This window comes from Muscardinus avellanarius (genome assembly GCF_963383645.1).
Source record: "Muscardinus avellanarius genome assembly, chromosome: 7".
Taxonomy (NCBI): Eukaryota; Metazoa; Chordata; class Mammalia; order Rodentia; family Gliridae; genus Muscardinus; species Muscardinus avellanarius.
In genome coordinates this window covers 112,119,403-112,261,553 of record NC_137793.1, presented here as the reverse complement: position 1 = coordinate 112,261,553, position 142,151 = coordinate 112,119,403, and the positions used below count along the sequence as shown (strand labels likewise).

The 142,151-nt window shown below is 46.4% G+C and overlaps 7 protein-coding genes and 1 long non-coding RNA gene across 9 annotated transcripts in view; 4 read left to right on the top strand and 4 right to left on the bottom strand.

The window, feature by feature from the left end:
* Positions 1–7,793, top strand: part of TEX50 (testis expressed 50) — a gene marked incomplete at both ends in the record, with an annotated part of 9,523 nt that extends 1,730 nt beyond the window's left edge. Inside the window, one exon of the mRNA XM_080699342.1 lies at positions 7,644–7,793. Coding sequence (XP_080555468.1) covers positions 7,644–7,793 — 150 coding nt within the window. The remainder of the gene's footprint in view (positions 1–7,643) is intronic.
* The window catches only part of ANKRD45 (ankyrin repeat domain 45), a gene marked incomplete at both ends in the record, with an annotated part of 21,480 nt that extends 7,566 nt beyond the window's left edge, over positions 1–13,914 (bottom strand). The window contains 2 exons of the mRNA XM_080699544.1: positions 9,433–9,600; positions 13,551–13,914. Coding sequence (XP_080555670.1) covers positions 9,433–9,600; positions 13,551–13,914 — 532 coding nt within the window. The remainder of the gene's footprint in view (positions 1–9,432; positions 9,601–13,550) is intronic.
* A 14,841-nt stretch (positions 13,915–28,755) lies between these two features.
* Positions 28,756–56,103, top strand: KLHL20 (kelch like family member 20; the record flags this gene model as incomplete). Its single annotated transcript, XM_080699398.1, has 11 exons — positions 28,756–28,814; positions 33,861–34,434; positions 36,667–36,825; positions 37,860–37,954; positions 41,233–41,348; positions 43,908–44,091; positions 47,513–47,656; positions 49,158–49,291; positions 50,243–50,451; positions 53,101–53,207; positions 56,019–56,103. The coding sequence occupies exons 1-11, from the start codon at positions 28,792–28,794 to the stop codon at positions 56,101–56,103; spliced, it is 1,830 nt and encodes a 609-aa protein (XP_080555524.1). The 5' UTR covers positions 28,756–28,791.
* A 7,071-nt stretch (positions 56,104–63,174) lies between these two features.
* On the bottom strand, positions 63,175–69,167 carry CENPL (centromere protein L; the record flags this gene model as incomplete). The annotated part of the gene is made up of 4 exons (XM_080698530.1): positions 63,175–63,246; positions 65,980–66,522; positions 67,122–67,373; positions 68,982–69,167. The coding sequence occupies 4 exons, from the start codon at positions 69,165–69,167 to the stop codon at positions 63,175–63,177; spliced, it is 1,053 nt and encodes a 350-aa protein (XP_080554656.1).
* Positions 69,168–71,428: 2,261 nt separating this feature from the next.
* DARS2 (aspartyl-tRNA synthetase 2, mitochondrial) lies at positions 71,429–93,127 on the top strand (the record flags this gene model as incomplete). The annotated part of the gene is made up of 17 exons (XM_080698778.1): positions 71,429–71,555; positions 72,389–72,488; positions 74,554–74,620; positions 75,725–75,826; positions 76,211–76,306; positions 77,435–77,558; positions 79,514–79,560; positions 80,949–81,055; positions 81,905–81,974; positions 83,732–83,911; positions 84,175–84,282; positions 84,973–85,035; positions 88,611–88,763; positions 89,720–89,938; positions 90,073–90,180; positions 92,169–92,244; positions 92,913–93,127. 17 exons carry the CDS (start codon positions 71,429–71,431, stop codon positions 93,125–93,127), a joined length of 1,962 nt encoding a protein of 653 aa, XP_080554904.1.
* Positions 93,128–95,982: 2,855 nt separating this feature from the next.
* On the bottom strand, positions 95,983–97,939 carry LOC308265720. The gene is made up of 7 exons (XR_013961692.1): positions 97,903–97,939; positions 97,596–97,625; positions 97,245–97,281; positions 96,970–97,013; positions 96,763–96,786; positions 96,523–96,576; positions 95,983–96,032 (listed from the first exon to the last, which is right to left on the bottom strand). It is a non-coding gene; the product is annotated as an uncharacterized lncRNA (long non-coding RNA).
* A 1,583-nt stretch (positions 97,940–99,522) lies between these two features.
* On the top strand, positions 99,523–109,233 carry ZBTB37 (zinc finger and BTB domain containing 37; the record flags this gene model as incomplete). Its single annotated transcript, XM_080699429.1, has 4 exons — positions 99,523–99,641; positions 101,307–102,263; positions 103,792–103,891; positions 108,745–109,233. The coding sequence occupies exons 2-4, from the start codon at positions 101,341–101,343 to the stop codon at positions 109,231–109,233; spliced, it is 1,512 nt and encodes a 503-aa protein (XP_080555555.1). The 5' UTR covers positions 99,523–99,641; positions 101,307–101,340.
* Positions 109,234–125,766: 16,533 nt separating this feature from the next.
* On the bottom strand, positions 125,767–133,920 carry SERPINC1 (serpin family C member 1; the record flags this gene model as incomplete). 2 transcript variants are annotated; one of them, XM_080699092.1, is made up of 6 exons in its annotated part: positions 125,767–125,943; positions 127,236–127,300; positions 128,689–129,079; positions 130,482–130,616; positions 131,264–131,479; positions 133,621–133,920. In XM_080699092.1, the coding sequence occupies 6 exons, from the start codon at positions 133,873–133,875 to the stop codon at positions 125,767–125,769; spliced, it is 1,239 nt and encodes a 412-aa protein (XP_080555218.1). The 2 variants fall into 2 exon arrangements, with proteins under 2 accessions (XP_080555218.1, XP_080555217.1); XM_080699091.1 differs by having other exon boundaries at positions 130,482–130,619; positions 133,621–133,668.
* Positions 133,921–142,151: the final 8,231 nt, after the last annotated feature.

Genomic DNA, 142,151 nt, shown 5'->3' with positions numbered 1-142,151 from the left:
TATTTTATTTGGAAACAGGGCCTCACTAAGTTGCTGAGAGCCTCACTAAGTAGCTGAGGCTGGCTTTGAACCTGCGCTATCCTCCTGTCTCAGCCTCCCAAGTGCAGGGATTACAAGCGTGCGCCACCACGCCCGGCTGCAGTGTTTTTAACATGAATGGGTGTTAGGTTTTGTAAAATGCTTTTTCAGCCTCTATTGAGATAATTACATGATTTTTGTCCTTAGTTCTATTTATGTGACACGTATTGATTTGCGTATGTTGAACCAGCCTTGCATCCCTGGAATGAAATCAATCAACTTGATTTTTTGTGATGTGTCTTTGAATGCATATCATTAGTGTTTTGTTTAGAATTTTTGCATCTCTTTTCTTCAAATATATTGGTCTGTAATTTTCTTTTCTTGAGAGATTGTTATTTGGTTTTAGTATTAAGGTAACACTGGCCTCAGAAGGAGTTTAGAAGGATTCTTTCTTTTTTGATTTCATGGAATAACTTGTGAAGTACTGGATTTTGTTCTTCTGTAAAAGTTTTGTAGAATTCGGCTGGGAATCCATCTGAACCTGGGATGTTCTTTGATGAAAGGCTTTGTATTGCTCTTTCATCTCTCTGCTTGCTATTGGTCAGTTTAGATTTTCTATATCCTCTTGGTTCATTTTAGGTCAGCTGTATGTGTCAATAAATATGCCAATTTCTTCTATGTTTTCCAGTTTATTAAAGTATACATTTTTTAAATAGTTTCTGATCATCCTCTGGATTTCCCCACTTTCTGTGGTGATATCTCCTTATTCATTTCTTATTTTAATAATTTGGGTTGATTCTCTCTTTCGGTTAGGTTGGCTAACCCTATTATCAAGGGTGTTAATCTTTTGAAAGAACCAGATTTTTTTATTGTTCTTTTGTATTGTTTTTATTTGTGTTGTTGTTTTTTTTTATTTTATTGATTTCTGCTCGGATTTTTTTTTTTTTTCCAGTCTGGGGATGGAACCCAGGGGCATTCGACCTCCGAGCTACACCCCTGCCCTATTTTTTATTCTTTATTTTGAAACCGGGTCTCTCTGAATTGCAGAGGGCCTCACTAAGCAGCTGAGGCTGTCCGCAAACCATAATCCTCTGGTCTCAGCCTCCTGAATGCTGGGATTACAAGCGTGCGCCACCACGCCCGGCTTTCTGCTCTGATTTTAATTAGCTCCTACTTTCTACTGGCTTTGGGATTTGTCTGTTCCTTTTTTCTGAGGTCCTTGAAGTATGTCATTAGGCTGTTTATTTCATGACTTTTGGTTTTTTTATGCGGGCACTCAGTGCTATAAATTTTCCTCTTAAAATGTCCTCAAAGCTGCTTATAATCCCAGTACTTGGAAGGCTGAGACAGGAGGATCACAGATTTTTGGCCAGCCTTGACTACTTGATGAGGCTCTCAGAAATTTAGTGAGACCCTGTTTCAAAATAAAGAATAAAAAATTTGGCTGGAAGCCAGGTGTGGTGGCACATGCTTATAATCCCAATACTTGGGAGGCTGAGACAGGAGGATCACAGGTTCACAGCCAGTCTCAGCTACTTTGAGAGGCCCTCTGCAATGTAGTGAGACCCTGTTTCAAAATATAAAATGGGACTGGAGGTGTAGCTCAGAGGTAGAATGCCCTTGGGTTCAATTCCCAGTACTGCACATAATAAAAATAAATAATAATAATTTAAATAATAATAATAATAAGGCTGGAGGTGTAGCTTGGAGGTACAATGCCCCTGGTTCCATCCCCAGTTCTGAAAAAAAAATTCTTTCAAAGTGTTCTATAGATTTTGATATTTTGTGTCTCTACTTTGGTTTAATTCTAAGAATTTATTTCTCCCCTTATTTTTCTTTGATCATTCAAAAGTATATCATTCAATCTCTATATATTTATGTAATTTCTTTATTTCTCTTGTTCTTTCTGTTGTTGATTTCTACTTTCATTTCATTTTGATCTGAAAGGATGCAAGAAATTAAATTACATTTTTTTAATTTGCTGGTACTTGCTCTGTGGCCCAGTATATAGGCTATTTTGGAGCAGGTTCTATGAGCAGCTGAGAAGGATGTGTATTCACTGTTGTTGGTTGGAATGTTTGTATATATCTATTAGGTCCATTTGGTTTATAGTTCTTTGGGTCTGAAGAGTCTTTACTTACCTTTTGCCTGAAAGATCAATCTAGTAGAATGAGCCATGTGTTGAATTCTCCCAATGTTATTGTATTTGTGTCTATTTGAGACCTAATTTCCTGCGAATTTGTTTTATAAAAGTGGGTGCATCAATATTTGGGGCATAAATGTTTACTATCATTATATATTCTTGTTGGATTGTTTCATTTATTAGTAATATGTGACCGGCTCTGTCTCTTCTGATGCGTTTTAGCTTGAAGTCTGCTTGGTTGAATATAAGCATTGCTATCCCTGCTTGTTTTCAGTTTCCATTGTAAGGTATGTCTTTTTCCATCCTTTCATCTTTAGCCTATAGATATCTTTGCCTGTAAGGTGAGTTTCTTGCAAGAGTTGGATTATATTCTTTAATCCCCATTACAAGTCTATGCCTTTTAATTGGGGAGTTTAGACCTTTGACATTCAGTAGTATTATTATAGAGAGATGATTTTTGTCTTGTCATTTTGAGTTATATTTTCTGTTTGATACAGTGTTCTTTCTCTTTTGCTTAGTTGCCCATCTGGTGGAATTGCATCTTCTTTGGTTCTGGTATTTTTTTTTCTTTGTGTTTTATTTCTGTAACTATTTCTCTAGTGCAGGCTTAGTAATCCTGAATTACTTTAGTTTCTGCTTTTCTTTGAAGGTTTATGTTTCTTCATCGATTTTTAATTATACGTTTGTTGGATATAGCAGTCTTGATTGGAAGGTTTTTTTTTTCAGGGTTTCAAGTATATCACACTAGTACCTCATGAACTTTATGACTTGGGTTAAGAAGTCTGAAGTGATTCTTAGTGTTTTACCCCAAATGTCATCCATTCTTTGGTTCTCAATGCATTTAAGATTCTCTCCTTGGCCTCTATGTTAGTCATTTTAATTATTATGTGGCATTTTTTTGTGTGTGGTACTGGAGGTGGAACCCAGAGGCTTTCTACCTCTGGCCTACACCCCTAGCTCTATTTTATAATTTATTTGGAAACAGGGTCTCACTAAGTTGCTGAGAACCTCACTAAGTAGCTGAGGCTGGCTTCAAATGTGTGTGATCCTCCTGTTTCAGCCTGCCAAGTGCTGGAATTACAAGCATGTGCCACCACGCCTGGCTGATGTGGTGTTCTTTGATCTTGTCTTGTTGGTGTTCTGAATGTCTCCTTATGTAGATGTCCAATTTTTTTCTATATTTGAGAAATTCTCTGATGAGATTCCTAATGGCTATTATCCATAAATTAGGTTGTTTCATATTATCCCATATTTCTTGGATATTGTGGATGTGTTGATGTATGGTCTTCTGTGTGGTCAGTTTTGAAGAAGCTATCTTCCAAGAATGAGATGCTATTTTCCATGTGGTACAGCCTGCCAGAGGTGGTTTCTATTAGTCTTTATTTATTGTCTTCTTCATTTCATTCAAAGCCTCTTTTTGGTTCTTACTTAAGGCCTCAATTTATTTATTCATAAGTTCTTTCATTTCCTGTACACTTTCTCTGACTTCATTTCTGAAGTCTTTGATCATATTAATCACATTAAAATAAAAATTCTGAATTCTCCTTCTGGCAGTTTCTGCAGCTCAGTATTGGTGATTTCCCTTGTTCCTGAGTTGTGGGAGTTTGTTTCCTCATTAGTCTTCATTCTCACAATTTCAGAATTCTCGGGTTTGCATTTGTATTGTCTTAGCATCTTCTTATTCTGTGTGTGAGATTCCTATGTCTATTTGTTGTCCTTTTATAATAAGGCCTATGCTTGGGATATATATTTGCCTCAACATATGTCTTATATAATCAGACTTTTGAGTTTGTACCCCAGAACCTTTTTTAAAAGGTATATTTTTTAGTCTGTCCATGCAGGCAAACATAGGTCTCTGATTGGCTGCAAGCCACTTTGCTCTTTAGGCCCAAACTCAGCAGAGACAGAGATTATGGCGCTGATATTCCATAGCCTGCAACCTGCTGGTTGGGATTTAATGCCCTATAGACAGTATCACTTCTCTGCTTGTTGCAAACCTGTGCACAGCACTGTCCTCTGGCCTCTATAGCCACTGTGCATAACTCTGTAGGGCCAAGATTACTATGTTCCAAGCTTGTGGCCAGGCTGCCTGAGCGTTGATGTCCCAGGGACACCACCACTGATCTGCTGGTTGTGATCATGTGGAGCACTGTCAATAACTGGCATACATGGTTTTTCCAGGCACAAACTCTGCCTGCGGATCAAGTGTTGAGTTCCCAGCCTGTAATTGCAATCACATGAACCCCTGCAGGCTTCTGGCCTTCCTGATTCCAGGGTCCAACTTCTGGCGGTGAGAGATTGTACTGTTCTGAGCCTGGAGCTTAGGTAGCTCCGTTTTTTAGCCTCAGGGACACTACTGCTCTGGGCAGCTGAAATCACATAAGATCTTGTTGGCTTCTGGCCTTGATGCTTGTGGCACCCAAACACTGCAGGCATGAGTTTATAGTTTTTTTGAGTCTATAATACAACTGACTGTTACTTCATCCCACACAGACCACTTCTGGCAGTCCTGTGGTGATTGCTGGAAACTCTGCAAGGGCACAGTGAACTGCCAACCCTATGTCTCTCCCACTTGAGTGTTCCTAGGGACTATGTTAATTCACATTTCTGTCATGTCCAACTGTATCCCCCACCCTACCTCTACAGGAAGGTGATTTGTATGATTTGTGGGTGTGTAAGTTGCCACGTGGTTTGGCTGGTTGGTCTTGAGATTCACAGTACTCTTGACAAGGTGGGGTATAGCCACTGGAGTCCCTCCAGGAGAGTTCTGTCATTTCTTGGTTCAAGTTCAGCTGAAGCCACAGGAATTTGCTGGAAGATTTGGCCAGGCGATCTGAGAGGTACAATCCTGAGGTATTTGAAAGTGGAGAGAAGAATGTCATTGCTTTGGAGGTGGTTCTCTACAATCACTGGCTCAAAGAGATCCTCTTGCTTCTTTGCTGGAGTTGGTCTCTAAGAGTCCGGCAGCTGCCAGCCTCGCAGAGGCTCACCAAGATGGTGCCTGCCTCTACTCTCCACTCAAGGAGATGCATGGAGCGCTTTTCATTCTCTGCTCTCTGTGCTACATCCAGTTCCATCACATTTCAACTCTCTTCCTTCTGTTGAGTTCTGACTGCTTTTCTTCTCTTGATGAGAAGTCTTCCTGCTGGATGACTTCCAAGTCTCAGAACAACAGAAATGCACTGTCTTCCTCTATTCCACCATCTTTAATTTCCTAACATCAAAACCAGTGTCTTGAAGAATAGCTGTTCCTATTTGCATCCCTCCACTATCCCCACTCATCACCAGTATCTAGAAGAATATCTTGCACTAGGGAGTCAGCAAATGTGTATTGAATTAGAAGGCCCTTAAAACATACAGTACAATCCTTATATTTCAAGTAACAAAACACACCAAAAAAGTATTGAGCAACAATATGTATAATGTATGGAAAATGAAGTCTGTCTGTATTTCTAGGTAAGTCATTTGTTCTCTCTCAGCTGCCTCATAAAACAAGAGGTCTGTTAGATAATTTCTGGATTCATCTAAGAAAGCTAAGTAAAAAGCTGACATGTCCTTTTTTTTATTTTATTTTATTTTATTTTGTACTGGGAATTGAACCAGGGAGGAAGGTTTCTAACTCTGAGCTACACCTCCAGTTTTTTTTTTTATTTGAAATAGGGTCTCGTGTTGGGCGTGGTGATGGATACTTGTAATGCCAGTACTTGGGAGCAATTTAGTATGACTGTCAGCCATACTAAACACCTTGCTTCCAAATAATAAAATAAATAGAGCTAAGGATATATCTTAGAGGTAAAATTCCCCTAAGTTCAATCCTTCTTACAAAAAAGAAAGGAAGGAAGGAAGGAAGGAAGGAAGGACTGACTCACTAAGTTGCTGAGGGCCTCATTAATTTGCTGAGCCTGGCTTCAAACCTGAGATCTTCCTAAGTATTGGGATTACAAGCATGTGCCACCATACCTGACTGGCATGCACTTTTTATTTATTTATTTATTTATTTTGTGGTACTGGGGATAGAACCCAGGGGCCTTTCTACCTCCAGGATATACTCCCAGACCTATTTTTTATACTTTATTTGGAACCAGGGTCTCACTAAGTTGCTGAGAGCCTCACTAAGTTGCTGAGAGCCTCACTAAGTAGCTGAGGCTGCCTTCGAACCTGTGTGATCCTCCTGTCTTGGCCTCCCAAGTGCTGGGATTACAAGCGTGCCCACCACGCCCGGCTGGCGTGCACTTTTTAAATGGACTGCACACTGGTTTCTAATGTTAGGATAACTTTCTGGGAAATAGAGCTCTTAAACTAATTTTCTATTTTGCCAATAGATGGCACAATAGTTTAAGACAATCTTAAAAAGCCATTAGCTAAATCCCTTTCCGCAGCCCCCCAAAAACTTTCCCTGACCTTCAGAATAATTTGGATATTTATAAATGTCTTATTTATAAATATTTTAATGACTCTGAGTTTATGGTATTGTACACTGAGCTTGTTGAGTAAATCCAAATATTCAAATGTTCAATATTCAAATTCAATATTTGAGTACTTACTCCCAGTAGAGCGCCCTAAAAATTAGAAAGCACTGATTAAATGTTTGCTGATGGTGAAAATGATCACTCTAATTTGATATAGCATGTAAGTAAATGAGTATTTCTTCTGCACATATACCTTTTCTCTATGGTAAGCTTTCTTTTATATAAATAATTGTGTGGATTTGAATACAGTGTAAGTTTATACATTCAGAAAACAAATTTAGCTGGGTGTGGTAGTGCACACTTGTAATTCCAGTACTTGGGAGGCTGAGACAGGAGGATTGCTCAGGTTCGAAGCCAGCCTCCGCTACTTAGTGAGGCTCCCAGCAACTTAGTGAGACCCTGTTTCCAAATAAAATATAAAATAGGTCTGGTAGTGTAGCTCAGGATCAAAAAGCCCCTGGGTTCCACCTCCAGTACCACATAAAAAAAAAAAAAAAGAAAGAAAACAAATTTAATTTGCTGGGCATAGTGACATATGCCTATCATCCCAGTACTGGGGAGGCTGAGACAGGTCGACTGCAGGGTTCAAAGCCAACATGTAGTAACTTTTTTCCTTTGGTACTGGAGATTGAACCTAGAGGTATTCTCCCTCTGAGCTACACCCCAGCCTTAATTTCAATTTCAAAATTAATTTATTTGTTTAGAAACAGGGTTTTGCTAAATTGCTGAAGTTGTCCTTGAACCTGAAATCCTCCTGCCTCAGTCTCCCAAGTTCTGGAATTACAGGCAGGCACCACCACACCCCCTCAGCATGTGGTAACTTAGCAAGACTCTGTTTCAATTTTTTAAAAAGAGATGGAGGTATATCTCAGTGGTAGAATGCCCTTGGGTTCAATTCCTTATACAGGGAAGGGTGGTAGGAGGAAAGGAGAAAAGGAGGGAAGAAAAGAAAATGAAAATAAATTTAATTTTAACTAAGATACAATCTATATCATTTGTTTTTTCTCTTGCAGCTGGAAAAACAAGCCTCCTTAGATAAATTTGGTAATGAGCTGGAAAGTTCATCCATCTATGACATTGACCAAATACTCTGCAAGCTGCTGGCTACGACATCGATGATGACCAAGTACCTGAAGCAGGTGTCCCACCACTCCTCCCTATGAAAGTTTTATGCATGGAAAATTAAAGAGGAAGGCGAGTGGAGGAGGAGGAGGAACCAGAGGATACTAAGCATAAATATGCAAATGTAGCTCAGTCAAATAGGGGAATTACAAGAGAAATCTATTGAGAGGACTTATCTAAAGATAAAAAAAAAAAATGTTCTTTGGGAGCCTTCGTAATGTTTCTAGCCAAAATTTTTTCTGAAAATTCCCCAAGTCTAAATTTCCATTCAACTTTTAAAAAATCTATATTTAACTAAAATGGTTCCCAGGACAAAATGAAAACGCTCTGGCCTGGCAGTAAGGGTATCGTCAAGTGTTGGCCCCATGGCAGGCACTGTGCTCAGTGCCTGACATCTCCTAATTTTCATAACAATCCTCTTGAGAAAGACATTATTATTGCTCCCCTTCTTCAGAAAAGGAAACAGGGGTACAGAGAATGTACTTTGTTGGAGGGCATAAAGGTTTCAAGTGAAGGCGTCAGTCTTGAAGCCCAAGCAGGAGGCCATGTACGAGACCCTCACATTATTCCACCTGTACTCCAGCCGACCTGTGGAGGCTGACTTACTGTTCCATCTCGCCCTCTCCCCCAGCAGGCCACTTTCATCCCGGCTCTGACACTTTGCTCATGACCCTTCCCTTCCTGGGTGTATTCGAGTCCTAACCATTTAAGTCCCAGCTCAACCCTAACATGCTGACTTCACACCTGGACCACCCCTGACAGGCCAACTGTTACCCTTAATTATAGCCTTTCTGAAATTATTATATAACAGCAGAAATTATCATCCCCTCCTAACATATCCAGAGGTAGGAACAAAAAACGGTCTCTACAGCAACACTGACATCTTGCGTAATGGGCGTTTGATAATGCTTGCTAAAAATATGAATGACAGATAACCATGCAAAGGGAATGCTATTTCCATTTGCTTCTAAGTACTACTTCTTTTAACTGATGTTTGCACACATACTAGGTGACACAGGTACGCCTTTCAGAATTCTCTCTAGATTATATTCTATAGGCCTCTGGACTCATGTAAACAAGATATTAGCAAAGCTCAAGGCAGCACATAGTTTTTTTTAACTTTGTTTTAAATTACAGTATTATAGAAAAGTACAAAAATTTTAAGTGTATATAGCTCAGCAAATTTTCATGAATGAACGTGCCCATGTAACCTTCAACCAAATTAAGAAAAAAATTACATTCCAGAAGTCCTCCCATGTCATAAGGATAATTACTATTCTGATTACTAACACCATAGATCTACTTAAATATTTTTAAACTGTTATTACACTTTTTCTACCCGGAGAATAATGCTTTGCTGAAATGTGCTACTTTAAAAATATTTAAGGAATTATCTACTTTGCTTTGGTCTCTCAAAAAAAGAGCCTTGAAAACTTATATCATATAGTCCTATAGAAAATTATTGGTTAAATTGTTAAATCAACCAGCTCTAAATATATACAGTTCCTATTAAGTACAATGTTTTAGACCAATAGCAAAATTGAGGGGGCAGCAGATTTTGTGTATTATTGGCGATAGTTACTGTGGCTGTATCTGCGAATGAAACATCCACATGGAGGGTGACAACATTAATGGTCTTTCCATCACATCGGCTTCTTGACGCCACGCGAGCTTCCTCACCTGCCCATTCCAGAAACTCCACACACTCAGCCTGGGAATACCGAGCAGCAACGTCTCGAGCCTTTTCTCCCCGAAAATTCAAAGCTTCTATGTCCACATCCAGTTCCACCAGCGCTTTCAAAGTCTCCAGACGCCCCCAGGCTGCAGCACAGTGCAGGAGTGTGTACCCTAAAGTACAATGAAGAGGGTCAGTCCCCAGCTGGGATGGCTTGACACGCTTTCTCAATCTTATGATCCTATGAAAGCCAGGGCATTCAGTAGAAACCTTACCTGGAATTTTGATTTTTGATCTTTTCCCAAGCTAGCAATATGTAGTCCAGTCCTCTCGCGGGTGATGGTGAGCACCGCCCCAATCAGCCACGCAGATGCGCGGACACACGGGGCACTCCCCAGTGTGTGTGTGCGGTGCTGCTGTGAGTAGGTCGGCTACAGGAAGTGCATTTCCACGTAACAGTATTTATGATAGGTCTGTCGTGACTGCCTCGTAAGTCAAGGCACGTCTGTATGCTTCTAAGCTATGTTTCGCAGTGGAAGACCATAACCACGAGTATCAAAAAATTACTAGGAGCCAGGTGCTGAGTGCTTTACGTAAACTCACTTAATTTAATAAACACTCCGTGGTCTCTGAATTATTATCATCTCCATCTTACAGAGAAAGAAACTGAAGTCCAGAGAAGCTAAGAAACTTGCCAAAGGAGCACAGCGGATAAATGACGGGCACAAGATCTCCCTGCAGGCTCTCTAAAGCTCCAGCTCAGCCTCGTCTCAGGAAGGTCACTGCTTCCCTGGCAGGCATCGACCCTGGAACAACTGGGCCTATAGCTCTGAGGATTTCTCGTCCAACTCTAATTACCCGAGCCTGTTGTTAACACAGTCTTACAAATCACTACAACCATGTATGGTTTGCTTTGGAAATAAATCATTTGAATTAAAGCTGAGATTATAACCTACCAAATTATGCCGGGCGTGGTGGCGCACGCTTATAATCCCGAGCTTGGGAGGCAGAGACAGGAGGATCACGCAGGTTCCAAGCCAGCCGTGCGCGCTGGCTTAGGAGACCCTGTTTCCAAATAAAAATGTAAAAGTAGGTCTGAGAGTGTAGCCCGGAGGTAGAAGGGCTTCCAGGAACCCCAGTACCACCAAAAAAATAAATAAATAAATAAGTTTAAAAAAAACTACCAAATTAGGCAGGAATTTCTTAGACTCACTGGGGTGATCACCACCAAGGTGTAATTGTAAAGGCGAAGCATAGGGCTGTGTCTTTAAATTTGTTCACACTTGCTGGGTGTGGTGGTGATGAGGCATCCAGGAGGCGGAGACCAGAGGATGGCAGTTCGCAGACAGCCTCAGCTACTTAGCGAGGTCCTTTGCAACTCAGTGAGACTCTGTTTCAAAAATATAAAGACTAGCCGGGCGTGGTGGCGCACGCTTGTAATCCCCGCGCTTGGGAGGCGGAGACAGGAGGATCGCGCAGGTTCGAAGCCAGCTGCGCGCGCTGGCTTAGGAGACCCTGTTTCCAAAAATGAAAAAAAATGTAAAAATAGGTCTGGGAGTGTAGCCCGGAGGTAGAAGGGCTTCCAGGAACCCCAGTACCACCAAAAATAAAAAATAAAATAAAATATATATATAAAGACTAAAAAATAGGACCGGGGGTGTAGCTCAAAGGTAGAATACCCCTGGGTTCCATTCCCAGTACCGCAAAAATAAATAAATAAATAAATAAATAAATAAATAAATAAATAAATTTCACACTGATTTTTTAAGCTTTAATCAAAGATCATCATCTTAAATTGGGCTTATTTGATATTTTAATCTAGAGATATTATATCAATATTTTTTCTAATGTTATAACCATCACTTCCTTCATGGGATAAACCCAACTAGACCAATAAATTGTGTGTGTGTGTGTGTGTGTGTGTGTGTGTGTGTGTCTGTGTGCATGCGTGTGTAGTCCTTTATTTTCAATGTGATTGTTTTACTCTACCAATTCTTTTCTTCTAATTCCTTTGATTTTTCTAACTTCTTGAGTTATATGTTTTGATTACTTATTTTAAATGTTTCTTATATTCTAATATATGCATTAAACTGAATTTTAACACATAGTGATCCTATCACTACTTAAACATTTCTTAATTTCCATTATGCCTTCTGTGACCAACATGACTTAGAGTGGTTTTGTTTCCAATATTATAGAAGATTTTCAGTTATCCTTTTGTTACTTTTTTTTTGGGCAGGGGGCTGCTGGGGTTCCTGGAAGCCCTCCTTCCTCCGGGCTACACTCCCAGACCTATTTTATATTTTTGAAACAGGGTCTCTTACGCCAGCACGGCTGGCTTCGAACCTGCGCGATCCTCCTGTCTCCGCCTCCCAAGCACGGGGATTACAAGCGTGCGCCACCACGCCCGGCTCTATTTTATATTTTTTATTTGGAAACAGGGTCTCTTAAGCCAGCAAGGCTGGCTTTGAACCTGCTAGATCCTCCTGTCTCCGCCTCCCAAGGGCGGGGATTACAAGCCTATGCCACCGCGCCCGGCTCTTTTGTTACTATTTTTAAGTTTATTTTATTTGTGGTCAGAGACCAACGACTATATGCTACAGATTATTTGATATTAGTTGAGACACTCCTGATAGGTCAACATATGATCCTTTTTGGGGGGAGGGGTGGTACTGGGGATGGAACCCAGGGGCCTTCTACCTCTGGGCTACACTCCCAGGCCTATTTTATATTTTATTTGGAAACAGGGTCTTGCTAAATTACTGAGAGCCTCACTAAGTAGCTGAGGCTGCTTTGAACCTGCGCAATCCTCCTGTCTCAGCCTCCCAAGCACGGGAATTACAAGCGTGCGCCACCACACCCGGCTATGATCCATTCTTTAATGTTCCATGTGAAGCCAGGCATGATGGTGCATGCTTGTAATATCAGTACTTGGGAGGCTGAGATGGGAGGATCACAGGATCCAGGACAGCCTCAGCAAGTAGTGAGACTCTCGGCAACCTAGTGAGACCCTGTTTCAAATAAAAAATAAAATAGGCTTGGGGGTGTAGCTCGGAGGTCAAATGCCTCTGGGCTTAATTCACAATAGCACACACACACATTTTTAAAAAGTTCTGTGTGAGAGTGAAGAGGGTGTATATTCCTTATTTGCTGGAGATGATTGACTTTATTTTCTACCATGACCCTGTAGTATATTTGCTTAAAAAAATCATTTAATTAAAAGAGCTAATTAGATAATGACTGCTAAAAACAAATACATTTTCAAAGGAAAGTGATAATAGCAATATTATTGAGCATTTACTATGCACCAACTTACTAGGTGTAAAGCACTGTCTTGTTTTGTTTTGTTTTGTTTTGTTTTGTTTTTGCGGTACTAGGGATTGAACTCAGGGGCATTCTATCTCCAATCTACACTCCCAGCCCCATTTTTTGTTAATTATTTTATTTGAAACACGGTTGTCCGTGAACTGTGATCCTCCTGTCTCAGCTTCCCAACTACTGGATTACAAGTGTGCACCATCACACCCAGTTGTTAGTGAGACTTTGTTTCCAAATAAAAAGTAAAATAGTATTGGATTGTAGCTAAGAGGTTAAATGCCCTTGGCTTCAATTCCCAGAAAGACACACACACACACACACACACACACACACACACACACACAGACTAGGTAACAACTTGTCAAGTCACAGATAATAAATAGTAAAGTCCATGTTCTTAAATATTATGATAAGCTGGGTGTGATGGTGCATGCCTGTAATTTCAGTACTTGGGAGGCTGAGACAGGAGGATCAGAGGTTCAAAGCCAGCCTCAGCAACTTAGTGAGGTACTCTGCAACTTAGTGAGATCCTGTTTCAAAATAAAAATAAAATAGGGCTGGGAGTATAGCTGAGAGGTAGAATGCTCCTGGGTTCCATCCCTAGTGCCACACACACACACACACACTATGGTTAACAACATCAGCATTGATATATCTACAGGCATACACCAGGCAGACGCTCATACCCATGCCTGAAGATATCTGTCAGGTATGAAGTCACACCAAATCTATCCAGCCTGAGAGATTGCCCTAGCATCTGCAGATAGTCGTAAGTAACACTGAAAGACAAATTACATCACGGTACCTCTGGTGGTTTTCTCGTTCAGATTCACACCGTACTTCGCCAGTGCCCTGATCACGTCACTCTGCCCCGCCATGCAGGCTGCGTACAACAGATTTCTCCCGACAACATCTTCCTCCAGGAGCAGCTCCATGGCCTGCTCGTGATGGGGGTTCTCAGGGTCCTCAAAGATCTGCTGCAAACCTTCTACATCCCCCGTGACCGCAGAGGGCAAGAGCGGGTTGTCGATGCCTGTCGCCTCTAGTTCTTGGAATTCTTCCTCCTCTTCCTCCTCCTCCTCCTCTTCCTCTTCTTCTTCTCCTTCCAGCTGTGAGAAGGCTTCTGATTTTTCCGAACTCTCTGACTCTACGTGACCTTCTGGCTCCATTAGTTCAAAAAATACCTAAGATCAAAAGACTAAGTTATAGAAATCTGTTCCAAGCATTATCCCTATTTATTTAATCATCCAACTGACAATAGAGATGGAATTAAAAGACTGAAATTAACTACTTTTAAATGATTACAAAACAAAATATTTCAGCCAGTCAGTCAACAAAGTTTACTAGACATGTATGATTGCCTAAGTATATCCAAAAATCCTAAGCAGGATGTGGTGCCATATGCCTCTAACTCAGTACTTGGGAGGCCGAGACAGGAGGATTGCAGGTTCGAAAACAGCCTCAGCAAGGAGTGAGACTTTCATCAACTTAGCAAGACCCTGTTTCCAAATAAGAAATAAAATCAGGCTGGGGGTATAGCTTGAAAGTAGACTGCCTCTGGGTTCAATCTCCAGTACCACAAAAAAAGAAAGAAAATGTTTTATGTGTGATATAAACAGTAAAATTAATAAGAACAGGAAATCAAAGTGAGCTAAGTTCACTGGGAAAGGATCCAAAGCAAATGTTAAGGGGTCTACCTACTTAAACAGGGGTCATTCTTGAGGAGAAGGGAGAAATATCGTTAAGACTTTAAAAATGGGCACAGAGCTAGGTGTGGCGGCACACACCTGTAATCCTAGCACTTGAGAGACTGAGACAAGAGAATCGCACGTTTGAGGTCAGCCTCAGCAACTTAGGGAGACTCAGCAACTATGTGAAGTCCTGTTTCAGCCAAAAGCATAAAATAGGGCTGGGGTGTAGCTCAGGGGTGGAATGCCCCTGAGTAGAGAAGGAAGGGGAGGGGGAGGAGGAGGGAGAGGAGGGGGAGGAGGGGGAGGGGGAGGGGGAGGAGGAGGAGGAGAAAAGAGCAAGCGAACACAAGACTTGCGATAATGCTTACCAGGATTGGGAGGTAGAAGGAAAGCTGCAAGAAGTGGGGTGATTGGCATGGTATATTCATAAAGAACATGGCATTTAGACTGGGCCATGAAGAATGCGCAAGCCTTTGTCATTAAGAGTTCAGTAGGAAAGGAATACTAGTTTTTTTTTTTTAAACCTAAATAAAAGCACAAAAGGGAAAACTCATAAGGCAGTTTGACCAGTTTGGTGAAGTGTATAAGTCACTCAAAAAACAATGTTAGCCAGGCGTGGTGGTGCACGCCTGTAATCCCAGTACTTGGGAGGTGGAGGCAGGAGGATTGCAGGAGGTTCCAGACCAGGCTCAGAAACAGGGGAGTCTCTCTCTCTCTCCTCCCTTCTTCTTCTTCTTCTTCTTCTTCTTCTTCTTCTTCTTCTTCTTCTTCTTCTTCCTCCTCCTCCTCCTCCTCCTCCTCCTCCTCCTCCTCCTCCCTCCCTCCCTCCCTCCCCCCTTCTCTCTCTCTCTCTCTCTCTGACCAGGAATGGAACCCAGGAGCATTGTACCTCAAAGTTACATCCCCAGCCCTATTTTTTAGTCTTTTTATTTATTTTTATTTTATTTTTTGCTGGTCTGGGGATGGAACCCAAGGACATTCGACCTCCGAGCTACACCCCCTGCCCTATTTTTTATTATTTTGAAACAGGGTCTCACTAAGTTGCAGCGGGCCTAAATAAGTAGCTGAAGCTGTTTGCGAACCGCGATCCTCCGTTCTTCGTCTCCCCAATGCTGGGATTGCAAGCGTGAGCAACCACGCCCGGCTTCAATTTCTTAAAAAAAATATGACTGGGGGCGTAGCTCAGAGGTAGAATAACCCTGGGTTCAATTCCCCAGCGAAGGAAGGAAGGACTTGTAAAGAGCCTGAGTGCATCCTTAGGTCTGAATTTGATTGTGAAGGCTTCCGGCAGGGGGCTGTCAAAGGTTTTGGTGCCGAGAAAAAGGATGTTTCCAAACGATTGATTTGACAAGCCTGGGTGCACAAATAAGACACTGGGGGTAAAGGGGGGTGGGGGTGGGGGAGGCTAGTTACCTCCAAAGTCTGAATTCGTGAGAACAAGGCCTCTAGCAGGAGCACATCCTGACGAGCCTTTTAAGCCGATTGAATTCTTTAAAAAGAGAGAGAGAGAGAGAGAGAGAGAGAGAGAGAGAGAGAGAGAGAGAGAGAGAGAGAGAGAGAGAGAGAGAGAGAGAGAAAAGTGCCCCCTAAAGGATGCGGCTGGGGGAAGGCCGGCTAGGCCGCCCTGCGCCGGGGGTCCCGCGCCCTGGGAACCGCAGCTGCCCGGGCGTGGACCCCGCACCTCGGGGCCCACGCGGTGCGCCAGGCCCCCCCGGGCCGGCCCTGCCCCAGCCCGGGCCGAGCGGCCGGCCGAGGGTGCTCGTCCTCCCGGTCCTCCCGCCCGCCCCGCCTGGACGCCGCCACTCACCGCTCGCCGCCGCGCTCCGCGGTTGCCATGACGACGGCGCCCGCGCAGCTGCGGTCCAGGGAGCCGGGTCGAGGATGCGCGGGTCGCGGCGGGCGAGGGCGGGGAGAGCCGGGACCCGCCCCACTGGCCCGTCCCGAGACATCCTGCAATATGGCTTAATTTTTTTATTTTTATATTTTATTTTTTGGTACTGGTGATTTAACCCAGGGGGATTGTACCTCTGAACCAGACCCCCAGCTATTTTTATTTATCTTGTCCGTTTAGTGTGTGTGTGTGTGTGTGTGTGTGTGTGTGTGTGTGTGTGTGTGTTTCGCTGGGGATTGAACCCAGGAGCATTCTACCTCTTGAGCTAGCTACTCTCAGCCAATCCTAATGTATATTTTATTTGGAAATAGGAACTCTCTCAATTGCCGAGACTGGCCCCGAACCTGCGATCTTCCTGTCTCAGCCTCCCAGCTACTGGGATTACAGGCATGAGCCACCACACCAGGCTTTTAATTTTATTTTGAAACAGGGGCTTGCTAAATTGCTGAGACTGGCCTCCAACCTTCCATCCTCCTGTCTCAGCTTCTCAACTACTAGGATTACAGGCATGTGCCACCACCACACCTGGCTCTGTTTACAATGTAAAAAAAATAAAATAAAATTAGTGTTGGGGGGGTACTGGAGATGGAACCCGCAGGCATTATACTGCTGACCTACACCTTAGGCTTAATTTGGTTTTTTTAGGGGGGCATCCTACCTCTCAGCTACACCCCCAGCCCTATTTAAACAAAGGTGCTGCCCGTCCTTTGGTCGCCCACCTTGGTCTTCCTTTTAGCCTTTAAATGGAAGGATTTTCTGGAAATCCCAAGGACGCATTCTAAAAGCTTCCAGAGATTGTAATTATAACAGCTTTCTTAATTTTTATTAGGGATTGTTCTCCCAATTGTCATTTAAAGGGGGTGTTTTCTGATACACCAAAAGTACCGATTAGGAAAAGGAACTTGGAAACTGAATGCCTTTTTTTTGGGGGGGGGTACTGGGGACTGGACTCGGGCATTCTACCTGTGAGGTACCTGTGAGGTGCACCCCCGGCCCTTCTTTTATTTTGAAGCAAGGTCTCACTATGTTGTTGAGAGTCTCACTAAATTATATAGACTAGCCTCAAACCTTGATTCTTGTCTCAGCCTCTCAAGTACTGCACCACCCCACTCACCACCCCACTCACCACCCCACTCACCACCCCACTCAGCTTGATGCCTCTTGATTTAGGAATTTAAGACCCAAAACACGCCTTTAGTGGGAAGGGGAGAGGTTGAGGAGGAGAGCAGGGGCACTGGAAGAACCAGCAGGGGCTGCCATGCTTAGTAAGTTATATAAACGTGCGCATCAGTCAGAGTGAAGGCCGGGAAGTGTTTGTGCTGAAGGCAAATGTGAAAAAAAAAATAGCTAGTTCATTTCTGTTTCTCCAAATACATCATTAAGACAGAGCTAATATGGGGAAGTGCTGAACATTTGAACGCTGGGCTAGCTTAGTCTTAAAATGAATATTTGGCCTAAGGCCCAATCAAAATATCACCACTCTTAACTCTGAAGTTCTGAAATGTAAGAATCAATCTAGCCGAGTGTGGTGACGCACACCCATAGCCCAAATGCTGGGGAGGCTAGACAGGAGGATTGCAGGTTTGAGGATGGCCTCCGCGATGAAACCTTGGCAACCTAGCAAGAATCTGTTTCAAAATAAAAAAGAAACTCATGCTGGGTGTGTAGCTCAGAGGCAAAATGTGCCTGGGTTCAATCCTCAGTAACCACCCTCCCCCCAAAATAAAACAATAAATCTGAACTTTTAGTGCAATTATTGTTCACATTTTCTCGTTCAAGTAAGTTGTGGTAGTCCACATTTTAGAATTTGGCATAATAGAACAACAACCTAGACGCTCGTGTCAGCTGTCAGCTTGCTCCCGTAGTCACTATGCGGCACAGCTACACAAGTAAACATTTCTAACCAGCCGGGCGTGGTGACACACACCTGTAATCCCAATAGCTGGAAAGTTGAGGCAGAAGGATCAGCCTCAGCAGCTTAGCAAGACTTTCAGAAACCTAGTGAGAACCTGTTTCAAAATAAAACATAAAATAAGACTGAGGGCAGAGCTCAGAGGTAGAACATCCCCCGGATTCAATCCCCAGTAACACAGATGCATGCATATATACATTTGTGTACATGTGCGTGCATGTGCGCACACTCGCGCGAGCATGCGCACACACACACATTTCCAACCAAAGTTGGTGATGATTAAGATTTATCTTGGGAATCTCACTTTTAACATGTTCTTTTTTTTGTAGTCTTTGATTTGGGTTTTTTTTTTTTTTAACTGTTTGGGTGGAAGATGACTTATAATGAGTAATTATATGTGATTGCACATGATTCTGTTTTTAATTAATCTTAGTAAGATTGAAGAATCTTACCAAATATAACTATTTCTTCAAAGCCTTAAAGGGAATTAAACAACTAAAAATCAAATAGAGTGCCTAGAGATTTTTTTAGTGCTCTGAATGCTGAAAATAGCAAGAAACTAAATAGGTTTCAGAAGACTTAAAAGCAATGGGACCCTGTTCTCTGCTTGAACTCGAGGTCAGAAATAACCATATGATGCAGTTAGGCAGAGCAGTTAGAAATAGACTTAGGTAGGAGATTTATAACCCCAGGGTGGCACAGATGCAACGAATATACTCCCCTGATCCTGTCTAATCCCGAGCCCTGCCTGATCCACGCTTGACATGAGCATACTGTCTTGGAAAGAACTCCGGACCTGCGGGGCCAAGCTCTATGTACAAGAGTCAGCTTAGCCATGCCCTGTGGGCATTAGTGTGGAGGTCCAGAGAAGACGGCGATGGCTTCACAGGTGGCTTAAGGAGCAGATGATATCAGGACCACCCAAACCTCCACAAATTAAAACAGCTCCAGAAAATGATGGTGGGGAGGGGTTTCTAAATTGATTTGAATTGCTGGGCGCAATTTGTGCATGCCTGTAATCCCAGGACTTGGGAGGCTGAGACAGGAGATTCACAGGTTCAGAGGCCAGCCTCAGCAGCTTAGTGAGCCCCTGTTTCAAAATAATAAATAAATTGATTTAAATTAATTTTTCCTGCCGGGCATGGTGGCACACACTTGTAATCCCCACACTTGGTAAACGGAGACAGAAGGATTGCACGAGTTCAAAGCCAGCAGTGCTGGCTTAAGATACCCTGTTTCCAAATATATATATATATATATATATATATATATATATATATATATATATATATATATATATATGCCTGGGAGTGTAGCCTGGAGGTAGAAGGGTTTCCAGGAACCCCAGTACCTCCAAAAAAATTAATTTTTCCACCTTAGGGGAATGGGCCCTCTGAAGAGAAATTAAATAGTTATAGAAAAGCTATATTTCTAGAGTTTGTAGAAGTTATGTCCTACGTACAATATTCATTCCTAACAAAACATTAGAACAAACTCATTGAGAAAATTGCTCTAAGATAACTTTATGTGCTGAAATATATTAATTATTAGGTCTCATTGTTTGAAGGCCTATATGCTGCGTACTATGCTAAGTGATTCAGATAAACGTTTGCGTGTAGATGGTGGTCCAGATAGACGCGTGCGTGTAGATGGTGGTCCAGATAGACGCGTGCGTGTAGATGGTGCTGTGCTACACACTGAGCTTCACCCCCAGTGATCTGGGTTGGTTTGTTAGTTTGATCTCACTAAATTGCCCTGGCTGGCTTTGAACTCGTTCTCTTGCCAAGGAAGGAGAATTACAAGTATAAGGCCAGTCTGAGCAACTTAGGGAGAGCCTGTTTAAAAAAAAAAATGATTGGGACTATAGCTCAGTGTGTAAGGCCCTGCCTGAGTTCAATCCCTAGTACCATAAAATAAAGTAAAAGTAAAAGGGCTTGAAGCTGAGTATGGTAGCACACGCCTGTAATTCTAGTATTGGGAACCCTTGATTTTGTAGAATTTGTGCTTGTCTTGCAGAATGAGTTAATTCTCTCAAGAGTAAGCTGTTATGAAAAGCACAAGCCTGCCCCTAAATCTCTCTGGCTTCCCATCGTACCACACAATCTCTTCCGCATGTAGTACGATTGTGATTCACATGCCATTCAGACCATGAGAGATGGAGCCGCCCAAACTTGGAGCTAACTAAACCTCTTTTCTTTTTACATTCCCTGGCCTCAAGTATTTTATCACTGCAATAAAAGTGAACTAACACAGTGGCACTGTTATCTTTAAGAAACTGAGTCATCTTATCCAATAACATGAAATATCTTTATGCCTCATCAAATTTTAATCAATAACACAGAATGTCTTTGATATGATTTTGAAAGTCTACTTTTGTTTCTTTTAGGAGTGTTTTGTAATTTTCCTCATAGAAGCTTCATATAACTAATAACTCCAGACTCACGAAGTGGTGAGGATGCAAATCTCATCTTCCAGATGAGAAAACCTAGAAGGACCAAGTGGTTACTTGGGACCACAGGGTTACACTGGGACCCAAGCCTGCTGACTCCATTATAACATCTGTCTTAGTCTGGGAACTTTATAAAGAAAAGAAGTTGTTTGGCTCATGGCCCTGGTGGCCGGCAGGTCTCTCCACATGGAGTATGGTGTTTGGGGAACTCGTTGACACCCTTCACCATGTTTTAACATGGCAAAGAAGTGAGAAAGGAAATGACCACGTGCAGAAAGGACCAAATGCATGAGACAGTGAACACTGAGGGACACTCTACAGGCTGCCCACCACACTTCCTCTTACCCTCTAGGCCAGAGGTGGGTGCCCTGCCAGATGTTTTCTGAGCATCCTGTAGATCACTTTCAATTATATCTCAATTGTAATTAGACAGTTAACTGTAATTTATGGTTTAATTTTTAAATGTCTCTCTCCTCAAGAATGAAAATTGCACAAAACAGCCAGGCATGATAGCGCACGCTTGTAATCCCGGTACTTGGGCGGCTGAGACAGGAGGATCATGGCTCGCAGACAGCCTCCACTACTAAGTGAGGCCCTCCGCAACTTAGTGAGGCTCTCCGCAACTTAGTGATACCCTGTTTAAAAATAAAGAATAAAAAATGGGGCTGGAGGTGTAGCTCAGAGGTAAAATGCCCCTAGGTTCAATCCCCAGTACCTAAAAAAAAAAAAGTTGCACAAAACAAAGGGCCCCGTGGATCATGTTTACTGTGAAATCTTGGACCCAAGCACAGTATTTTATACATTACAAACAAAATGTAATTTCTGATTAAAAGACTATGAGGTAGCCGGGCGCCATGGTGCACGCCTGAAACCCCAGGACTGGGGAGGATGAGAAAGGAGGGTCACAGGCTCCAGGCCAGCTCAGTAAGTAAGTAAGGCCCTCAGCAACCTAGCAAGACCTGTTTCACATTTTTAAAAAGAGTGTCGCTCAGAGGAAGAATGTCCCTGGGTTCAACCCCTAGTAAAAGAAGGAGGATGGATGGAAGGAAGGAAGGAAGGAAGGAAAGTTCAGCTTAGCAACCCCTAAAGAATTGTTTGGACATTGCCACTGCTTCACACACAGTCTAGGTAATATCTGTTTTAGCTATATTTTCCATGAGAAAGTCGGGCTCCCCAAAGGCATAGTCCTACTGGCTGCGCTTATTGAAAACGCTAGGTTAACCATATGTGGATTCCTAAATGGAGTTCTCTACACCTTAACATAAATAGAATGAGTTGATTCACACCGAACCGCTGCACTTGAAAAAGAAATGGAGTAGCAGAAGCACATGCCAGATTGCAGTGGGTTGGAGAGTGAATCATAGATTCATAAAAATAGGAGGGACTGCTCTTATCCTGGCTAGGAGTTCAAGCACAAGTCTTTGGAGAGCAGCATCCCTTAACTTTCTTATTTCTTTTTTGGTACTGAGATTGAACTCAGGGGTGTTTTACATCTAAGCTGGACCTCCAGCCATATTTTGTTTTGAAACATGGTCTTGCTAACTTGCTGGAGATCTCGCTAAGTTGCTGAGACTGACCTTGAACCTGCTATCCTCTTGTCTGAGCCTCCCAAGTACTGGGATTACAGGTGTGTGGCATCACATCTGGCTAGCATTCCTAAATATTATATACCTTTAGCTGGACATGGTGGCACACGCTTGTAATCCCAGTACTTGGGAGGCTGAAACAGGAGGATCCGGGTTCACAGCCAGCCTCAGCTACTTAGTGTGGCCCTCTGCAACTTAGTGAGACCCGTTTAAAAAAAAAATGAAAAACAGGGCTGGGGATGGAGCTCAGAGGTAGAATGTCCCTGGGTTCAATCCCTAGCACCACAAAAAAAAAATACTGCATACCTTCCTCATTATTATAATTTATAACTACAAATAATTAAAATTATAAGTCAAACTGTAGAAGATGATGATCACTTTGAAGATATCATTTGCTATAGGCAATTCACATAAGGAAAAGTTTTTTCTTTTCTTTTCCTTCTTTTTCTTTTCTTTTCTCTTTTTTTATTTATTTTTATTTTTTTATTTTTTGCAGATGGAAAGATGGAACCCAGGGGCATTCTATCTCTGAGCTACACCCCCCAGCCCTCTTTTTTTATTCTTTATTTTGAAACAGGGTCTCACTGAGTTGCAAAGGGTCTCAATAAGTAGTTGAGTCTGTCCAGAAACTGTGATCCTTCCATCTCAGTCTCCTGAATGCTGGGATTACAAGTGTGCACCATCATATGAGGTAAATCTTAATGTCAGCTTCACATATAAAAAGATGTTTCAAAGCCAGATATGGTAGAGTTGTGATTCCAATACTTGGGAGACTGAAACGGGAGGATTGCAGGTTCAAGGAGGCCAGCCTCAGAATTTAATGAGGACCTTAACAGGCTGGCCTTTTAGTGAGGCTGTTTCAAAATAAAAAAGAAAATGAACACCTCTGAGTTTGATCCCCAGGAAACACACACACACACACACACACACACACACACACACACACACACGTTTCACTAGTAATTAGCAAAATATATATCTAAACAATTTTATAACCATCAGATTGGTGAAAACAAACTTAAATTTGGTAACCCCAAGTGTGAGGATAACATAGGATAACAAGAACCCTCAAGTTCTTGTGAGCCAGGCAACGTGCCGCAGCGACTCAGAGTGTACATTCCAGCGCTGCTATCCTGGTATCACAGCGGATCTGCCTTCATAACTGTATATCCCAGGAAGACACTTCCCAGGAGAGCTTGACTTCAGACAAGTTACATAATGTCTTGGTGCTATATGTAAAGTCTGAGTGATAATCATAGATCCTCCCTCAAGGGAACTGGTATGAATATTGATGATCTGATCTGACATGCTGTGTTAAGTATTTCCTAATATTGTTATTAAAGCAGAACAAATGCTGTGTGTATGTGTACTGGAGATGGAACCCAGGGGCCATATACTTCCAGGCTATAACCCCAGACCTATTTTATTTTTTATTTGGAAACAGTGTCTCACTTAGTTGCTGATAGCCTCACTAAGTTGTTGAGGCTAGCTGTGACTCTGCAATCCTCCTGTCTCAGCCTCCCAAGTACTAGGATTACAAATGTGTGACACCACACCCGGCTCAGAGCAACCGCTTTAGAGAGGAATCTGACTATTAAGTTGAAATTGTGCATAACATTCCAGCCGTTTTACTCTTGGGTGCATAACCTAGACAAACCTTTATAGGTGTACACTAGGAGGCATACTCAAGAATTTGCATTGTAGTACTGCTTGCAATGGACAAAAGAGTCAAAATATACCTCTGTTGGTGTTTGTTTGTTTGTTTGTTTGTTTGTTTGTTTTTGGTGGTACTGGGGGTGGAACCCAGAGGCTTTCTACCTCCGGGCTATACTCCCAGACCTTTTTTTATATTTTATTTGGAAACAGGGTCTCACTAAGTTGCTGAAAGCTTCACTAGGTAGCTGAGGCTGGCTTCGAACCCATGCAATCCTCCTGTCTTAGCCTCCCAAGCGCGGGGATTACAAGTGTGTGCCACCATGTCCAGCTTCTGTTGGTGTTTTGTTAAAAAAAAAAAAAACCCTATCTTAGCCAGGCCTGGTGGTACCCTCTATCTTGGTGTATGAGAACTGGCCATGAAAGGTGGACGGTGTTGTGGGGCCAAAGAACAAGGCAGATAGATCTGGAATTATTAAGGACTTTATTAAGGACTTAGAGAGAGAAACGTGTCTTGAGAGACAGCAAGACCCTAGGCAGGAGGGAGGGGTTTACATGCTGAACTAAACTAAGGTAGCTGTGGCCAACCAGAATGGACCTGGCCGTTCTCAAAAACCATTAACATATTAAATGTCAAGTAAGAAGCCATCTGGACAGTAGTGACTGGTGCAGCAGCCCAGGTGGCTATTCTAATGACTTTGTCTTCTAAGGCTTGGGATCCAAGCCATAGTCACCTGATGGCAGTTACAGCCAGAGTGTCTCTAGTTATGTCAAGATGGATTCCTAAGTAGGATGTTAGATTTTTCAAAATCCATGCTTTATTCATATAACAAAATATAGCAGTGAAAAGAAATCAATTAGCCCACTGGAGCCATTGAACTTTAAGTGCATTATAAGCATGTGGAAAACTCGTTAGAACACAGGTTACTGGGTCCTACCTCAGAGTTTCTGATTCGTAGCTTCTGAGTCTGTGGTAAAGTCCAAGAATTTGCATTTCCCAAGTGAAGTGGACACTGCTGTTCCTGTACCATGCTTTAAGAATTATTGGATTTGACCTTCGTGTATTAATATGGACAAACCTTACAAATAGAATGTTGAGTGGGAAAATTCAGTTGCAGAAAAATGCATACATTTTAATATCATTTATGTAGTGGGTGGTTTTTTGTTTGTTTGTTTGTTTTTTTTTTTTGGTGGTACTGGGGATGGAACCCTTCTATCTCTGGGCTATACTCCCAGACCTACTTTATATTTTTTTATTTGGAAATAGTGTCTCTTAAGCCAGCACAGCTGGCTTCAAACCTGCAGGATCCTCCTGTCTCCACCTCCCAACCGCGGGGATTGTAAGCGTGCGCCACCATGCCCGGCTCATTTATGTAGTTTTAAAACATCAAAAAAGACATAGTTTTACTACATGGTGTTTAGGTCAGCATGTATATATTGGCCTACATCAGTATGTGACATGTGTCATATATATGCATGTAGTAAAACTTTGGCCAAGATCACAAAGGTTGTTAGTTGTAAGACAGATTGAAACCGTGGTTATCCGGATCTAAAGGCCATTCACTCCCCCACCACAAGCTTATTAACAGGAAATATCTTTTCTCTTTCAGAAACAGCTAGAGCCGGACGTGGTGGCGCACACTTGTAATCCCAGCATTCCGGAGGCTGAGACCGGAGGATCGCGGTTCGCAGACAAACCCAGCTACTTAGTGAAGCCCTCTGCAACTCAGTGAGATCTGGTTTCAAAATAAAGAATAAAAAAAAAGGGCAGGGGGTGTAGCTCAGAGGTCAAATGTACTGGATTCTTCCGTGCATCCTCAGCCCCTGGGTTCCAACCCCAGACCCGCAAAAAAGAAAAAGAAAAGAAAAAAAGAAACAGCTAGAAAAATCTGTGTCGATTTCATGTCAGTGTACTGGCATTCGAAAATTGCTTCGGTAATGTCCTAAATGTAAAAGGCAGCCTGCCTGGATGCTTCATAGGTAGGTACTAAGGCAGGGAGGGGCGGCGGCTGTCACACTGCAGGGCTCCCCCCTCTCTCTGCTTTTTGTTTTAATGATTAACCCATAGTAAGAATGTAAAGGATATTAAGGCTTTTAGCTTTAGAAGCCCTAGAAACAATTGAAGCCTTTGGCCCTAAAAATACGCAGAGGCAACCAGCACCTGTTTGCCTCCTCTTCTTTGTGACCCGGCCTAGATATTGGAAAAGTAAACTGTGAGCTGCTTCAAAGCACCCATAGTTGATGAGCAACCGATGCTGCACAGTACAACAGAGGTGGAAACAAGGTAGATATTGACCCCCGCACTTAGTAGGTGCAGTGTCCAGAGACAAAGAGGCACCACCTAGAAAAAAAATGAGTTACTGGCTCAGTGCCTTGGTAACACTGATAAGAAAATACCAATACAAACCTGTACTTAAAGGCTGGGGACAGAGATGGGGGCAGAGTTCCATTTTCAGGCTTTTTTTTTTTTTTTGGTGGTACTGGGGTTCCTGGAAGCCCTTCTACTTCTGGGCTACACTCCCAGACCTATTTTTACATTTTTTATTTGGAAACAGGGTCTCCTAAACCAGCCCGCGAGGCTGGCTTCGAACCTGCGCGATCCTCCTGTCTCCGCCTCCCAAGCGCGGGGATGACAAGCGTGCGCCACCACGCCCGGCTACCCATTTTCAGGCTCTTGAGTGTGACTGCAAGGCACACTGCTTTTCCTTCTCTTCCCTTTCTGTTTTCCTACTGGTTTTGTAATAAAGAATTCTTAACGCTGCACCAAGCTCTTAGTTTTAATTTCCCTATTCAACACATTCTATATGAATAGAGGAAAAGAGCCTAGAGCGCCTCCAGGACAGTAACAGAAGAAAAGCTAATCTCGACATGCCGGGTGCGGGTTCGAAGCCGGCCTCGCTGGCTTAAGAGACCCTGTTTCCAAATAAAAATATAAAATAGGTCTGGAGGCAGAAGGGTTTCCAGGAACCCCAGTACCACCAAATCATCATCATCGTCATCATCATCATCATCATCATCATCATCATCGTCATCGTCATCGTCATCGTCATCATCATCTCAACTTAATGCTTAGCCTAGGAAAGTTATCAGGAAATCAGCAACAGCCTTTTTCTGATATTCTTACAATTGTAACCCCTACTTTATACACTTGTATCCTTTGTTCATTTTCTAATATATAGTTAATTGTAACCCCTAATTTATACACTTGTCATGTTCATTTTATAAATATATAGTTAATTGTAACCCCTACTTTATACACTTGTCATTTGTTCATTTTCTAAATACATAGTAGCAATCAGGTGGCTACCTGGGGAACTATACTGATAGCAATCAGGTGGCTACCTGGGGAACTGTACTGCTTCTTCTGTGCCTTCTCAGCACCTTGCACATAATAGGGACTTGACAGATTACGTTGACCTCCACAATTAGGGACCCAGCGGTTCCAAACAAATTAAATTTTCTAGCTTCCCAAGGCTACTACCACCTTTCTACTGCCATTTCTGCCGGAGGGAGGAGTAAGGATGCTTCCGTATTCGAATACGGCCAGTTCAGCAGTCCAGTAATAACCCTCGGAGCACCCTCGGTCTTGGACATCCCCAGCGAAGGGCGCGGCGGCTTCCGGAGCGGCGCCGGAACTCCTTAGCCGGGGTGTGGGTTTCCGCGGGAGGGCTTTAGAAGCCGGACCGGTTCCTGCGGCTGGCGGGGGCGGGTGCTGGGGAGGAACTCGCCCGGAGGAGCGGCGTCCTGCCTGCTCGCGGCTGCAGAGGCGGAGGCTGAGCGGGGAGGAGGCGGAGGGGCCGCGGCGGAGAAGAGAGTGTCAGGGCCGGTGAGTGCGCTGCCGGGAGCCGGGCGGGAAGACGGCGCCCCCGGTCCCGCTTTGCAGTAAATCCGGGATCCGGCAAGCGGCCGACCTGCCCGGCGGGTCGAGGCGGCGAGCGCCCCGCGGTCAGGCGGCCGGGGTGCTGGGGCGCGCCGGGCTTCCGCGCCCTGGACAGCTTCCCCGGGGTTTGGGGTTGGGGAGAAGGAAGTGAGTCCCACGCGTCCCGTTTAACCCGCCCGGGTCTGGGTGGTGAACCGCGCCTCCGCGACTCGGGGAAGGGCTGGTAAAGTGCTCATCCCGAGCCACACTTGCCCTGCTGTGTTGAGCCCCGGCTGACAGGCGCGGAGTTGGGTTTAGAGGCAAATGTCTCCTCCTGCCTCCATCGCCTGGGGACACGTTAACAACCTTCAGATCTGTTGCTAAACCAGCACGTTCCCTTTCCGGTCCTTCAGATTAGTATTCTGTGGGTAACAAGTGCAGGCTCTGTAAATATACTTGGTGGTGAGGTCAAAAGTAAATGTCTCTAGCCAGGCGTGGTATAAGGGAGGCTGAGACAGGAGGGTCGCAGGTTCGGAGTCAGCCTCAGCTACTTAATGAGGCCCTCCACAACTTCATGAAAGCTTGTTTCAAAATAAAAATAAGGCTGGAAGTGTAGCTCGGTGGTAGAATGCCTCTGGGTTCAGTCCCCATTACCAAAGAAAGAAAGAAAAAGAGAAAAAGAAAAAAAGAAAAAGTAAATGTCTCTAAGCTCCTTTTGGAGAGAGCCAGCACTGACTTAGCAGTCAAGACTCTTCAGCACACTTTCTCTGCTTTCACTCAGGGCGCGGAGGGAGAGTCATCTTAAAGGTACTGGATTCTGTTATGATCGCACAGCTACCAAAGACCTGTGATCTTTTGGGCTGTAAAATTCTTGATTATTGACGAAGGGGGTGAATGATTATGAAGGTTGTTGCTGGAAAGACCGGAAGTAGCTTTTATTAAGTTACGGTTTCTGTTGTTTCAGGTTCGGCTTCAGAGTGTGGTGAAGGGTACTTTTCATGGTGCATGGAAGGAAAACCAATGCGCAGGTAGGCATTTAAGAAGGAAAAACATAGGTTTTACTGGTTGAAATTCAGGCTTCATTTAAATATTAGTAACATTCTTCAGATCTTACCAAATTTTGCTTGGAACTAATTATTTTTGTTCTAAAATAAACCAAAAATAATATAAGAAACTAATAGCTTTTAATAGCAAAAAGTGTAGGAATTAGATTTCTTCCGAATATTGTGGATGTTATATAGTTTTTAACAGTTAACTTTCTTTTTCTTTTCTTTTCTTTTTCTTGTAGTACTGGGGATTGAGCCCAGGGGCATTCTACCTCTGACCTCTACTCCCAGCCCTATTTTTGATTCTTTATTTTGAAACAGGGCCTCACTAAGTAGCTGAGACTGGCGGCGAACCTGTGATCCTCTTGTCTCAGCCTCCTGGGTCCTCTTGTCTCAGCCTCCTGGGTACTAGGATTACAAGAGTGTGCCACCACACCCAGCTAAATTTTCCTTTATGCATAGTAACTTTTATGATAAATAGCCATTAAGTGTACTACATACTATGTGGATTTATTATAATCTTTTTGCATATGTGTGTGTGGTACTGAGGGTTAAATCCAGGGGTATTCTACCTCTGAGCTACACACTCAGCCCTATTTATTTTTTATTTTGAAAGAGAGTCTGACTAACTTGCTCAGGGCTTTGCTAAGTTGCTGCAGCTTGTCTCAAAAATTTGATCCTCCTGTCTCAGCCCCCCAAGTATTGGGATTACAGGCAGTTTATTTTTAATTCCTTATCTAATGTAGAGGATTTGTTGCCATATAAGAATTATACTTCTGGGCTGGAGATGTACCTCAGTATAAGTGGAAATCACTTGCCTAGCATGTGTGAGGCGCCAAGTCCAATCCTGAGTACTGCAAAAAAATTATACTGATTTATAATAACAATTTGCTGCATGCCTGATTACACATTTGATTATTTCACTGATATTCAGTACTACATTTATTCTGTTCATTAAAATAGCTGCATTCCAAAGAACAGTGTTTAAAGATTTAAAAGGTATAGAAAACAGAAGCGTATAAGGAAATATTGTCCCTTCCCAACTCTAGAATTTGACAAAATCAGCCCCGCTCTGTCTTTGTTGCTTAACTCATTTTATAGTTATAAATTCCATCCAATCATGTGTTCCTTAATATCAGAGAAGAGCTCCTGTTTTAGAGGAAAAACATTTCATGGTGATGGTATGACTTAGAACTAGGAGCTAGAACCAGAGTGTATATCTTCTTCCAGATCTGTTACTGACTTATCAATTGACCTTGAACTGTTCACCTTCTCTGGTTCTCAGTTTACTTTTCTAATGTCTCTGATGAGGATATTGGGAATTAATGAATGTTTGCAAATGCTTTGAAATCTCCAAATGAAAAGATGTTATGGAGGTGAAAAATCCAATTTCCTTATGTATATCTTGCTCTGTAGGATGATTAATAATTGATCACATGTGTCAAATGCTTCCTCACTTCAGTTTCCAACATGACTGCAAAAGCCGGCTAGTACTTGTCATCCTCAGCTGTTATAAATGTCATGTCTTATATAATTGCTAAAATAAGAGATTATTTTTAAAGGAAAGGCTGAGCATGGGAATGTTTTTGGTTAGTTAGTAATTTCCATACAAAATAGTCTCTTAATCACTCTACCTGTTCCTTTTTTTCTTGCCTTACTACATAATATTGTCAGTCATTGAGAATCATGTTGGGTGATCCACACGCCGTCCATGGTCAGGTCCGAGCTGATTCTTGTCAGGTCGTCATCTTTGCTGCTGCGTTCCAGAAGGCAGTCTCGAGAGAGTAGTGCTGGGTTCTCACTCAGCTGCTCTTAAAGAAGCTTTGAGCCACCAGGCCTGTAACCCAGTACTTGGGAGGCTGAGTTGGGAGGAGCATGGGCTCGAAGCCAGCCTCAGCAATTTAGCAAGGCCCTCAGCAACTTGATGAGACTCCATCTCCAAATAAAAAATAAAATGAGGCTTGGGGCGTAGCTCAGAGGTAGAATTCTCTTGGGTTTAATCCCCAGCACCACACACACACAAATTTTGAATGAGAAGTAAAAAAGAAAGAAAGAGAGCGAGCAAGCTTGGAATGAGAAGTGACTCTTTATACTGAGATTACTTGAAGACAAGTTCATTCTTCCTGCTAGAGCCTGACCCCTTTGAGTCTCGTGGGTTTTCATATGTTTGCACCTCTAGCATATAACGATTACTGAATTAAATCAAGAGTCCACAGACTTTTCACTGCAATAAAACATCAACAACAAAAACTAAAAAATAAAAGGTTGAAATTATTGTTAAGGTATTTTGTATTTTTTATTCAGGATTATTTTGATTGTACCTTTAACATTAGTATAGCCATTATGGAAAACAGTATGGAAGGTCTTCAAGAAACTACAATTGGAACTACCATATGTTCTAGCTGTCCGTTACTAGGTATAAATTCAAAGGAAAAGAGTATATCAAAGCGATATCTCTACTTCTATATTTCTTGCAGCACTCTTCACAATAGCCAAGGTATGGACTCAAGTGAGGCCCCCACTGATAGGTGAATGGGTAAACCAAGTGTCTGAGGGGCCTCGCATGAGGCTGGCCGTGATCAGAATGCCTGAGCGCCTTGCCTTGCCTCCCTTGTGAGTCCATGGACTCTGGACGGCTGTCCATCAGAAGAGAGTCCATGGACTCTGGATGGCTGTCCATCAGAAGACTGCTCATTGAGCCGAGGATCAGAAAGAGAAATAGGATGAGGAGCATGAATGTGAGCTGTTTGACTTAAGTGATGGGACCCAGCATGGGGTTCCTGTTTTACACAATGCGCACTCTTAATAATCTTATACCTGTCATATCCAGGATCTCACTGAATGCTGTTCAACAGTATGTTATAGATTTTTGCCCTTCTAAACCACTTTTAAGCTTTACTGATTTTTTTTTTAACTGAATCTATTTGCCTATAATCCCAGTACTTGGGAAACTAAAACAGCAGGATTGTAGGTTCACGGCCAGCCTCAGCCTTAGCAAGGCCTCCACAACCTAGGAAGACCCTGTTTCAACATTAAAAAGTAAAATGAAATAGGGCGTGTAGTTCAGAGATAGAATTCCCCTGGGTTCAATCCCCAGAAACACATACACACACACACACACACACACACACACACACACACACACACTGCACCATAGTCCAGGCACTGAATGTGTTATTACCCTCACATCCCTTATTCGAGCTACATTTTTTATCCTAGTATCCTTCTTCTGGTCATTTATTTGTCTTTCTCCCTCTGAATATTTAGGGTACCTGATTGCCTGTTTATATACCTTTGAATTTTCCACAGTCCGTAACAAAATGCTTTGCACAGCTGTGCATGGTGGCACACACTTGTAATCCCAGCATTTGGGAGGCTGAGACAGGATTGGGGTTCACTGACAGCCTCAGCAACTACTTAGTGAGGCCCTTTGCAACTCAGTGAGACCCTGTTTCAAAATAAAGAAGAAAATATAGGGCTGGGAGTGTAGCTTGGAGGTACAATGCCCCTGGGTTCAATCCCCAGTACCGCAAAAAAAAAAAAAAAGCTTTGCACATTATAAGCAATTAGTAAATATTTATTAAAAGAATAAATGCCAGCCAGGTGTGGTGGCACACACTTGTAATCTCACTACTTGGGAGGCAGAGACAGGAGGATCTCAGTCCCCTCCTCCTCCTCTTCTTCCTCCTCTTCTTCTTCTTCTTCATACTGGGAATGGAACCCAGGGGCCTTCTACCTCCAGGCTATACTCCCAGACCTACTTTATATTTTTATTTGGAAACAGGGTCTCCCTAAGTAGCTAAGACTGGCTTTAAACCCGTGGGATCCTTCTGTCTCAGCCTCCCAAGTACTGGGATTACAAGCATATGCCACTACACCTGGCTTCTTCTTTTCTTCTTTTAACTTCTTTAGAAACTAAAAAATTAACTCTAACTGTATAATTTTGAACCACAACAAATACATATATCCTATTTGGTTAAATTATAAAACTTTTTAAATGAATTATATGCCATTTAGAGTCAAATCTCTTCCCTGAAAAATTAACCAAAAGCTCTCAATCCTGAACAGTTGTCATTTTCTGACATAAAAATCTGTCACATTGACCTTGGCTTTAAAAAGTCTGATACCAGCCAAGTGTGGTGACACACACCTGTAATCCCAGTACTTGAGAGGCTAAAACAGGAAGATCACATGTCTGTGGCCAGACTCAGCAACTTAGTGAGGCTCTGGATTGTTTTGTTTTTTGTTTTTGTTTTTGCGGTACTGAGGATGGAACACAGGGACGTTCTACCTCCGAGCTATACCCCCAGCCTTTTTTTTTATTGAAACAGGGTCTCACTGAGTTGCAAAGGACCTCACTGAGTAGCTGAGGCTGTCCGCGAACTCCAATCCTCCCGTCTCAGCCTCCCAAATGCTGGGATTACAAAGCATATGCCACCACGCCTGGCTGAGAGGCTCTGTTTTAAAAACAAATAAAATAAAATAGGGCTGGGTTATAGCTTATATGTAGAATGCCTCTGGGTTCAATTCCCAGGACCACAAAAAGAAAATTTTTTTGATACCCCTTTCAAGAAGTGAACCTAAAATCTCCATGTGGAGCTGTGACAGCTGATAATAACATCTATAGCTGATAGCTGGCAAGTTTCTTTGAAGTTGGCATTAGGTGATTTCCAATTTTTTATTAAACTTTAAACTATGAAAAGTGCATTATAGAACTTGTGCACACCTGTAATCTCAATCCTTGGGAGGCTGAGACAGGAAAATCTCAGCTTCAGGCTAGTGCGTGGTAACTTCTTAGCAAGACCCAGTTTTCAAAATAAAAATAAAATCGGCCCGGCGTGTACCTCAGGACTCAATTCCCAGTACCGCAGAAAGAAAGAAAGGAACAAGGAGTTCTTTGGGCCTTGGGTCTTTCGGTAACTGCAGTTTTCCTTACCTCCTACTGATGGACACTTTATTTAGGGTGGGAGGTAGCTGCTGCTGCTGCTGCTATCACCATCTTCTCTCCCTGCCCGCTCATCCCTGCAGGTGTACCAACATTCGACCGGGAGAGACTGGAATGGACGTAACAAGCCGCTGCACCCTTGGAGACCCCAACAAACTGCCAGAAGGGGTTCCCCAACCTGCCCGCATGCCCTATATCTCGGACAAGCACCCCCGGCAAACCCTGGAGGTGATTAACCTTCTGAGGAAGCACCGGGAGCTCTGCGACGTGGTGTTAGTGGTCGGCGCCAAGAAGATCTATGCCCACCGGGTCATCCTGTCGGCCTGCAGCCCCTACTTCCGAGCCATGTTCACCGGGGAGCTGGCAGAGAGCCGCCAGACCGAAGTGGTGATCCGAGACATAGACGAGAGGGCTATGGAACTACTGATTGACTTTGCATATACCTCGCAGATCACTGTCGAAGAAGGCAATGTGCAGACCCTTTTGCCAGCGGCTTGCCTCCTCCAGCTGGCAGAAATCCAGGAGGCCTGCTGTGAATTCTTAAAGAGACAGTTAGATCCCTCTAACTGCCTGGGCATCCGGGCTTTCGCAGACACACACTCTTGCCGTGAGTTGCTAAGGATAGCAGACAAGTTCACACAGCACAACTTCCAGGAGGTGAGTCGTTGGGTTTGAGTGCATTCCTGACCGGCGTGTCAGGAAAGCAGTGTGGGTTCACCTTCTGCCGTCACTCACGCCTGCCTGGGTGATGACTGTTCGTTCTAACCCATCAAAAAAGTAAACGGCTTTAAGTTCTCAGCCTCGTTTTTATATGAAAGGCCAGTTTTGTATTCCACCAGCAAAACTCATTTCTCCCTAGCCATATTCATAAAAGGCTCATTTATAAGCCAAAATATAGTTCATTAATTCATAGAAACCTGTGCCTGAGAGGATAACTGCAGTCAGCCATTTGCATAAGGCATTTTCTTCCTGATTATATGGATCATTCAGCAGAATAAATCAGAGGTTATTTGGTTAACGAATAATCAGGAAAAATGAATATGGATGGCATTGAAAGAATTTTCATTAAACTATTTTTTACTTATTCATTTAACAAATATTTGTAAAGCTACTATGTTTTATGCACTGTGCTTGGGAACATAGACTATGTTATTGAACAAAAAATCCAGAGTTTCTATTCATGGAGTTTATAATCTACTTGCTGTTGAATGTGTCACTACACAAATAATAAATCACAGTTGATGCTGCAGAGATGTAGCAGACCTGGGTGATGTGAAAGTGTACAGAAAGATTTAACGTTAGTTCTGGAAAACTTGTGCAAATCCTGAGATAACAAAAGCATAACTGATTCGAAAAACTGGAAAGAAAAAAAAAAGCCCACCTGCGACTCCAAGAGCTAGGGAAAGGATGTTACGTAGTCATTTCACAGGAAGAAGAGGGTCAGATCACACTGGCGTCCACAGACTATATCAAGAGTTTGAGACAATCTTCAGAGCAAGAAAACCATTATAGGATTTTAAGCAAAGGAAAGATGTGGTCCATTTTACACTTTAATGTCCCTTTTTTGCTCATTAATATAACCTCCAGTGGATTAAAGATGTAAACATACAAAAAGAAACCATGGGAATATCAAAAGATGGCATGGTACAATTATTTCCTAATCCTGAAGTGAAGAAAGCCTTTATAATTGACTAATACAGAGAGGATAGAAGACAAAATTTGTAAATTTGCCTACATAAAAGCCATAATTTTCTGCATGGTAAACCAAAGCTACAATACTAAGTCAAAAGTCAAAGACAAACTGAGGGAAAATATTTGCAATTCCTACCATAGACAAAAGGCTAATCTACCTCATATATCAAGTCGAGGTCAATAGCCTAGACGAGTGAGCAGCAGAAAAGAAATTCAGACCGCACTTGGACACCTTTAAGTTTCCCCGAGTCTCTTAAACAGTCCGACACCGTTCCAAGTGGTGGAACAGCTAGTGGAGCCACGTCGTGACTGGCGCTGTCTCTGCGCCGCTGTCACTCTGCATCCTTGAGCCCTTAGTGCTCTTGGAATTCGTGGCGGGCCTATGCAGCAAGGCAGTGGTACCCAGTGGTACCCAGCTGCCCTTTCAGCCCCATCTGCCCGTTCCCTAGAGCTGGAAAGATAAGTCGGTGGGTTGCTGTTTCTCACTGGGTTGCCTGTCAGAGTGGTTGGGTCCCCAGGGCCTTTCGGTGGGCCAGTCCTCTCCTCACATTCGTGCTTGCAAAATCGCCACACCCTCTCCCTTTTTCTAAACTGGCCCCTCGGTGTTTCTGTCTCCAACACTGCCCTTTACCAGCCTGTCTTTCTCTGAAAGCTTTTCCTGCTTTTTTTTTTAATGTGCCTCATATTTCTGGAGTTTTGATTTGGTATAATTTGTACTGGGGATGGAACCCAGGAGCTTCTACCTCCAATCTATATCCCCAGCCCTGTTCTATTTTTATTTTGAAACAGGGTCTTACTAGGTTGATGAGAATCTCACTACTTACTGAGGCTGTCTCGGAGCCTGAGATCCTCCTGTCTCAGCCTCCCAAATCCTGGGATTACAAACATGCACCACCACATGCAGATGAGGGGTGTCCATCCTCAGTACCACAAAAAGAAAAAGAAAAAAGAAAAAATTAAGAGGAACGTGGTATCATTTTTCTTAAATTGCTTAAGGCGCAAATGATTAATTTTTTGGTCAATCTTAATTTTGTCCTCTGATAATACTTTGTTCTGTTTTTAAATTTCTTTTTCCTTCAAGTATTGTTTTAAACTTCAATGCCATTGCGGAGAAGAATTTTGCCCTATAAGCTTGAAGAAAGATATTAAGAAATAAACATGCTCATAGTTCTTTTATTCTTCCCTAACGTTGGCCAGGTCATGGAGAGTGAAGAGTTCATGTTGCTTCCAGCCAATCAACTCATTGACATAATATCTAGTGATGAGCTAAACGTGCGCAGCGAAGAGCAAGTGTTCAGCGCAGTGATGGCCTGGGTCAAGTACAGCATTCAAGAACGGCGTCCTCAGTTACCCCAGGTGAGACTCGACGTGCTTCTCCAAGAAGCTGCTGTGTACTCCAGGAGACAAGATGCCCTGGTCTCACAGCAGTGAACAGCTAGGACTCTCCCTAGACGAGCCTGAGAGAAAGCCTGCCCGCCCCCAGGTGGCAGGACACATGTGCAGAGGAGTCTGCTTGTCGTTGTGCGCTTTTTACTCCATTGCCTCCTCTCCACTTGGAGTGATTCTACATTTGAACTGTAGCCTCATTCAAACCCTGATAAGACAAAAGGCACAAAAAGCGAGGTGCTTCTTTCCAAAGCTTAGAAATCCCAGCACACTTCCAGCAGTGAGGGGTGAGCGGGGCGTGAGTGGTCACTGGAGGGAATGCTGAAGACGCACTTCGGATTTGCCCGTTAGGTAGCGCCCTCCCCATCTGCAGGGCGAGGTGCGCTCCAAGACACTGGGCAAATGCTGAAACCGCAAACCTCACAGGTGCCACCCTTCCCTATGTATTACATACCTGCGGTAAAGGTTAATTTATGAATTAGGCACAGTAAGAGATTAAAAACAGTAATTAATAATGAAACAGAAGAACTCTAGCAATATCCCATGATAAAAGTTCTTCAAAACTTCTGGACTGTTTATTTCCGGAATTTTCCACTTAACATATTCTCACCAAGGTTAAAGTCCAGTGACTGAAACCACAGAAAGTGGAATTGTAGATAAGGGGAAACTGCTATAGTCTTTAATACTTTAACGGAATATTCTTTCAGAATGTTAACTGATTCGAGTCTAGTTATGGAAGACCTTATATCGCTGAAAGCATAAACTAGCATTCTGAAGGGGTATTCGTATACTTCCAAATTTTCAGTTCTCCTACATGACCAAAATGATGGTTAGGATAAATTTAGCGTCCGTATTTACGCCTTCCGTCCATCCTTTCTTCCCGTGTTCGATTGGCTGCCCGCGCACTTGGAGCGCCGTAGGGCAGCAGGGGGCTGGGCTGTGCGCTGTGGCGCTGTCTGGAGACGGCCGCGCCTCTGGGACTAATGGTGTTTGCTCCCTCCTAGGTGCTGCAGCACGTTCGTCTGCCCTTGCTCAGCCCCAAGTTCCTGGTGGGCACGGTGGGCTCTGATCCCCTCATTAAAAGTGATGAAGAGTGCAGGTATGAGTAGCCCTATTAAGAAAAACAACCAAGCATTCTTATCTCCTAAACCTCAGTCTAGATACTGCTTCAAAAATACGGTATTTCTTAGTGCTAAACCCAGGGCAGTAGTTAACAGGTGCTTCTGCTGGGCTGGGGGGAAGGAGGAGGGGGAGGAGGAGGAGGAGGAGGAGGAGATGACCACCTCCAGGTCCCGTGCTGTTAGTCTCATGTGCGGTGCTTATTGGGTAGAAGTGGCAGTACGGAGGTGGAGTTCTGAGGTTGTAATGCGAGCTTGAATTTGAAGAGGCGATTCTTTGTCTTGAGATACAGTGAATAACGCTGCGTGCTCTGTGTCACTGCTCGCTTTTCTGTCCCATTGCATGTCTAGTCGGGGAGGAGGACCAGCCTCGCGAAGACCCGACAGCATTAACGATCTGCCACCTCATGAAGCAGCTTTGCACAGATTTTTACTACAGCTGGTTTCAAAAACAGAAATTATTATTTTACTAGACCATCTCTTTAATATATACAGAATTTAACAAATCAGTTTCCAGTTTGAAAGATTGTAAAATTTAGGTTCATCTCTGGCATCTTTAATGATTTTCCCCCAGCCTGTTCCGAATAGAAAAGTAGGAGAACAGTTGGTATTCAGAGCTCCGTAGAACTACACTCACCTTTTGCCTCGTCCGTGATTAAAGACACTTAGGGTTATCCCTGACTCTAGAGCAGAGGGAAGGCATTTAGATTCATTGCATTTCTTCTGCACTCTGAGGCCTGTTCCTTTAACAGAAGATGCTATCAAGAGGTTTTATAAATTAAATAGGACAAATGTCAATTAATTTCCTGAAATATTTCCAGTAGCACAAAAGCAGAATCATTTGAATTACCCGTGCTGAAATCTGAAGAAGCGACACATGGATGTTCTTCGACATTAAGCATAAATCAGATTGTACGGATTGTAATACAGAGTGCCAGGAAGATAGGCAAAGTACCTGAAGCTGAGCGTGGTGGCGCACGCCTGTAATACCGGTGTTTGGGAGGACGAGACAGGAGAAGTGAGGGTTCAAGGCCTCAGCAAGACTTAGCAAGACCCTTAGCAACGTAGTGAGAACCTGTTTCAGACTAAAAAATAAAATAGGACTGGGGTGTAGCTTGAAGGTAGAAGGCCTCAGGGGTCAATCCCCAGCTCCATACCCCCAAAAATAATAATAAGTAAAAAAAATTAGTAAAGCCGGGCGTGGTGGCGCACGCTTGCAATCCCCGCGCTTGGGAGGCGGAGACAGGAGGATCGCGCAGGTTCAAAGCCATCCTCGCTGGCTTAAGAGATCCTGTTTCCAAATAAAAATATAAAATAGGTCTGGGAGTGTATCCCGGAGGTAGAAGGGTTTCCAGGAACCCCAGCACCACCAAAAAAATAAAAATAAAAAAATAAATAAAGATACTTGTGAATCCCCCCCCCCTTGGTGGTGGCACTGGGGTTCCTGGAAACCCTTCTACCTCCGGGCTACACTCCCAGACCTATTTTTTATATTTTTATTTGGAAACAGGCTCTCTTAAGCCGGCAAGGCTGGCTTCGAACCTGCGCGATCCTCCTGTCTCCGCCTCCCAATCATGGGGATTACAAGTGTGCATCACCGCGCCCGGCTGTGAATCACCTTTAAAAGAAGACCTTTCCTGGTTTTTGTTTTTGTTTTGTTTTTTTCAGTCTGGGGATTGAACCCAGTGGCATTCTACCCCAAGATGCTATTTTTTATTCTTTATTTGAAACAGGGTCTCACTATGTGTGGAAGGCCTTACTATATTGCTGAGGCTGACTGAGAACCTGCAATCCTCCTGTCTCAGCCTCCCAAGTACTGAGATTACAAGTGTGAGCCCACGCCTGGCTTTTCCTGGTATTCTAACATTGCCATTTACTAGGTGTGTGACCTTAGGACATTACTTTAACCTTTGTGTTGCAGTTTCTTTGTCTATAAAGTAGGGGTAATAATAATGCATATTCCATAGGACTCATGAGGCTTAATAGAGTTAATATAAGCATTTAAAAATAGGGGTAGCATGTAGCTATGTTGCTGTTACTACTAATTTTATGTTGGCTTGTGAAGTATCAGCTCTATGGTTCTCTTTCTCGGAGCCCTTGACTGACTTAAAACCTGCCTATTAGCAGGGCAAAATCTTTAATTATTGGAAGTTAGAAAAGACTCCTAATCACTGTTTTGTTTGGGGGGGGGGGTTGTTTTTAGGATAGACACACTCAGGAGGAGCCTTAGCAAAACCTTATATTGGGAAGTGTGTTATTGCATCATGCCTGGGAGGAGTGGTCTAGCAGGAACAAATTATTCTTCGTAACATAAATAACAAGAGAAAATCTAGAGTAGTTTAGGAAACACTCAAGTAATTGAATTTGCACTAACCAGGCACTGAATCACATAAAGGACCCGAGTGAACTATGTACTACACAGATAGTCTGTATCAGGATATTGTACTAACAAGGGTAATCATCAGGTTCTTCTCCTAAAGTACTGTCATAGAGTCAGGCATAGTGGTGCACGGTTGTAATCTTCATACTGGGAGGCTGAGACAGGAGGATCACAGGTTCGAGGCCAGACTCAGCTACTTAGTGAGGCCCGCTGCAATTTAGTGAGACACTGTTTCAAAATAAAGAATAATTTTTTAAAAAATAGCACTGGAGGTCTAGCTCGGAGGTAGAATGCCCCTGGATTCAATTTCCAGTTCTGCAAAAAATGAAAAAGAAAAGAAAAAGTACCGTCATTAGAAAAGATTTTTGTTCATCTTAGTGGACTTGAGATAAACCATTAATATGGTACCAGATACTAAATTAGTATTGACTATTGACTGTTTCTTTTCAACAATCTGATACTTGGCCCCATTTTATGACTTAAATAATATAACAAGTACCTGGTGCTGTGGCTCCCCAGGCCGCTGTTCTAGGATCCTGCAGAGTCTAATCAGACTCACTAGAAAGTGGTGACTATGCAGACAGGTAGTCGAGTTGTAATTTTTCAGTTTTTTATAAGTTATTGTCAGCTCCAAGCATGCTGAGCTTTAGGCTGTGTTTGTCTTGTGTTATGAAGTCATGATGAAAATAGTAATCAGTTCACAATTGAGAGTGGGACTGGTCTCGCTGCTTTTGTGTTCGTGCCAATTTGAATACAGGCTAGCGTGCGTGATTTGTTTTGACTTATGCTCATTCCTCTTTGCCAACCTGTACGTTCCTAAACTTGATTGACAATGTTATTTAGACATTTTGAATAAAGGCAGAATTTTTTCGTCTACAGAGACTTGGTAGATGAGGCTAAAAATTACCTCCTGTTGCCTCAAGAACGACCACTAATGCAAGGACCAAGGACAAGGCCACGGAAGCCTATCCGATGTGGAGAAGTGCTCTTTGCAGGTTTGAATCTTGTGCGTGTGTGTGTGTGTGTGTGTGTGTGTGTGTGCGTGTGTGTGTGTGTGTGTATCGCTGGGGACTGACCGCAGGGGCATTCTACCTCTGAGCTCTGTACCCCTACCCCAGCCCTATTTTATCTTATTTTTTATTTTGAAACAGTGTCTCACTAAGTTGCACAGGGCCTCACTAAGGTTTGAAGTCTGGTTACAAACCTGCAATCCACCTGTCCCAACCCCCCAACTACTGGGAATACAAGAGGTTTGATCTTCATATACGCAACTAAGCCAGATATTCTCCCATGTAATTTGAATCATCTTTTGGACAATTTTGGTATCTCTTGCTGTAAGAAACACAGAATAAATCCACAGGTAGCTTGACTCAACGCATAATCCAATAGTGTTACTCCCCAAAAGAGTGCTCTATTTTTAGACACATCAAAAAAAATCACACGGGGGTGTTACGCTATGTCACATGCCCCGACATATTCCAGTGTGCAGGTCACCTCCTAATTTCATGGAGTCATCAAAAAACATTATCTTTCATCAAACAATTACCCTCTCTCCTAGCTCAGTCAACCTATGCCGAGCCCGAGACAACCTGCTGTATTACTTTTCCCCTGCTTCCTTCCCCGAAATCTTTGAGATCTTTTTGTTTTTCTTGTTGTGCTGGAGAACCCTCCCAGCACACCACAGTGGGCCATGCCCACTGTTCTGGTGCGCATCCAAGCCACTCGGGCCCGCTTCTCCTTCGGAGCATACCTGTGGTGAAGGAGCAGGTGCTATATGCATGCTCTGTTTATTTGTTTTTTTGGTGCTGGGGATTGAACAAGCACTACAGACCCCGCAGCTGGCTTGCCGTCCTTTGCACACACCGTCTCCTTCATACCTCTTGCCCTGTCCTTGTACATGTGTTCTTTCCTGCCTGGAATATCTCTACCTCTTGAAGATGTACAAGTCGTGTATCAGAATGCAGCAGTGGAACCAGCCAACGCCTGTATCTAAGAAGCATAGACTTACTAAAACTTGGAAACTTAAGTAAAAGGCAACAGTAGTTCGCAGCCAGCTTCCTGAGTCAGCATTTGAAAGGAATCTGGAGAGTGAACTCGTGCAGGTCACGTATCCCTCACATGAAACCTGGGGCGCAGCGTTGCAGGTTTGGGGTATTTGCAGAGTGCCAGCCGAGCGTCCTTAACTTGAAAATATAAAATCTGAAATGCTCCAAAAGTCCACGTTTTGAGTACTAGCTTGGTTTTGGAGCATGTTTTATTCTGCATTTGTAGAGGGGAAACTCCACCTGTAAAAAGTTTTACTAAATGAGAAAGCTGCAACGCCAGTGAACAAGGGAGCGGACTTTATACGCACCAAAAATCAGCACGAGGCCGTCGAATTGAGCAGGACCTCTCTTCCTTCCCCAGGTCACAGAAAGATTTAAGTGTGCTCTCCTACAGGCCTGTTTTTTCCTTCAGTATTTATTGAACAACATTCGTAAAGTGATACTTATTTGATTTGGAGCCATATAATCCAACAAAAAGCTTGTCCTAATAGTCTCCACTATAAAATTATGCCTGAGATTTAATGATTATGCTATTTGATTGGCCTCAAGTGTTATAAACTCACATGTCCAGCCTAGATTTGTTTGTTTTTGTTTTTGTTTTTTTAGAATATAGAATGCTTTTCCTGTTATTATAATTCTTCATATATATTCAAATACAGAATTTAAATTTAAGCTAATTACACAAAATTTGTTGTAATTTAGTATTAGTTGAATATTCTGATTTAAATGAAACCATCATAAAATAAAATTTATAGACCATATTGAGACTTTAAAGAACTTTTAGATCCATCTAGAAGATGGCTAAGAGCATTATTCCCTTTATAAGCTGGCTCACGGATTTGAGACCCTGAAAATTAGTTTCCAAATGCTTTGAGGTTATGATCCCCTTATACTTTTTTTTTTTTTTTTTTTTTTTTTTTTTTTGGTGGTACTGGGGTTTCTGGAAACCCTTCTACCTCTGGGCTACACTCCCAGACCTATTTTTTTATATTTTTATTTGGAAACAGGGTCTCCTAAGCCAGCAAGCCTGGCTACGAACCTGTGTGACCCTCTTGTCTCCGCCTCCCAAGCGCGGGGATTACAAGCGTGCGCCACCACGCCCGGCCGATGCTTCATTTTTAAACTCTAGAATCTAGCTCTTATTTTGGATTGAAATAGATGATTTCAAAGAAAAACAAATTAAGCCTTTCTACCATAACTATACTTTTTCAAGGGTTACTCAGAGAAACTTAATGACTCAGTCCCCAAACCGTTACTCTGAGTACTGCTTACTGTATTAGCCGCTCGGCCTGCCGTAACAAAAGCCATAGGCCGGGTGACTTAAAGTTTACTTTCTCACAGTTCTGGAGACTGGAAACCAAAATCAAGGGTGTAGGCAGCTCGCTTTCTGGTGACTGCAGCTTAAACCCTAGCCTGCTTCCAGAGACGCTGGTCAGCCCGAGCGAGGCGCGCGGCGGGCAGGACGGCGTCTGGCCTGGCTGCGTTCTCAGCCTTCCCGTCACTCCCCAGTTGGTGGCTGGTGCAGCGGCGACGCCATTTCCAGTGTGGAGCGGTACGACCCACAGACCAACGAATGGCGAATGGTGGCGTCCATGAGCAAAAGGCGGTGCGGAGTTGGGGTCAGTGTTCTTGACGACCTGCTGTACGCTGTGGGAGGCCACGACGGGTCCTCTTATCTCAACAGCGTTGAGAGGTGAGTGAAGCTGAACCTTTTCTACCGTTCCGCAGGTTTCATTAGGGCTGTTAATTAGGAAACAGGTGTGACCCCTCTAGTATTATATCTGGCACCCGTTGGCCACCCGGCCGTTAGCATCTTGCAGGTCCTTCTGGGTCTGCTCCCCACCCTCCCCAGGCTCTCCCAATAGAGCCACCATTCCCTAAGCCGCACAGCCAGCAAACGGCCCGGGCCTTTCACAGCTGTCTTCCTCTCGAACTCTTCCCTCCCACCCTCCCTGTGAGCTGTTCTCTCATCCTGGGACCTCTCCAACCCTCTAAGACTTACAGAGCCTTCAAGAGGCAGATGGTACTTCCTGCCTAGAGTCCGCTGGCTGCAGGACAGTAGATTACTTACTCCTCTGCTCAGTATCTTGAACATGCTTGTACATGTCACGTTGTGCTGATTGTTGAACTGTCTTTTACCACAGTGCCTGGCACAGTGAGAATCTGCACCGACCGACATGCTTTTTGGTTTTCTTGGCTTTTTGTTGCTTTTTTGGTACTAAGAATTAAACCCAGGGGCATTCTACCTCTGAGTTATACTCACAGCCCTTTTTATTTTGAAATAGGGTCTCTTAAGTTGCTTGAAAATTTTGCTAAGTTGCTTAGCAAATACGTATCAGCCTTGAACCCGTATCAGCCTCCCAAGTACTGGGATTCTGGGCATGCACCACTGCACCCAGCTCAGTGACTGATATTTATTTTTGGGGGGTGGGGTACTGGGGATTGAACCCAGGGGTGTTCTACCTCTGAGCAACACTCCTAGCCCTATTTTATTTTTTTAATTTGAAACAAGGTCTTGCTAAGTTGCTGCACGCTGCTGGCCTTGAATCTATGATTCTATCTCAGCCTTCCAAGTACTGGGTTATAGGTGTGTGTCACTGTGCCTGGCTAATATTTTAAAAGCTTTTTGTTCTCAAGAACTTACTCTTTTTATTCAGCTGTATTGATTTATAGTGATTCTTGGTATTTCCGTAACACATCTATGAAATCCTGTAAGTGTACCATATCAGTGTGTGTGTGTGTGTGTGTGTGTGTGTGTGTGTGTGTGTGTGTGTTGGGGAAATATAATATATTACTGTAGCATATCAAATTGTATATATATACATGTAACAGGAATCAATGAATTAATTCCATAGGAGGACGGACATGGATTGGCAGGGAAGAACACTTAAAAAACAATTACAGTAGCGGGCATGGTGGCACATGCCTGCAAATCTAATACTTGGGAGGATCACAGGTTTGAAGCCAACCTCAGCAACTTAACAAGACCCTGTTTTCGAATAAATTAAAATAGGGCTGAGGGTGTAGCTCAGAGGTAGAATGCCCCTGCATTCCATCCCAGTACCACACACACACAGTACACATTGAAAATGAATTTTGCTTTTAAATCAAGTTATTTTTTTAAAAAGCAACAAAACCCAAATAAATAGAAAAAAAATCAATGAAGAGAAAAAAATTAATAAAATTTTAAAAATAACAATTGAGATAAGTATAAAAAGAGCAACTTGATAGTACCTTTATTTTGGGGGGGGGTTGGTGGTGGTGGTGGTGGTGGTGGTAGTGGTGCTGGAGATGAAACTGAGGGCCTTGTGCATGCTAGGTAGTCACTCTACCACTAAACTATACCTTCATAATAACCACCTTTTTTTTTTTTTTTGCAGTTCTGGGAGTTGAACATAAGTACATTCTACCTCCAAGCCATATCCCCTACCCAGTTTGTTTTTGTTATTGTTTTTGGGTTTTTTGTTTTGTTTTGTTTTGTTTTGTTTTGTTTTTTTGGTGGTACTGGGGTTCCTGGAAACCCTTCTACCTCTGGGCTACACTCCCAGACCTATTTTATACTTTTTTATTTTGGAAACAGGGTCTCTTAAGCCAGCGAGGCTGACATCGAACCAGGGCGATCCTCCCATCTCCGCTTCCCAAGCGTGGGATTACAAGCGTGCACCACCATGCCGGGCCTGATTTGTTATTCTTTATTTGAAACAGGGTCTCACTAAGCTGCAGTGGGCCTCACTCAGTAGCTGAGGCTGGCTGCAAACCTGTGATCCTCCTGTCTCAGCCTCCCAAGTGCTGGGATTACAAGCTGCGCCACCACACCTGGTTCCAATAACCACCATTTTTAGTAGCAAAATGTCAAATAGTCTAAGGATGTGTCAATAGGAATATGATTAAATAATGGACAGCATTTACAATAATAAAAGTGATCCAAGGGAGAGATTTAGAGCTACACTAATATAAATGGATGTCGAAATAGACTGAGAGAAAAACCAGCTCACATGTGTTACTCTTTATGTGAAGAAAACATGCATAAATATGTACATGAGTACATATTTACCTGCTTCCACATATTTTATTGAAGAGCCCTGAATCAAAATGGAAGCATTCCAGAATTCAAGTGAAATTCAAAGGGGACCTTAGCCTTATTGGTAGCATTCTAATTTTTAATAAGAAAATAAGGCTGGACATGGCTGAGATAGGAGGATCGTGGTTTGCAGACAGCCTTAGCTACTTATGCCCTCTGCAACTTAGTGAGACTGTTTCAAAATAAAGAATAAAAAAGAAGACTGGAGGTGTAACTCAGAGGTAGAATGCCTCTAGGTACCACCCCCAGTACTGAAAAAAAAAGAAAATATATTCATTCATAACTTAATTAAAAATGAATTTCTTTGTGTGTGTGTTTGTGTGCGTGTGTGTGTTAGTGGGGATGGAACCCTTCTTCCTCTGGGCTATACTCCTAGACCTATTTTTTTTATATTTTATTTGGAAACAGGGTCTCTTAAGCCAGAGAGGCTGGCTTCGAACCTACGCGATCCTTCTGTCTCCACCTCCCAAGCGTGGGGATTCGGGAGGCTGAGACCAGAGGATCACGGTTCACAGACAGTCTCAGCTACTTAGTGAGGCTCTCTGCAACTCAGTGAGACCCGGTTTCAAAATAAAGAATAAAAAATAGGTCAGGGGGTATAGCTCGGAGGTTGAATGCCTCTGGGTTCCATCCCAGACCTGCCAAAAAAAAAAAAAAAAATACAAGCTGGGCATGGGGTGCATGCTTGTAATCCCAGCATTCAGGAAGCTGAGACAGGAGGATCTGGGTTTGAGGACAGCCTCAGCTAATTAGTGAGGCCTTCTGCAACTTGGTGAGACCCTGTTTCAAAATAAAGAATAAAAAATAGGGCTTGGGTGTAGCTCAGAGGTAGACTGCTCCTGGGTTCCATCCCCAGTACTGCAAAAAATAAAAATAAATAACAATACAAAGTAGATTTTCAAATGCTTTTGTTAATAATCAGCCCATGCTTGGGGAAAGAATATATATCATGCAGGTCTTTTGACTTGAAATAGTGAACTTAACCCCGCTTCCATAGTGCAGTACAAACTCCGCCCCTGTGTGCTCTTCACAGATACGACCCCAAAACTAACCAGTGGAGCAGCGATGTGGCCCCGACCAGCACCTGCAGGACAAGCGTGGGCGTGGCCGTGCTGGGAGGCTTCCTCTACGCCGTGGGCGGCCAGGACGGCGTGTCCTGCCTCAACATTGTCGAGAGGTCATCCTTCTTAAGTCATTGGCAGATTTTGATTTATCTGTTTTAGAGAGGGCATATAGGGCTCTTTAAGAAGGACAGCTAAACTGGGCGTGGTGGCGCAGTTTGTAATCCCAGTACTTGGGAGGCTGAGACCGGAGGATCGCAGGTTCACAGCCAGTCTCAGTTACGTAGGTCCTTGCAATTAGTGAGACCCTGTTTTAAAAGAATAAAAAATAGGGCTGGGGGTGTAGCTCAGAGGTAGAGTGACCCTGGGTTCAATCTTCAGTACCACACACACAAAAAAAAAAGAACAACAGCTACAGCGGGTGTAGTGGCACACACTTGTAATCCTAGTACTTGGGAGGCTGAGACAGGAGGATGGCAGGTTCTGGGCCAGCCTCAGCTACTTTGTGAGGCCTTTTGCAACTTAGTGAGACCCTGTTTTAAAATAAATAAATAAATAAAAAAAGACTGGGGTGTAGCTTGGAGGTAGAATGCCCGGGGTTCTATCCTCAGTTCTGAAAAAAAAAAAAAAAAAAAAAGAAGAAGGAGAAGGAGAAGAAGAAGAAGAAGAAGAAGAAGAAGAAGAAGAAGAAGAAGGGCTGAATTTAGAACGTTGAGAGGTCTGCTATTCAGTGGATTTCCCATAGGCTTTCAGGAAAGAGTTTTTAATTGATCTTCAAGTTGAGAAAGCTGGAGAAAGGAGAAATAATTTAAAATTTTGTGTATGTGTGGTACTGGGGTTAAAAACCCAGGGGTGTTCTACCTCTGAGATATACCCCTGCCCTATTTTATTTTTTTATTTTGAAACAGGGCCTCACTAAGTTGCTGAGGCTGGCCTCCGCCTCAAACCTGCAATGTTCCTGTCTCAGCCTTCCAAGTACTGGAATTACAATCATGTACCACTGCACCTGGCTTAAATGTGTTTAATTCACAAATACAAATTATATATTAGGATCAACATGATGTTTTAAAATATGTGTATCTTGTAGAATGGCTAATGCATGCTAACTCACACACTACCTCACATATTTATCATTATTGTGCTGAATACACTTAAAATCTATGATAGCAATTTTCAAATACACAATACGTTGTTACCGACTGTGGTCACCCTGCTGAACATTTGATCTCCTGAACTTGTTTCTGGAATCGAGTATGTTTTGACCAGCACTTTCCTAATTGTCCCCCCACCCCAGCAGCACCATAGATATTAGAGGTCATTCTGCCCTGTACTTCTCTGAGCTAAACTTTTTTAGATTCCACATAAAAGTAACAAGATGGCGCAGAACTTGTTTTTCTGTGCCCGACATTTCACTCACCATAAGGTCCTCGGGCTCTCCCATGTTATCAGGAACAACAGGATTTCTTTCTTAAGGCTGAATAGTGTTTCATTTTGTGTGTGTGTCCCTTTTTTTAACTGGCACATTGCAGATCCAGCATATCTTTAGTGTGGTTTCAGACCTTACAGAAACATTTTCACGTAGTAAGAGCGTGCCCGCCGCCTGCTCTCTCGCCACAGGTATGACCCGAAGGAGAACAAGTGGGCCCGGGTGGCCTCCATGAGCACCAGGAGGCTGGGCGTGGCCGTGGCCGTGCTGGGAGGGTCCCTGTACGCCGTCGGCGGCTCGGACGGCACGTCTCCACTCAACACGGGTCAGTGCTCCTGGGCAGCCGGCTCCCCGACAGCACATTCTCCCGAGGAGACCCCAAGAGTATTTAAAAGTCTGGGCTGTCCTGCAGTTTAGGAAAATGCTTTGTTTCCCTTTCGGAGGATGCTTCTCCGCTCCTTCTGCAGCCGCGCCCTTCTAACACTTCCCCAAAATCTTTATTTCTCCCTCTGCTTTATAAGCTGCTGGGAATATAATGAATAAAAGAACTGCTTTCTGAATATAATTATTTTCTTTCCCCCCCACATGACCACCTCTCCTCAGAAAAAGAATATTACAACCTAAACATAAATAAAACCTTAGAGAAGCAGAGCTGGTTTACCCGGCCCTTCTACTAGTGGTCACGGTGTCTCCTGAGGGTGCGGTCGGTGTGCTGCTCCTGTCAGACTGTCCCGCGTCTGGTCTCTTCAGTGGCTTAAACTGCTCCAGGCTGTAGCAAGGAAGAGCAGAGTGCAGAAGTTGTCTGCTTATAAAATTACGGTACTGAATGAGGTTTATAAATGAAACAGTCTACCAGGCGTAGCGGTACTTGGGAGGCTGAGAAGGGAGGATCACAGGTTCAAAGCCAGCCCCAGCAGCTGAGCAAGGCTCTCACCAACTCAGTGAAACTCCGTTTCAAAGTCAAAAATGAAATAGGACTTTGGTGTACTTCAGAAGTAGAATGTCCCAGATTCAATCCCCAAACTAAAATATTGGGGGAGGCACCAACCAGTGCCCCCATTTGAAAGATAAAGAGAATGAGGCTCTTATGTGACTAGTCATTTAACCAGAACTAGAAACTCGGCCCCTCATAAGAGTAGATGTGTTTTCCAAAGGTGTACAGGCCTCGGAAGCAAAAATGACAGCCTGTGGGGTGTGTGCTGTCACGGGTGGGCCAGGGGGGACCGGGGGAGAGCGAGGGGTTGAGTGGTCACTCCTGGTCTTTCTTTTCCCACAGTGGAGCGCTACAACCCTCAGGAAAACAGATGGCACACCATCGCCCCCATGGGGACCCGGAGGAAACACCTGGGCTGCGCCGTGTATCAGGACATGATCTACGCCGTGGGAGGGAGAGATGACACAACCGAGCTCAGCAGTGCTGAGAGGTACAACCCCAGGACCAACCAGTGGTCCCCAGTGGTGGCCATGACGTCCCGCCGGAGTGGGGTAAGTGCCCAGCCGCACGAGCTTGGAGCTTGGGAGGCAGCACCAAGAGAAGATTCCGCAGAGGGACCTCGGCTGTTAAAGCCCCGGGCAGCCGGGTGGTGGACTGCTAGCGCACACGTTGTATTATCAGCTCTCTCTCTCCGATGCCACTGGAATGCTTTAAGGCAAAACACCACCTGCCAGCCCGCCTGGTAGTACGCACCTATCATCCCAGTACTTGGCAGCAGAGACAGGAGGATTGTAGGTTCAAAGCCAGCCGCAGCAACTTAGCTAGGCTCTCAGCAACTTAGACCATGTTTCCAAATAAAAAAATAGAATAGGCTGGGGGCATGGCTCAGAGGTAGAATACCCCTGGGTTTAATCCGCAGCAACACACACACACACACACACACACACACACACACACACCTGTTAAATTTATACTAGAAAAAAGCCCTGATGCTAAGTTTAATATATACTTGATGTACGATAGTTTCATTCAATTTCAGAAGTGGGGGGAATGCATCTTAAAACTAAAACTGATGAATTGTGTTCTTTCTAGCCATTTTTCCTTTATATATTTTTCATGTAGTCATTATATACATACATAAATACTTATGTAAAACATTTTTTTAAAAAGCCCTGGATTTGTTTTGATTGCTTTTAACTCTAGTAATTAAATATCTTATATCCATTCATATCTTAAATTAGGTAATCAGTTTTTATGACTTCTTTTGTTTTCTTGTTTCTCTGGAAGGCATCTCCCTGGATTATCTCCTGCCTTATCTATCTTCCTACCTATTACAGCCAGATATTCCAACATAAAATTGCAAGTTAATATTCCAGTTAGTTCATGTGTCAGTACAGATGTCTAGACAAAATCATATCTGGCCACTCCACCTGTTTCTTTTTTTTTTTTTTTAATGTGTGTGTGAGGGGTGCTGGGGGTTGAACTCAGGGGCATTCTACTTCTGAGTTACACCCCCAGCCGTATTTTGATTTTAATTTATTTGGAAACAGGTCTCACTAGGTTGATAAGAGCTTTGCTTGCTGAGGCTGCCCTCGAACCTGCACTCCTCAGGTGTGCGCCCATCTGTACATGCTGATGCAGGCCTGGCCTGGCAGACCTCTGCTGTGTAGACCTCAGGAGGCTCCGGGCGCAGCACAGAACCCTTCGTCCTGCATGTTTGGCTCAGTGAGGACCGTGTCAGGAGTCCACCGGGGCAGGACGGTCCATGCCAGAGAGCAGGAGCCAACAGGGCCCAGCGCCTCCCTGCTTTGAGGATAAACAGAGTGAGCTCTGGCTCCTCATGCAAGGGCACCACGGAGTGCGCCACGCATCCGCCCTCGCCGCCACGCCCGCTCTGTCCTGTTGATGGTATTTTCCCTCACTTAGCAAGTGTCACTAAGTGCTCACTGGGCTGAGGAAGCAGAGTGGGGCTGGCCTGACTCCTGTCCTCAGGGAGCTCCCCGTCTGGGGGAGGAGACTGAGGTGTTTACAGCGAAGTCAGTAAATACTGCCTGGTACTTACACGGGAGACTGTGCGCGATGCTTTGGGGAAGTACGGATGCCGGGGGCAGGGAAAGCCTGCTAGCCAGTCGCATGTAGCCAGGCCAGGACGGTAAAGAGATCACCATCAGGAACTGTGCAGAAGGTCTGGGGTGGGGCACTTGGACTGTTGGAGACAGACCCGCTGGTACAGGAGGAGGAAGGGGAGAATACAGAAGGTACGGCCAAACAGTCGCCCAGGGCAGATTTCTGAAAGCCCTGTCTGGAGTAACATAGTAAAGACTTTAAACTTATCTCTAGGCAAGAGAGAAGCTTAGAAAGGTGGTTTTTTTTTTGGTGGGAGGAGGTTCTGGGGATGGAACCCAGGGGCCTTCTACCTTTGAGCTACATCCCAGCCCTATATTTTATTCTTTTTTTTTTTTTTTTTTTTTTTTTTTTTGGCGGTGGTACCGGATATGGAACCCAGGGGCCTTCTACCTCCAGGCTACACTACCAGACCTATTTTTTATCTTATTTGGAAACAGGGTCTCTTAAGCCAGCTGAGGCTGGCTTCGAACCTGCACAATCCTCCTGTCTCCACCTCCCAAGCGCAGAAATTATAAGCATGCGCCACCACACCTGGCTTTTATTCTTTAAAACAGGGTCTCACTGAGTTGCAAAAGGCCTCACTAAGTAGCTGAGGCTGTTCTCAAACTGTGATCTGTCTCAGCCTCACAAACACTGGGATTACAAGCGTGCGCCACCATGCCCGGCATTAGAAAGGTTTTAAAATGTAGTGACAACATATGCTTTTTTTAAATTAATTAATTAATTTATTTATTTATTTTATTTGATGGTACTGAGGTTCCTGGAAGCCCTTCTACCTCCGGACTACACTCCCAGACTCATTTTATACTTTTTTATTTTTGGAAACAGGGTCTTTTAAGCCAGCGCGTCTGGCTTTGAACCAGCGCGATCCTCCTGTCTCCGCCTCCCAAGTGCGGGGATGACAAGCGTGCCCACCACGCCCGGCAACATATGCATTAAAAAAAAAATTAGTAGCAACTTAGAAAATGGATTAGAGTCAGCAAATACCAGAGATGAGAAAAGAAACATATGTAGAAAGCAGCCCCGTCCGGTGGCCGCCTGGGCCTTCAGCAGTGCTCTGCTGTCCCCTGCAGGTTGGCTTGGCGGTGGTCAATGCACAGCTCATGGCAGTAGGCGGCTTCGACGGCACGACGTACCTGAAGACCATCGAAGTGTTTGATCCTGATGCCAATACGTGGAGGTAATGGTCTGGCTGTGCTGCTCTGTCTTCCTGCCGGCCTGAAATCGTGGGCTTGGGATCGCCGTGACCGCCACGGCGCGGGGTCGGGGCATTGGCGCCCTGGTGTGTACTTGAGGAGGGCTGACGTAGCCCCAGTGAGTCCGTGCTGGTTCGTTTTGACTCCATTGCTCTAAGGTCGCTGCTATCTTATACAGTTCTTCTCTTTGGCAACCATGCTTAGAGGAAAAATGGGGGGGGGGTATTCTGCTCCCACCATGTTCAGCTGGGCAAACCAAGACACCCAGAAAAAATGACTCGTCTCAGCCAAGTTAGTGACAGAGAAGTAGCACTGAGGTCTTGGGCTCCCATCTGTCGGTGTAGGTGTTTTTTTGTTTTGGTGGGAAGCCTTATACCCAGGGGGGAAAATGATTGCAAGTACTTCTAAAAAATAATACCTTATTTCATTTTAAGCCCTATTTTTCCCTAGCACCTTTAAAATCATGTTTTGTTGGTGCATTATAATTATACACCATAGCAAGATTCCAGGTGCTGCCTGTGCACCTGCACACACAGCCTGGCGAGCTTCCTTCTGCGCCCGCACGCTGCCCTCCTCCCTCCACCTGCGCCAGTGAGGCTGGCGGTGATGCTCTGTGTAAGGACAGCCATCCTTTGCACTGGCTCCTTTCTCTGCCCTCTTTTCCCTCTCTACTCCCTTCCCTAGTCCCTCCACTACTTTTTTTTTTTTTTTTTTTTTTTTTTTGTGGTCCTGGGGTTCCTGGAAACCCTTCTACCTCCGGGCTACACTCCCAGACCTATTTTTCTCTCTACTTTCCACATTTGAGAGATGTATGGCCCTTGACTTCTGGGACTGGCCGATCTCCCTGAGCTTATGTTCTCGAGCTCCATACGTTTTCCATCAGACAACGTCATTCTGTCCTTTTCTGTGGCCCAGCAAGATTGCACTGCAGGTAGAGATCACATTCTCTTTACCCATTCATGTGTTGACAGGTTCTAGGTCCCTTCCACAGTTTGGCTGTTGAAATCTAGTAAATGTTAAGTTACTTTTAGGGAAGAAGCTACCTATTATTTAAGAGAGGCGAATTGTTAAACTTCATTTAGAGGTTGAATTTTACATTACTTTTAAAACCTTGCTAGAGCAGGGTGTGGCTGGTGGCGGAGGCTTGCCTGCTTGGGTGTGATGAGGCCCTGGGTTCCATCCCCAGAAACTCTTCTCCAAAACAGTTACTCATGTAACAAACCCTTCCCAATGCTCGGGTAGTCTTTATACATGCATGTCAGTCAGGTGACTCTTCGTTTATTTATATATTCAAAATATTTATCAACGTAGCAGATTCCCTTAAATCTTTAATCCTTAAATCCGACTCCACCCTGTTCATTAAGGATTTATTGAGTACTCAATGAGCAAAACAGAACCCCCTGCCCTCCCGGGGCTGGCACCGTGCTGAGGGAGACGAGCGGCACATGCCCAGAGGGGGTGCACTGGGACCCGCAAAGCCCAGGGCCGAGGAGAGGCTGGAAAGGGCCCGGGCAAGACCCACCGAAAAGGTGACGTAGCAAAACCTATTCAGGAAGGAAGAGGTGACGGCAGGGTGTCAGGAAGAGGAGCTTCCTACCTGTGGGACATTTTCTCCCATATACACTTCTCAGTTTTTACTGGGAATTGTGACTAAGCATAATTTGGGAATCTGACATATAAGGACTTTTTCTTGATTACTGTTCCTAGAAAGTGTTGTAATATAAGATGAAATCATTTTATTTATTTACCTGTTTAGTGGTGCTAGGGATTGAACCCAGGAGAATTGTAACTCCGAGCTGTACCCTCAGCCCTTCTTTGTTTCTGGGGTGGGAGGGGGGGGCGTTGTTCTGTTGCGGTACTGGGGGTGGAACCCAGGAGCATTCTACCTCCAAGCTACACCTCAAGCCCTATATTTTATTCTTTATTTTGAAACAGGGTCTCACTGAGTTGCAAAGGGCTTCACTAAGTAGTAGCTGAGGCTGTCCTCGAACTGCAATCCTCCTGTCTCAGCCTCCCAAATGCTGGGATGACAAGCGTGCACCACCATGCCCGGCTTTGTTTCTGTTTTTGAAACGGTCTCTCTAAGTTGCTAAGAGTCTTGTTACTTGGCTGAGGCTGTGCTCCAACCTGTGACCCCTCCCGTCGCCGCCTTCCGAGCACTGTGATGACAGGCATGCCTCACCAGGCCCGGCCATGAAGATCATCTGTAGAGAGAAACATCTAAACTGTTGTGGTTACATGTCCCAAACTTAAACCACGTTACCTCACTGCTGGCTGAGATCTAGCCTTCTTTTCTGTGGAAGTCTTCATTTTGCAGATCTTGTACACATGTTACAAACACTGTTTACGCCTATCTAGTGTTGTTCACACAGGATTTGAGGAGTCTCACGAGACCACATACAAGACAAAAGTGTAAAAATAGGTAACTGAAGACGTTTAGGCAAAGGGAAAATGCAGACGGGAAAGTGATCTATACAGGGGCAAAACTGGACACTAACTAGTAGGATGGAAGATCCTGTGTATTCGTTCACGAAAAGCCAGTCTGTGCTGGTGCAGAAAGCAGCTGTGGTACTTTTTATTCCTCAAGTCGCCTCATACATGAGAGCGTTTTGGTCGCTGTCTGAAATAGCTCTGCTACTACCAGTGGTCAGCTCTGGCCTAAGCTGTAGAAGAAATCTTTGTGCCTGGAATATTAGTTGTGCTAAAACCAGAGAAACGCGTTTGCCTGACCTCTTGCTCCAGCAGATGGAAACCATGCTTTTCCAGTTAGACGGTCTGATTGTGTCTCTTTGCAGGTTGTATGGCGGGATGAATTACCGTCGGCTGGGAGGTGGCGTAGGTGTGATTAAAATGACACATTGCGAATCCCATATATGGTGAACACGTAGAAGACAGTCCTGTGTGCATCTCTATTCAGGAGAGCTTTGACTTTGAAGCTTTGTACAGCTTGAGAAAACATTAGAACAAATTTTACCCTTTGCTGGTGCCTCATATACAGGAATGCAAATCAGATGACGGAGCTCCACCCTCAAGATGCCTCCTGGCACAGCACCTCCCGCTCTGTGCAGAAGAATATTTATTTTTGGCTTTAACTTATGTGTTTTGGTTTGGGGGATTTTTGGCACGGGTTTCATTTTTTGTTTTGGGTTGTGTTTTTTTTGGCTTTTTTATTTATTCTTCCTCCCATGAAAATAAAATGAAGAAAAAAAAGACAAAATTTCAGGCAGCGAAACTTACTTTGATTTTGAGATATTGATTATATTTTGAAAATACCAAGAAGTGCAGAAGGGCTATTACCACCCAGTTGCTATTTCTTCCAGACACTCCATGCATGTGACCCCCTGCCGTGGGGACTAGCAGTGGTAGAGGTGGGGATGCATAGCGGGTAGCTCGTCACCACTGCACTCAGCACCAGAAGACTTGAAAACCTAAAAGAAACAAACCGGAGCATCTCATGTTAAATAGTATGATTCAAAAGGAATACTCCATCGGTGGAAGCAGAACTCCCGTGCGACCGTCGGCAGCGGTGGACCTTCACCTCCTTCCTTCTTGGTGAACTTGCTTCCACTGTTTTTTCTTTTTCTTTTTCTTTTTTTTGTATGTGTGGTACTGGGGTGGAACCCAGGGGCTTTTCCACCTCTGGGCTACACTCCCAGACCTCTTTTTTATATTTTATTTGGAAACAAGGTCTCACTAAGTTGCTGAGAGCCTCACTAGGTAGCTGAGGCTGGCTTCGAACCTGCGCGATCCTCCTGTCCCTGCCTCCCCAGCGCGGGGATGACCAGCGTGCCCACCGCGCTGGCCCAGCTCTGTGATCTTGTCTTCTCATAACATTCTCATGGAGACTGCTGTATCTGGAGCTCTGCTCAGCGCGCTTACAGCAACAGCATGTGAGTCTCGCTACTGTCTCGAGAGCCCAGTAGAATCATGTGCGAGCCCGCAGGAGCTTTGGCTCCCAGGTGACAGCTGCGGCAGCTTCCCGTCCTGTTTCCTGGTTCTCCCAAGGAGAGCAGGGAGAACCGTGCTCCCCCCAGTGAGTTCTGTTATGCAGTTTACACTTGAGGCTCAGCCTCACAAAGCTGAGGCTTCCCTTTAATGACAGCCTCCCAGGAACGCGGTCTTCAGTGAAAGTTCAGATTGTGACTGTTAAACCCGTTGAGGCATCTTACTCATATCTGGGCTCTTTCATACAAACTATGTGTCATTAACCTCAATCTATAAAGCCACTTTTACTATGTCTTTCAAATTGCACTTTCTGGTGAAAAGTTAAAAAATTGTTAAGGAAATAATGGTTCAGTGGTTAACTTTTTAAAAATTTTTCCCCATTATATCCATAGACCAATTTTTTTTCAATGTAATTTTCAGGAAAACTTTTGAATAAGACTTTAACCTCACTGGGCATAGTGGTATAAACCTGTAATCCCAGCTGCTCAGGAGGCTGAGGCAGGAGGGTCGAAAGTTCAAGATAGACCTAGGCAACTTAGCAGACCCTGTCTCAAAATAAAATTGAAAAAGGGATGGAGCGTAGCTCAGCTGGGTTCCATCCCCAACACTGCAGCAAAAAAAAAAAAAAAAAAAAAAAAAAAAAGACTTTAACCAAAACCAAAAGGAATAACCTTTCCCCTTTCCCCTTCACCCTTTTCCCCATAATAAAAATGTTTGGCAACTTTTGTGTTTACATTTAAAGATCATTTGCACCTTTTTCAAGGAAAAAAATGAGTATTTGGTAAACAACTGTTTACATGTATCATTTATGCTTTTTTCTAGCATGTATAACTTTTTTAAATAAAGGTAGTATTTACCATAAAACTTTCTGATGACTGGTTTTAATGCTTGTATCTTTGCTATTTCATTTGAATTTTTCTATATCATTTATACTACTTTTATATAAAGTTATGCTTTCAAACTGAAGGAATAAAGGGGTCACCAGCTAGAATTAGGACTTTATATATCCATCTATCTTATATTACCTAACCTATGTTTTCTGGTGTGAAACTCAGAATCATACAATTTTGAACTGGAAGGACAATCATTTCAAGCCCATTGATTAGTCACCTTGTCATAAAGCCCACCTTAGGTAAGTTTTCCAGACCCGCCCACTCCATTTATTTCTATGCCATACTGCCAAAATAGGCGGGAACTGAACGTGAGACTGCTGTCGTTTAGATCTGAAATGTCCCACCCTGGCCAACAGGGTGGCCTCCAGCCCACGGGACACTGGGAGGGAATAGAACCTTCAGGAAAGCCTAACTGGAGGATGCTAAATCATCGGGGACGTTGGGAACCCCGGTGCCTTCCTCTCCACTTCCTGGTGGTTATGAAGTAATCGCCTCCTCCGCCCTGTGCGCCCACCATGATGTCCTTACTGTGCAGACACAGGCCAGCCAGTCATGGACTTCACAGGTCCACACTGCAGGTACTTCTTAACCGCTGAGAAGGAAGAGGGCCCTCCTGAACACGCTCAGGGCGGTGGGGGACTGCCCGACCATGAACATCAAGGTAAAAACACAGCCAATATCAGATTTAATGGTGAAAAGACTCGGCGCTTTCCCACTAAGATCAGGAACAAGGTAAAAACGTACATTCTCGCCACTTCTGTTCACCATTGTACGTGAGATCGTAGTTGAGGCAATATGACAGGAAAAAGAAAAGACTGAAGATTAAGAAGTAAAACTGTCTTTATTTACATAGGACATAAATCTTATCTATAGACAGTCCTAAGGAATTCTGTGGGAAAACTACTAGAATAAGCAAGTTCAGCAAGGTCAAGATACAGAACACAAAGTCAGTTGTATTTCTACACTCTAACAACAATCTGAAAATGAAACTAAGACATTCCACTCTCAATATCATCAAAAGAATAAAATACATAGGAATATATTTAAACAAAGAAAGTACAGTACTTATACACAGAAATTGCAAAAGTCTTTTGGAAAGAAATTAAAGGTTTAAATAAATAGAAACACATTTTATGTTCATGGGTTATAAGATCATCACCATGATAATGTTCCCCAAAGTGATCGGCAGATTTAACACAGTCATCAAAATCCCAACTCATTTTCCTGCAGAGACGGACACATTGATTCTAAAATTCTGGCAATGCAGAAAAGATCCCAAACAGCCAAAATGATCTTGATAAAAAGACAAGTTGGAGAACTCACACTTCCTGATTTCAAAACTCACCACAACATTAGAGTAGTCAAAACAGTGTGATTCTGGCCCAAAGACTGACAGAGATAAATGAAATAGACTCAAAAGTCTAGAAATAAACCCAAACGTCTAAAGATAATTGAACTTTTTTTTTTTTTTTTTGGTGGTACTGGGGGTTGAACCCCAGGGGCTTTTCTACCTCTGGGCTATACTTGCAGATCTATTTTATATTTTATATATATTTTTAAGTTGCTGAGAGCCTCACTAAGTAGCTGAGGCTGGCTTTGAACCTGTGCGATCCTCCTGTCTCCGCCTCCCAAGCCCAGGGATTACAAGCGTGCGCCACCACGCTCAGCCCAATTGACCCTTTTAATTGTTTATTCTGCTACTGGGGATTGAACCCAGGGACATTCCATCTCTGAGCTATACCCCCAGCCATACACAGACAGACAGACATGCAGACATGTATTTTATTTTTCTGAAGGGTGTCACTAAGTTGCTAAAACTAGCTTTAAACCTGAGATCCTCCTGTCTCAGCCTCACAAGGCTGGTATTATACGCATGCACCTCCATGCCCAGCTCTCAAATGAATATAAACTTTCAAAATCTTAATCTTTAAGCTGGGCGTTATGGTGCACACCTATAATCTCAGTACGTGGGAGGATGAGACAGGAGGATTGCAGGTTTGAGGCCAGCCTCAACAACTACTGAGACCCTGTTTCAAACTTTAAAAAAAAAAAGGCTGGAGATGTAGCTCATAGCTCAGAAGTAGAACTGATCAATCCCCACTACCACACACACACACGTAATCTTATCCATATCTTGCCTCAAAATCCATTTTTTAAAATGGTTAGGATGTAGCTCAGTGGTAGAGTGCTTCCTTAGTAATGTGCAAGGTTCTGGGTTCAACACCTGGTATGACAAAGGAAAGGAAAGATAGGATTATACTTTCTGAGACTGTAAGGAAAAATAAAAGATAAGAGGACCTTAGTTAAGCTATGATTTCTTAGATTCAACATTAAAAGCAATAGAAGAAAAAAACTGAAAAATTAGACTTCATCAAATTAAAAACCTTTGCATTTCAAAAATAAATGAGTTCATTCTAATATTTCCAATTAAATTTAATGTTAAAAATTCTTTTTTTTTTTTTTTTAGTGGTAGTGGTACTAGAGATTGAACTCAGGTATGTTCTACCACTGAGCTATACCCCCAGCCCTTTTTAATAATTTTTTGGAACAAAGTCTCATGAAGTTACGTGCACTGGCCTCTAACTTATGATCCTCCTGTGTCAGCTTCCCAAGTACTGAGATTACAGGGTCTCATTAAGTTGCCCAACCTGCCCTCAAATTTGCAATCCTCCAGCCTTAGCATGTACCACCATACCCAGTTGTAAGGAGTTTTTTTTTTTTTTCTTTTGTGGTACCGGGGTTCCTAGAAGCCCTCCTACCTCCAGGGTACACTCCCAGACCTATTTTTTTTTTTAACTTTTTTATTTGGAAACAGGGTCTCTTAAGCCAGCGCGTGCGGGTGGCTTCGAACCTGCGCGATCCTCCTGTCTCCGCCTCCCAAGCGCGGGGATTACAAGCGTGGCCACCACGGCCCGGCAAGGAGTTTTAACTGTTTCCTTTTTCCACTTTTGTCCACCCACAACTCATTCTCCCTCATATCTAATACAATACAAACTGGGTCGCACCTCTCCTGTTTAGTCCATCAGTAGCTTCCCATTGCATTTGGAATAAAAGCACTCTCTCCACAGTACCTGTAAAACCCGAGACCACGCAGATTTTTCCTCTTTATCAAGTTAGAATCGGGTCAGCTATGAGCCACAGAGGCGCCAAGTACCAAGAGCTTCCACAGAGAGGTTTACTTCTCTGACAGCGAAGTCTGGAAGAAGGCTGCTCAATCAGGCACTGGTATTGAGAGGAGTCAGGACAAGCTCCTCGAGGCTGAGCTCCGCCTGCAGCCCCAGGTCCTACTGGGCCTGGAACACCAGCCATTTCTTCCATGTTGCACTTAGTATAGACGAGCCAAAGGGCCGAGGAGCACAAGCCAGCTGCTTTTGTTGCTTCTGCCGTGGTGCCAGGGTTGAACCCAGGGCTCCCGCGCTAGGCACGTGCTTGACCCCGAGCTACATCCCCACAGTCCCATGCCATCTTTATTTTTTAAGAAAACTTCTTAGACGCTGTGACAGTTCCATTTACATCCCAGGGTCAGAACTTACACACATGACGATAGCTACCTATAACGAAGGCTGGAAAACATCCTCTCTACTTTGGGCAGCCAGGCGCCTCGGCTAGAAATGGGCGATAGGTTCAAGGATGCAGCCGCTCTGCTCGACCTCATCGGCTTCCAGGCCCTGGCTTCCTAGCCCCCTCTCACCATCCCCAGGCCACAGACTCAGTCCTTAATCTGCCCGCTCCTTCCCCTTCCACCTGCCTGGCTCGCCCTCCCAGGGTGGTCCCCTGGCTGCTTCCTGTTCCTTCAGGACTCGGCCCAACGTCCTTTCCTCAGAGGGACCTTCTCTGAATGTGTTGGCAAAGTAGGTCCCACCGTCTTACTGTTTCCTGTTGGACTGTCTGACTTTCTTCCTAGCATCTGTCTCCCCTGAAGTGAATTTATCTTCTGCCTTCTTCACTGGACTGTAAGTTCCAGAAGACAGACCTCTTCTGGTCTTTGTGTCTATTACCTAATCAGCAACTAACTAAGCACACAGGAGGAGCTAAGTATCAGCCAAAGGAATGAATATCTGGCTCCAAAATCCACGCTTCCTTCCCACTATATCTGCTGTTTGTAGTTTATCTGAAATACTCCTACCCATATTAATCTTTGTTTTTAGAATGGGAACCTATTAAAGTTAATTTCCTTCAAACCAGACTTTAAAAAACACTGTTTCTTGTCTAAAGTAAGACAAGATCTCACACTCAATAAACAAAAAGAAGAAATTCAGATATAAAACATCATGGATCTCAGTTTCCATCTTTAAAAGGAAAGTTGATTAAAATTCATTTCATCAACAGGTATCTATCAAGTGCTATGCTAAACCAGGGACACAAAAGCTAACCAAGATTTCTCTGCCCTCAAAGGAGCTCGCAGGTGCTGTTCAACTCTGTATCTTAGCATTTCCATATGACTACTGGTTTTATAGTCTTTATGCTAGAAAAAAGCCTAATTCTTCCACAACTGAGGCACTAAAAGGTGTCATTAAAACACTAAGAAACAAACTGCTTCATTTTAAAGTAAACATTTAATTCAACATTATAATAAGAAGTGAACAGTATTAAAAACAGAAGCATATTAGTGCTAGATAAAAGTCCATTCGTTTTTATTTTCTTTTTGAGGGAATTCTGACAACCAGTTATCCATAGCAAAATAATGTTAGGAAAATGTCTTTAGAAGACGACAAAAGTTCCCTCTGAATACAAGCCTAAAATGCTTTAAAGGGATTACAGGTTTTAAAGACTAAAACCCGAAATACCCAAATTAGATACATCTCATTTGTATCCTGAAAGTTTGATTTTTAAAATATATTTTTTTCAAAAGATGACCAGAAACTTAACAACCCAGCACTTTTCTAGAGACATCTCAAATCATCACAACCAGCACACGAGCTATGGCTCGCTCCGACCCCAGCACTTGTTCTTCTAGAACCTTCTTGGCTTCCATCCGGGCAACTCCAAAGGTGCTGTGTGAAAACGGATGCAGAAATAGGCGCCTACTTCTGCAGTTCCTCTCAGCATAGCAACTAAGCACATAACCAATGAGAAGAGAGTACGTATCCATAACTTACAGTCCACACAGGCCTCATTCAATTTGAAAAATTGCCAGTTCTGTCAAATAGGCCAACACACCAATAAGGTATTTATGACACAGAATCTGATTAAAAAGAGAGAGAGAAAGAGGAAGAAGACATTTAAAATAGCATAATTACAATGAAGCAGTTTGATATTTGAATAATCGTGACATTGCTCTAATTTCTAGATTTAGTACATTAAGCTTAGCACATGTAATATACTCTCATTTTTATAGTTTCTATTCTTTTATTTAACAGTTTTATTCTGTTTTAGAATGAAAACCTTGCTTTAATATTGTAAGGTGCACTGCAGGTCTGCCATGCTGCCAGTTATTGGGACAACACACCTCCCAAGCGGTGACCCAGCGGGCCGGGTAAACACACCAAGTCATAGTTTCAGTACATAGAGCTGGTATTTTCCTGGTTGGAATCAGCCTGGAACATCCCAGTCTACACAGGTATTGCTACAGCACTTGCTTTGACGCTCAGAGAGCCTCAGAAATGTGTCAATATCAGGACCTGTGGGTTCCTTCAAAAGGTTTTGTTGGTAACATGCAGCAAATAGTACTAAACAATATCATCTAAACTATGCTGCCAAGGACTGGATCTTAATAATGAAGCTAAATTACAAAACATTTCCGTATCGAGCCACACAAATGATAGAAAATTAAAATTTAAAATATTAACCATCCAGCCGGGCGTGGTGGCGCACGCTTGTAATCCCCGCGCTTGGGAGGCTGAGACAGGAGGCTCACGCGGGTTCGAAGCCATTGTCAGCTACTGAGTGAGGCTCTCAGCAACTGAGATCCTGTTTCCAAATAAAATATAAAAAAGGTCTGGGAGTATAGTCCGGAGGTAGAAAGCCCCGGGGTTCCACCCCCAGTACCACCAAAAAAAAAAAAAAAAAAAAAATTATATATATATATATTAACCATCTTTAAATATTTCAATTCTCCTACAGCAAAGATTTCCACCTCGTTACCACTAATGAATGCTTTACGGCGAAAGCTAACAAAAATCAAAATAGATAAAAATACTTAAGTCTTTGGATCCCTTTCTTCCATGGCCAGATTTTTTTCTACTGTAGTTTAAAATATCATTAATAAAATATTATTAATTGATAGATTAATGATTTATTATTTACAATTAGTGATGATCTCCATACTAAATCAATTGTGGGTCACAGGCCCAAGGACCAGTATTAACGAAGTGTTACAAGTTGTCAAAATAAGTTTGAACACAATGTTCTTGAAATATAATGGAATTATAGTTTCTATTTCTTCCCTTTTTCTGTAGTTTTGTTCAGTTTTATAATGTGATCTCTTCTTTTTGTTTGTTTGTTTTGTTTTTGTGGTACTGGGGATGGAACCCAGGGGCATTCTACCTCCAAGCTACACTCCCAGCCCTATTTTTTATTCTTTATTTTGAAACAGGGTCTCACTGAGTTGCGGAGGGCCTCACTCAGTAGCTGAGGCTGGCTTCCAACCTGTGATCCTCCTGGTCAGCCTCCCAAGTGCTGGGATTACAAGCGTGCGCTACCACGCCCAGCGAACAGTGATCTCTTCCTACCAAAACGATTTCCCAGCCTACCATGGCCTTGTGACCTCCGGCTTATAAAACAAGAGTTTCAGACGGGATGCTCATGGACCCTAAGAAGTAAGAGTTCAACTCCTGATTCTTCTTGCTATCTTCCATGTATCACTTAAACTTATCTTGGCCTCAGTTTCCTTATTTTGTAAAATATGAACAAAAACCCCTAAGCAGAACACAGCAGCGCTTGGCTGTAATAATCCCAGCTACTTGTGAGGCTGAGGCAGGAGGATCACAAGTGTGAGGCTGGCCTGGGCAATTTAAAGAACCTGTCTGTCTCAAAATAAAAAATTTTAAAAAGCCAGGCATGGTAGCACAGACCTGTAATCCAAGTACTTGGGAGGCTGAGATGGGAGGATTGCAGGTTGAAAGCAGCCTCCGCAACTTAGCAAGGTTCTCAGCAATTTAGCATGTTTCCAAATAAAAATAAAACAGGGCTGGAGAAGTAGCTGGAGGTAGAATGCTCCTGGGTTCAATCTCCAGCACCATAAATAAATAAATATGTAAGTCAATCAAAGAGCTCAGATGTAGCTCAATGGTAAAATGCTTCAAAGTTCAGTCTTCAGGAATGCACACAGACAACTGCAGAGTTGTTCTACAAATTAGGATTAAGGTTTACTAGGTATAGAAAGACAAGTATGACAAGTTCTCATTCATTTGTGGAAGCCTAAAAGGTTGATCTCATAGAAGAGAATAGAATAGTGGTCACCAGAGGGCAGGCAGGGAGAAGGAAGAGGGCTAAGGAGAAAAGAGGTCATAGATACTAAAATACAACTGGGAAAATTGGTTCTAGTATTTGATAGTCCGTAGGACAACTACAATAATTTATTATAGATTTCAAAATAACTAGAAGAGTCTAAAGTTTCCATCACATAAAAAATGATTAAATAGCCAGGCGTGGTGGCGCACGCTTGTAATCCCCGCGCTAGGGAGGCAGAGACAGGAGGATCGCGCAGGTTCGAAGCCAGCCGCGCCTGCCTTAGAAGACCCTGTTTCCAAATAAAAATGTAAAAATAGGTCTGGGAGTGTAGCCCGGAGGTAGAAGGGCTTCCAGGAACCCCAGGACCACCAAAAAAAAAAAAAAAAGAAGAAATGATTAAATGTCTCTCCACCATCTGGAATTAGCATCATTCAAATGTGTTTCTTCATGTGAAGAACATGTTTCTTCTACCATACAGTTTGGCAACAATAAGAAAAGTCACTTAACTAGATTTGTTCAGACCTACCTTTATTTTTCCATCAGTATGTGCAGAAGCTACAGAGGTTGAAACACGAACCAGTCTTGTGGCAGATAAGTGAATTCTAAAATGCCGATAGAAATGTGAATAAAGGCAGTCCATAAATAAGTCAACTTCCTCCTGTGTGACTTCCCCAGGTGTTTTGTGGACACTGTCCCACAGAGCCTTGGCATCCTCTGGATGTATTGCATAAGAAATGTCCAGGCTTTGAGGCCTACAGGGTACAGACCAAAGAAATTCAGTAGTAGCCATGTAACGGTCCAGCTGACATGCAGTCCACATGGCGGCCATCCAGGAGAGATTGAATGCGCTGATGGCCAAAGGACTGAAACAACAGTCAAAGGTTTTCTGAAACCAAGTTCCAACTATGGCTGTATTAGACTCTGCTCCATTTGCAAGGAATAAGGGGAGGCAGGTGAAATCTTCTGAAACAGTCTCCAGCAGATTATCTCCAAAAGCACAGCAGAACCAACCAGTCCATAACACTTTCCCTTCTCGGTCCTCAGACGGCAATGGAGCTTTTGACAGAATCTACAAAGAAAAGTAAAGCAGGTTTATTAAGTCCAAATGTACATTCACTCCTAAATATTATCTCCTCAAAATTAACGAGCACATTAGAAATAAGATCTGAAGCTGGGCATGGCAACTTAGAGGGCCAGCCTCAGCGACTTAGCAAGGCCTTGTTTCCAAATAAAAATAAAATGGGCTGCGGGTGGAGCTCAGTGGTAGAATGCCCCTGGGTTCAATCCCTAATGCCACAAAAAATTAAAATCACAAACTTAAGTATGTAAAAACAGTAAGAAATTATCACAACAATTTTCAGACTAAGAAAATTCAGCCATGCGTGGTGGTACAGGCCTATAATTCCAACACGTAGGGAGGCTGAGACAGAATTGCACGCTAGAGGCTATCCTGGGCAACTCAGCGACACCTGCCTCGAAACAAAATAAAAAGGGCTGGGGATCCAGCAATGGCAAAGCACTTGTCTAGCATGTGCAAGGCCCTGGAGTCAATCCTCCGAACCAGAAAAAGAGAGAGAGAGAGAGAGAGAGGAAGAAAAGAAGGAAACCAAGAAAAGAGAAGATGCAGTGTCTCTTCCCCCCGGAGCAAGTATTGCTTGTGCACTGTACTTGGACGAGAAGCGCCTCCGGGTCCCTCGGCGTCCCTTTCATTCCCAGGAGAGTAGTGAAAGTCACTTGGATGCCGAAGTCTTCTCCCACTCCCACAGCAATTCCTTTTTGCTTTTCCGCAACAATAAATGCACTCAAAAGTCTAGAATATTCCTTGAGATTAGTATAGGAGAATTTGTACATGGGAGTTAAACTATACAAAGTCCACTGTTTATGCAGGAGGAAAGCAACCTTATGAGGATCAACATCTTCCTGAAAAAAAAAAAAAATCAAGACAAAAGACGTTTAGGAAAAGAAACCTTTGTGAGAAGAATTAATCACAGTGTTTTAAGTATTTCATACAAATCGATTACTGGGTACCTGATCTTTGCACTCCCCAAGAGCAAACCTGGACTGAGTTTGTGGGACTTTTGGCAGACCCTCCGGCAGGTTTCCTACCTGCGCCCTGCCCTCTGGGAACGCTCCTCCCTGGGCGCCCACGCCTGGTCCTTCGCCTCCGGGCCCGGCCGTCACTGGAGGCCGCCATCTACAGGAGCAGCCCCTTGCTCCCACCTGGTCACACGCACCTCCTGACCCGCTGTAGTTTTCCCCCCAGCACTTAAGACCTGACATTATACATTTAACTGATTTATACCTCTAATAAGCATTCTGGCTCATTTTGAGCATTCCACCCCTGAGCTATACCCCAGCCCTATTTAATTCTTTATTTTGAAACAGGGTCTCACTAGCCGGGGAGGGCTTCAGTACTTGCTGAGGCTGGCCGCCAACCTGCAATCCTCCCGTTTCAGCCTCCAAAGAGTGGGAGTCCAGGCGCGCACCACCACGCCCAGCGTGCCTGACCTGAATCGTCTGTCTTCCCCACTAGTCTGGGAGCTTGATGAAGGCAGAGATTCTGGCTATTCTGTTCATTCTAGTAACCAGAATAAAGCCATTTATTATAAGCTTTCAATAAATATCTGATGGATGAACACTTATGTTCTACTTTTAGAAACCTCAAATTATAGAGTCTGAGGATAAGTATTCTGGAAGTACATAATTTGATTAGCACTAACTAATTGAAAATTTCTAGCAAAACCATTCTGACACAATGCTTAGTTTAAACAAATCAAATAAAAAGATAATGGAGAGTATGTTTTGCTATGCTGTATTATAACTACAAATACCATCCAAAACACTTTATTTGTATTGGTATCACTGAAAACTGTTTAGGGTTTCACATATTTCCCCCAATAGGCTCCTAATTTCCTACTGAGTTGAAATTTTCCACAGAACCTATGCATTATGACATAGTCTCATAGGTCCAACTATTTTTTGGAACTTTCAGTACAAAGATCTGCCTAAGAAAAATATGTGTCCAGACTAAAGCATTCATTGAAACAGTTACACACCTTTTCTTTATAATTTTAAAAATATATAGCAAAATTACTGTAAAGATGAGGAAGCACTGAACTGTACATTCCAATCTTTAGTTTATATGCAATTCCTGCTTTTAGGTTAAGAACTGTCACTTTCACTGCCAGCACTAGTTTTTTTTTGTTTTTTTGTTTTTTTGTTTTTTTGCGGGTCTGGAGATGGAACCCAGGGGCATTCGACCTCTGAGCTATACCCTCTGCCCTATTTTTTGTTGTTGTTGTTCTTTATTTTGAAACTGGGTCTCACTGAATTCCAGAGGGCCTCACTAAGTAGCTGAGGCTGTCCGAGAACCACGATCCTCCGGTCTTAGCCTCCCGAATGCTGGGATTACAAGTGTGCACCACCACGCCCAGCCTAAACTACAAATATTTTAAATAGTAACAAGCACAGACATGTTCTGTTCAGGTAGTCTCAATTACTGGCCAACCAACGGAGCACAAAGCGCACCTGTAGCTCTGAACACTGGGGGATTTTCCTTCGAGGTGGGCTGGGCACAAGTGAAGCCTGCTTCCTGACCGATTCCAGTCGTTTCTGCAGCGGGGTGACACCTACAAGGTAATCTTTAAGACTCGAGGATGCGCTTTGTTCCGGAGTCAACTGTGGTTTTGATCCTGGTGTATAATAAGGATCCATGGTCTATTTAAAACAATAACAACAACAACAAAAGAATTCTAAATATTACAAGTGAACTCATGCTCAGTTCCCCAGACACCTCTCCTTACTATGAAGGAATTCTCTCTTTCCCTCTTTCCTGCCCCCTCCTACCTAGCCTATTCCACAAAGTCCAGTATTCCTCACTGGTTACAGCCCACGTTTATGAATACCTTACAGACACCTGAAATGCAGTGTGTTCAAAATTAAACTCTTTTCTTTCCAAATATTAGCTGGCCCATTTTCAAATTCATATAAATTTTTCTAAGTTAACTTAAATGCTTACAGTGTCTATACCGTCATTCTGGTTTTTGGTATTGGGGACTGAATCCAGGAGCATTCTAACTCTGAATTATACCCCCAACCCTATCTTTATTTTTTTATTTTAAAACAAGTTCTTACTAAATTGCTGAGGCTAGCTTCAAACCTGTGATCCTCTTGCCTCAGCCTTTCAAGTACTGGGATTACAAGTGTGCATCAGCACACCCGGCTGAGCTGTTGTTGTTCTTGTTGTTGTTACGGGCTGGGGTAACCAGGTGTGGTGGTACATGCTTGTAATCCCAGTACTTGGAGGCTGAGACAGGAGGATACAGGTTCATGGACAGCCTCAGCTACTTAGTGAAGCCCTCGGCAACTTAGTGACACCTTGTTTCAAAATAAAGAATATAAAATCGGGCTGGGGCATATGGCATGGAGACAGAATGCCCCTGGGTTCCATCCCCGGTACTGCAAAAAATAAAAAAGGGTTGGGGTTATTATTTCAGAGGTAGAATGCCACGGGGTTCAATCCCCAGTACCTCAAATTAACAACAACAACAACAACCACAACAACCAGTGTATGTATGCATGTAATCTTAATACTTGGGAGACTGAGACAGGAGGATTTGCAGGTTTAAGGCCAGTCTCAGCAACTTAGGGTGACCCTCAGCAACTCAGTGAGATCCTGTTTCAAAATAAAAAATGAAATGGGGTGTGGGTGTAGTTAGGAGGTAGAGTGCCCCTGGGTTCAATCCCGGTGCCACAAATAGTAATAATAACAATGATGACAACAGTGACGATGACGGTGAGATGCCGCCGCAGAACTATTCTAAACTTCAATATAGCCACCTCGGTTGTTTCTCCTGTGGTTAACCCAAGGACCCTCGCCAGCCCGGGCCGGGCGGGCGGGAGGCGCGGCCGCCGCAGACCCGCACAGCATCTTACCAGCTCGCCGCCGCGCCGGCGCCGCCGCCCGCTCCGCGCTGACGCCGCATCCTCCGAGGCCGGCTCCAGAGCGGCGGGGCCGCGGTGACAGAGGGCGGGGGCCGCGCAGCCCGCCGCGCCCGAGGCCGGCTTCCAGCCCGCGGGGCCGCCTCCGCCCGGGGCGCCGCGCTTACCTGCCGCCGGCTCCGCGACCCTCCCTCCCACGGACGGGGCGGCGCGTCCCGCGGCTCCCGGCCCACCCGAGCCCCCGGGACCGGGGAGCCCGCGGCCGAGCAGCGCAGACCCGCCTCTGGCGCTCGCCACCGTTCAAAATCTTTTCCCGACGCGCTCTGCGGCCCGGCGCGGGCGGCCTCCCCGCGCCCGTGTTCGTGAAGCCACCGGCGTCGCCATCTTAACTGAGGTCAAGGCCGAGCGCCTCGGTCGCCATCCGCATCATGCCTACACGGCGGGGCGCCGGCCGCCGGTTTCCTCGAGCGCGAAGCTTTCCGGAACACTTCCGCCCTCAGTAAAGATGGCGGCGGCGCCTTTGCTCTGATTGGCTGAGCGCATCTCCTTCGTCTCGGCCGCTCGCCGGAGCCGTCGGAGGGCGATTCCGTCCGCGAACTCCGATTGGTGTGTGTGTTCGGGCCCAGGAGTTTGGGGGCTTCGCTCGCCCGCCGCTTTCTGGACACCTGAAGCCGGGCCCCGGGTTTGGGAGTTGCACGAGTATTCCTCCTTGTCTTCCGGTTCCGCCCGGGAGCCTCGGAGAAGGCGAGGAGGGAGCGGAGCGGCGGCCCGGGCCTGGCTGCCGCCTCGCGCTGGCGGATCCCCCAGTCGCCTCCGACCGCGGCCTGCGTCAGTGGGAGCCAGGCCTCGGACGGCGCGGGCGCCCCCGAGACCTTCAGAACCGTCTGGTGTCTGCGCTCGTGCTCTCGGCTGCTCTGCGGAGGAAGCCTTCGGCGCCGGACCCGAGCGGGCACTAGCGTTTGAAGGGGCCCCCTGCGTCCCTGCCGCCCAGCTCCGGCCGCGCGGAGTGGGGCTGCCCCGCCCCGGGGCCCAGCATGCACTCCCTTTCCCGGTCAGTGCGCCTGTACAGAGGTTTATCCAGACCCGTTGGAAGGACCACCCGGCCACTCTGGGCTTCTGTCTCCAGGAGTCTGGTACTGAGTTCCCAGAGGAGGATTCCAGGTGAAAGCAGGGAAGGGTCCTCCTGTTCTCTGCAGCCCTTTGCCCCCGGTCTTACCTGGATAGCCTGTGTGTACAGGAGCAGATAATTCACTCCACCCCTTAAAATGCAACTTCTCCCCTCGTTTATGTATTGTGTGTATGTGTGTGGCGCTGGGGATTGAACTCAAAGGCATTCTACCTCAGCGCTACACCCCCAGCCTTATTTTATTCTTTATTTGGAAACAAGGTCTCAGTAAATTGCTGAAAGCCTCACTAAGTTGCTGAGTGGTTTAGAATCTGCGATCCTACTGGCTCAGCCTTCCTAGTACTGGGATTACAGGCCTGCACCACCACACCTGGCTCTTCATTTTTAAAAATGACCACGGAAAGGAAGTTCACACAGATAGGATGTTCAGCATTTAGTTGATACCACTAAAAAACCTTTCATGTTTCAATAATTTTCCAGTATGCAAGTGACTTTTGCACCACTAAAACTAGTTACTGCACCATCAAAACTTCACTGAGCCCGAAGATCATAATTCATTTAGGAAAGACAGGCATAATATTTAGATTTGAGCAATTAATTGGGATTTTAGATCAATGCGAATGCTAGATCCAAAAAATTTAAATTTTCTAACATACTGCAAAAATTTGTATTCAGTTCTTCATTTAGCTTTTGACTCATTTGCAGGTAAATTTAACAGTGGATGAGCCTAATTGCATATTCTGACTTATTTTATAAATTTCTATCTGAAATACCAAAGCTACTGTGATTTCAGAACCTTTGTTTTTAAGTAGTCTACAAACACCATATTTGAATTTTGCCTTTAAGATTCTTTTTTTCTTTTTCCAAGAATTCAGTAGCTTTGTTGCCAGGACCAACACATGTGGAGAGTTGCGTTCTTCTCACGTAGGCCAAGAAGTCACCTTGTGTGGATGGATTCAGTACCGAAGGTAAGCTGAGGTTTAAGAATGCATGGTGGAGACCAGGTGCGGTGGTGCACCTCTGGAACCCTAGTACTTGAGAAGCTCAGACAGGAGGATTGCAGGTTTGAGGCCAGCCTCAGCAACTTAGCAAAACCCTTAGTAACTTAGAAGACCCTATTTACAAAAACAGGGGCTGAGCTGGGCCTGGTGGCACATGCTTGTAATCCCAGTATTTGGAAGGCTGAGCCAGGAGGATCATAGGTTTGAGGTTTCTCGATAAATGATGAGACTCTCGTCAACCTAGCAAGACCTTGTTTCCAAATAAAAATAAAGTAGGGCTGGGGGTATAGCTTGAAGGTAGAATACCCCTGGGTTCAATCCCCAGTACCACTAAAAATAAAAAGGGCTGAATGAAGCTCAGAGGCAGAATGTTCCTGGGATCAGCCCCCAGAAGCCACCCCCAAAATAACACATAGTGGTTATTTTCCCAAAGCAATTCCAAACCTTTACTAATATTTTAACCAGTCAGAAAATAAAAGGTTTTGTAACTTCTGCAGGACTCAGAAGCCACTGAATGGACAGTTGTTTTTGTATTGAAAGATCCAAATATTGTCATTCTCAGTAAGTGTCAGTAACCTCTGGAAGGGTATCAAATGAAGCTCGATCCACCAAGAGACCGGGCTGACCAAGTGTGAAGATTGTAATGACAGTAACTGAGAATAGGCCAGCATCCTAGAAAATCAGCGGTGACGCCCAGGAATGTGGCAGAAGGAGCCTGTTTCATTCTAATATTAGGTAGAGAGAAACCTAAGAACATGAAGAAAGATGCCTGCGATCAGCCCATCTCAGTGTTCGTCTCTATTCCAGAACATAACTGGTACATTCACACTGAGGAGATCCAAGATGTATAGGTTTTGTGACCATCCTAAAGCATATGTCCCAAGTGGGTGGGTATTTGCCCATAAATTTGATGACTTTGTCTCTTAAACCCAAAATCTATGTAGGTTGAATTCTAATATGTTGGAATTTCTGGGACCTTTTGATGGCCTATAGAGTTATTAAACTAATAGTGGATCTCTTCCAGAAAGTTTTAGATTGTTTCTTTTTTTAGAAGGAAAAACACCTTATATTGCTATATTTCCAAAATGACCAATCAACTGTTTATAACCTCCTAAAATGTCATGTTTGAATGTACTTGTGAAAAGTTTGCAAAAGGCCGGGCATGAGGCTGAGACCTGAGGATCACGGTTCGCGGACAGCCTCAGCTACTTAGTGAGGCCCTCTGCAACTCAGTGAGACCTGGTTTCAAAATAAAGAAAAAAAGGGCAGGGGGTGTAGCTCGGAGGTCAAATGCCCCTGGGTTCCATCCCCAGACCTGCAAAAAAAAAAAAAAAAATTGGGCTGGGGCAGCATTCTGAAACAGGAGGATCCCTGTTCAGTGCCTCAGCTAATACTTAGGCCCTTTGTAACTCAGTGAAACCTAGGTTTTAAAATAAAAAATAAAAATAGGGCTGGGAATTTAGCTCAGAGGTAGAAACCCTGTTTCAAAATAAAGAATAAAAATAGGGCTGGGGGTGTAGCTCAGTACCACAAAATTAAAAAAAATAAAAACTTTTTAAAATCTACTTTTCATTAATAAGCCATTTATTAGAAGATTAGGAGGCTTTATAGCTAGCCAGTAAAATTGAAAGATCAATTTTTTTTTTTTTTTTTTTTTTTTTTTTGGTGGTACTGGGGTTCCTGGAAGCCCTTCTTCCTCCGGGCTACACTCCCAGACCTATTTTATATTTTTGAAACAGGGTCTCTTACGCCAGCACGGCTGGCTTCGAACCTGCGCGATCCTCCTGTCTCCGCCTCCCAAGCGCGGGGATTACAAGCGTGCACCACCACGCCCGGCATTGAAAGATCAATTTATTTTTTATTAATAATGAGATGACAGTTGCATGAGTCTAACTAATGAAAGTACAAAACTATTCATTAAACACGTGAGAAATTGCATGGGGTTTCTGTTTGTTGCTTATTGATTCTGTCTGCTTTAAGATTTGGGCTCAGATTTTTATCCTGAAATGTTTATTCATTTTTCATTCTTCAGGCAAAACATCTTCCTAGTCCTAAGAGATTTCCATGGTCTTGTTCAAGTTGTCATTCCCCAGGATGAGGTAATAGAAAGTTTCCTATTATCTATTATCTAAAAGCTTAAATTCGGAAGCTTATTATTAATACAAACTGAAAACTACCATAACAACATTAAGATGATCCAAACTGAAAAAAATATAAACAATTCAGATCACAAAGGACCTCTCTAAATATCTAAAAGGCTACTACAAATCTACTCTAAAAAGAAAAGTCTAGCTGGACACGGTGGTGCACACCGGCAATCCCAGTACTTGGGTGTCTGAGACAGGAGAATCTCAGGTTGGACGACAACCTCAGCAATGGAGTGAAACTCCCAGCAACCTAGTTTTCTTATTTCAAGAAAATAGAAAAATAATAGTGGGCTGAGATGCAGGTCAGCGGTAGTACGCTTGATTAGCATGTGCTGGGACTTGAGTTCAATCCTCAGCACTTCAAAGAAGAAAAAAAGACCAGTGATCCTAGTAGAATTATGATCCTAGAATATAAACAAAATGTACAGAAAACTCCCAATTACTTGTTCAAGATCAGCCTGGACAACTTATCTAGACCCTGCCTCAAAATTTAAAAAAGGGCTGGGATGCTGGGCGTGGTGGTGCATACTTGCAATCCCAGCATTTAGGAGGCTGAGACAGGAGAATCACGGTTTTCAGACAGCCTCAGCTACTTAAGTGAGGCCCTTTACAACTCAGTGAGACCCTGTTTCAAAATTAATAAAAAATAAGGCTGGGGGTGTAACTCAGAGGTAGAATGCCCCTGGATTCCATCCCCAGCACTGCCAAAAAAAGGGGGTTAGGAATGTAGCTCAGTGGTAAAGTACCCTTGGGTTCAATTCTGAGTATTTCTGTCACACACACACACACACACACACACACAAACACATTAATAAATGATTTATAGACATTTGAAAGTGTATCCAACCTCATTCATAGGCAGAGAATGGGACTTAAGGTCACACAGAATCACTTTTGACCCATCACCCTCTGAAAAAGCAGGCGCTTACCTTCCTGGAAGGAGTACCAATTGTCAGTAGCTACCTAAGCACACTTTTGTAAGCCATAGGCTTCCGGTGACTGAGGACTCCTGACGTTGACTTGTGTCTTGGCACTGTTTCTCCCCCTCTTCTGTAGTCGGCTGGCTCTGTGAGGAAGACTTTATGTGAAGCCCCTCTGGAATCGGTGGTGCAAGTGTCCGGGACAGTCATTTCCAGGCCTCCAGGACAAGAGAATCCAGTTAGTGCCGTGGGAACTTTCTATATACAGTTTACCTGTTTGTATTCGCAGTGTCTGTACACCATTCAGGCGACATAAACTGAGAATCTGCTGGCCACTAGCAGTAAGAGCCCAATAAGTTCTCCAAGTCAGCCTGCGGATTACAAAGACATCTGTATAAACGTGCTGGTGAAGCTACTGGCTGACGCTGACAAATGCGTGGTGGTATTTCCTGGTATCATAAGAATGTCAAAATCATGCCTAGATGTGTATGCTTATACACCACGTGCCAAGAGCACGTACACATTCTATATTATAAATAAATGCTTGTATTTTATAAATGCATTTTTACAGGTCCCAATCAGTGATCTTTAAAATAAAGGGTTTTTTTTCTCTCTTTCTAAGAAAATGTCAACAGGTGAGATTGAAATTAAAGTTAAAACAGCTGAGCTTCTGAATTCCTGCAAGAAGCTGCCCTTCGAAATTAAAGACTTTGTGAAGGTACCATCCTCAGTTATTAATAAAAAAATAGGCTATCTAGAAAATGTTGATGATCACTATTTTCAAAGGTTTTTTTTTTAAAGGAAAAGTTTACTTCTATAAAATTAAGTGGTTTTTATTATAGACGTTTTATTGTTATGTTTTACAGGGGTTTTTGTTTTGTTTTGTTTGCAGTACTGGGGATGAACCCCAGGGGTATTCTACCTCTGAACCAAACCCCAGCCCTATTTTTTATTCTTTATTTTGAAACAGGGTCTCACTGATTTGCAAAGGGCCTAAGTAGCTGAGGCTGTCTGCAAACCAGGATCCTCCTGTCTCAGCCTGCCAAATGCTGGGATTACAGGCATGCGCCACCGTGCCCGGCTTGTTTTACAGTTTTTATTTTGTCTTGTTTTTGTGGTACTGGAGATTGAACCCTGGGACATTCTACCTCTGAGCTATACTCCTACGCCTTTTTATTTTTTTACTTTTATTTTATTTTGGTGGTACTGGGCATTGAACCTAGGGGCATTCTGCTGCTGAGCTATACCCCAGCCCTATTTTATTTTTTTATTTTGAAACAGGGCCTCACTAAGTTGCTGAGGCTGCCTTCAAACCTATGATCTTCCTGCTCAGCCTCCCAAGTACTGGGATTATCAGCGAAGGCTGCCACGACTGTGGTTCTACGTTCCTAATGACTGGCTCTTTAATCGTGGCAGTTCATTAAAATCTATAAACGCCTAGACTGCCTTTCAGACAGGCTGCAGTGTGAGTCTGTAAGACTCGAGGTGTTACATTATTCGAGGTTTGCTGCTGCTGTTTAACTTTTATAGCCTAGCTTGGAAATGACCAGGTGGCATGGGGAAGTCCTGCGCCTAGTCAGCTTAGGCCTCTAACAGTGTTAAATATGTGCTTAAAACAACTCTTGACTTCCCAACCGTGTAAACACAAGTAGATCTACTAGAATATGGGATGTTCTTTGCCAAAGTTTGAAGGTCGTAAATTCAGGGCCAGCCTTAGCAACTTAGCAAGACCCTGCCTCAAAATAAAGAGTTAGGGGTGTGGCTCAGAGGTAGAATCCCCATGAGTTCAACCCAGTACCAAAAACAAACGCATGAAATAAGAGCCCAAATCTTTCGATTTGTTTAGAAAACAGAGGCTCTTCGTATGCAGTATCGCTACTTAGACCTGCGAAGTTCCCAAATGCAGTACAACTTGCGGCTGAGGTCCCAGATGGTCATGAAGATGCGGGAGTATCTTTGTAATCTGCACGGTAAGGGGAGCCTGGATGCTCTGTGGAAACCCTTCTCTCCTCTGGCGGCGGCGGCATCGTTGTCGTCTTCTTCTTCTGCTGCTTCTTTATTTTCTTTCTTTATTTTTTTTCCAGTACTGGGGATTGAACCCAGGGGCATTCTCCCTCCAACCTACACCTTTGTTGCGAAGGGCCTCACTAAGTAACTGAGGCTGTCTGTGAACCGAGATCCTCCCGTCTCAGCCTCCGGAATGCTGGGATTACAAGCGTGCGCCACCACGCCCGCCTCCCACCCAGGCCTTTTAGTTTTTTTATTTTTAAGACAGGTCTCAGGTCTCGATAAACTGATGAGGCTGGACTGGAATTTAGGATCCTCCTGCCTCCATCTCCTGAGTAGCTAGGATTATAGGCATATACAATTCATCAAGCTTTTTTTTTTTTTTGGTACTGGGGATTGAACCCAGGTCTATTTTACCTCTGAGCTACACCCCTAGCCCTATTTTATTTATTTTGGAACAGAATCTCACCAAGTTGCAGAGGGCCTCACTAAATTGCTGAGGCTGACTGCAAACCTGTGATTCTCCTGTCTCAGCCTCCCAAGTACTGGGATCACAAAGTGTGTGCCACCACACCCAGTTCAATGTGTAGCTTTTAAAGAAAGGTTAATTTACAAGTGTTTTGTCCTAGAGAATAGTTTAGTACCTGGTTCCTTATTGTGTCAGATGAATGGTTTTAAAGGTGATACTGTTCGTTACACTGTTGCTGTAGTAGTTCCCATCACTACTGAAGGCCTCCAGCTCCTTACTTGTTCCTAGAGTCTATTTTCTTAATTCTTTCTCATGCTCCTACATCGGTGGGGGCTTGGAAAAGCTAAATTAAACCAAGCACTGATCAGTCCTGGGATTTTTCTCCTGCTGTTTTTGTTTAATCGTTGCTATACTAGCAGAACATTTGAATACCGGACCGGTTCAGTAGACAAGAATCCTCAAATATTTAGGATTATTTCATGTCAAAAGTATCAATTTACCAAGCATGATGGCACATGTCTATAATCCCAGTATTTGGGAGGTTGAGATGGGGATTGCGGTTCAAAGCCAGCCTTGACAACATAGTGCGGTCAGTAATTTAGAAAGACCCTATTTTGAAAATAAAATGGGCAGGGGGTAATTTAGCAAAACCCTGTTTGAAAGTAAAATGGGTGTAGTGAGGAGGTAGAATGCCCCGGGTTCATTCCCCAGCACCACACACACACACACACACACACACACACACACACACTCCCCCCAGCAACACACACACACACACACACACACACACACACACACAGTATTAGCTTGCCAGGTACAGTGGTCCATGCCTGTAATCCTAGTATTTGGGAGACTGAGACAGGAGGGTTGCAGGTTTGAGACCAGTGTCAGCAGCCTAGCAAGACCCTGTTTTAAAACAAAAAATAAGGCCGGGCGTGGTGGTGCACGCTTGTAATCCCCGCACTTGGGAGGCTGAGACAGGAGGATCGCACAGGTTCGAAACCAGCCTCAGCTACTTAGTGAGGCGTTCAGCAACTTAGTGAGACCCTGTTTCCAATAAAATATAAAAAAAAAAAAAAGGTCTGGGAGTATAGCCCAGAGGTAAAAAGCCTCCAGGTTCCACCCACCCCCAGTACCACAAAAAAATAAAATAAATTAAAAATAAAATAAAAGGACTGAGGGTATAGCTCAGAGATGGAGTGCCTCTGGGTTCCATTACCAGCACCACACACACACACACACACACACACACAGTATCAGCTTTCTGAACAGAATAGGGTCTTATGAAAAGCTTTTCTTAAATTTATAGGAACAGACATAATTGTCTTGGTAGCTTATTTCAACCAAAATCCCTAATGAGAGGGGAGCCCTCACTTGTTGGACCGTCTGCTGACATCGTAGTTGACACACTTCAAGCTCCTGCATGTTAAACTTGGTGTTTCTTTTTAGGGTTTGTGGACATAGAAACCCCAACGTTGTTTAAGAGGACTCCAGGGGTAGGTATATTTCTTAAATCATTCGAGTAATGTCCTATCAGTTAAAATGGGACTACCTTTTTTATATTCACTTAGGGTGTGTGTGTGTGATAGGGGATTATACCTCTGAGCTACACTCCCAGCCTGTTTAATTTTTTTATTTTTTAGGGTCTCACTAAATGTGGAGGGCCTCACTAAGTTCCTGGGGCATTTTTCTTTTTACTTTATTTTATTTACTGCCTCAGAATAGTCACAATAGCTAAACTATTTTTTTCTTTTTTTTTTCTTTTCTTTCTTTTTTTTTTTTTGGTACTGGGGGTTGAACCCATTGACATTTGACCCCTGAACTATACCCCAAGCCCTATTTTATTTTTATTTTGAAACAGAGTCTCCCTAGGTTGATGAGAGGCTTACTACTTGCTGACGCTGCCTTTGAACCTGCATTCCTCCTGTCTTAGTCTCCCAAGTACAGGGAATATACCCCCATCTCTTTTTATTTTGAAACGGGGCAGGGCATGGTGGCACACACTTGTAATCCCAGCATTCGGGAGGCAGAGACTGGAGGAATGTGGTTCGTGGACAGCCTCAGCTACTTAGTGAGGCCCTGTTTCAAAAATAAAGAATAATAAATTAGGGCTGGGGGTGTCACTCAGAGGTAGAATGCCCCTGGTTTCCATCCCCAGTACCACAAAAAAAGAAATGGGGTTTTGCTAAATTACTAAGACTGGCCTGAAACCTGCAATCCTCCTCTCTCATCCTCCAAGTACTGGGATTATAGGTATGCACCACTATACCCAGCAATTTTCTCCATTCTTACAAAGCCTAATGCCAGGCTTGGTGACAGTAATCTCAGTACTTGGAGATTATGCTTGTAACCCCAGTACTTTGAGGCTGAGACAGAATGATTACAGGTTCGAAGCCAGCCTCAGCAACTAAGTGAGACCTTCTACAACTTAGTGAGACCCCTATTTCCAAATTAAAAAAAAAATTAGGGGGGACTGGGAGTGTAGCTCAGAGGTAGAATGCCCCAGGTTCAATCCCTAGTACCCACACACACAAATAGGTTTTTTGGGGAAAGGCCCCCTTTGTCTTCTCTGTCCTGGGAACAGCTCCCCCCATCATTTCCTACCTCCTGATAACAGGCCTGCTCCAAGATCATCTGCTCCCGTGTGGCCAGGGCGTGCTGAGTAGACCACTAAAACAGCCAGAGACCTGACAGAGGAGGCCTGAGCCGCTTGGGCCCCCACATCCCTGCCTTGTCTGGCCCCAGCCCCAGCTTCCAGTTCCTTGGGGAACTTTGGTCGTTAGTTCATTTCATTGATGAGCTGAAGTATCCACTCCCACCAGCCAGTCGTACCTTGGGTTTTGTTTTAGATATTGTCTGTCCTTTCCCTCTTTCTGTTTAAAAGGGTGCCAAGGAGTTTTTAGTACCGTCCAGGGAACCTGGCAAGTTTTACTCTCTACCTCAGAGTCCTCAGCAGTTTAAGCAGCTTCTGATGGTTGGCGGTTTTGACAGGTGAGGGGTTTTTTATGCTATTATATTAGAAAAGGAAAGATCCACAAAACTTGTCTAATATTTTAAGAAAACATGGCAGTTCAGAGAATACCTGAAAATACCTTGAAAATTTATAGCAGTCATGATTTAGTAAAGATGTTTTTGGTGGCCTCCACGTACAAAACTCTGCTAGCCGGGCATGATGGTGCACACCTGTAATCCCAGTACTGGGAGGCTGAGACAGGACAAGCCCAGGTTCAGCTGCTCTGTGAGGCCTTCTACAACCTAGTGAGACCCTGGTTCAAAATAAAATAGGCCTGGAGCTATGTAGCTCAATCCTCAGTACAAAAACAAACCCCCCAAAATCGATTAGTTTACATGCTGATCCAATATATGAGTATCCAGAGGTGTCAGGTGTATGTGTATATATGTATATGTGTGTGTGTGTTTATTTATTTATATTGTGTGAGGTACTAGGGATTGAATCCAGAGGCATTCTATCTCTGAGCTACACCCTCAGCCTTTCTTTGATTCTATATTTTGAAACCGGGTCTCACTGAGTTGCGGGGGCCTCACTAAGTAGCTGAGGCTGGCCACAAACTGTGATCCTTCTGTCTCAGCCTCCCGAATGCTGGGATTACAAGCATGTACCACCACGCCCGGCTGCTTCGAGTATATTTTTAAAACAATTTGTAGAATAGTAACTTCTTATGGGTCAGCTGTGGTCTGACTAGATTAAAGCATCGAAGAGCAAGGTTTCCTGTTGTTAAGGTATCGTCATTTCATAGCCGTGTTGCCATAGAGTGTTGGGGCAGAGCGTGTGTATCTCCCTAGAATCTTGACTCCGCTAACACTGTTTTTCAACTGTAGATATTTTCAGGTTGCCCGATGCTATCGAGATGAAGGTTCGAGACCCGACAGACAGCCTGAGTTTACTCAGGTACTAAGCTGAATTACTGACTTGTCGCCCACCAGTTCAGCTTGACGGCAGCCGCGTGCTTTCAAGGCCGGGGCAGTTGTTTTATGTACTGTATTTCTCTTTACATCTTACCCTTCACACGTTCATTTAACCTAACCTGCAGTGAGGCACCCACTGTCCAGTGTTGGAGCCATTGGGTGTATCCGGCTCATAAGGCGCGTGCTCAGGAACGCAGGAATGCCAGAGATTGCTGTAGTGTCTTAATGTTCACGGGCTGACAGAGTCTTAAAGCTCTTGTACATTAAGAACCAGTAAGTCTCCACATTGATATTTAATCTGCTAATCTTGTTGATTGGCTTATCAAAGCCACTATAGCCAGCAGGGTAGTGCACGCCTGTAGTCAGAGTGCTTGGGAGGTTGAGACAGGACAATCACAGGTTTGAAGCTACTCTCAGCAACTTAGTAAGACCCTGTTTCAAAAACAAAAAATTAAGCTGGGCTTGGTGGTACTTGCCTATAATCCCAGTACTTGGGAGGCTGAGAGAGGAGAATCACAGGTTTGAGGCTAGCCTCAGCAATTTAGCAAGACCCTACTTCAAAATAAAATATGCAGAGGGCTAGTTATGTAGCTCGGAGGGAAAATGACCTTGGGTTCAATCCCCAGTACCAAAAACAATAAATAAATAAATGCCACACATGATGGCACACACTTGTAATCCCAGTACTTGAGACAAGAAGATTGCAAGTTCAAGGCCAGCCTCGGCAAGTAGTGAGACTCTCATCAACCTAGCAAGAATCTGTTTCAAAATAAAAATAAAATAGGACTGGCAGTGTAGCTCAGGTAGAATGCCCCTGGGCTCAATCCCTAGTACCACAAATAAATAAGTAAGCCTGGCGTGTCGGTGCATGTCTGTAATCCAGGTACTTGAGAGGCTGAGACAAGAGGCTCTCAGGTCTGAGGCCAGCCTCAGCAGCTTAGCAAAGTCCTCTACAACTTAGATCTGTTTGGTTTTTTTTACAACAGGGTTGGGGGTATTGCTCAGGGGTAGAATGCCCCTGAACTCAATCACTAGTACCACAAAATTAATTGATTGATTAAACAAAAATCAAAAGGTGTAGGAGGGTAGCTCAGCAATAGAATACCCCTAGGTTCAATTCCCAGTGCCAGTTAAAAACAAAGCTAGTAACGATTTAGCTTCTGTCAGAGAGCATATTTGGAGGGTTTGTTATTGCTGCTTGTTTTGTTTCTGTTTGCAGTACTAGGGACTGAATCCAGAGGCATTCTCCCTCTGAGCTACTTCCTCGGTCCTTTTTATTTGTAGTTTTCATTTTGAGATAGGTTCTCACGAAGTTGCCCAGGCTGGCCTTGAACTTGCCGTCCCCGCCTCAGCCTCCCAAGTTGCTGAGACTCCAGGCATGCGCCACCATGCCCAGCTGGCGTAATATACTAACGAGTGTGATGAAAAGCAAGACTCCTAATGCCTTGGCCTTGGCCAGACCCGGGGTCACGTGGCTCCACTGCTCGCCAATCGCAGTCCACGGGCGAGCGACTCAGCCTCTCTGAGCCTGGAGCCACACTGTAGTTGTGGCCTGGACAGGCCGGTTTACATCCAATATTAGCACAGTACGCGACAGAAACAGACGCACAGCAGCACTTGCACCTTCTCCACGTAATATTTATGTGCAGAATGCTATGGTCATTTGAAAGCAGAGATATATGTATATACACGTGTATTGTGACTACTCAAGTTAGTTTCCATATATTATTTTGGTTTCAGATTGACATAGAAATGTCTTTTGTAGACCAAACTGGGATCCGGAGTTTAATTGAGGGTTTGCTCCAGTATTCCTGGCCCCAGGACAAGGATCCGCTGGCCACCCCTTTCCCTTCCCTGACGTACGCGGAGGCGCTGGCCACCTACGGAACTGACAAGCCGGACACTCGCTTTGGGATGGAGGTACTTCTCTTTTCATCCAAGATTCTGCTCCGGAGAGTTCTGTAGTCTTTTAAACACCGTGCTGAAATTTACAAGTGTCGGTCACGTCTTTCTTGGTACTTTAGCTGCTTACTTGCTGTGAACTAGGCTACAGCGGTTCGGAGAAGCAGCGTGCCCCTCTGCGGACGCGCTGCGCTCACTCCCGCATCTCACCCCTTCCTTCAAAGCTTCTTTCTAAAATGTTTAGGGATAAAAGTGACTCCGTGTTTTTTTCTGTTTTTCAGATTCTAGATGTCAGTGACGTGTTCAGAAACACAGAGATTGGATTTCTTCAAGATGCCCTTAGTAAGCCCCAAGGAACTGTCAAAGCCATGTGTGTCCGCGACGGAGCCGTAAGTGAGGCCCAGTCTCCGCTCTCAAGGGACGGTTTAGAAGTCCTCATGTTCAAGCCGGGCATGTAATCCCCGTACTTGGGAGGCTGAGACCGGCGGACCACAGGTTCAAAGCCAGCCTCAGCACCTCAGTGAGGCTCACATCAACTCAGCAAGACCTTGCTTCCAAATTAAATATAAAACATGGCTGGGGCCGGGCATGGTGGCGCACACTTGTAATCCCTGTGCTGGGGAGGCGGACACAGGAGGATCACACAGGTTCCAAGCCAGCCTCAGCTACTTAGTGAGGCTCTCAGCAACTTAGTGAGACCCTGTTTCCAAATAAAGTATAAAATAGGGCTGGGAGTGTAGCCCGGAGGTAGAAGAGTCTCTAGCTTCCATACCCAGTACCACCAAAAAAAAAAAACATGGCTGGGGGTGTAGCTCAGAAGTAGAATGCCCCGGGTTCAATCTCCAGTACCACACACAAAAAAAATTTGTCAGTGGAGCGCCAGCGGCTGGTGGGTTTGGTGAGCTGGAGGCAGGTGAAAGGGGCCCCGGGCAGGGTCCTCCCAGGAGGCCAGCCCGCAGGGCAGAATCAGAAATTAAATGTGTGAAACCCCACTACTGTGATGGAAAGATGCAGAATGTACTTATGTGCCATTTGAAATATGTCATACTGACAGGTTTGCTTTGATTTTCTTTCATCAGAACTACTTTAAAAAGAAAGATATTGAGTCCATAAGGAGCTCTGCAGCTGACCATTTTAATGAGGTAAGGAGCCAAGCGGGCCAGCTTCTTTCCTTTTGGGGATTCAGTATTTTTAACTAATGATTGTGTGAGCACTTAAAGTATTCATTGTTAAGAGTCTTATTATTTCTTCTACTATTCATTAACTTGCTCATTTATTAATTTTTTCTTTGTGTGTGTGTGTGATGTGTGTGGTACTGTGGATTGAACCCAGGGGCATTCTACCTCTGAGCTACACTCCCAGCCCTATTTTACTTATTATTTTGCAAGAGTCTTCACCCAGTTGCTGAGAGCCTCACCGCGTTGCTGAGGCTGGCCTGGGACCTGCAGTCCTCCTGTCGCAGCCTCTCTAGAGCTGAGATTACAAGTGTGCACCACATGCCCAGCTTGCCTATTTTTAAAGTTAATGTTACTCATTAGGTATAACTCTTGAGTTTTCAACTTAGTGAATTCACCACTAACCGTTATGTGGAAATTAAACCATATTCTTCTTAAATAAAATTATTTTAATCCAGTTCAGAAAATAAATAAGAGTCCCGTGTGCTCAAGGTTCAATAAAAACCAACACAAGTAAAGCCAAGCCGGGCGCGGTGGCGCACACTTGTCATCCCAGCATTTGGGAGGCTGAGACCGGAGGGTCGCGGTTCGCGGACAGCCTCAGCTACTTAGGCCCTCTGCAACTCAGTGAGACCCGGTTTCAAAATAAAGAATAAAAGTTTTGGCAGGGGGTGTAGCTCGGAAGTCAAATGCCCCTGAGTTCCATACCCAGACCCGCAAAAAAAAAAAAAAAAAAAAAAAAAAAAGTAAAGCCTGTATTCATTGCACTTCCTTCACCCTCTTTTAAAATTCTGAATCGCAGGCCAGGTGTGGAGGCGCACGCTTATAATCCCCGCGCTTGGGAGGCAGAGACAGGAGGATCGCTCAGGTTCGAAGCCAGCCACACTGGCTTAAGAGACCCTGTTTCCAAATTAAGAAAAGTATAAAAATAGGTCTGGGAGTGTAGCCTGAAGGTAGAAGGGCTTCCAGGAACCCCAGTACCACCAAAAAAAAAAAAAAAAAAAAAAAAAAATTCTGAATCACCAGGCATGCTGACCCATGCTTGTAATCCCAGTACTTGGGAGAGTAAAACAGGAGGATCACAGGTTCATGGCCAGCCTCGGCTACTTAGGCCCTCCACAACTTAGTGAGACCCTGTTTCAAAGTTAAAAATAAAAAAATAGGCCTGGGGGTGTAGCTCAGAGGTAGATTGCTTCTGGGTTCAATCCCCAGTACAGTACCGCAAAAAAAGAAAAATTCTGAATAGAGTCAGGTGTGGTGACACATACCTACAACCCCAATACCTGGGAGGCTGAGACAGGAGGATTGCAGGTTTGAGGATAGCCTCAACAATTAGCGAGATTCTCACCAACCTAGCAAGACCAGTTTCAAAATTTAAAAAATCAGGTTGGGAGTGTAGCTCAGAGGTAGAATACCCTGGATTCTATCCCCAGTACCAAAAGTAAATAAATAAAAGTGATAGATCCCAGTGCTCGAGTACTTGCTTAGTATGTTCAAGACCTTGGGTTCAATCCCCAACACCACAAAATAAAAACTTTAAAAACAAAGCAAAACTTCTTTTTTTGAGACAGTCTCAATATGGTGCCCAGGCTGGTGCCCAGGCTGCGGGCTCCGGCTCGAGCGCTGGTTTTACTTTTCTCCTCCCATCTGCTTGCTGAGGAGCCCGTGTCTGCGTGCGTCGGCTCCTCGAGCGCAGATGGGAGCCTTTCCTCTGTGGGAGCTTTCGGCCTCCTGGTTGCTTTTTCTTTTACTTTTAAAATCCTTTTTCTTTTCCTCCCTTTGGTTGAACTAGGGATGGAGCCCTGGCCCCGCGCCTGCTCGGCGCCCGCCCACTGCGCGGCACCTCCGGCTCTAATGGTTTTGTTTTCTCTAGTCTCTCTTTCCAGTTTTACAAAAGTTCAGCCCTTCTATGTAGCTTATCCCCCCCCCCAAGCCGTTTCCTCTCCTTTTCTCTGTCCTTTCTGTTTTCTGTATTTCTTCAACCTTCTGTTGAAGGGTCTCATATTGTACTCCAGAAGCTCTTTCCGTCTTATCTTATTCCGTGCTGGGCTGGAAGCCAGAGCATTGCACTCGGCAAGTGCTCTGCCTCGCCGTATCCCAGGCCAGCTAAATGTTCTTTGTGGAGTTTTTTAAGGACTCAGGTTGTTTTCTCAGTCTCTTTAGTGTCATTTTTTAGTGTTGGGTTTTTGGGGGGGGGGTTTTTTGTTGTTGTTGTTGTTTTTTGCGGGTCTGGAGATGAAACCCAGGGGCATTTGACCTCCAAGCTATACCCCCTGCCCTATTTATTTTGAAACCCTGTCTCACCGAGTTGCAGAGGGCCTCACTAAGTAGCTGAGGCTGTCCACGAACCATCATCCTCCAGTCTCAGCTTCCCGAATGCTGGGATGACAAGCGTGCACCACCACACCCGGCTTTTTTGTGTGTGTTTTAATGCTGCAAAATTTCTTTAGTGTATATTGATGGTGCATATTAAAAAATAAGGAACTTAAACAGTTAATCAAAGACTAAGGTCTTTTCAGAGCTGGTTGGGAGCAAAGGCCTCTTGGCAAGGCTGTATAAATGGGTAGACTGCAGGGCGAGCAGCAAGGCCACGGCTCTCCCCGGGCACTCGCAGTCTGAGGCCCGAGCGTCTGCAGGGCTCTGCTCTGCGGGGGAAGCAGCGCCTCCTCGTGCTGAGGTTGCGTCCTGGCCTCTGTTGCTCACTGGCCCACGCTTCCTGCGTCTTCCTTCTCTAATCGTTCCTATTCTGGTTGTTTGCAATCTGCCAAAAATGGGGGAAATCTCCCATCTCCAGATATTACTCCCTACCTTTGAAGCCCTTTATTTTTTCATTGTGGTAGGGTTTTTTTTTTTTGGGGGGGGGGGTGGTACTGGGGTTCCTGAAAGCCCTTCTACCTCCGGGCTACACTCCCAGACCTGTTTTATACTTTTTTGTTATTTGGAATCAGGGTCTCTTAAGCCAGCGCGGCTGGTTTCAAACCTGCGGGATCCTCCTGTTTCCGTGTCCCAAGCGCAGGGATTACAAGCGTGCGCTACCATGCCTGGCTGGTAGGATCTTTTTAAAAATTTCTCTCATATCATTTTGAAGAGGTCTAAGAGGTAGTCTTATATAAGTTCTGTTGGAAACAAGAAAACAATCAGTGTCACTTTTTTCTTGCGTCAGGATTGAACCCAGGGGCATTCTACCTCTGAGGTACACCCCAGCTCTCTTTTTTTTTTTTTTTTGGTCTGTGTGTGTGTGTGAAATCCAGGAGCTATATTGCTGAGAGCCTCACTAAGTAGCTGAGGCTGGCTTCGAAGCCACGTGATCCTCCTGTCTCAGCTCCCAAGTCCTGAAATTACAAGCATCTCTTTTCACTATTCTTTTAAAACGGGGTCTCACTAGGTTGCGGAGAGTCAGCGGCATGCTTATGAAATGTGAGTAAGGGCTGGGATGTAGCTGGGTGGTATGCTGTGCATTGCCTAGCCTGCACAAGGCCTTGAGTTCAGTCTCCAGCACTAAAACTAAAAACATAAGTCACTACATTTTTTCTTTATCACAGGAAGTCTTACCTGTGTTTCTGAAAGCCAAGAGAAACTGGAACTTACCAGTGTCTCAATTCATCCTGGAGGAGCAAAAGCTGGAACTAATCAGGCTGATGGGGATCCAAGAGGAAGACGTGGTCCTGCTGGCTGCTGGGGAGCACAGGAGGGTGGTAAGAAGGCGCCCAGCGCAGCCACTGCCGGGCGCCACTGCCGCCCCCTTCCTGCGTGTGCTCGTTCACAGCGGACCATGAACGTCATAAAATGGAGCTGCTCTGCATGCGTACTCACGTACTGTCTTACAGCGCTTTCTCTCTTTATGTTGTTGTTGATACTTGGGGTTGAACCCATCAGCATGTACTTCTGAGTTATAGCCCCAGCCCTTTTTATTATTTTGTATTTTTGAAACAGGGCCTCCCTAAGTTGCTGAGACTGAACCATCCATCTGCCTGTCTGGGCCTCCCAAGTACTAGGGTTACTGGTGTGCCGCCACGCCCGGCTTCTCATAGTTCTTCCTGACACACTGCATGCAAACTGCAGTCTTAGCCGGCCGTGGTGGTGCAGGCTCTGATCCCAGCATTTGGAGGCTGAGACTGGAGGATCACAGTTCGCGGCTAGCCTCAGCTACTTAGCGAGGCCCTCTGCAACTCAGTAAGACCCTGTTTCACAAACAAAAAAACTAAAAAAATAGGGCTGGAGTGTAACTCAGAGATACAATGCCCCTGGGTTCCATCCCTGGTACTGGGGGAAAAAAGCCTTCAGCCTTGTTCTTCACTGCTGCCCCCATTGGCCTCCCTCACACGGATCGGGTCTGACCAGGTCAGGGGCCACTGGTACTAGCCGCTGGCTGGCCTCACAGCACAGTAGTCCCTAGTTCCGTGGGAGTAGGTACTGTATCCCTGTCCTCCTACAGGAAAGGGTACAGAGAAGCGAGAAGGCGGCCAGACAGATGCGGAGCAGGTCCAGCCGAAGCCCAGCTTCCTCGAGCTGGTTCCGGGTGCTCCCGAGCCACTCCCGGGACCCGTGTCTCCCTAGAGGCGCACACCCCTCGTCGCGGTGGGCCCTCTCCTGCCAGCTCGTGCCGTCTGTGGCCCGGCTTGGAGCTGACGCGGTTCTCCTCTGCTTGCAGTGCTCTTTGTTGGGGAAGCTGCGCCTGGAATGTGCTGACCTTCTGGAAACGAGAGGCCTGGCACTCCGTGACCCAGCCCTCTTCTCCTTCCTTTGGGTGGTGGATTTCCCACTCTTCCTTCCCACGGAGGGAAACCCCACGGAGCTGGAGTCAGCCCACCACCCGTTCACTGCTCCCCACCCCAGTGACATCCACCTGCTGCACACCGAGCCAGACAAGGTACCGCGTCCACTCGACAGGAGCCACGTGCACAAGGCACAAGGCTCAGGGTCGTCTGCAGACAGATGCCCAGAAGACGCTGTGAGCCCGAGGCTGCTCAGTCTACGCTGTTAAACCAGCTTTCTGTACCCTAGGTGCGCAGCCAGCACTATGACTTGGTGTTGAACGGCAGCGAGGTTGGAGGCGGTTCTATCCGAATTCACGACGCCGCACTGCAGCGTGACATCCTGACTTTGCTAAAGGTAACGGACGCCACCCTCCGGCCTGCCTGGCCTCGCTGTTTTACTCCCAGTGTAAACAGTTAGGAAGGAGATGTACGAATAGCTCCCGCTCACCTCTCCACCTTCAGTGTAGGGCTTCGGAGAACAAATGAAGGTGCTGCCGCCGCTCGTGCTCCCCAGTCCTTGCGCCTTGGCATATGTGACCACAAGTACCTTATGAGATAGGGACCCCTACTCTTCTCACTTTAAAGATGAGAACAAGCTGGCGTGGTGGCGCACACTTGTCATCCCAGCATTCGGGAGGCTGAGACAGGAGGATCGCGGTTCGCAGACAGCCGCAGCTACTTAGTGAGGCCCTCCGCAACTCAGTGAGACCCGGTTTCAAATAAAGAATAAAAAAATCGGGCAGGGGCTGTAGCTCGGAGGTCGAATGCCCCTGGGTTCCATCCCCAGACCCGCAAAAAAAAAAGAAAAAAAGATGAGAACAAGCGGGTGGCACGTGGAGGCGAAAGGATCGCGGTCGCAGCCAGCCGCAGCTACTTAGCGAGGCCCTGTTTCAAAATAAAAATAAAAAGACAAAAAAATAGGGCTAGGGGTGTAGCTCAAAGATAGAATGCCCCTGGGTTCCACCCCCAGTACCACCAAAAAAATTAAATCAATGAAGATGAGAACAGAGGCAGGTGAACTAACTTGCCCAGAGTCACACAGCCAGAAATTGGGGTGGGCGCTGGCCAGGGTCCCAGACACAGCCCTCCTCGAAAAAGTCGTCTCCAGGACCGAAAATGTTAGAGAAAGGTTTGGAGGGGTTTTCTATCACATAATAAGTATGCCTTAACGTAGGGGGTTGGTGATGCAGAGCGGCAGAATCAGGATTTTAAAAACTGAAAAAGAAGGATCCACACAGGTGCATGCTTAAGAAGCCGCAGTTGGTTGGTGATTCTGTAGACAGCCAGGACACGGTCCGCAAAGGAAGCAATCGAGTCCGTCCCAAAGTCCTTCTGTGGGCGTAGCTGACAGGTGTGAGGTGGGACCCATATGAGAGCGGCCTTGGAGAACTCAGGACGCGCCCTCTTTAGTGAGGGCTTGTGAAAGCTGGCCTTCTCCTGCCTGTCAGCGCCAGGCCTCAGCTCCCAGCCCACCCTTCCACTCCTTTCGTTGGCAAGCTGCTCAGAAGGGGCAGGACACACGGCTCTGCTGCTTTCCCACACACTGGCGGTGCGCAGCCCTGCTGGACGGCAGGGTTGCTGGCCAGCTGCAGAGGCGCACGCCCGTAATCCCAGCTCCTTTAGGTTGAAGCAGGAGGGGCACAAGCTCCAGGCCAGCCTGGGCAACTTAGTGGGACCCTAGCTCAGTGGGTAAAAAGGCCTGGGCTGTAGCTCAGTGCTTGCCTGAATGTACTCAGTCCCCAGCACCACACACCCCCCATGGCTTGGCCACATCCACCAACTGAGTAAGTGCTGTAGGTGTGAGGCCAGGGCACTCGTTTGCCGCGCCCACCAGATCCTGACCTGGAGGCCAGAGGGGCGCTTCCTAGGCACGCGTCGGACGCCTCTCCATGCACTGCCCACGGCCGCCCACACCATCTCCGTGTCCCAGGCCTGTCCCGGTCCTCAGGTTCCCCAACAAGCAGTGCTGGCCGCTTTGCCCTGTCCTCACCCCCGGCCCGTGCCAAGAGGCCCTGGCCCTGCTCGCATCCCCCTTCCGGAGTCCGCAGCCTCCCGCTGGCCTAGTGCTGGGCTTGTGGCGCAGGGAGTAAGGACTGCACTTGCAGAGCCAGGGCGACTCCATGGCCTCTCCCACGTTAGCAGCCGCGATCTGCCCTGTGCCCTCGCTAAAGTGTTAGGCTCCTAAGGCGTGTTTCATACTTTGTCAGTGAGATTTTATGATTTGTTAAGTCCCATTAAGGTACATTTTTAACTCAATATTACTTTCCCTTTAGCAACTAAACCTTGAATGTGGCACTTAGTTGACCTTCAGTATATAATTTGATGGAATGTCTTGAATTTCAGGAAGACCAGAAATTGCTGTCCCATCTGCTGCAGGCCTTAGATTATGGGGCACCCCCTCACGGAGGAATTGCCTTAGGTAAGCAATTGTTTTCATTAACTGAATCTTATTCTATAGCACCGTCCCAAATTTGGGCCCTCAGCTTAGAGTGCGTGTGTTGAGGGCTGGGGTGGGTGGGTGATGAGTTCAAGAATCGTCTAGAGCTGGGTATGGGAGTACATGCCAGTGACCATAAGACTTGGGAGGCTGAGACGAGAAGATCATACGTTCATGGCTGGCCTCAGCAGATTAGTGAGGCCCTCAGCAACTTAGAAGACTCTGTTTCCATATAAAATAAGGCTGGAGATATAATTTAGAGATAGAATACCCCTGGGTCTCACAGCTGGGCGTAGTGGCGCATGCTAGCAATCCCAGCACTCCGGAGGCTGAGACCAGAGGATCATGGTTCGCAGATATCCTCAGCTACTTAGCGAGGCCGTTTCAAAATGAATAAAAAATGTAGGGCAGGGGATGTAGCTTGGAGGTCAAATGCCCCTGGGTTCCATCCCCAGACTCGCAAAAAAATTTATAAAATGAATTCTCTACAGGGCCGGGAGTGTCTCAGTGGTAGAGCATTTGTGAGAGCGTATGTGTGTGTGAGGCCCTGGGTTCAGTCCTCAGTAACTCAAGTTTTCCAACTTCTATAGAAAAATAGCCTTTCCCAACACTACATTACATCTGTTCTGCTGCCTGTGTTTTACCCACAGGGCTAGACAGGCTAATGTGCCTTGTCACTGGGGCCTCGAGTATCAGAGATGTCATAGCCTTTCCCAAGTCCTTCCGGGGACACGACCTCATGAGCAGCGCCCCAGACGCCGTCCCTCCTGAGGAGCTGGAACCCTATCACATCCAGGTTACCGAGCCCGCAGGCCCAGCGGAGAGGCGCCTGCTCACCCAAGCAGCCACGCGCCTACAGAGCTAGGCTTTCCGGCTCTGCCCTCTTAGCTTTGCCAAGGCTGCAGCCACGTCTGGGTTTGTCATGGCAAACGTGTCTTCAGGCAGATTTATCCCAGGCAAGGAGGAAACAGATGGCCGGTTTCATCCAGTTGTTACTTGGAGAATTGTCATAAAAGATGGCTCTTTATTGGAGTAATACTAGTGGCTCAGTGGTTCTTATCATGCTTTCCATATCCAGATGGGATATTGCTAATTTAGGGCAGGAAATCCCATCATGTAGGGAAATGCTTCTAGATTCAGTTGGTCTAGGGTTTCAGTTCATCCAACTGTTTGCATTAGGAAGTTGCAGAAGGCAAAAATATCTCTTGAATATCATAAGCCCTTAGCTACCTTCCTACTATGTGGAGTGCCAGCGCTTGGCCTGGCTGCCTCAGGGCTCTTGCTGCCAGAACCAAGTAGGTATTTGTGAAGATGTGAAAAGTATTCAGAAAAACTGAGGTTCTGCACAACTAGAAATTATCCATTCACAAAAAGGCCTCTTTACATGTAAAGAGCAAAGTTGCTAAGTTTTGAGTATTGTATTTAAGAATAATCATTTTCTAAATACAAAATTAAACACTGAAGCTTGTGATTAAGAGCTGTAATTACAAAATAAGAATGGCCTTAAGTTCTTTTAAGACTTTTGCCTGGAGATTCCCTTTCTAACTTGCAGTCTTAAATCCCCATTTTCCCTCAATGGTATTATAATCGATGAGTTTCTATTTGAAAATGAAATGGGCTCCACCTCTCCATCTTAAGGGGAGTACAAATGTTACTACTAGAGCCCAGCCATAGTTCTGGACAGCCTAGCTACTTAAGTGGGCCCTCTGCAACTTTGAGACTGTTTCAAAAGAATTAAAAATAGGGCTGGGGGTGTGGCTCAGAAGTCAAATGCCTGAGTTCCACCCCTAGACCCCCCAAAAAAACAAATGTTACTACTGGACTGGACATGGTGGCACATGTTTATAATCCCAGTACTTGGGAGGCTGAAACGGATCACAGGTTCAGGTTACAGCCAGCCTCAGCTACTTAGGCCAAACAATAGGGCTGGGGATGTTAGCACTGAGGTACAATTCCCCAAAATATGCTTTTACAGTTTTGTATAAATGCTTCTATAATCATTTTTATACATAATTTTGTATAATCCAGAACCAGAAAGCCCATATGCCAGGGTTTTTAGCCCTGCCTGCCCTTATGAAATTCTAGAAATTTCATAAGGGTGGGCTGACATTAAAATCTAGGCCATCTAGGGTGCTACCTAGTTTCTAACATCTGTTTAGAGCTGACAATGAGTAATAGAACACAATATAAAAGTTCCCTTCTAGGTTAAATACCAATGGCTACCTGGAGTCAAAGCTATTTTAGTCTTGATATTTGAGACCTGATCACTTTGGGCACAACTTGACCTGTCTGAAAATGCGTGTTCTAGTACCTAGGAAAATACCAAGTTACTGGGGTAAGGGAAGAGTTAAATACCAAAACTTAAAAAGCCAGCAGAAATAGGACTTTTAAATGCAAATTATACCTCATCTCCAACCTTCAAGGGAATTTAGATTTGTTCTGTGGCTGGATTGGAAAGGTGGCTTAGCAACCAAGGCCCCAGGCAACCATAAACACTGAAGGGAACCTTGATTCACTCACAAGGCAAGGCTGGCCTTCACCTTCAAACTCCAGAACTGGAAATACATGAAGTACAAAAGCTTCAGCCCACTATCCCCTTGGCTAGCTATATACTAGATAGAGGATTTGTTTTATGCCCACACCTCAGATATCTTCGATCCTATTTCAAGGTAAGGCTGTTCATGTCCTTGAGCCATGAATCCACCTATGCAGCTGTGTCTAGCAGCCACTCCTTGATTTATGCAGTTTTCTGATGCTGCTATACTGGGCATTATTAATATAAGGTTGTTCACTCTGACTCAGTGCTAGCATCTAGGCTAGTACCATGTACAAAGTGCGGGTTCAGTCTTTAGGGGCAGCTCACCGAGATGCAGGCAATTCTGCACTTCGGTTGACATGCTGCATGTGCACATTGACATGGGGTACATAACTATATAAAAACCACAGAATGGTGCAGTGGTCTAGCTCAGTCAGAATGCACCTGGGTTTAATCCATTATACTAAAATTTTCCTTGTTTAACAATGGTTCATCTTTCTTCCCTTACCCACCCTATTTGAAATGAGCAGTCCCAGCACAAAATATTCTAGATGTTTTCAGAAATTTATTAAATTTGATGCCGTGTCTTCTATCATCCACTGAGCATCCACCAGCAAGCTGCCTGGAACAAAAAGTAACTCCACTTAGCCACATGCCTAGAAAGTTCCCAAAGCAGACCTTGGGGACTACAGAACATCAGATCTGTGACCATCATCAAGTAGTCAGTGAGAGAGTTCAAGCTGGGGTGATCATCATGTATTCTGCAGTGGCAGCAGTGCTGGTGCGCTATCTCCAATGCTCACCTTTCGAAGAGCAAAGCCTCGACGCTTGCCCCACGTGCCCTAAAAATCAAAATTATATTTAGATGTGGTAGAAATTTATTTGCATTAATGCATTTTAGTACTGTAACCTCAGAATTAAAATGGAACGGTTTTAGAAATGATATCATCTTATTTCATTTGGCAGAATCATTACATCACTGGTTACTTTCCAAGTTATACATATAAACAAAATACTGACATACCTTCAAAGTTTCCAGGATGTTTCACAGGTTTACCTGCCTGAAGATAGAAAAAAACCATTATCTGACAAAATCTGAGTCATTTGTACAATGCCCCAAGTTTCCTCGCAATTTTCAACTAACCTCTATTACTACTGGCCTTGGACTCCTGAGTTCAGTAATAGTCCTGCTTCAAGCCTTCAGAGTGATGGGCAGTGTCTACCTTCATCAATCCTGAAATGGAGAGTATAGAACAAGACATCTGTAGACAACTGCAACTCAACTCTTCTGGAATTTCTTTTTTGGTGGTACTGGGGTTCCTGGAAGCCCTTCTACCTCCGGGCTACACTCCCAGACCTATTTTTTACATTTTCATTTTGGAAACAGGGTCTCCTAAACCAGCGCACGCGGCTGGCTTCGAACCTGCGGGATCCTCCTGTCTCCGCCTCCCAAGCGCGGGGATTACAAGCGTGTGCCACCACGCCCGGCGTAGAATTTTATTTTTAATGGGTGTACGTTGCACTGAAGCCAGGTACATCAGATAGGAGCGAAAGACTTTTGTGATTGCTCATCAGTGTCAAGTCTGCTGAACTATGTTATCATCACTGTACCGGCTTTAGGGCCATCTAGTTAAAGCTGAGGCCAGAGCAGTGCAGCTCAGCAGAGCGCCTACATGGCGGCCCTCCAGGCCACAAGTCACTAGAGCTTCCAGTGGAGACCATACCTTTGCTTTAAGATTCTTGTGCCATTTTCTCTATCCCAGGTTTGATCCTTACACCTGCAGGGATTTTAGTCTAATTTAGTAATGGATATTTAGTAACCAGATTGCAATAATCTCCCCAAATACTGTTTCAGATTAAAACTAATCTTCATTCTCTTTCAGAGAGATTCCCATCTGTATTAAACTAAGTCATCACAAACAGTATCTTTTAAAGTATTTTTTCAACATGAATAAAACACATACCTTTAAAAGGTATCCAATGTGAACCTGAAAAAAAAAATCAATTAAAATTTTACTCCCAAGATTTATAAGTCTAATACTGTCTCATTTCTGTACTGTAAATTGTACCCAAGACACTCATCTGTTCAACATTTCAGCCAACAATTAAGCCCACATTTCAGAAACATGCACGAAATGCAAGAAACCAAGGAACTGTCCTCAAGGTCTTACCGAATTCAGGATCCATACAGAGCGTTTCTATGTTTAAGCAGAAGCTACAACAGAAACGAGAATGATTAATGGTAGAGATAACTATAGTATCTCCAGTTAGCTGTCACAGGGTTCTTCAGTATTAAACTTGTCTACATGCTTATTTCAGGTCAGACATTTGATCAACATCATTACAAAAACCCCATGCAGAGCATGCTCAAACAGCCAAGGCAGCATTCACATTCAAACATGCAGGTAAGTCTTCATGCAGCTAGGCAGTAAGCCCCAATACTTACCTGAAATCATGAGGCTGGTCCAGCCATCAGGCTCGGCCTGAGAAGGAAGGATGCTTTTTAGAGTAACCAGATGCTTTACCCCCACTCCCCTGCCATCCTAATGCCTGAAATCAGTTAGAGCTAATAAAGACCTTCATGTTCAGTCAGTTTCTGCTTATCATCACTCAGGCTACATATTTAAAGGTAACAGGACATGAATCTAGCTTTTATTCGGTGCCTTTTGTTATCCCAATACTGGTACATTTTGCATTATGATTTGAGGGCTTACTGCATGCAACCTTTAGTAAAAGCCATCCATACATTAATGGTTTGTCCAGTTACCTACTTGGATTCAATTACAACTTCACTCACCAGTACAACTTGCGGTTTCTTATCTTGTACCTACAAAAAGTTTACAATATGACACGCAGTAAGTATTAGACTTTACAGCTAGGTTAATGAAACATCGCCCCTGCCCCAAAATCCCAGATACTCAGACATTTCCAATGTCTTCATTAATCTGATGAACTATGCAACCATCATAGTATCTGTGTTCCTCCTCCAGTATTATCCAAATACTGAACACTCACATTTGAAAGGGGAAAAAGAACCCGTTTTTCCTGTTTTCTATCTCAGCCCTAAACACTGCAATGTACAGATTACAAATCAGGTTACTCACCCCTGAGGCCATGGCTCGGACTGGCTGCTCAGGACCTAGGAAGGAACAACTTCAGGTGAACCAGGTGGAAAGTCCAGGTCCCCCTAATCACACTTTTGTGTGCCTCAGTTAAGGTAATGGTGGTTTAGACAATCGTCATCCTGGCAGTCAAGAGTAGCAAATAAAATGTCATCATTGTGGCACATTCAGTTGGTTTTAAACGTGAATAGTAACGGTTCAGTTACTCACCTCAATTCTCATCCTCCTTTGCCACATAACTAGAAAAAACAAAACGTAAAACATAATGAGACACTCCCTTGATGGCTGGGCTAAGAATCATATTGCAGGTAATTACAGCCTCAGAATACAGTTTTTCAGAAATCTCTTCTGTCCACTACTCTTATACCATCATAGGCTTGAGATTTAAAAACCACCGCATACAACATACTTCCACAATTCTTACCTGTCTGTAAGATGCTATCAGAAGCCATATTGCGGCTCAGGAGGCTGACCAAGGGGATGGCAGGTTTAGACGACCCTGGATCAAAACCAAAAATAAACGGGAAGGCTGTCAGCGCTACAGTGCCACTGGATATACCAAAAAAAGCATTACATGTCTGCGTAATATCGTTCCCATTAACGTTAAATGGTCCTGTAATTCATTTGTGCCAATTTACATTTTTCGGCCACCCTGTAGGTTTATTTATGCAGTTTATGCCAACCAATTTCACTCCCTGTCAGTGACTGGCTCCACAAAAATCGCACCATCAGGAGATCTATTGGAAATTGCCAAGTACCGCAACAGACCCCTATGCACCAAAAATGGATGCAGCGAGCACGGTGGGGCGTTCTATGAAGCCAGTACTTGAGACGGCGACGGGAGGCCTACACGTTATAGGCCAGTTCCACAAGTGAGGACCCTGGGGTGTACCTCAGAGATAGCAAAGCCCCGGCTTCAATTCTCTAGAACGCGAGTGATAAAAATGGTGCGCTGCGGAAGGCGAGCATCCACGCGACCCACGTGGGCGCCAACTACTGGCCTTTCCTGGAGCGAGGCGCAGGACAGAGGCCTCCCCGGGGCCTCGGCGCGCGGCCTTCAGAGCCGTTGGCATTCATCAGCGTTCTCAGATGTCCCTACCAACACGGGCTTCATCACAGGCAGGCCGCGCAGCCGAGTCTCTCCCTGGCTTCGCCCAGTACCAGAAATCCCGTGTTTGGGTTCTGGTCGCGCCTGCATCCAAACGGAATCTCCCACCAACTAGACCGCCAGCCAGATTAAGATTAACACTAAAACCAAAGGGCTGGAAGTCCCAAGCAGAAAAGGGGCCGTGTACGCAACACACCTAACGACGGCGAAGCTCATCTCACCTGACCCATGGAGAGTCGCAGCCCCAAAAGACCAGAATGGCGTCCGGCGCCCTCTATATAGAGACGCTACTCGTGACGTCATGACGCGCGACGCTCGTGTGCGTCCCCCCTTAGCCCCGCCCCGCCCACTGCCGAGGCCCCGCCTCCTCCGTCTTGGGCGGGGACATGGCGCCCACGTGACGCACGCTCCGCCCCCTCCCGCCCGGGGAGGAGGGGCGGGGAGGGGAGAGGAGGGGGCGCGAGGACGGAACGCGCTGGGGAGGGGGCGGGGGCGGCGTGAGGGGGAGTGATTTCCTTCCGGCACGTCGCCCGCTCCGGGGGAGGGGGCGGGGGGTTTCACTTCCGGGACGGTGTTCCGGCCCATTCCGGCCCGTTTCCACCCCCGGAGGTAGGTGCTGCTCCCGGCCTGGACTCGGCCCCGCGCCCGGCCCCGCGGCCCCGCCGCAGCCCCCCCGCCCCGCGGCGCCCCTCCCACCCCGGCCGCCCGGCTCCGGCCCCGCCCCCAGCGGCCCCTCCCTCAGGCCCCGGGCGCCCCCTCCCCCGGCACACCCAGGCACACACCCACCGCCGCGCCCTCGCGGGCCGCGCCCCGCGCAGCCCCGAGCGGCGCCCCCATGGCCTCCCGACTCTCCCTCTTGCAGCTCGCACCCTCCCGCGCCGGCCGTGGAGACAGACCTCGCTCCAGGGGCCTCGTCCTCACGGGGAATTGCCGGAAAGAGCAATCCGAGCCGGGCGCTGGTGTAGGCTGCAACTCACACACCTCTGCATTCACGATGGCGTCGACAGAGGCTCTTATTGGAGTAAAAGTTTCAAAACAAACAATAACGCTTTGGAAAAAGGTCAGATTGGCTAAAGCTGGTTCTTGAAAGCGGTGTGTACACTTACCTGCTTGCTGGCGAATGTGGTGTACATGCTCTGAGCTTGTCCTTGCGGTTTCCTGAAGTTTCAAGTCTTCGCAACTATTTAAATCACACAAAGTATAGATGCGCGGATGGACCTTGGGCTTAAGGCATTGCTTTCCTGTCGGGATTTATAGACTACCCACAACTATGGAAGACTGGTGGGTGCTGTTGCACCCCGGTAAAAGTGTTGGCCACACTTGTACATGTTCTCCAGCTAGCAGCTCCAAGGAACTGTATGTTTGAATCGGTATCACCACCGGAATTCTCAGCTTCGAATTTGGATAGAGGCCGTTCCCTTAGCTTTCCCCAACTTTGACCACTGGACTTGGACTTCTCTGCTGCGAGTCTGAGTCCTGACACAGCTCTGGATTTTTCCTAACTGCAGCGAGCCTCCTAGTTTTATACCCACAGGCTTTCTGTGGGAGCGCCAAGTCCTCAACTTCAAAACGTTGGCTTACGTTCATGTGGGATATTAGTCACTTTAAAAGTAATATAACAACTCACGGAACATGTACTAAAATATTAAAAAGAACTGTCCAGCCGGGCGTGGTGGCGCACGCTTGTCATCCCCGCGCTTGGGAGGCAGAGACAGGAGGATCGTGCAGGTTCGAAGCCAGCCACGCGCGTTGGCTTAGGAGACCCTGTTTCCAAATAAAAATGTAAATCTGGGAGTGTAGCCCGGAGGTAGAAGGACTTCCAGGAACCCCAGTACCACCAAAAAAAAAAAAAAAAAAAAAAAGAACTGTCTAATCAACCCATCTGTATATAATTACATTTATTCAAAGAATTTTTTATTCCTCCAGAGAAAAGTTGTGACGTAGTCACGGCGTGTTATACTCAGCCAGCAAATACCTTACAGTGGATGCTCCTTCCCCTTTGGTTGAACTACCTTATTAGTAAGGAAAGTGTGGTCATAACTTGAATTTTCAGCAGTCTTAACAGTCACTTTTTTGGGTTTTAACTGTATCTTGCTGCGGTACCTAGACTAAAAGAACCTGCCGGTCTTTCTGTTTTCCTGTCTAAACATAAGGAAGGTATCTCTTTGTACTTGATTTTAAGTTTTCACCAAGTAATGTTTTAAGTGTGTTTGAACTAGGAAGCAAGCGGGAGCAAAACTGTAATTACTGACGAGAGTGTGGTTTCTTCTCTCGGCAGGGTTGAACACCTGCCTGCACCTTCGGGCACGACCATGGAGAAAGGCGGGAACATACAGTTGGAGATCCCCGACTTCAGCAACTCCGTCCTGAGCCATCTCAACCAGCTGCGCATGCAGGGCCGGCTCTGTGACATCGTGGTCAACGTGCAAGGGCAGGCCTTTCGGGCTCACAAAGTGGTCCTGGCCGCCAGTTCCCCCTACTTCCGGGATCACATGTCCTTGAACGAAATGAGCACTGTCTCCATTTCGGTCATCAAGAACCCGACTGTTTTTGAACAACTCCTTTCTTTCTGTTACACAGGGCGGATATGCCTGCAGTTGGCAGACATCATCAGCTACCTAACAGCTGCCAGTTTTTTGCAAATGCAGCATATTATAGACAAATGTACGCAGATCCTGGAGGGCATTCATTTCAAAATTAATGTGGCCGAGGTTGAAGCAGAATTAAGTCAAACAAGGACAAAACATCAGGAGAGACCTCCAGAGTCTCACAGGGTAACACCAAACCTGACCCGCTCCCTGAGCCCGCGACACAATACCCCAAAGGGGGCCCGGCGAGGACAGGTTAGTGCCGTGCTGGATATCAGAGAGCTGAGTCCCCCCGAGGAATCCACCAGCCCTCAGGTAATTGAACAGAGCTCTGACGTAGAAAGCCGGGAGCCCATCCTTCGGATCAACCGAGCAGGACAGTGGTACGTGGAGACCGGGGTGGCCGACCGGGGCGCCCGGAGCGATGACGAAGTTAGGGTTCTTGGAGCGGTGCACATCAAAACTGAAAACCTGGAGGAGTGGCTCGGGCCCGAGAACCAGCCTTCCGGAGAAGATGGGAGTAGTGCGGAGGAAGTCACAGCCATGGTGATTGACACCACGGGCCACGGCTCTGTCGGACAGGAGAGTTACACGTTAGGGTCTTCAGGAGCCAAGGTGGCTCGGCCAACGAGCAGTGACGTTGACAGGTAAGTGTCGTTCTCTTACCCATCTAGAGATGCGCGCGCACCACTGAGTGGTCCTCTGTGGGACACAGAGCATCTTCCTTCCCCGTCCTCAGCTGCAGTCAGTTGATGTTGGGGCAAGTGGCGGTGTGCCAAAAGACTTGCGTTCTCATTTCTTTAAAGCAGGAAGCACCTAGGCCTGAAGTATGCACAGTGTTGAGAGAGAGGACTATGGTAAAGTTAGACACTCCGTGAATCAGGATAGCAGCCGCAGCCACGCTAGGATCAGTCATGGCCAGGGCCTCCTCAGGACCCAGGCGGGGAGCCTGGCAGCACTGCCCCTCCCGGGCATGTTATCACAGGTAGGTGGCCTGGGAATTTCACTCTCCTTTGTACTGTCTGCCCCACCTCCTACCAAATTAGAGGACTGTGACACCATCGGGAATTGGTCTTTCCCAAGGAGTGTGGATTCCGTCCAGTGACTCCCCAGAGAAGCTGTCTGGGTGTCTTTTCTTCTCTTTTTCTCACTTGTCATGGGATGGGATCTTCCCTTCTTCCTTTCCTCAATGGCTGCTGGTACAGCAGGCCCACAGCCTCTTTCCACCAGCAGTACTGTACCCTGGGCCTCACTCGTCTTTTCTCAATACATTGAATTTGCTAGAATGATTATTTTGGGTGGAAATAGATAGTTTTTAAGAAAAATAAGTTTTAAAACTAGCTTTAATCCAACTGAATTGAAAGAAAATGCTACCACTTTCTATTGTGATATTTGTTCTTCTCCCCTCTTAAAATAATTAAAGTTTGGGGTGTTGTGGTATATACATATAATCCCAGGGAGGCAGAGACAGGATCTCAAGGTTTGAGGCCAGCCTCGGCAACCTAGTGAGACTCTGTTTCAAAAGAATAAAATAGGTCTGGGGTGTGGCTGGGTTCAGTCCTCAGTACACACACACACACACAAAGGAAAGAAAGAAAGAGAAAGAAAGAAAGAAAGAAAGAAAGAAAGAAAGAAAGAAAGAAAGAAAGAAAGGGAGAAGGGGGAAGAAACGGTTATAAAATCAGTTAGAGTTTTGTTTATTTTACCCCTTTCTCAGTCTGTATGAAAGCTTATATTTAGCTCCACCAACTCACATAGTCTGTCTGCTGTGTCTTGGCTTTTGGGGACTGGTTTGTTTGCTCTGGGGATGGAGCCCCGGAGTGTTCTGAGCTACACCCCCAGCGCTTTTTGTTTTTTATTCAGAGACCAGGTCTCTACTTTGCTGATGCTGGCCTCAAACCTGCAGTCCGCCTGCTTCAGCCTCCCAAGGACTGGGATTGCAGCCGAGCACCAACACGCCCAGCATGTCCTTTGGTACAGTTTGACTTTACTAGCGCAAACCTTTCCCCTCATTGCTAGGCAGCTCCTGTGTTGACCGTGGAAGTGCTTCTTACCTGTCGCTCGGTCTGTGCTCCCTTCGTCCATCCGCCCGAGCATACAGGGGAGAGCTCACAGTTTTTTCCGTTCGTTGACGCTAGTCTTCTGTTAGTACCCTTTCTGCTCCTCTTCCAACAGATTTAGCCCCTCCGGCAGCGTCGTCCCCTTGACAGAGAGACACAGAGCCCGAAGCGAGTCTCCGGGGAGAGTGGATGAGCCGAAGCAGCCCAGCTCCCAGGTGTGCAGCGGGCCTGCGGTCGCGGTGCGCAGAGGGCAGCCTAGGCCGGCCCCGGGGAGGCCGTGTGGGGAGACCCTTCCCCTTATTCCTGCCTGCAGCATGCCTGGAATACACTTTGGGTGTCAGTAGCATTCAGGAAGTAGAGAAACATAGCAAGACTGTGGCACTCTTTCCACATTGCAGGGACTGATCTGCAGATCTGAGAGTAAAATTAATACCTGAAAACTGAGTGCTGGTAACTTAGGGCCTGCAGTGGAAAGAGTTTGATTTTGTCTGTGGGTTTAACATTATCTGTGTCTACCTAGTTACTAGCTTATGTGGCAATATAGATTTGTGAACTAAAGGCTTATGTATTTGCTATTTTTTATGTATGTGTGGGTGCTTTTTTCATTTATCTTTTTCCTAAATCTTGTATAGATTTTAATGTTCTACAAAGGATAGGACAATGTCTTCTGTTTTCTCTACAACTCTCCTTAGCAGCTAGTATAAGTCATTTCTTGATTTTTTTTTTCTTATAGGTCTATATCATTGAAGAATGTGTGTGTGTGTGTGTGTGTGTGTGTGTGTGTGTGTGTGTGTGTGTGTTACTAGAATTGAACCCAGGGGTATTCTGGGTATTCTACCTCTGAACTGTATTTCCAGCCCTATTTTGTTTTTTACTTTGAAAAAGGGTCTCACTAAGTTGCAGAGGGCCTCATTAAGTTGCTGAGGCTGGCCTTGAACTTATAAATCTCCTGTCTTAGCCTCCCAAGTGCTGAAATTATAAATGTGCACCATGTCTGGCTTGAAGACTGTTTTTTTAAAAAAGTGGTAAACTTTTTTTTTTTTTTTTTGGTTGGGACCCAGGGGCATTCTACCTCTGAGCTATACCCTTAGCCCTATTTTTGTATTCTTTACTTTATAACAGGGTCTCACTGAGTTGCAAAGGGCCTCATTAAGTAGCTGAGGCTGTCCACGAACCACGATCCTTCGGTCTCAGCCTCCTGAATGCTGGGATTACAAGCGTGCACTACCATGCCCGGCAAAAAGTGATAAACTTTTAACTGAGTAGACCACAATAAACTAGACACTTTTACCTTTAAAAAAGAAATACTTGAAGCACTTGGGAGGCTGAAACAAGAAAATCGCAGGTGCAAGGACAGCCTCAACAAGTAGCGAGACTCTCAACCTAGTGAGACTGTTTCAAAATAAAAATAAAATGGGGGAGGGGGATGTGTAGCTGAGAGGTAAAATGCCTCTGGGTTCCATCCCCAGTATCACCAAAAATAAGTTAGTAAAGGTAAAGAGGAAACACTGGTAGATTGAGATTGCAGAGCTAATTTCTTTTCTTTTTTGTGGTACCAGGGATGGAACCCAGGGGCATTCTACCTCCGAGGTACATCTGCAGCCCTATTTTTATCTTTTCTTTTGAGACGGTCTCACTGAGGCCACAAACCTGCAATCCTCCTGCCTCAGCCTCCCGAGTACTGGAATTATAAGCGTGCACCGCCACACCCAGCTCGCATAGCTAACTTTTTAACCCTGCATTGTACTCTTAGTGTTTTGTTATCTAAACCACTGGGTATATCTTGACTACATGGTATTGTAATAACGACAGTAGAGCCGGGCGCGGTGGGCACGCTTGTAATCCCTGCGCTTGGGAGGCTGAGACAGGAGGATCGCGCAGGTTCAAAGCCAGCCTCAGCTACTTAGTGAGGCTCTCAGCAACTTAGTGAGACCCTGTTTCCAAATAAAGTATAAAATAGGTCTGGGAGTGTAGCCCTCAGGCAGAAGGCCCCCCCTGGGTTCTATCCCCAGTACCATGGGGGAAAAATAATAATAATGACAGTGAAACCTAAACCAGGGCCAGACGTGGGGCCTCATTCTTGTAATCTCAATACTTTGGACTCTGAGACAGGAGGATTGCAGGTTCAAAGCCAGCCTCAGCAACTCAGTGAGACTCCTGACAACTTTGCCAAACCCTGTATGTTCGTTCTCTCTCTCTCTCTCTCTCTCTCTCTCTCTCTCTCTCTCTCTCTCTCTCTCACACACACACACACACACACACACACACACACACACACGGTGACACACACCTGTAATCCTAGTACTTGGGAGGCTGAAGCAGGAGGATCGCAGGTTTAAGGCCAGCAACTTAACAAGGCCCTCCACAACTTAGTGAAACCCTGTTTCAAAATAAGAATAAAATAAGGCTGGGGTATAGCTCAGAGATAGAATGCTCCTGAGTTCAACCCCAAAAAGAAAAAAGAAAAGGCATTTGTTTTCTTGACATCCTTCAGATTGAGCCCCGGGGCAGTTTACCACTGTGTATATCCCAACCCTTTTGATTGAGACCGGGTCTCACTAAGTTGTCCATGCTAGCCTCAAACTTGTGATCCTCCTGCCTCAGCCTCCTGAGCAGCTAGAATTACAGTCAGGTATCACTGTGCCCATCATTAAGAACCAGCTTTGATCAGCATGAAGGGTTTCCTGATGATTGGGGTAAATGACCTGGATCAGACTGCTAACGCCACTCCTTTACTCAGAAACATCCTGCAGCCTTTTCTTTCCTTTTTTTTTTTTTTTTTTTTTTTTGCCACGTGAAAGTTAAAAATACTTGGCCTAATTTTCCACGTAACTTACAACGCAGCAGCCTTTTCACTGCTGATCCGCACGCGCTGAGCCGGTCCTCTCCCTCCATGTGCACAGCCCCAGCTAATGGCCCCCCTCGGTGCTTTGGTCTGAGACGCCTCATCCTGGTGGGCCCGTCCAGGCCAGCTGCTCCTTCATCTGCCCTCCCTGGCCCAGGCGTCTTTCTTAAACCGCTCCTGCAGCATGGTGCAGGCACAGTGTAATTCCCCAGTTCACACTGATTCTTTTAAGTCCCTTCCTTACTTTAATATCGTGTCTTCTATTCTATCGAAATCTTGTGAGCAGAGACCATGTGTCTCAAACATTGTTTTATCATGTCGTCTTTGTTTTTATTTATTTTTTTGTTGCGTGTGTTGGTTGGTTGGTTGGTTGGTTGGTTGGTTGGTTTTGCAGTACTGGGGATGGAGCCCAGGGGCGTTCTACCTTTAAGCAACACCCCAGCCCTTTTTTTTTTCTTTGTTTTGAAACAGGGTCTCACTGAGTTGCCAAGGGCCTCACTAAATAGCAGCTGAGGCTGGCCGAGAACCACGATCCTCCCGTCTCAGCCTCCCAAATGCTGGGATTACAAGCATGCACCACCACGCCTGGCTGTATTTCTGACATTATCAAATCTTTGTATTTCTGACATTGACTCCCTTATCAGGAGCGTGACCTCTAAGTACAGTGATGGTTGGTTTCATTTTTGTGCAGAACATCATAGAGCATACTTAAACAAATCTTTTAACATTAATGCACCAAATCAGGTGATTTTTTTTTTTTTTGGCAGTACTGGGGACGGAACCCAGGGGCATTCTACCTCAGAGCTACACCCCCAGCCCTATTTATTCTTTACTTTGAAACAAGCTCTCACTAAGTTGTGGGGGGTCTCACTAAGTAGCTGAGGCTGTCCAAGAACCATGATCCTCCTGTCTCAGCCTCCCAAGTACTGGGATTACAAGTGTGGGCCACCAGACCGAGCTCAAATTAAGTGATTTTTGAAGCCCCTTCAAGTCTTTGAGGCTATATATAATTAAAAGTTAAGGAGATGAGAGTCTGTGTCAAGTATCTGAACTGATACCAGCTTCAGAAAATGTGGAAATCACTCCCATGTATGGAATAATTCATTAAGAAAAGTTATTGAACATACTGAGTGTGTTGGTGCACACCTGTAATCCCAGTACTTGGGAGGCTGAGACAGGAAAATCACAAGAGTCTCAGCAACTCAGTGAGACCCTGTTTCAAAATAAAGAATAAAAAATAGGGCAAGAGGTGTAGCTCAGAGGTAGAATGCCCATGGGTTCCATCCCCAGTACTGAAAAAAAAAAAAAAAAAATAGAAAGAAAGCTGTGTGTGGTGGTGCATGCTTGTAATCCCAGTACTTGGGAGGCTGAGACAGGAGGATCATGCTGGTTCAAAGCCAGCCTCACTTAGTGAGACCATGTTTCCAAACAAAATATAAAGTAGGTCTGGGAATGTAACCCCGAGAAAGCCCCTAGGTTCCATCCCCAGTACTGCACACACACACACACACACACACACACACACACACACACACACAAGAGCTAGGGGTGTAGCTCAGAGGTAGAAAGCCCCTGGGTTCAATCCCCAGTATCACACAAAAAAGAAAATCGTTCTGTCAGGCTCTGATTGAATTCCCAGCTAACTGCACTGCAGAGTTCCTGCACAGTTTATAGCGTATTTGGGAGTTGCCGTGTGGGATAAGGGAGCGCTCCACCTCTGGGGGTGGAGCGAGCCAGAGGCGGCTGATTTTTTGCCCTTGCCTCTTTTTTTTCTTTTTTTTGGTGGTACTGGGGTTCCTGGGAGCCCTTCTACCTCCAGGATACACTCCCACGGGCTACACTCCCAGACCTATTTTTTAACATTTTTATGTGGAAACAGAGTCTCTTAAGCCAGCGCGGCTGGCTCCGAACCAGCGCGATCCTCCTGTCTCCGCCTCCCAAGCGCGGGGATTACAAGCGTGCGCCACCACGCCCGGCAGCCCTTGCCTCTTTTTAAGCTCAAAGCAACTAGCCAGGTGTGGTGGCCCACACACACAGTCCCATACTGAGGAGGCTGAGACAGGAGGATCTCAGGTTCCAGGATAGCCTCAGCAACTTAGCAAGATCTTGTTTCAAAATAAAAAGGGCTGGGGGTAAGGGTTTAACTCGGAGGCAGCACCAAGTAATAACGTACGGCTTTTGAACGCAGCTCACCCTGGCTTGCCCCCCCCCCCCCCCGCACAGGTGGAAGAGTCCACAGTGATGGGCGTGAGTGGCTACGTGGAGTATCTCCGGGAACAGGAGGTATCGGAGCGGTGGTTCCGGTACAACCCCCGTCTCACCTGTATCTACTGCGCCAAATCTTTCAACCAGAAGGGGAGCCTGGACCGCCACATGCGCCTGCACATGGGCATCACGCCGTTTGTGTGCCGCATGTGTGGTAAGAAGTACACCCGGAAGGACCAGCTGGAGTACCACATCCGCAAGCACACCGGCAACAAGCCCTTCCACTGCCACGTCTGCGGCAAAAGTTTCCCCTTCCAGGCCATCTTGAATCAGCACTTTCGCAAAAACCACCCGGGCTGTATACCCCTGGAGGGGCCTCACAGCATCTCTCCTGAGACCACCGTCACGTCTCGAGGCCAAGCCGAAGAAGAGTCCCCTTCGCAGGAAGAGACAGTTGCCCCTGGGGAGACGGCCCAGGGCTCTGTGTCCACCACGGGGCCAGACTGAAGTGTTGAGCCCGCAGGCCTCCTTCCCCTGCTGGCAACGAGCAGCGCGTCAGGGCCGAAGGCTGGTACTCAGACTCCCAGAATGCCACACCGCTGGACCAGAAGGTGCTCCCAAGTGCTGCCGAGCGAGAGGACCAACCACACACAGAAGCACCAGAGGCTTCCCTCCTCCTTCCACCTCACACTCTGGGAAATAAGCAAGCAAGTCACCTTCCTAATTCAGGGATCAACAGCCTTGGTTTGTTAACTTTATAAGAAAAAAAGTTTTGTAACTAAACTGCGAAATGGTCATTTATGTACCAGTCATGTTTGAACACTGTACTCTGATCCATATCATCTTGGTGGCTGTAATTGCCAAGATTTGAAAAAAATGCAGCAGGAGCCTCGGCCATCTGGAGCAGCCAGCCACGAGCGAGGAGGTGGGCACGCGTGCGAGGAGGAAGCGTCTCCCCTCTTCCTTCCCTGCCACAACATGCATTTTCATAGTTCAAGAAAAAAGAAATGAGGGCACTAGCGGTCCCTGCTGTTCCGAAAGGTTAGACTTGGTCTTGGCCCGGCCCGGCCCGACGCGTGCCCGCTGCTTGGAGCTGTTGGCCCCGTGGGCAGCGTCCCCGGGCCGGCCTCACCTGAAGCACTTTAGGCCGCCGGACGTGACACGACCCGCAGAGGACTCGCAGTAGGTACCGCCGCTGGGCCTGAGCGTCGGGGGGACGAGCAGGGCAGGGATGTGTGTTTCACAGGTGCGGAGCGGCAGAGCGTCCTGCAGCTTCCTGACTGGTACTGCGCGCCACCGCGCTCGTGCGTCCTCGGGCGTAAGGAAGCGGCTCTGGTTAGGATGAACTAACCTGTTAGGCTGACGACCAAAGTTTCTTCCAGTCTCTGCGGCTCCTCGTCTCACATAACAGCAATATTGTACCCGTGAAATGAGCCTGGAGCATACTTTTAAATCCATAGGTCTCCATATTTGATAACTTTTATATGAAGTTTCCAACATCTTTTTTTTGGCAGTCTTGTGGTTGAAGCGTTTCAACACTGTTGTTCTTAGCACAACCACAATTCCATTTCCTTCTACACATGTAGTAGTTTATAGTTTTAAGTCCAATGAAGAACCTCACTTAAATCCGTGTCTCGGGTCTGCAAACCTAGTAATTCATCAACCAGCCATCAGCGAGTTGCTGATGACTCCAAGAACTTTGATTTTTAATAATGCACTACAGGGCACTTAGCAGAAAACATCACGCACAATCAGGTTGCAATAATGGTCACGGGATCAATTGTGATCGGGTTTGGTTACTTAATCATTCCTAGGATTTTTTAAATTTCAAGGGACCTTTTTAGTAGTTCTGGGTTTTCCTGAGATTCTTAATCCAGCACTGAGAGAAAGAACTTACCAAACACAGAGCTTTCAGCGCCCTGACTTGCACGCCAAGACAGAAGGCCTACTAACGGACGCGGGCTAATCGATGCCTGTGACTCACAGTGCAAATAGAGAAGAAAAATCTCTCGCTCTTCTTGATTGGTTTCTTACGTGTTTAAATACGTAACGGTTTAAGAAACTGTTTTGGTGCAGAGGCGTAGACGATTGTAAAAGATCTGGGAGAGGGGCTGGCCAGCCCGCGCGGTGAGCCATCTGTGAGGGTGTTGGTCATGCGCTCGCTCCCTCAGAATGCTCTATGCTATGTGGGAAAGAATGGCTTTCTTTGGCAATAAGAAATTAGAACACAAAAGGTAGCTCTAAGCAATCTGAGAATTTTTGTACATAGACATACAACTGCATTCCATCGCTAGAGAAAGGTTTTCTCTTCTGGAAAAAATCATAAAAATTTATCTTTTAGAGGATTATAAGGATGTTACCCTTAAAGGTTGAATTGAAACTGTATTTTGCTTTAGGAGACCTTAGACTGGTGCGTCGTCTTCTTCAGTTGAACCACTGCATCTAGAGTGGAAACTGTCTCCTAGGGCCATCTTAGGAACTAGCCATGCCCTGTGGCATAGAAAGAGTAGAAGTGAAATGAGACTGCGATCCTTTGGGAAACCTTTCAGCTGGTAATCAAAGGTTTTCAGCTTATATTCTCCGTTACTCAGCTAGGCGGGGGCCTGGGACGCACAGAATATGCTGCTTCAGATGGAGCCTTTAAGCCTACCACCTACCTAATGAGAGCTAGTATGCTGAAAAGTTCTTTATTGCTTTGTTAGTTTCTTAGGTTATGTGTGAGAAGATAGAGCTTTTGAAACTATTACCAAATTGTAAAGGTGCAGTGCAGTAATCTTTGTAAAGAGTAATGGCAGCATTCCTCACTACTCCCCGGGGTTAGCAATGACCAGCTTAAGTGAAGTAGGGACATCTGAGCCACGTGGGAATCTGCATTTGGGGGGCCCTCCCTTCCGCTCACTTCCGATAGGTTCCCACTGTATCGATACTGTGAATGGAGCCCACCTGGCTGTCTAGGACCACACCAACATAGTCATGCTGCTTCTCCCCAGCGGCCTACCAGAGCTGTGAAATCCAGGCTGGCTTTCAAACAAAAGCTTCGAAAAGCAATTGCCCTAGTTTAGTTAGAAGAGATTGCCCTAAATACCCACCCGGGATTCTTATCCAGGTTCACTGTGACTTGTCCTCGTTGGTAGCTGACAGCACTGTAGGGTTGTAGGAGTTGGCGACGTTCTCTCCATAGTGAATGCCTGTGTTGGTGTATGCATGGAGAATACCTCTTAAGATATCCTGAATGGACGTTAGCCGATGCTGACAACTCATCACCAAATGTTAACTTGCACGCGTCACCTTGCGAAGGGTCTGCGTTAGCAGTGAGAGCCCAGCCATTAAGTACCTTAATGCCATGAAATACCAGCGCTGCTCTGTTTCCATTTCTTGAATGGAACTTAATAGCAACAGGAGAGCGATGGCAGCATATCCGCCTTTTTATTCTAAAATGTATCTCTTCTTCTCCCTGAACTCAGATATCAGTATAAAATATAGCACTGGCGTGCTGGTAACTGTACTTGGGCAGAAAGGCTCTTTCTAATGACTTGTTCTCTCTTTACTTGGAACCATATTTACCTCTGAACTGAGTTGAACTTTATCTTTTGTGAGTTGCAAACTACCCCATACCATTTTATTACACTAAAGAGTTTAATATCGAGTATGTGTCAAATACATTTGTTTGTGAAGGACGAAGATTGGGAAAGAAGAGAGGAGCAGTTGAAAGTTTTCTTGTCTTTTGGCATTTTCCTCTGCTTCTAGTTCCTCTGCATTGAGTGAAATAGGGCTTTCCAAAGATGTGGGAAAGGAGACGTTGACTGTTTTCCTCCAACTTCCTCGTTGAAATCTGACTTTGGTAGGAAGTTATCTGGTGAAAGAGTGAAATAGAAAACTTTTTTGCCCCCAAGTACTGGGATTTGAACCCAGGGACTTTCTACTTCTGAGCTACAGCCCCAGCCCTTTTATTTTGAAGCAGAGCTTTGCTAACTTGCTGAGGCTGGCCTTGAACCTGTGATCCTCTCGTCTCAGTCTCCCAAGTACTAGGATGACAGATGTGTGCCTCCACACCCAGCAAGGAACTTCATTTTTAATAGCTTGGTAATCTTTGGCCATGAAATAATGTGCAGAGTTTTGGCTGTTGTCTTGACAGTAATGTGTTTCTCTGAACTGGTGAATGTACATTTTGTTTGGCTGGAAGATCTCGTTTAAGGCTGAGGATGTAGCTTAGTGGTAGGTGCTGGGTTTGATCCCAGTGCCACACACACTTGCAGAAGGATCTGACTTAATGAAAGCAGTGGGTAACGGCAGGAAAATTGAACTGCGCAAGCACATCTTCTTGATCATGGGTAGAAAGGCATAGAATGAGAAAGGAGCTGGAATTCTGGAAAGTTTTCTTTTTATAGATACAGCAGGCATGATATTTTTTTTCTTCCTCAAATAACCTTCCCTCATCCATCTACTTCTCTGTTCAAGGAATAACAAATGAGTCCTTACTGAACTTAATCTTTGAAAGTGGAGCTCTTTATGCCATATGGAAGAGTATTTAAATATTGAAATATCTTGTTAGCTAAGATTTAGAAAAGGGACAATAAGCAGTTGTCAGGTAAATCTGTATGTTTAAAAAGATTTCCTTAGCAAAGTACATCCCTGGGGCTTATACGTTAGACCAAGGTCCAGCAAACCACAGCCCCCAGTCCTCAGGCTGCTGCTGTGTAAGAGGCTGGCGTGGCACAGGGCCGTACGTATCCACTTGGGCGTTTGGCTTCTTTCCACTCTGATGATAAAATGGGGCACAGGGCCAGCAAAGCTGGAATACGTACTATCTGGAACTTGACGGGAAACGCTTGCGGTCTCCTAGATTACATTTGGAAGACTCACTCCCCTTCATAACGGTTGAGTTGAAGTTTTAATTCATACTATCATATCATGTATCACTGGGTTTTCCTTTTGCTAGGTTGGCTGGTTTTGCTGTTTGTTTTGCAGGACTGAGCCTCCTGCATGCTGGGCGAGCCCTCTGCCCCTGAGCCACGTCCCGGCCCTTTCTCAGGGCTCACCTGGGACCGCGGCTCCTGAAAGGACTCGCGTGTCTCTTAGCTCCTCACCCACCCTTCACCAGCTCCCTTGGGCAGGACCCCTGATGCTGAGAGGGCATTTAGAATGGGGTCAGGATTTGTCCTTGCCATAAAGGTGCAGGTGAAGTTTAGGGTAGTAGTTATTTATAACAAGAGAAATCTTACAGATAAGTCTAATTCGTAGTAATGTAGGGTTAAATGGGCACCATGTTTACATAAAATGCATGTGTTTATAAGTAAGTAAGTTTTGCCATTCCCCTGAGTTAACTTGAACTGTTTTGCATAATGATGGCAAGAATAAATTTTTTCCACTAAGATCAAAAATAATTTCTATTAGGAATAATTCTTATTCAAAGTGATGTTTTTCTAGATTAGAAACAATTATCTTTTCCCTATACTGTGAATCTTCGATTTCCTCAAACTCATTCTGTTCCCATGTAGAGTAATAAAAAGTCAAATCTTCCTTCCTTTTATTTTTTTCTGTATGTTTTAAAACATAATGAAGCCGGGCGTGGTGGCGCATGCTTGTAATCCCAGCGCTTGGGAGGCTGAGACAGGAGGATCACACAGGTTCGAAGCCAGCCTCAGCTGCTAAGTGAGGCTCTCGGCAACTTAGTGAGACCCTGTTTCCAAATAAAGTATAAAATAGGTCTAGGAGTATAGCCCGGAGGTCGAAAGCCCCTGGGTCCCACACCCCAGTACCACCCAAATAAATAAATAAATAAAATAAAACATAATGAAACATCTGAGGATTTCAAATTCTTCTTAGACTTCTCATCTCTGTTGTATATAATTCTAAGTATATATTGGACCATTACATATTTAATATGTGAATGTTTACTTTTGCTATTCAGATAGGTTACTTATACCAGATACAGAGAAAATGCAAAATGTTAAGGTTAATAAACCCTGCTGCAAAAGAATGTAATTGCTCCCCATGTGCTTCTGAATTTAAGTTATTTATCTGAACAAAGTTTTCTGGCATGCTTTAAAAGTACAGTGAGTTTTACTTTTTACTGTGAGTCCTGCCCATATAGGCAAAGTTCAGTTGAGAGACCATCTCCGACAGGACACCTCTTTATTCTTAAAATCGCCTTCTTCTGATTGGATATTAGTAAGCTTTACGTGGTCTCTCCTCAGACCCATGGAAACCCTCATCCAGCTGTAGTCTGCCTTGTCTCGGAGCACTTACCCCGTAGGAGTGGAGGGCTCTCAGGGTACGGGGGGGCTGCCTTTCTCATCAGCCTGGAATTCCCATTAATCTGGGTTGGAGGACTTGTGAGAGAAACCGAGATTGAAGCCAGTCACTGGAGTTTGCAGGCGTTATGACGTCTTTGCTAATTCGCAGCCTTTCCTTCTTTGCGCTCGTCTTTTCCTGGCCGTCTTGCTTTGCTTTCTTTGCAGCGCTGCTGGGGACAGACCCAGCCTCGCGGGCTGGGCGAGTGCTTGCAGACTTCTTATTTCTAAATGGTGCTTTTCCCAAGGCCAGTCCTTTTACTTAAAAAATAACCAGGCTTTCTTGCTTAGGAGAAGCCAGAGTTGGATATTTTGAGTACTTTTGAAACATCGGAATTTGTTACATTCCAAAAGAAGTCATTGTTGCTAGAGATGTGATAAGAAAACCTTAGCCAGGTGGTGCACAGGCTTGTAATCCCTGCACTTGGGAGGCTGAGACTGGAGGATCGGAGGATCGCTGTTCTTGGACAGCCTCAGCTACTTAGTGAGGCCCTCTGCAACTCACTGAGACCCGGTTTTAAAATAAAGAATAAAAAATAGGGCAGGGGGTATAGCTCAGAGGTCAAATGCCCCTGGGTTCCATCCCCAGACCTGCAAAAAAAAAAAAAAAAAAAAAAAAAAACCTGAGTCAAGTTCGTAGAGATTATCTATCCAACTTTGCTGTGCAGGCCGACTGTCTTCTCAGCTGTGGTACACAGCAGTGCTTGAGAGGTAACCATCACTTGAAATCCACACTTACCTTTAAAGAGGTACATAGATAGATAAATTTCTTATCTCATATCTTTCCTGTTATCTTTATAACAAATATTTTCCATCTTGCAGGGAAAGCAAGCCCTTAGCTCAGATTGTAAAAGCGTTAAACAGCAGAGCTGTCATGAAGGCAGAGGAGTTCATGGGAAAACCCTTTTCTAGTGTGGACTGCTTTCACGTCTCCTCAGCAGGTCCTCTGTGGTGGAGACTAGAATGCCCAACAGCTAAGACAGCGCGTATGACCCGCACCACAGCTTTGCGTGCTGTGAATCTGGGGACCGGAGTTACCCATAATGCCAGCGTTGAAGTATCTCCTGAGAACATCCTTATTCTTTATTAAATCTCTTGTCCTCAGTTGTAGGTAGTACCTAGAAGAGTCTGTTTCATTAAATAAATTTTAAGTACTTTTTGGTACCAGAAAACGTGCCTGGAATTTGTTTAACAAAACTGAGCTTTAGACATATTTTAGTTGTGTTTTCCCGGGCTTGACACTCTTCAACCTGCTTGGTGGGTGTCGGGGATGTACGCGTTTAAAAAGCCCTTCGCTTTCCACGACGGAGCTACCAAGTCAAAGAGAAGAGGCCAGGACTACTGTGCTAAGCGCTTTACTGCCGTAGCTGCGTTGACCCTCAAGATAAGCATAGGAGGCAATAGCAGTACTAAGAATAGCCAGCCCTGTGGAAGCTCAGGCGCCAGGCACGGTCCATGTTACCATGACACTCCCAGAAGGCAGGTGCACTGTTATCCTCATGGTAGGGAGGAAGAAACACACACAGCTTGACAACCAGTCTCAACAGTCTTAACACCGCCACCTTAATGGACTGTGCGGCCTCTAGGAGTTGTGATTACACCACACTTTATACATGAGGACGCCAGTGAACCCACGGTTACACGCGGATGAATCGCAGAGCCGGTATTTGCCAGTCTGACTCCAGAACCCAGACTCTCCTACTCCGTCACACTCGCTTCATGGGCTCCTCAGCGGCCGCTGGCCCTGGCCCTGGCTCGTTGGCTGGCGGCGCTCAGTAGGCTTGGGCTGCTCTGCGCGGCTCACCCAGACCGCTCACACCCTCGCAAGGGAGGAGGGGAGAGCGGGCTCAGGCCCTGCCTGCCACGCAGCCCAAGGGACTCCCCAGGCGCGCTCTGGAAGGCAGTCGCCCTCCCCGGGCTCTCCTCCCCGAGGCCCGACACAAGGGGTTGGTTCTCTTACAGCTCAGGCTCACCACCGCCCTGTTGGTTGAAGAAGTCAGAGGTCGGCACAGGGCTGGGGGAAGAGGAAGTCCCCTGCCGCTCTGAGGGACACGTCAGGGCTCTGGGAGACCTTTAAGGCCTTGGAGGGAGCATTAGGGGTGGGGGTGGGGTTTCCTCGTCTCTTTGGTGATCAGTTGTTAGCGTCCATAGACACCGTTTATTGTGTCCACTGCGGGCCAGCCGGGGACCCAGCAGGCCCGAGACCACACCCTGAGCGTGTTCCGTAGCTCGCCCCTCCGCCCTCCGAGTCTCATCTTTCTTGCGGCGACATTTCCATGTTTCCTTTTGGACTGCGTTCCGCGCTGTGGTGTTTGCTCGTATTCGCCGGGACACCACGGTAGCTGTGCGCGCTGAGCCGAGAACACTCCCCAGGAGTGTGGTGCGCCCTGGCACGGACTCTGACCCAGTAGAGAAGATCCTCAGAGTCTAGAATAAGTCAGCAACGATGGTGTGAAACAGTATGGCTACCACTTTGCTCTCAGGAGGAGTTTCTACCGTGGGTGGACGGGTTATGTTGTTGGGAGAGTAACATTTTACTCTTTATATTTATCTCCATTCCGTCTCTCTCTACCACACTCCTGCGGCATAATTTTCCTCTTAAAAATGAATTGGTTTATCCCATTCTTAATACTTATCGTACAGAAAAGTCTCTTGCCAAGTTTTATATTATATATATTTTGGTACCTTGGACAGAGCCCAAGCTACAACCTCTTTTTTTTTTTTTTTTTTTTTTTTTTTGAAACAGAATCTAAATTATCGAGGGTCTTGCTGAGCTGCTGAGGCTGTCCTCAAGTCTTTGGATCTCCTGCCTCAGCCTCCCAAGTACTGGGATTGCAGGCATGTGCCACCACACCCAGCTGTCATTAATCTTTTAAAATTTATCAGTCGCTACCAGCTTCTCTCATTCAAAATAGCAGATCATTAAAGTTTTTTTATTTTGGGTTAGATTTGTCGGCTTTAGGATGTTTTGTTTAAACACTTGCTGACTTGTATTAGATGGAAACTGAGACTATTCCTGCCCTAAGAAGTCGTCTAGGGGAAGTACTGAGTCTACTCTGTGAGTATAGTCCCCAAATCAGCACAGTAGGAGAAGAGAAGAGTGGGATTGTCCTTCCCACCTGCAGTGTGTTCTGGAGAATCCGCTGCAATGGCCTCTCGTTGGTCATCCTTGGCTTTACGTAGAAAGAGATCTCTGTTCCTAAGTCAGGCCTCAGGAATTGCAAATACAGGGCTCTGCAAGATGCTGGGAGGGAAAAAGACACCTTTGGCATTTGTACTTGGATAACCAGAGATGGAATGTTTGAGGTTTTTATGCATAAACATCTATTAGATTGAGACTTTTTTTGTGGTACTAGGGATGGAACCCAAGGGTGTTCCACCTCTGAGCTACACCCCAGCCCTGTTTTATTATTTTATTTTGAAACAGAGTCTCACTGTGCTGCAGGTGGCCTAAGTTGCTGGGGCTGGCCACAAACCTGCAATCCTCCTGTCTCAGACTCCTAAGTACTGGGATTACAACCATGTGCCACCATGCCCAGCAGGGATAAATTTGTTGTGGTGGTGGTGGTGGTGGTGGTGCTGGGGATGAAACCCAAGGGCTTTCTACTTCCAGGCTATACTCCCCGACCCATTTTATATTTTATTTGTAAACAGGGTCTCACTAAGTTGCTGAGAGCCTAAGTAGCTGAGGCTGGCTTTGAACCTGTGCCATCCTCCTGTCTCAGCCTCCCAAGTACTGGGATTATAAGCATGCGCCACCACACCCAGCTGGGATAAATTTTTAATGAATAAAAATAATTGAGCCTTAAAACTTTTTTTTATCCTCATTTCCACTCTGGTATAATCCACTTACCTCAAAATCTACCCTTTGTGACAGAGAAAGCCTTTGAATATATAGTCCCAGGGAATGAAAATTTTATTGTGATAATCTATGGGAATGTCTTATATTTGTATTTTAGCTCTTCAGGCCCATCTCTAGATTCTTTTTGACCTTTGAAATCATTTGGTGGTTGTTCAGGAAGTAGACTCTATGGTCTTAAATTGCAAGAGAACAAGGTCAGGAAAAAGGAAATAGGTAGATTGACAAAAATACTTTCTTTCTCTGCAGGCTCCCAAGTCTAACCGTTTCAAGCCAATCACAACAGTCCAAGTGAGCAGAAGTGCGTAAGGCTTAGACACCTGCTCTTCACCACATCTTCATCCAGATGTGGGCGACACGTTTGAAGGCAATCTGAGTTTACTATAAAATAACAGAATCCCAACTCCAGTGGTTGAACCACTTAAAAGCAGAAACGCTGTGCAGGGAACAAAGCTTAAAAGGTGTCTCCTCTGGAAGCCAAGATAAAAGTCAGAGGTGACTAAGTGTGAGGCTCTGGAATGGCTGTCGGACAGCAGGAACATTTAGAATTTATATGGTATTTCTAATATTTTTACAAAAATAATTTTAAATCATGTAACTTGAATTTTTAAAAAGTGAGCCTGTTTTCTTTTTGGAAAACTGGTCCAATATAAATAGCACTAATATAATTCAACTGTATATGCATGTGCATTGAACACAGAACGGTATACTAAAGATAGTTCACACAAGTAACTTTTGTGGGAAGTGTAGCTATTTTCTTAATATGTTTTTCATAAATGTTTCTAGATATATTCACTCATCCACCATGGTCTTGGTAGCGTAGAAGCCCTTGTTCCCTGTACTGTTGACTCTGAAAGTCAAGTTCTTTAATAGTAGGCTGTCAGAGCTTTTTGTTAACTTTGTATTTTGGCTAAGAAAATTATTTCTTGCACTTTTCTATTTATAAAGATGTTATAACACAATGTACGCACTTAGTGCAGCTGTTCTTTAGAGACAAAAGATGTAGACTTTAAAGCGAAGTAGTTGTTTAAAACCCCGGCAGGAGGAGAGACCTCGGAAAGCTCGACTTGGCCTGCATCTGCCCGAGAAGGGCTGGGGGCTGATAAAGACTTAGGCCAAGCAGCTGCCGGGAGAGGCGCAGTCACCCCGAGTCACAGCGTGGCTGTGAGTTACCAGGTGCGTGTGTGCAGCTTCATGTGTGCGTGGAAGGAAGAGGTGTTCCAGGAAGGCAGATAGTGTACTGTTCTACCTCCCTCCAAGACGCAGTCAGGATGGCCCGGCAGCCTCGCAGGGCCGGTCCAGCTGCCGTCTGCCCGCCCGCTCTCCTGTACCCTCCAGCTTCTACCTCCGAGCATGAGGCTGGAGCACGAGGCTGGAGACCGTGGCACTCTGCAGCAAGCAGAGGAAGCCAGCCCAGCGCAGAGGCTGGGGAGGCCGTGGGCTCCGGCGCTTCCCCTCCCGCAGGCGCCGGCCTTTGCTGTTGCTGCTGCCAGCGCGCTCCAGGCCTGGCTCCTGCCGGGCCAGTGCAGCGGGGCGGGCCTGCGTTCACTCTTCAAGATTCAGGCACCCAGCTCCTTTTAATGATGTGAACCGTGTTGAGGAGCGATTTTTTTTTAATTGTCATTTATAGTCCATTGGGGGCCTGGAATGTTAACCGTGATTTCCTGGTGATGTGCCTCTGCCAGCATCCTAGGATGGAGGCGTGGCGAGGGTTTCCAGACAGTCTGTTTTGTTCTCCATTGCCCCGAGAGAGGCTGGCTTCACTCAGACGCTGTGGGTGTCAGGAAATGCTGTTTCAGTAGTGAGGGGTTTTTTTTTGTGTGTGTGTGTATGTGGTGTTGGGAATGGAACCCAGGGGCATTCTGCCTCTGGGCTACACCCCCAGCCTGATTTTTTATTCTTTATTTTGAAACAGAGTCTCACTAAGTTTTGGAGGGTTTTACTAAGTAGCTGAGGCTGGATCCTCCTGTTTCAGCCTCCCAAGCACAGGGATTACAACCGTGCGCCACCTCGCCCAGCTGGCAACCCTATCTTAATCCAGTGGGCCATTCAACTGCTCTCCTACTCGGGGCCTCCATTACTGCCCAGGAGGGGCTCGCGGCCCACAGTTGACCGTTCCCCCAGCACGCCTGCCCTCCTCGTTCCGCTGCTCTGGCTGGCAGTAGGTAAGGTCCGGACACCAGCCCCTGGTTTGAGTAAACATGAGAGGGTGGCCCCTTCATGTCTCGAGTTGCGGCTGCCTGTGTCTCAGGTACCGACTGGTCACTGTTCACGCTCCTGCTGACTGGGTACGGCAGTGCAGTGTGGGATACAGAGGATGTAAAATTCCAAACAGTGGGTGGTGCCGAGAAGACACCCTGCGTGCGTGTGAAGTCTGGGGCGAGTGGCGGGCTGAGCACTCTGTTGCCCACAGCTCTGGTGTCCATCCTGTGGTTCCCGGCCCACAAGCCAGACTCAGGAATTAACCCCCGCTTAGGAGAACTCCCTGGGCCTGTTGTTTATCTGTGCCCAGAGTCTCGTGCCAGCCCTCTCCGTGTTCTGCTGTAAGGCATACCTAATGGCCAGCCTCACTTCAGTCCCCAGCTGATTGTTAGTGTTGCTGCCTGTACTGGTCGAAGTGATTGATTTAACAGAGTGAGGAGTGGTGAGGTTTCATTGAGGCAAGTCAGAGCCCCGAGCCCCGATTCTCGCCTCCCTCGGGCTTGGCCGGCAGTTCCCCATCGTGGCTGCGCCCGGGACCCTCCAGAGAGTATTATCCAGTCGGTCTGTTGTGCATCCTGGGCTTCAAAAGTCTCCCTAGGACTGTGCTGTGGTGCACACCTGACATGCTGCTCACCTTAGACCCTGTTTCAAAATCAAAAGGGCTGGGGATGTAGCTCAGTGGTGCAGCACCTCTGGGTTCCGTCCCCAGCACCGCAAAGAAAACCAAGCGTCCTCGAGCTGGGAGCGCGGCTCAGCTGTGCAGCCACGCACAGCTTGCACAGACCTCGCCTCCATCCCCAGCAGCCTCGAAAAAAGGTGCGTAGGTGCTTCGTAAGTGCAGCGCAGCTGGGGTCACTGTGTCAGTGGTCCTCAGCGGGCTTGGACAGGGGTACCTACCGATGCCCCAGGCGTGGCTCTCATGACAGTGTAGAGGACCAGGGTCAGGTGGAAGCCGCTCACCCCGGCCTGCTCAGTAATCTGGAGGGAGAGGCTGCAGCGCACGCCCTTCCTCTCCACGCCAAAGACAGTGCGCCGAGGAAGCCGAGCGGGGCTTCAAGTGTGGTCTCCAGAATCTACTTTCCTTTCTATCTGTGATTTGGAAGTTTCTCAACTTTGCTACCTGAAATAGAGCACTTGAAGGTATTTCAACAGCCAGGCTGAGGCTACCTGGCGGGTTTCCACCTGGAAGCAGATTGGCGTCGTCCTTAACCGAGGAGAGAAGGGTCCCCTTGGGGTGACCTTGAGCCACATGGCGGTGGCCACTGTCTTCCTAGTGGCTTCTGTGTGTCGAGCGACTCTCACGTCTCCCTCACTGAACGAAGCAGCTGTTTGAGGATTCCATGTGACATGTGAAGTGAGCCACTCCAGAACAGCAGACCTACCCAGGAGCTCCCAAGTAAGGGCCCACATCTTCCGCGCTTCCCTCCCCGGCGCCAGCAGGGTGCCACCTGCCAGGGTGACCCCACCTGAGGTAACAGAGCAAGAGCTGCCTCGTGAGCCCTAAACAGTGAGGCCCCCCATCAAGCGACCAGCTCCCCAGTGACTCCCGCTCATGAAGGGATCTGTGTTGAGGAGCGAGTCCAGACGCAGCAGTCGCTTGCCTGGGAGTATTCTCGACATTATAGAAAATGTCTTTCCCGTGTTGCCTGTAAGTGGTGGGTCACTGGAACTTGAGGAAAACGACGGTCAGTGCAGGGTGGGACCAGCACCGGCCACGGCATCGCCTGAGGGGCGCAGGCCTGCTGTCACTGGCGCCAGAGCTGGCGGCCTCTGGGCCGGTGCTGCTGAGCACAGCGCCCTGTTAGCCAGGCAGAGGGAGAGGCAGCCGCGGGCTCCAGATCCTCGGCGTGTTCACGCTAAGGGCATCGCGGAGGGCTGTGCACGCTAGCTGTGCCTCCCTGCATTCAAGATCTGGGGGTCCAGGGGAGGGATGATAGTAAAATGGAGAAAGGCGTGCTGAATTTTAAGCAAGGGACAGAGCCGACTCCTAAAGCGAATCCCCTACCAGACTGCGAGGCTGTCCTAATGAGTTGGCTTGCCACTTCGTAAACCTCTAAGAATCCTTCTCAAAACAGCTAGACAAACACTGGTCTGACTGCAGTTTCGCCACGTGTCCTCCCCTGTGGCCCACACAAGGCCCGTCCCGAGCCGTAGGCCGCAGGCGCAGCCTCGGGCTGTTCGAGGCTCATCGGCTGCTCCTGTGCTCACAGGCTCAGCCCACCCCGTTATTCTAGGGTCTGAGGGCAGAACCTAAGGACTCGCCAGTTCAGTCAGGAGCAGCAATGGCTTCCTTCTCCTTTCAGAACCCTTAAAGTCAAACTGTTTTGGGGTGTGCCCACCCGCGGGACTAAGGCTCACTGGAGGGTGCTGTGCGTGGACTTCAGGATGGGACCCGTGTGTGCCCTGCCTCCGAGAGGCAAGAGAAGGGGGAAGAGTTGAGAGTTTTGGAAAAAAAAAAAGTCAATGTAGCAGAAACATGGTTTCCTTCAGACAGGCGTGGCCTGGAAGGAGGCCGTGTCCTCTGGTGCTCTGGGTGGCGCTGCCCGCCGCCCCTGGCTATGTGCCTTCCCTGCTCACTGTGAAAAGCAGACCACACTGGACTCGGCCAGATCCAGGACGAGCGCCCTCGCGTCTTGAGCCCACTCTTCTTGCAGCTGACAATGTAGCATTGACTTCTCTTCTTGGGCTTTTTCGCCCCAAGAACTAGCACAGTATTCAAAGGAGAGTAGAGAATAAGATTCCGGTGGCCCTCCCACGGAGATGGGGGGACGCGCCCAGGCCGGTTGACAGCAGAGCCGCGCGCCGCGCGCCCCGGCCAGCGCCAGCTCACCTGGCCACGGCGGCTCACAGCCTGCCAGTCGAGGAGAGTCAACTCCAACAGACAATCAGTTTCTAAAAGTGTTTTCCCTGAGAGGGAACGGGATAGAGTATTTTTAACTATAAGAACCTACCAGTCTGGTTTTTGCCTCTAAAAAAAAAAGGTTTATGTCTTTCATTTGCAGCATTTACTTCATTAATAATAAAATGCCTGGGAAAGTCGGCGGGCCGGGGAGGCGCTCCCACCACGGGATGCAGGACTGGCCGCCTTACACATCTGTTCCCTAAGACTATCTATCTGTTTTTATTATGACCTTAAGTATAAGTACCTATATAGGATTAGGATTTCTCTCACCCTCCTTTAATCATAATCACTTCCATGTGACCCACCACCTCTCCCCATTTACTGAAAAAATGCACTTTAATTCCTAAGGAAAGAGGCTGCCCTGGCCCCGCAGCCAGGCCGCTGCGGAGCGGTGAGCACCCGGGCTGGGCTCTAAGCTCCGCGATGTCGTAGCGGAGCGCACAGAACAGCGGCTTCTGAGCCTCCCCTCCCCACTCCCTTCCAAAGGGAAAAAGAAACCGTAACCAAATCGAAGGAGTTGAAATGCCTGCCCTGGTGTTAGAAATTTCACTCAGCGACCAAATCGATAGAAACGTCTGTGTCATTTTCGGGGGGCTGACGGTTTTTGTTTGTTAAAATGCAAGCAAGAACCGAAGCGCTGAGAGTTGAGGGAGGATCGCGTCGACCTAGGACCAGGCTCGTTCTCCAGTGTGCAGGCGCTCAGGCTCCTCCCGGGAAGCTGTCCATCTTGGAGGGTGGCGGCGGGCGGGGAGGGCAGGGCCGGCTGGGGTGGGGGAGGGGGACTCCAAGGAGGAGTTAGGGTGTGGGTTTATATGAACGTATTTAAACAGTTTAGCAAAAGCTTTCTCGTTGAACAGCTTTAAGAACAATGTGAATGAAATCTTAGCAACTTGCTTAGTAATCGAAGAGTCTATTAATGTATACTTGAAATTCTGTTTGTATGAAAATGCATTTTCCTCTTTATTTTAACACTGTGTAAAAGAACATTATGCATGTGAGTGGTTGGAGAATTAAAATGTTTTAATACTCAGATGTGAATCTGTCTTTTCTGTATATAGAGATTAAGTTGTTTACAGGGGGGGGTGTTACTGGGGATGGAGCCCAGGGGCCTTCTACCCCCAAGCTACACCTCCAGACCTATTTATTCTTTATTTTGAAACAGAGTCTCACTGAGTTGCCAAGCGCCTCACTAAGTAGCTGAAGCTGGCCTTGAATCTGCAATCCTCCTGTCTCAGCCTCCCAAGTACTGAGATGATACGCGTGCACCATGACACCCAGCTCCAGTTTTGGGGTTTTTTAAGCATGATAGGAATATTAAGGATTTAAGTCCCCCTGCCCTCTCAGGATGGTCCCATCTTTCAAGATAAAATGGTGGCGTACATCCGTCCTCATTTTCTTCTTTTCCTTTTTTTGTGGCACTGGGAATTGAGCGCGGCGGCTCGCACATGCTCTACCACTGAGCTACATCCCCAGCCCTTTTTACTGCGAATTTTGAGATGGCCTCCCTCAGTTGCTGAGGCTGGCCTTGCACCTGCAGCCCTCCTGCCTCAGCCTCCAGAGTAGCTGGGATGGCCGGCGTGGGCCACCGTGCCCTGCCACTCAGCGGTGGCCCGTGGGTAGAGCACAACCGGCAGCGTCATTTACCGAATGCCTGGCTTCTCTCTGTCTTTCCCGTCTCGTTCCAGGTGGCCAAGTCCGCTCATGACTGTGAGCTGGGAGCAGTTGTGTTTATTTTACTTATGTTCACAAACCAAACCAGAAGAGGTGCAAAGAATAAGAATGGCCTAGTTAGTGCAGGGGTTGGCCACTCGCCCCATGAAGATGATGGTGTTGAGCGCGGCCTCCCTGATGAGCACGAGGAAGGGCCTGTTGGCCTTGAAGGTCACCCTGTTGAAGCCCAGCGAGCGGCCGGTGACCACGACGGCGGTGCTGGCCGCCGCCTCGCTGCCCTCCTCGTTCACCTGTGGTCACAGGAGAAAAGCCCGTCAGCCGTGCCGCGCCGCAGCTCGAGCAGCGCCCACAGGCGCGGCGCCCAAGAGGCTCTTTCACCAGGAGTGGACACACTCGGGCCACGTCAAGAGCCGGAGCCGACCCCTGCCCCCCCATCCGGCCAACCCCTGCCCCCCCCGACCCGGCTGACCCCTGCCTCCTGACCCGGCTGACCCCTGCCCCCCGACTCAGCCGACCCCTGCCTCCTGACCCGGCTGACCCCTGCCCCCCGACCCAACCGACCCCTGCCCCCCCACCCAGCAGTTGTCCCCTGCACGGAACCCTGAAGCAGAAGCCCGTGCACCGGCCCCCCGTTTCTGGCCGGGAGGTCAGAGTTGTTTGGTCTGGGCTGCTACAAGAGATTCTAACGAGATCAGAGCTTTGCATTTTAAACAGAGTTGCACTCTTGGCATTGCAAAACCTCAGCTATGAAAGCCGGGCGTGGTGGCGCACACTTAATAATCCCGGCATTCGGGAGGCTGAGACAGGAGGATCTTGATTCGCGGCCAGCCTCAGCTACTTAGCGAGGCCCTCCGCAACTCAGTGAGACCCTGTTTCGGAATAAACAAGAAAAAATAGGGCAGGGTGTAGCTCGTGTATGCACTTGGCCACTGACCTTTTTGTCTCCTGCAGTGTAGACTAGCCGGCTGGTTCTGCCAGGCCACAGCAGGACGCTGGCCCACCCTTAGGGCCCCGACTGCGCCACAGGTGCCCTCCCACCTCTGCCCACACTCATCAGGAAAATGTGAGCCAGGCTCGCTTTCAACCTTCTTGCCAGGCGCTTGCTTTGTTCTGGGTCCTGGGGATTGAGCCCAGGGGTCCCCAGGCCCTTTTTATTATTACTTCTTTCTATTTTTGAATCAGGACCTTGCTAAGTTGCTGAGGACCTCGCTACTTTGCTGAAGTTAGCCTCAAACCTGCAATCCTCCTGTCCCAGCCTCCCAAGTTCTAGGATTACAGATGTGGGCCACCACACCCGGCTGCTTTCTTAAAACTCCTGGTTCTCCTCCTCTGAATTCCTGATCAGCCAGTGTCACCCTCCTCAGGACCTGCTCAGGGGAGGTGGAGAAGGAGGGCGGGCGCGCAGACAGCGAGGTCGCCACACACCACAGACCCCGCAGAGGGCAGGGCTGCGGACTTGAGAGGTTTGGAGGACCCCGGGAACACGCCCCCATCACGCAGCTGCTGTCTACTTCACACGGGATGCTGAGCCAGCCGTCAGGAGAGCAGCCCCCAGAAGAGAGTGGTGGGGAAGGCACCTCACCTCAAGAAACGCCTTGTGGAACGCGTCAGACACGTAGAGGTCGTCCCGGCCCCCTGCCACGATGCCTGGGGAGAAGAGAGGGCGTGAGGGCGTGGGGGAGCTGGCTCCAACCCACTCGCAGGAGCGCAGGGACGTCCTCATTTTCCCTTGAAATGATCGACCTTGAAAGTGTGTGTGTGTGTGTGTGTGTGTGTGTGTGTGTGTGTGTGTGTGTGTGAGAATCCAGACATTCTACCTCTGACTACACCCCCAGCCCTCTGTTATTTCTTATTTTGAAACAGGACCTTGCTAAATTGCTGAGGCTGGCTTCAAAGCTGCAGTCCTCCTGTCTTAGCCTCCCAAATGTTGGGAGTAGAGGTATGCACCGCCATGCCGGGATTTCTTTTTTTAGTTTGAAATCACGGCCTAAGTTGCTGAGGCTTACAGGGAACCTGCGATCCTCCTGTCTCCGCCTCCCAAGTCCTGGGATCAGAGACTAGAGCCACCACACCCGGGGCCTAGTGACACAGGCTTGTCATCCCAGCATTTGGGATCCTGAGACAGGAGGATTGCGGGTCACGGCCAGCCTCAGCTACTTAGTGAGGCCCTCTGCAGCTTACTGATAACCTGTGTCAAAAATAAAGAATAAAAATTGGACTTGGGATGGAGCTCGGAGGTAGAATGCCCCTGTGTTCCATTCCTAGTAGCGCACAAAAACAAAAATAAAAAAAAAAAAAAACAAACAAAAAAACCTTCCACCTGATTTCCATCTCCTGTATGAGATACAGGTTCACAGGTGCCAGCGCTGGCTGGGTCAGTAGAGATCCGAGAGCAAACTCCCCCGTTTATAGAAAAGGGACCAAGGCCTCAGAAGGGAAGGACCCACACGTTAGCAGCAGAGCCGGGAGCAGAAGCCAGCTCTCCTGATTTATGTGATTTTCTTTTCTTTTCTTTTCTTTTCTTTTTGCGGGTCTGGGGATGGAACCCAAGGACATTCAACCTCCAGGTTACACCCCCTGCCCTATTTTTTACTCTTTATTTTGCAACCGGGTCTCACTGACTGTGGAGGGCCTCACTAAGTAGCTCAGGCTGGCCGCAAACCGCGACCCTCCAGTCTCAGCCTCACGAATGCTGGGATTGCAAGCGTGCGCCACCACGCCCGGCTTGCCTTTTCTATTCTTTCTTCTTCTTCTTCTTTTTTCCAGTACTGGGGATCAGGCCCAGGGACATCCTACCTCTGAGCTACATCCCAGCCCTTTTCATTTTTCATTTTGAAACAGGATCTCACTAAATTGCTAAAGACCTCAGTAAATAGCTGAGGCTGGCCTCAAACCTGCAATCCTCCTGCCTCGGCTTCTCAAGACCCAGGATCGCAGACATGCGCCACCCCGCCCGGCTTTCTGCCTCGTTTCTTCCCGTTTTGGTCAAAGCACGTGGGGGGTGGAGAGAGGCAGGAACTCCCTCCCGTGCCAACCTGGGAGTCGGGACTTCTCGGGGCTGAACAGGTCCACCAGCCCCATGTCCTGCAGCTGCTCCTTCAGGCTGAAGCCGTCCTCGATCCGGAAGCGCGGCAGGTGGACGGCCAGCATGGTCTCCGCCAGCCCGTCCAGCCACTCCTGCAGCACCTCCGGCGTAAGCTCCCGCTCCACCTTGGCCAGGCTCTTCTCGGGCCTGGGCAGGACCAGCACCATGGTGATGTCGTCGCCCTTGAAGGGCAGCTCGAGCACCTGCGTGCCCTCCGCCACGCGCCGGTACCGGAACTTGCTTTCCTGGTACATCATGTTCGCCGAACACGACTCCCCGGTGGCCTTGTAGAAGGGCTCGGCCCGCGTGTTCTCAGGACTGAACCTGGACTTCCATAGGCCCTGGGGAAACAGCGTGGAGGACGCTTCCTGAGAGGCCACACATGCATGTTCTCTATGGAGGACGCTTCCTGAGAGGCCACACATGCGTGTTCTCTATGACGCTACGTACAGTGACTAGGGGAGAAGGCTGGAGGGGAGCGCGGGGAATGGCTGATAACTGTCAGGACGATGGAATCGCCCATGGCTTTGGTTCTGTGTAACTTCCTGTGTTTCTTGGCAGCAACTGGTGTGTGTGTGTGTGTGTGTGTGTGTGTGTGTAACTGGGGATTGTGCCCAGAGGCTTCTACCTCCAAGCTACTCCCACACCTTTGCTCTTTCTTTTCTTCTCTTTTTTATTTTTATTTTCATTTATATGTATATATTTATATATATATATATATATATGGTACTAGGGATTGAACCCAGGGGCATCCTACCTCAGACCTATACCCCCAGTTCTATTTTTTTATTCTTTATATTTTGAAACAGGGACTCACTGAGTTGTAAAGGGTTGTAAAGGGCCTCACTAAGTAGCTGAGGCTGGCCATGAACCATGATCCTCCTGTGTCAGCCTCCCAAGTACTAGGATTACAAGCGTGTGCCACCACGCCCAGCATCATTATTGTTTCTTTTGAAACAGGGTCTCACTAAGTTGCTGAGGGGCTCACTAAGTAGCTGAGGCTGGCCTTGAACCTGCAATCCCTGTCTCAGCCTCACAAGTACTGGCATTACAGATGTGTGCCGCCAGACCTGGCCTCCCTATTCTTGGGGAGAGGGAAGTCCTAGGGGACAGAGTGATGGGCGGTGGCAGTGACTGGCCACGCCCCTGTGCTGCGGGGATGGAGGAGGAAGAAGGCGTGGGGAGCGAGCCCCAGGATGGACGGAGTGCACACAGCCCCCCTGCCTGGCACCGTGGTCCTCTTGGGTGTCAGGCATCTGCGTATCCCTACCCCTCTGCCTCTCCTTCCCAAACGCCATCCAGTCGGAGCAGCCTTTAGAACTCGTGACTCCGAGGAAGACAAGCCCATCTACATGGTCAAATCAACACTAAGCCAGCAGTTGGGGAGGAAGCTGCGGCTGTGGCCGTAGAAGCCGCTCTCAGCGACACGGGAGTCTCATCACTGGAGACCGTCCGTAGATTCTGTCGCTGTGTCTTAGATTGCATATGGAGGTAACCAAACGACAGAAATTTGCGTGTCTATGTGAGAGCTTATCACTGCATGGCCTGCAGCTGCCAGTGCTCGGTGCCTTGAGCCTGGGGTGCCCCACGCCCCACCTCGGCCCAGCAGCCCTGGTCCTAAGGACCCTGTGCGCTCCACATGGACACGTCTGCCCAGACCATGCACGGACCATCCCACAGAAGGGCTCCGGCTACCCAAGCCCCATGGCGCGAGGGGGGCTGCGGGGAAGAGCGCTGGCCTACCTTGAAGTAGATGGTGTTCACCAGAACCAGAACCGTCAGCTCGCTGATGGCCTCCCGGGGGATGACGTCGATGATGCGGCCTTCCGTCTTATTGGCCACCCATTCGTTGATGGTCTTTCTGGACTGCTCTGCCTTCTCCTAAGGGGAACAGGAGGAAGCTATGCACCCCAAGCACTCGCTGGCGGCTCGCCCCTCTGCCCTTTCCCGGCATCTGGGGGAGGAGCCATCATTTTAGTCCCGCAGAGGAAACGCCTACAGTGCCTTTAATGTCCACACGGTTAGTAAGCACTAAGAACAGAAGAAACAGGAGGAAACGAAGGGACAGAAAAGGAGGAAATCGTCTGCGAAAGGAGGAAAAGTACGACTGAAAACCCTGAATTCACAAACGTCGTTTCCAAAAGAAGCCAAGCTGCGGGGGATGGAGAGGGAGGGCCGCGGTCCAGCGCGTTGCAAGCGCTGGGCGAATCCAGCCGGCGTGTGTCTTTGTCACGGGACTCTCAGCGCACTTCTGATGAAAACTGTCCTGGTGACGCCGGTGGGCCTGGCATCCCCAGAATAGCTGCTGGTGCGTGTTTGAACTCGGCAGAGCAAACGAAGAGTGGGTCATTTATCCACCTTCGTGTGGAGTGGTTTCTATAACCTAAGCTATGCATCCCGTGGGTTTCTGAGACAGCAAGAAGAGTACGTGCCCGTGGCACCGACCCGGCAGCCCTTGGACCCTGCTCTCTCCCTCCTCCGTCCCCCAGCGGAGTGCTGAGGTCAGCCAGGGACCTGCGACCCACCTTGAAGTCCAGCGGCTGGAGCTTGGCCCCGTAGACCACCTCGCTGATGTCCTGGTAGGTCTCATTGAAGATGAGCGATTTGTCGCCAAAAAGCCGGTTGGCTGACACCAGCTTGGAGGACTTGTTGGCTTTTCGGTAGAGTCGACAGTTGAGTTTGGCAAAGAAGAAGTGGACCTGGTCCGATGTTTTCTCAGAGATGGTATCAAACTTGAAAACCTACAGAAACCGAAAGGAAATGGCGGTGGGGAGGTGGGGAGGGCCGGTCAGCCCCTGAGCGGCGCAGCACCTGGCGCGGCATGAATGCCCAGCTCCTGTTTACAAAATGAATAGATGGACCAAGAAGAAGGAAGAGCAGGAAGTACAAAGGGGAAAGAAAGGCCAGGGATGGACACACTCAGTCTCTAAAGGGCCCCAGACCAGCACAGGTGTTCGGTTTCCCTGCACTGAGCTACATCTCCAGACGCTGCCTTCATCACCACCATCATCACTTTCATTTTATTATTTTGATAGAGGGCATTGAACCCAGGGGCATTCTACCTCTGGGCTACACCCCCAGCCTTATTTATTTATTTATTTATTTATTTATTTATTTATTTATTTATTTGCAGTACTGGGGATGGAACCTAGGGGCATTCACCTCCGGACTACACCCCCCACCCCTATTTTTTATTCTTTATTTTGAAACAGGGTCTCATTGAGGTCCTCCGTGGTCTGCAAACCGCGATCCTCTTGTCTCAGCCTCCCAGATGCTGGGATTACAAGCGTGCGCCACCACGCCCAGCTCCCAGCCTTATTTTATTCATTTACTTGCAACAGGGTCTCACTAAGTTGCAAAGGGCCTCACTAAGTAGCTGAGGCTGGTCACAAACCTGTGACCCTCCTGTCTCAGCCTCCCAAGTCCTGGGATAACAAGTGTGCACCGCCACGCCCGGTGATCGCTTGGTTTTATTCTCTGACTTTGGCTCTCCTGATTTGATTCCAGTCTGCATTTTTTAAGTCACATTTTTGTTTGTTTTTATTTTGTTTTGCTTTGGTACTAGGGATTGAGCCCAGAGGCATTCACCCTCCAAGCCACACCCCCCAGCCCTGTTTATTTTTATTTTGAAACAGGGTCTCAATAGGTTGATGAGAGTCTCACTACTTGCTCAGGCTGTCCTTGAACCTGTGATCGTCCAAGTCTCCCAAGTACTGGGATTTCAAGCGTGCGCCACCGTGCCTGGCTTTAGGTCGTACTTCTGACAAAAAGCTCGGTGCTGAGTTTCTCGTTTCTCTGGAGAGATAGAATCCTGTGTTGCTTTCCCAATATGTGGCACCTTGTGCTGGAAGGACTCAAAGCCAGGCATGGAAGCCGGGCGTGTTGGCCACACTTGTAATCCCTGCCCTTGGGAGGCTGAGACGGGAGGATCGCACAGGTTCAAAGCCAGCCTCAGCTACTTAGTGAGGCTCTCAGCAACTCAACGAGACCCTGTTTCCAAATAAAGTATAAAATAGGTCTAGGAGTATAGCCCGGAGGTAGAAAGCCTCTGGGTTCCAGTACCACCAAAAAGAAGAAAAGAAAAGAGAAGCCAGGCATGGAGGCGCACAGCTGTAATCTCAGCACTTGGGAGGCGGAGGAAGGAGGGCTGCAGTTGGAAGCCACCCTCAGCAACTCAGCGAGGCCTTCCCCTCCAAAATAAGATCCAACCCAAAGAAAGCCAACCAGGCACTCCGTGACGGCACAGGAGGCGAGCCCGCCCACCAGCCATGCACGGTGATCTCCGTGGCTGTTGTGTATGGCGTCTCTTACCCCATCCCACGTCCCTTCCACTAAGAAGGGGGAAACTGAGTCCCTGATCTCAAATGCTCAATACTGTCCAGCCAAGAGAATGCTTCACACCAGTGCTTCCCCTGGGCCTCAGATCTCAGTACACAGGGCTGGAGTCCACGTCCACAGAGCCCAGGGGCCTGCACTCACCATGGGGCTCCCAACCCCTGCCAGGCCAGGGGTGCTGCTACACAAACACACATAGAAATGAGTAATGAACGGGAAAATATATAATGAAAGAATGACTAAAAAGAGAAGTTGCAAGGGGCACAGGCCTTCCCCTGTTCAAAAATAACTTAGAAAACCGGGCACCGTGTCTCATGCCTGGGAGGCTGAGACAGAAGGATCCCAGGTTTGAGAACAGCCTCAGCAATTTAGCGAGGCTCTCAGCAACTTTCAGACCTTGCTTCAAAATGAAAAAATAAAATAGGGCTGGGGGTGTAGCTTGGAGGTAGGATCCCCCTGGGCTCAATCTCCAGGCACACACACACACACACACACACACACACACAGCCCCCAGAAAGGCGGCTAGACTGCGGGCTTTGGCTTGTACCTCCATGAGCTGCTTGAGGGTGTCATTACAGGCGCCCAGCTTGGTCATAGCGAAAGCCGTGGAGATACTCAGGGGCGACAGGAAAATGTTGTCGTTGTCGTTCTTGGAGTCGGCCAGGTGCTGGTAGAAGGTCGTGGCGAAGTGGGAATTGGCTTTGGACAGCTCCCACACGCGGGGGTTGGTGGCCTCGGGGGCCTTCTGCTCCGAGCCGCCCTCGTCTGCACCTTTCCTCTCGGGGGAGCGGTGGATGCACATGGGGTTCACGGGGACGTCCCGGGGCTTGGCTGAGCAGATGTCGTCCACGGGGCTCCCCTGGCTGGCCACGCAGCCCCAGACGCCCGCCAGCAGCAAGCAGAGAAGCCAGGCTTTCCTGCGGGCACAGAAGGCGGAGTTGAGCCGGGCTGGAGACCCGCCCCGGCCACCTCAGACCTGGAGGCTGGAGCACCCCAGGCTAGCCCCGACTCCGCAGGACCAGTCGGCCCGCCGCCTGGGCAGAGGCCCCTCGGACTCGAATCAACAGCTGAACCCGCTGATGGCTATTAGAAACATTGTGTGATCGAGCCATTTTTAAAAATTGTATTTTGAGGCAGTATCACTAAGTGACGGAGAATGCCGCCTCCAACCCGCACCCTCCTGTCTCGACCTCCCAAGTTCTGGGATCACAGGTGTGGCCACCACGCCCAGCTCCCACATGAGTATCATCCTTCGAAATAGCAATTTTAGCCGGATATAATCATATCCTGCCTCAAATAATTTTTTTATTAAATAGCTATTCCCCAGGCTGGCCGTGAACCTCTGATCCTCCTGTTTCATCCTCCCAAGTACTGAATTACAAATATGTGCCAACACGCTTGGCTTCATTCTTTCTTATTGCCTGATGTTTTTATTTCTATTTTTTATATTATTGAGGATGGAACCCAGGGGCAGACTACCTCTGAGCTACACCCCCACTGAGTTGCAGAGGGCCTCACTAAGCAGGCTGAGGCTGTCTCCGAACCGCAATCTTCTGGTCTCAGCCTCCCGAATGCTGGGATTACAAGCGTGCGCCACCACGCCCGGCTTAGTCTTATTTATTTATTTATTTATTTATTATTATTATTAATTTTTTTTTGGTGGTACTGGGGTTCCTGGAAGCCCTTTTACCTCTGGGCTACACTCCCAGACCTATTTTTATATTTTTATTTGGAAACAGGGTCTCTTAAACCAGTGCGGCTGGCTTCGAACCTGCGCGATCCACCTGTCTCCGCCTCCCAAGCGCTGGGATTACAAGCGCATGCCACCACGCCCGGCTGTCTTTTTTATTTTTGAAACAGGGTCTCACTGAGTTGTGAAGGCTTTGCTAAGGGTGTGCCACCACACCTGGCTACCCCCAGCCCTTTTTATTTTTTATTTTGAGACAAGGTCTTGCCAAATTGTGGGGAGGTTGTGATCCTCCCGTCTCAGCCACCCAACTACTGGGATTCCAGGTGTGCACCACCACCTGTAGCTACATGTCTGTACTGCGTCTGTAGATAAGATGGGGAGGGGGAGCTTCCTCCAGGTGGCCAGGGCGTCCATAGCTGGCACTGAGCCTTCTCAGGCTCTCCCTGCCTGTGGTGGGGGACAGGTGTAGAGGCAGGAAGCAGGGCAAGCCAGGCTGGCTAGGGCAGAGGGCAGCGTGTGTGTGTGTGTGTGTGTGTGTGTTACTAGGGATGGAACCCAGGGACATTCTACCTCTGAGCTACACCCCTGCCCTATTTTTTTATTCTTTTTTTATTTTTTATTTTATTTTGTGTGTGTGGTACTGGGGTGGAACCCAGGGGCTTTCTACCTCTGGGCTATACTCCCAGACCTATTTTATACTTTATTTGGAAACAGGGTCTCACTAGGTAGCTGAGGCTGGCTTCCAACCTGTGCGATCCTCCTGTCTCTGCCTCCCAAGGGCTGGGATTGCAAGCGTGCGCCACCACGCCCGGCTTTTTGTTGTGGTGGTGGTGGTACTGGAGATGGAACCCAAAGTCTCACTGAGTTGCAAAGGGCCTCACTCAGCAGCTGAGGCTGGCCGCAAATCGTGATCCTCCAGTCTCAGCCTCCCAAGAATTTGCGTATTTTCACGCTCTGATGTCAAGTGTGCAGCTCGGGAACAGAGGAGCGGAGTGGGCGAAAGTGGGGCCAGGGAAGGAGGAGGAAAGGCAGGGCGACAGGCAGAGAGGGAGCCTTCAGCTCGGGGCCTTCTGGGCCCTTGTCCTTGGAGCTCTGTGAGGCACAGAGAAAGCCCACCATGGGCCTCGGCCTCCCAGGGCAAGCTGGGCCAGGAGGGCTGGGAAGGGGTCTCTCCACGAAACCTGGGCAGGTCAGTGAGACCCTGGGCAGGAGAGGCCAGGGGCAAAGGCACAGGGAACAGGTTAGGAGGTCTTCAGGAGTTAAATCTGCGGGCATCTCTGTGCATGGACGGCCCCTCCCCTGCTTCTTGGGCCGGGAGTCTGAGGTGTAGCTGAGGGACCGGCCTGATCCAAGATGCGTGGGGGGGGGGGGCGCTAGAGGTGCTGTCTGCCCTTCCCCGCTTCCCGGCGGGTCGGGGGTCTGGGGCTCGGGGAGATGGCCTGGTCTTCCCAAGGGTGTGGGAGGTGAGGACACAGGGGTGCAGGCACAGAGGGGGCTGGCCCTTCTTTTTTGTTTTAGTGGTACTGGGGATGGAACCCAGGGACATTCTACCTCCAATCTACACCCCTGCCCTATGTTTTATTCTTTATTTTGAAATAGGGTCTCACTAAGTTGCAAAGGCCTCACTAAGTAGCCGAGGCTGTCCGTGAACCGTGATCCTCCTGTCTCAGCCTCCCGAATGCTGGGATTACAAGCGTGCGCCACCACGCCCGGCCCCTCTTACCTGCTCCCTGGAGCTGCAGAATCCATGGTGGCGATTCTTGCCGGGGCTGGGCAGGGGGAGCAGTGTGGTCTGAGGCAATCCCTCCGAAAACTCGTTCTTCCTTTTAAATCTGACTGTGGTTCCAGAGGCCAGGGTGGGGGAGGGCCTGGTCCACGGGGAGGACTGAGGGCAAAGGCTGATGACCAGACCCCAGGTTAAGCAAGGGCCGAGCGGGATGTTTAATTAGCAGTGAAGTTAAAGTTCAGTGAGACCCAGGGAGAACAGGAGCCACCCTTCCTGCCCCCAAGGCTCTTCGCCTTCACAGAAAAGGGAAACGACCCCCTCGTGAGTTCCAACTTGGTTAGAAAATGCCTGACTCTGGAGAGCTTTGTAGGATTTTGTTTTTCTTCTGGTTCATCAAACCAGGAGGTAGAAATGAGTGAATAAGTTGAGCATCCAGAAACGTCAAGCCTTGGACCTGTTCAGTGCCATATCATCTGTCTGGGGGGACTGAGGGGGCGGACAAGGGGTGAGAGAGAGAGAGAGAGAGAGAGACAGACTGACAGACAGACAGACCATTTAATTGGAGGCAGAAAGAGGGACAGAGGCAGAATGCTCCTGGGCTCCATCCCCATCACCACAAAATAAATACATAAATAATAAAATAAAAAATAAGAGAGTTGAGGGTGTGGCTCAGAGGTAGAATGTTTCTTGGTTCAGCCCCCAACATCTCTCTCTCATCCCTTATCACATGATAAAGCAAAAAATAAAATGTTTGTGTGTGTTGGTTTTTTTTTTTTTTTTTTACTAGCTATCAGGGAGATTAATTCAAACCAAAGGAGATAAAGGGCAGGTTTATTTATATTTGCCTCGTTGACATTTGCCAAAACCAGTATCGCAGGGCTTGCCGGCGCCGTGTTCACAGGTGCGCTGCCCTTTCCCGCATGGCGGGGCTCCTGGAAGTCGCTGCGATCACGGGAACTTCAGGACAGGAAATCCATCACAGTGAAGCAGAAGGGGTGCCCGTTGAACTTTTTGATCTAGTTTGCTTTTGAAGCGCGTCATTGTATCATCTGTGCCCAAAGGTCCTGCCTTGCCGGGCACCGAGGCCCGTGGCTGGCGAGAGGAGGCCGCAGGACCAGGAGGCCCTGGGCTGAGCTCGGCCGGGGCAGTGGGGAGCCGCGCTCCAGCCCTGCCTGGCAAAAGAGCTCCTGCCGACTGTACACTACTCTACCGTGTGTGTGTGTGTGTGTGTGTGTGTGTGTGTGTGTGTGTGTGTGCGCGCGCGTGCGCGCGCTGAGGATGGAACCCAGGGTCATTCTACCACTCTTTTACTTTGAAACAGGGTCTCACTGAGTTTCAAGGGCCTAAGTAGCTGAGGCTGGCCACGATCCTCCTGTCTCTGCCTCCGAAATGCTGAGATTACAAGTGTCTGCCACCATGTCTAGCTTCCATTTTTTTTTTTTTTTTTGGTGGGTCTGGGGATGGAACCCAGGGGCATTTGACTACCAAGCTACACCCCCTGCCCTATTTCTTTTTTTATTCTTTATTTTGAAACCAGGTCTCACTGAATTGCAGCGGGCCTAAGTAGCTGATGCTGTCTGCAAACAGCGATCCTCTGGTCTCAGCCTCCCGAATGCTGGGATTACAAGTGGGCACCACCACGCCCAGCTTAGCAAGACCCTATTTCAAAATAAAAAGGGCTAGGTGTATAGTTCAAAGGTAAAATGGCCCTGGGTCTAATCCCCAGTACATGAAAGAAAGAGGACGGACAGACGGATGGACATCCCGCATTAGCGTACGCCACCACCCCAGTTTCCCTTTTGGTTTTGAAACTAGAGTTTTGCTAAGTTGCTGAGAGTCCTTGCTAAGTCACTAAGGCAGGCCTTGAACCTCTGACTCTCCTGTCTCAATCCCCCAAAGTATTGGGATACAGGTATGTGCGCCGCCTTGCCTGACCTAAGAACTTTTCTCAGGCCCGCATTTGGTTGGGGTTGCTGCTTCTGCACGGCACCGGCTTCCTCCACTCCAGGAGGCCGGAAGGGACAGTGTGTGTCTGGGCATCTGGAGCCAGGGAGAGGGGGAGCAGCACGTGACCACCGGCATCCTCAGGTCGTCCTTCCCAGCGAGTCCTCTTTCCCAGCTGCCTCCGGGCTCGGAACTCCTGCGAGCAGCCAATCACCTGGTCCTGGCCCGCGCACCCCGCCAGGGGCTGCTCTGGTCTCTCTCGACCCCTGCGTAAGAGTGGACCTTAGGCACGCTCCTCTTGTGGTTACCGACTCACTCAAAGCCTAACGATTCCACGCAAACCTGGCCCAAAAATCCAGCATCAGAACAAAGGAGCCGGGCGTGGTTAACACGCACTTGTAATCCCAGTATTCAGGAGGCTGAGAAAGGACCGCAGTTCAAGGACAGCCTCAGCTACTTAGTGAGGGCCTCCACAACTTAGACCCTATTTCAATATAATAAAAAATAGGGCAGGGGGTGTAGCTCGGAGTTGAATGCCCCTGGTCCCATCCCAGACATGCAAAAAAAAAAAAAAAAAAAAAAGAGAAACAAAGGGGAGTCCCCAGGTTCCCAGTGTCGGGTGGTGGTGACATGCTAATAAAAGTTGAGAAAAAGTTTATCGAAATGAATCCTGCATTATCATTTGGCAGCTTTTAGACGAGCTGCACAACATCTCACTGGAATTTGTCCCATTCCTCACAACAGCGAGAAAGTTCAGTTTGGGTTTCAGGGAAATCAAATCAAGACAGCAAATATTTATTGAACACATGCCGTGTACACAGCGCTGGGTGGGCCTCAAATGTCCCGGGCGCTCAGTAAACATTTGCGTTTGGAGAAATCCAGACCTCGAGTCATTTTGCTGACCTGTTAACAGAAAATACTTCGACTTTCTAAGTGGAAAGTTCATCAAGTCATGTTAAAAAAAAAAAAAAAAAGACAAAGGCTTACTTATGCAGAGGAATTATGATGGGAACAGGAAAAGCGGGCAAGGGTGTTCTTGATTGAGCAGGACAGTGGCATGGGGCCGAAGTTCACTGCGTGCTCATTGGTGGAAGGGCTGCAGATGGTGCGAGAGGGGGAGGAGCCGGGCGTCCTGGTGGCGCAGTCTTGCGATCCCAGCATTGGGAGGCCGAGACAGGAGGATCTTGATTTGAGGACACCTTCAGCTACTTCGTGAGGCCCTTTGCTACTCAGTGAGGCCGTTTCAAAACAAAGAATAAGAACTAGGGCTGGGCTGTAGCTCGGGAGGTCGAATGTCCCTGGGCTCCCTGGGCTCCGTCCCCAGGACCACACACACAAAGGAGGCTTTCGAGGCAGCCATTATCACATTGGAAAACCCTCCATTCTATGGTGGCATGATCTTATGCCCTACCCTTAACACTTCCCAAATATAAAAACGTCTTTGTATACTGATTAGAACTGTGATCCAAACAGTCCACATTATATTTGTTTTTGTTTTTTTTTTTTTTTGCGGGTGTGGGGATGGAACCCAGGGGCATTCTACCTTCGAGTTACACAAAATATTCTTTATTTTGAAACTGGGTCTCCCTGAGTTGCAGAGGGCCTCACCAAGTAGCTGAGGTTGTCCGTGAACCGTGATCCTCCAGTCTCAGCCTCCCAAATGCTGGGATTACAAGCGTGCGCCACCACGCCCGGCAAGTTTTGTATTTCTTAAATTTTTCAACCTACAATCCCTCCACCTCTCCCCTTGCTTCTCTTGCCACCGAGGGGCTGACTAGCGTTTAGTTTCTAGGAGACAATAAACTTCAAGTTGGCCTCTGCCGGGAACGGCAGCTGTGTCGGGAATGCAGAATGGCTAGTACTGAGATGGTCAATTCCGCCTCAGGGAGGCACAGGTACCCGGGCAGAGCAGCTCGAACCCAGGGAGGCATCAAAACCAAGGTGCTGCGCTGGCCCTGGCGTCACAGCAAGAGCACCTTCCCGACAGCCACCGCGCCGGAGGCCAGGCGCGGACCGCAGCACACGCAGGCTGGGCTCGCGCACGTCCACACACAAGGGCCACTACAAGTACGTGTGTGCTTGTGCAAGTTACACACTTCTATGTTTCTCTAAAAACTTCCATAAAGAGGTGTAACAATACATTCCAAGGGTTGAGTAAGATGGCACACTCATGTACAGAAAAAGACCACACATTTCTCATTAATTTATCATTTAATATAAATGCTGACAGAAAGCAGATAAAGACCTGTAGACGCTTCGTGTATTTACAATCCGAAAGGTGAATCACCTCCCTCTGCTTGTTAAGGAAAATCCTTTTATCTGCAACTCATGGGAGCCTTGAACGCTAATTAGGAGCAACAAGAGGCTGAGTCGGTTTTCAAGGTATTAGAAAGGAAACAGCATTTTAACAAAACGTAGCTTCTGTGATATAACAACATGCACACAGATAATACAAAACTGAAACACACGGCCCTGGTCCTCCCAAAGCCGGGGGACCCACTCACTCACACCCAGAGGCCCGCTGCTCTCAACATACTCCTACTTCTTTTTTTCACCTCATTTGCTTAAAAATCGGGAACATCAAACATTAAAAAGAGGATATGGTCCATTTCAAACAGGGTTCTTTTTCCTATTCCAAAAGAACTTCCAGAAGATCACGTTTTCACGTAAGATCTCAGTTTGCCAGATGCTAAGGAATCACTCACGGCTTTGTGAAATTCCAACCCGTTGATCATTTGTCTTAACTTTTTTTTTTTTTAAACTGGGTATGTTTGGAAACAAATAAAATTTCACAAAATTCGGCAATTTAAAAATCAGCTGTCACTTTAAGGCTCAATGTTTTTATTCCTGAACAGGTGGGTAGGGACAGGCAGAAAATAACCAGGGACTGAGGCAGTGGGGACAGGAATGCAAGAAAATCTTTTAAAAATGGCATTTTGTCTAGCACTGATTTCTATGAACAAGAGGCAGAATTCTTAATATCCACAATTGTAAGTGATGTCATAAAGTCACTTAAACCTGACTCAAATCTCAGGGGCTCCTTTATTAACCTAGACTCTGTCTTGTTACATATACCTGCAGAGCACAGTCAATACAATCAATACGATTGGTAAATCACACAAGCTCTACCCCAAGCAAATATGCATCAATGTTAAAAAGTTATTTTTTTAAATAAAACAAAACAAAATAAAATCCACCCAAAAAGGTGATAACGACTGCAGAATGTCTCGGGGAGACCGGTATGAGCCTCAAGACCGAGTGACCATAGTCAGAGGAAAAGGCGGCGGGCGGGGGTCGCGGGACGAGGCCACCCAGGAACCTCACACCTGGGACGCGTTTCAAGTGGGTGAAGGCTTGCTGTTTACCTTAGTCCACTTCTCTGTCCATCATGTTTCAAAGAGACATAGATTCATCATAAAGTAAGATAATGAAGCTCATGACCAAACACACGAAAGAATTTTTTCCCTTCAAGTTCTTTTAATTCTCAGAAGTTGGGAAAAAGATAAAAGGATGAAAAAGGGGATAAGCATAAAAATTCAGCCAGCAATACATCTGGAGACACTGTCTCGGGACAGTGTTTTGGTGGAATAAAGAAGGTAACAATGAGAGAGGAAGCTTTAAGTGCCCTTAAATCCCAGGCCTCTCTGATGGGTTTCAGACGGGATTCGAGAGGTCAAGCCGATCAATGGAGAAATGGCAATGTCTAAAAAATCAGGCC